The sequence below is a fragment of the Salvia hispanica genome, chromosome 1 (genome assembly GCF_029641045.1).
Source record: "Salvia hispanica isolate PSC_SH4W2 chromosome 1, Shi_PSC_v1, whole genome shotgun sequence".
Classification (NCBI taxonomy): domain Eukaryota; kingdom Viridiplantae; phylum Streptophyta; class Magnoliopsida; order Lamiales; family Lamiaceae; genus Salvia; species Salvia hispanica.
Window position 1 is genome coordinate 10,505,533 of NC_142692.1, and position 141,449 is coordinate 10,646,981.

Sequence of the window (141,449 nt, forward strand, 5' to 3'; positions counted from 1 at the left end):
AAAAGTATAAGGACGTACTAAAACGAAAAATTGTACGAGGACCTGATAAAAATATTGTCATAAGTATAAGGACCTATTAAAACGAAAAAATTGTACAAGGACCTAATAAACATTTTGACTAAAGTATAAGGACCTAAGAATGTATTTTGCCAATATTTATCCCATTAATTACTTTATGTTGTTGATATGATTATTATGGTGAATAATTACGAGCATTATAATAAAATAGATAAGGCCAATCAGAATTAGTGGGTGCACATCGAAATTTTAATTTCTTGGTAATATATACGGAGTGCACTAACTTATATTTATACGGAGGAGTTTATTAATAAATATACTTATGAATACGATATCGTAATTCTACAAATTACAAACTAAGGAATGTTGCATCAAATGTAATAAGTGTAAAACACATTTAGCTAGGTGTGAGAAAAAACATAGAGTACTGCTGTATGTTTTCTTAATATAATCTATTTTATAAAAATATACATATTGTTGATTTTTTATTTAGGGCTATTCTCCAAAATTAGTCTCAGTCTTGGAATATTTTCCCTTTTTAATGAGGTTTCCTTTTTTATTAACAATATTGTATAAATATTTTGATTTTTTGATTTTATTAATATTGTAAGAGTACTAGTGAAAAAGGTATTCTCTTTATTACATATTAATAGAAACGTTCCATTCTCTACATCCATTTTTAAAAAATAATACTAAATAGTTAAAATGAAAAAAAAGTAAAATAACTGAAAGAATAATGTAAAAAGGCTTAAGTATTATTTTTTAAAATGAGTTCTGAAAATAAAACGCTTTGCTTAAGTCGGAATAGAGGGAGTAGTATTAAATTATACTACGGAGTACTTTAACTTTTCATATTTCTATTGATGGCCACATTATACAAAATTAAATACAGTACATGTGAATATAATATAATTAAATTTACGCGAATGTAGTGCTATAAAATTTAAAATACGAAAACTATAGAACGCATAATCTACAAAATGATTGGAAAAGGAATTATGTAACATAAAGTTTGAAAACACAAAAAAAGGTGGTATATAATTTAATTATGGTAAACATGAGATGGTAATCAACCTTTACCACTTTTTTACCTCAGGGGATTTAAAGTCAAAGTAAAATTAATGACAGATGTGATTGTGGTTAGTATTCTATGATGGCAAGCATGTCTTGATATTCTTAAATGTCTTCTTTATTAGGAAGATTATAGACATTTTTGTCTGCATTCAATGGAGATCTCCTTTAATGGGGCCTCAACCTAAAAGTGACAAAGAAAAAATTGATAAACTTAGTAATTAGTGTAGAATTTTTTTACTATGAAATCAACCAACAAACTAGGAATCGAGCTCTGCTTGGGCTGTTAGTGTAAAATTAACATCTGTGATGCTATGCTCCTCTTTCCCTCTCTTTCTATCGCTATAATACACACAAAAACAGTCTTAATTCCAAAAGGGTACTTCTTTTGGTTCTGTGCTATGTCTTTTGCTGCTGATCCCTCTTCACAGAACTGCAAATGGGGGAGGAATCATATTTCGAATTTCTTGTTATTATTTGATACCCCTCTCACTTTCCTTTTCATCTTTTAGATTACTTCTTACACTACAAACTCTTTTGCTATCCTATCCACACCCAAAAAACATACGACTTCCTTTTCTCTTTGCGCAACTTCTTTACCCTTCTCGCTCTAAAGGCGCCACCTTTATGGATTTCTTGCTCAAAATTGGCTTTCTCTTCAGGATAATTCACCTGGCTATTTTCCGTAGAGCCTTTGGAAACATTCTTAATTACTAATTCCAGCCTATTTCTTGATCAATGTACTTTGCCCCCTTGTTCCGTCGTGTTAGTTGCGTTTGTTTTTGTGGTCGTGTAATGCTAGAGTGACTGAAGTGTTTGCCTCAAGAAAAGCAGAAAGTTGGAAACCTTTTTTTTTTTTTTTTTAATCTGGGAATTCATGGAATTTGATCTGAATCATGCAGTGAGTGAGGTGGAGCAGAATGTTGCATGTGTAAATGGAGGAGAATGCGAAGGTGGTAGTGGTGATTACGTGTGTTTGGAAACTTCAATTTCATCACCGAATGGCGCCTCTCACTCATCCTCTTCTCCCCCTTGTTCAGAATCTGCTCCACCATCGATATACGTGGAGCTCTGGCATGCTTGTGCTGGACCTCTCACCAGCTTGCCTAAGAAAGGAAATGTGGTGGTGTATTTCCCTCAAGGCCACATGGAGCAGGCTGCATCTGCCTCACCCTTTCCACCCATGGATATGCCTACTTTTGATCTTCCTCCACAGATCTTTTGCCGAGTTATCGATGTTCGGCTACTTGTGAGTGCTTTGTCGAGCTTTTGGTTTGTGTCCAATGCCTTGTTGGTTTTATTTTGGGGTGTGATTTCAACGTATAGTCTTGTTGTGCTTTGGTTTATTTTCTATCTCTGTGTTTTGGTTAATGTTTTTGTAACAGGCAAACAAGGAGAATGATGAGGTTTACACTCAACTGAATCTGCTTCCTCTTCCAGAGGTACTGTTGGTAATTATAGGTAGATGCATTGGTTTTTAAGATGGATGTGTGATTTTTGAAATTCATAATTAGTGAAAGAATTGGGAAATTCATTGGTGGTGAGTAGATTGCTTCTTGAGTTCTATACTTCTTTAATTCTTGGTTAGTGAAAGACTTGGGTCTTTATGATAGTTAATATTGGTTCTTGTTGTTTACGTTTCATTTTCTGTATAATTAGTGATAGACTGATAGGGAAGAAGGCCTTGGGTTGGTGCTAGAGAACTTGTGTGTTCAATTTTAGTGTTTGTAAAGTTGTTGTGCTGATGCAGATGGGAGGGGTGAAATTGGATGGCAAAGAGAATGAAAATTCAGACGTTGATGAGGACGGGAATGGTGTTATGCCTGCAAAGTCGACTTCCCACATGTTCTGCAAGACCCTGACTGCTTCGGATACCAGTACCCATGGTGGATTTTCCATTCCTCGTAGGGCTGCCGAAGATTGCTTCCCCCCTCTGGTTTGGCCTCTTATGATGAACAACACTTCAATTCTCTATTAACTTCAGTAAAGTTCATCTTGCTGAGGAATTACATTCCGTTATAGGATTATAAAGAGCAAAGGCCCTCCCAGGAACTCATAGCCAAAGACCTGCATGGAGTGGAGTGGAAGTTCAGACACATTTATAGAGGTATAAGGTTCGTGTATCACTCATTCTCTTGTTGGATATTCTGAGTGTTTTAATTATGGCATTGCAGGCCAGCCTAGGCGACATTTGCTCACTACTGGTTGGAGCATATTTGTCAGTCAGAAAAATCTTGTTTCAGGGGATGCTGTTCTCTTTCTGAGGTACATTTCATCGAGTTTTGCATTTGAGCAATAATGTTTCAGACTGATGCTTGGGAACACATTGAATAAAATCTACAAAGACTTTTTTACTGAATATATTAAATTTAATACTCCCCCCGTCTCCAAAGAGTATGAACTTTGGGTTTGGCACGGGTTTTAATGCATTATTGGTAAAGTAATAGAGAGATGGATAGAGAAAGTTTTTTAAGTATTGTTAGTGGAGGATGGGTCTCACCTCATTAGAGAGGAGAGAGTTTCCAAAATTAAAAGTCCATACTCTTTGGGGACGGACGAAAAAGGAAATAGTGCATACTCTTTAGGGACGGAGGGAGTATGATTTGAGGGAAAATAATGGAAATAAGTAAAATGCAGAATAATTATTGTTTGTGAGAAAAAATGGACTGATATTACAACTCAGGTTTGCTCTGCAGCATTCTTGTTGAAAGTGTTACTCGCCTTATAAGGTGTATTACCTGTATACTGCAGAGGAGAAGCTGGGGAACTACGGTTGGGGATTAGACGAGCTGCTCGGCCTAGGAATGGCTTGCCTGATTCGATCATTAAGAATCAGGGTTCTTATCCCAATGTCCTCTCTCCAATTGCCGATGCTATATCAAGCAACACTTCATTTCATGTTTTCTACAGCCCAAGGTACTGTTGTCCCATAAAACCTGTTAACAATTAGCATAACCTTCAGTATCTCTAGTAGAGTACCGTTCTAATCCAAATAAACATTTTATCCTAGCATTCTAGCAACCATACTTTATTGATACAACTGGCCCAAAATATAGTCCCCAAAATAATAGCAGTGACTAGAACTCTAGAATTTTATCATAAAAGAAAGATGATGTGTTCACAAATGTGATTGATTCAAGCATGGCTTTGAGGATTGACTGCCTGAGAGTTCATTCGAGGAGCTATTAGCTGTTTCTCAAATTTCTGAATCTCGCCATTGCCTTGCCCCCAATAATTGGAGCAACAAAAAATAATATGATTTAGCCATTTAGGCGATGAAGTATGTATGTGGCTAGAATTTGATGGGGAATATACACATGCAGGAAAATAATATGAACTCTTACTAAATGAGAAAGAAATCTCGTGACATGTTAGATTAAGTGTTGTACAATTAGCCTCTCTGATTATGTGGCATGTCTGCTTAGAACTATTTTTTTGCAGGGCAAGTTGCCATGCTGATTTTATTGTCCCCGTTGAAAAATATGTTATGTGTACCACCAGTAAGTTACCTGTTGGGACAAGATTCAGAATGAAATTTCACTTTGATGATTCTCCTGAAAGAAGGTCCCACATGAAATCTCATAATCTTAATGATGTTTTAGCGTCTGCGATGCATGCTGATTGTATTTTGCAGGTTCAGTGGGGTGGTGACTGGAGTCGGTGATATGGATTCCTATAGATGGCAGAACTCAAAATGGAGATGCCTGATGGTAGAGTACAACTTTATAACCAGGCAACACTTCTGTGATTTTGCATTTTTGCTGCTATTCTAGGGCCTCTATTTAATCAGTGTCATTACTCATTCGTTGTGTACCATCATAAATACCGAAACGGCTCATCTTCCCAACTTATAGCTCATATGGGATTAGATGTTAAGAATCTTTTTTAGTTATAACTTATCTTACTTATCTGTTCGATAATATGGAACTTTTTTGCTAGATTTAGGCCAACAGGTGGAATTGAGATTGGCATCTACTCATTTTTATGCCTTAAGTTTATTTAATAAAACCGCTACTACGTAAGTAGGTTTTACCCCCGGGATTGAAGCATAAATGCATCAGTTGTTAGTACTTAGTAGCAAAGATTAAGTGGTTTAATTTTTTCTGTTGTTGTTGTGATTGGATTTATCCAATCGTTTCTTGCAACTTCACTACATCCTTGTTACCGGAAAATGCTATAGGTTCGTTGGGATGAAGACATCATGAGTAACCACCAAGAACGAGTTTCTCCATGGGACATAGATTTCTCAGGTAACTATGCACCCCTGAGTATCCAGCCCTCACCTAGGACGAAGAAACTGAGGTCAAATCTGCATGTTACTCCGCATGGCAGCTCTATTGCTGGTGCATTTCTTTCCATTTGACTTAATTGTTCTACTATGCATTCTTACTCTGGGCTGACCTTGAAATCTCATTTTTTATGCAGGTGGGGGCTCTGTTTTGGACTTTGAGGAGTCAGTAAGATCCTCCAAGGTCTTGCAAGGTCAAGAAAATATAGGTCTTGTATCACCTTTCTATAGAGGTGATCGAGTGAACTGCCAGCTCGATTTTGGTATGCAACCTTCCACACCTAATCCTGTGGCGAACAGGATGGATATGATTAACTATGGCGAGTTTGTGAGAAATCACGCTCCCGCCAACTTCACAGGTTTTCTGGAATCCAATTGGTTTCCTAAGGTCTTGCAAGGTCAAGAAATTTGCTCATTCAAATCTCTCGCGGCAAGAAGTAGTTCGGATATAGGTGTTTGGTCAAAACCTCAACACGGTTACAACAGTCACAATCAGAGGCCGAGGCCGAGCTTCTATCCTCTGGCTTCAGAAGGTTCTAGAAGCATTCCGATTCATCACAAGAACATCCATACAGGAGGGCTCATACTATCCAACTTCTCTAATTTTCAGACAGAAAATCATGTTTTGAGCCCTACTTCGATTTTGAGTGGGACTAAAGCTGATGTAGGTCGGATGCCACATCTGACCAACGAACCAAGGACGCTGGAGAGAACGTCTGTCCTTAAACATATGAAGAATGAAAGCAACTTGAAAGAAGAAGTTCGTAGCTGCAAGATATTCGGTTTCTCTTTGACAGAAGATCCTGCTGCCATCAATCTACAGGGTCCTAACAAGAGGAGCTGTACGAAGGTACGTTCCAAGCAAGTTGAGCAGCGATGGCTAATTAATACTCTTTTTTCATGCGATGAGACTCGAAAGGGTGATCAGCATTCCTGCTCATAGGTTCACAAACAAGGTAGCTTGGTTGGGAGAGACATTGAGCTTTCAAGATTGAATAGCTATGAAGATTTGCTGACTGAACTTGAGAGGCTTTTCAACATAGAAGGCCTCTTGTGCAATCCTAACTACGGATGGCGCATACTGTACACTGATAGCGAGAATGACATGATGGTAATTGGCGACGACCCTTGGCAGTAAGTCCAGTGCGTGGGTTTTTTTGGGATATTAGCATGTAAAAATCGTCCAACTTTGGCCAAATTTTTGTTCTGATGTGTGATGAATGCAGCGAGTTTGTTGAGGTGGTAACGAAGATCCACATATACACACAAGAGGAAGTGGAGAAGCTGACCATTGGAATGAACAGCGACGACACCAAGAGTTGCCTCGAAGAAGCGCCACCAGCGCCTGATGTGTCCAAGTCGTCTTCAGTAGGCAGCCCGATTCTTCCCCTACTGTGATAAGTATGTGAGTTGGAGGTTCGTGCACATTACTAAACAAAGTGTTGTGTTTGTGTTTGTGTTCTTACTTAAGAAAACGATGTAGTTGAAATAGATGGATTTGGTTATTATGATGTTTGAATGCTGTTTGTTTCTCTCTTGTCACACTGTCTCCATGGATAGAGACATATAAGTTTGTTTGTGTTGGTTATCTGTCTCTATGCTTGATAAAACTCTACAAAATCACAAAGATCGACAAATGACCTACAATGACAACAAATAAATACTCACTATGTTCTATTAAATGTGAGGTGTTTTGTTTTTTGGGTGATCTCACTTAAAATGACATATATATTTTTTAAACTGAAACATTATCTCTATCTATTTTCTTCTACTTTATTCACTCTCCAGTTAACTTACAAAACAACACTATATAAAATTATACGATGAAAAACAAATACTTCACTTAGCAAACATAAGTTTGCAAAGGAAAGTTATGTAATAAAATATCCATGAAAGAAATCGTGGTGGTGTTCATTCCTTTGTAGCAAGGAATTTCACCGAATCTAGTATTTGATTTGTTGGTTAAATTTTCTGCATGGTCCGTTGAATTAAGGCTGAAAATAATTGTTTTATTATCATGTAAAAATCAGTGATAATAATATGTGCGATACTATTTCAATATTAAATTATTTAAAATTTACTAATATATCCCTTAACCTTGGAAATATAGAAAAAGTCAAAGGATAGTTTTGAAATTTCCTACTATAGTATGACTTTAAATAACAAACCAAACATGTGATATCTAGGACTATAGATAATGGATCAATTTAAACACCACGAATAGAAATGAAAGATAAACTTCAATTTAAACACACCCTAGATCATGTATTTTTAGATTTATTAGGTAATGAAATTCCAATTGAGTCGGTAATGAAATCATGTAATTTTAGATTTATCAGGCATATTCCATTGGTTACCATATATACTCGATACCTACATTTTAAAAATTCTCAATATCAGACCATGACATGACCCTGACAATTTATTGGCCATCCATTACCTGACAGGTATCATGTTGGGTCAGGTCAAATAATATCTAACACCCGCTATTTATTTCGACACCCTAAGTTTAAGGTTTAGGACTTTCTATACTATGCTAATCACTATAAGTCTATTGTTATTTGATATTTGACTGAATGAAGTTTGAAAGTTTGAGTTAAACGTTAAAAAGACGAAGATTAAGACTCTTTATCCCAAGTTTCACAAGAAATTTGTTTTCCAATAGAAAAACTTTATACACTCTCCACTTAACCTTTAAGAGTTGTTGAACCCTTCTTAAACACCGAACTAGAGACTAAATTTGGGCCATCCATTTTCTTAATATTATGGTTAGGATTAATTTAATATTTTATTCAATAAATACTTTTATTTAATTTTTATTTTTTTTAATTTTTTTTAATTTTTTTTTTTAAAATTTTATTTATTTTATTTATTTTTTTATTTTTTATTTTATTTTATTTTCAATAAAAACTTGTTGGAGTAAATAATGAACTATATTCACTAAATAATGAACTAAATGAACGTATGTTATGAAGTAATTTTTCGCATTCACATCACTACGTACCGAATTTACTTCAACTGAAAGATAATTACGTCATAACACATTATGAAGTAATAAACAAATGGAATGAAGTAATAAACTAATAAACTAATGAGATGATGACGATGTTCAAAGCCTACTTGGCAGTCTCCGAAGATCTGGACGTCGGCACGAACCAAACCGGGGATACGTATTGGTGGCGCATCACTCGCCTCTACAATGAAACCCGGCCGGCGGGAACCATCTATCACAATGATAGTATGGTTCGCAATTGCAACAGATGCAACGAGGCAATTGGGAAGTTCCAGGGGATTTACCTCCAGGAAGAGCGGTCGGCGGGGAGCGGCACGAACGAGCTCGACATCGTCACTGCCGCCTTGGTGGCATACCAACGGGAGGAGTTCAAACCGTTCAAGTACCCCGATTGTTGGCAGGAGGGGCGCCAACATCCGAAGTATAGGGGCGGCATAGCAGCATCCTCCTCCAGCTCCTCCAGCAAACGGTCCAAGTCGGTTGCCCTATCCGACGGCGTCTCCAATGATATGGCTACCTAGCTTGCCGGAGCTAACTTGGGTAGCCCCGACGCTGGCCCGAGCAGTTCCCGCCCGCAAGATGGAAGAAGGCGGCGGCCAACCGCCTCCGCCGTCGCGTCTCGACTCCATCCGTCCCCACCCCGGCCCCCGCCCCCGCCGCCCCCGCTCCCTTTGTGCCTCCTCCACCCCCGAACAACACGTTGTGGGCCATCTTGAGTCAACTCTATATAAACGATACATCTCGAATGACTCCGGATCAACTTGCAACACATGAGCAAATGATCCGGGGTCTCAAGAGGCAATTGGGGATAGAGGACTAGTCTTCCACGTGTGTAATTTTTAATTTGTAGGATTTTAATTATGTATTTTTTATTTTCTAGGATTTTAATTATGTATTTTTATTTTTTAGTATTTTAATTATGTAATTTTTATTTTTAAGGATTTTAATTATGTAATTTTTATTTTTAATGTATTTTTATAATGTAGAAATGTTTTTAATAATTGGAGTATTTAAATTGAATAATAGAATGGTGGGACCCTTGAGCTTGTCCTTAGCTAAGAGCACGGATGTGGGTGTTGTGCTCTTAGCTAAGGACAAGTAGTAAAAGTGGGTTCGAGCCCACTTCCGTGCTCTTAGCTAAGAGCACATGCTCTAGACATCAATTCTTTAAAAGTAACTTAGTGAGTGTAGATATGTGTTAAGTTGATAGATCAACTTATTCTAAGTAAACAATTTCTCCAACGAAGTGTTCAGTTGCAAGGGAGCTTAAAACTAAAAATAAGTCTTATTTACCCTGAATATCTTAGAATGAATCTGGTGACACAAATGAAAGCAATTAAAAATCAAGTAATGAATGACTCTTGCCGCTGATGTGATATGTGGTCTTGCACTTCTTGCTTTTAATTTTTTTTCTGAAGACACTAAGAAAGGATAAGCAAGAACCATTCGTCCAGCTTCCTATTACTGCGAAATTAGTAATGGACTTGATTGCAAATTTGCAATCAAATACTTTTATACATTAAATAAAAGAAACACTGGATTTGTATCATGCTGTCTAATTTACAGGGTTTTTTTTTCCTAACTAGATCGAGCAAAATTAGGTGAAACCCTAACTTTACCATCTTACTGGAACTACAAAATAAGCAATTTAGCAGCAATATACCTGCAAACAACCAAGCTAGAAAGTGAAAGGGGGATTAATCATTAAATAAAAGGTAAATATTTGGGGGATCAGAAAGCAGAACACAACAGGAATTAAGGAGCTTCATAATCAATGGCTCACCAAATTCTGTGGGGGCAGCATAAGAGGTACTAATAAGTTGTCCGTGAATCATTTTTCAGTGCAGCAGGTAATGTGGTCAGCTTCTTCTATCAACTACATGCATAGATGGTCAACTTGGTAGCAAGAATGAGACTGCCTCTCCACAAAAAAAAAAAACAAGGCATCTCTGACAGCAGTCCTATCAACTTCTAATAGAATATAAATAAGGCATTCCCTCCAGATTGCCTCTTCTATGTCTCTAGTCGGAGTCTGACATGTATAATCTTGGTCTTACAGAACGCCGCTGGCGAGGAAATGAAAACGGATTATCAGATCTTTTCTTACTCGTCTTACCGGTCCTGTTGCCTTTCATACCAAGAGAAAAAGTTGCTGCCAACCAAGAAATGGAAACAAGTCAAATTTCAGAAGAATTATAACAATAACAGAACTCATTAAAGTTTACACTAAACTGAGATGCAATGTTAGTAGGAGCAATCTGGGGAGGTGGTTCTGCAATCATTCTGCTTTTTTTATCCCATAGAAAAGTCACACATGGTTAAAACAACTCTTATCTCTTAAATGAATATACAATTGGCTGGTACTTAAATAATAGATCAAACCTAAAACTACTTATCTTTTGATCCATTTTGGGGGTAGGGGATTCAGAAATAACATAGCAGTAGTGTTACCATGATCTGCTAACATGTCCAAGTTACTATCTTTCGGATGTACTTGATTGGCTAGACCTAAGCCATTTGCAGCTGTGCGTTCACCCCAACCTCCTCTGCCACCACCACCAAGCCTGATAAATCTCCAGTCCTCAGTATGAATACCATTTGATACATCAGGATTGTCTCTCAAACCAGTCTGCGCAGCTGAAGAATCAGAAGGCCTTGTAGGTATTTGGAGTGAGGGGCTATTGCCACTACACGCCAAATGTTTATCTACTAAACCACCATTCATATCAGTATGTTGAGCATTAGAATCAGGGATCAGTGCAGCAGATCCCGTAGAAGTCTCCATAGCCAATTTATGGCCATTCGTAGATGGCTGGCAATTAAGAGTGATGTCCTCCATGTCAACTAAAGGGCCAGAAAGGTCAGCATCAGACCCAGATAATTGAAAATCCTGATCATCAGGTGGCAATGACCAATTATCACTCCCAAACTCATCATCATTTGTATTGTAAGGATTAAAGCATGAATTTGCACCATCGCTAACAGCAGGATTTTCATAATTAGAATCAGGAATCCCATGCTGTGGAGCTGGAAACTGAATGCTACTAGCATCTGCTCCACTATAAACAGCCTTCGACGTCATCAGTGGTTCAGATTCTTCATCAGAATCACTAAGGACAATCACTTCTGCATCCACACCTGGAGTAGCAGTAATTGGATCATTGAATCCATGTGGCGGTTCAACACTCAGGGGCATGGACTCATATTCACTGCCATCTTCACCATCTCTGCCGCTACTAGTGGCACTACTGCTCATAGGAGTTATAATTTCACCATTTTTCTTGAAGTTTCCATTAAGTCTATTTGCAGGTGAGGCACCTCGTGAATTATTAGCTTTATTAACTTCCCAGCAACCATTCTGGTTCCTTCTAATCCCTATTTTTAGAGCACCATGACTATCAGAATCATTGTCATGTTTAGCCAGTTTAAGTTCTACTTTTGGCTTTGATTCTGCTTCAGTTGATGAACAGATGGAACCATCATACAAATGCCACAGCCCAAGCTCCCCAAGACCTCTACGATCTCCATCTGCCTTAGCACGCCAACAGCCGTCAGGCTTTACCTCAATCTCTGTCACATCTTCTCCAGCATCCCGCATCTGTAATACATAATGAAGGGAGCATGATATTAACCAAGAATGGCAGAAGATATAATACCACAAGAAACAAGTACCTTGTGTGATATCCGATTGAAATAAGGATCTATGATAATATTCTCCCAAGAATAGTTCTTCAGACAAATGGGACATTGCCACTGCATTCTCAAACAGCATTCAAGAACATAAAAAACAATGCTGAGGAAGGTCTTTAGTTAACAAATAATATACAACATGTTCACAGCAAGAGCATGTGATTAAGGAATATATAAATCAATGTACCTTCCTGGAGCGTTGGTTCATCTCCACAAATACTTCCAAATCAAAACAGCCCATATGAGCACAAGGCTTAAACCTTCCAGCAATCTTCATTCTCATACCACTCATCTGAAGAATTCAATCATAAGAGTACAGGCTATTCAGTTTCATCATAATTGCACCAAAATAGCAACCTTAAACAAAGAAACAAGGTTGCATCAAGCAGAAATGCTGATTCAGATGGCAAATTCATAACATTGACTATGCTACAATCTCACTCATACAAATACAAAACACAGCATATGATGAACTTCAATAATAAAAGTAAATATTTAGGAAACTATACACAGATGCTTTAAAAATAGATAGAGGAGTTTGCAACTACAGTTGTAGATGTTAAGTAAACCAAAGATTTTCATAAAATTACAGAAATATACTACGCTCACGGCTCACAAAGTGAATCAATAGGAGACTCCTTAGATCTGCTCATGAGAAGTAGACAACAGAGACATCTTATTCTCTTTCAAATTATGCCCAACTTTGCAAGTAATTTATGATAACACTACTCACAGGACAGCGGAGATTGACAGGAACAAAATCAGCAACAACTTCAATATCACTGTCACTATCAGCATTTTCTGTGGCAGGTCCACCGCCAACACATTTACGAACACGAACTAGTGCATCCTCAAAACGCTCACCTTCATCCTCTTTTGGTATCAAATTGAGAATCTAAAATAAGATGGCAGAATTTCACTGTCAATTAAGTTAAGTCCACTCCAGGTTAATAAAAACTGAAACAAATGTACACTGCCAATAGGTTTCACAAACTTCTGTTTTACGGTACACGAGAAACCAAGACCAGTCCATCATTTGTTTAAATGGCAAACTCAAGGAGAGAACCTAATCATCAAACTGAAAATGAACATTTTGGCGAGCAAAGAAACTTGACAATATAAATTAAACATCAATAATGAGTTTGGTACCCGCAAACATAGAAAAATTACGCCAAACCCCAAACACAAAATAATGATATTTAATGGCATCAACACAATTACAATGGCGCCATGCTATAAACTTCAACTTACAGATGCACGGCCACAAAAGGGCCATGAACGCACTAGAAAGTCTTGTCCTATGAAACCGGGAGGGGTCATGTGCATACAGCATGGTTCAGAACATATTAATATATTTTCAGTGCATTATTTCATTTTTGAGCAAACTAAGATACCCAAGTTTACCAAACCACATGAATACACCCAGAGAAACATTTCAAATTATATGCCAAAATAAACATCATAGGAGGACCATTCAACCTGATGCAAAGTCCTTCGCTTTACAATTCTAACTCCCATACAGAAAATGCGAGCATCAGTTCCTGTTAAGGAAATCTTATTAATTCCGTCGCTGGTGTAGGTTGTAATCTGACAAAACAACAAGATATGCATACACTAAGGTATATGTAAAAAACAACATAGAATATCTAGTCAAACATGATTGAACGAGAGTGACATATTTGAGTTAATGATTTCCCCCACAAACCCCCTGCTTCCACTCAATTAAGAAAGGCCCAACAAGGGAAAACCTAAAAGGGGAAGAGAGGGGACATCTACAGAGGATAAAAGATTTGGTGTATGTTAATTGCCCATTTTGCATATGTCAAGGATGCTTCCAAGTTCCAATACAGGATTATTGTATACATTCACCATTAGAAAAAATAATTATTTATATCATCTGGTTTTAAAATCCTTGACAGAGCAAACTGGAAAAACAAGGTGGACGTAGTTGATCCATACCAAGCATTAGAATATGTGACCATATAAATTAGGCTGCAAAAATATTCATTTCCTACTTTGTCTGGGAACTACCACCAAAAAGTCATCACTGCATGCAAACTAGTGGATGTTGCCACATAAAGAGGTACATACTAAAATGTATAAGAGGGACTGCAGCAAACAAGACATGCTTCCCCATAAAAGAAACGTCACTCCTTATCTTTGTCTGGTTTTCTAATTTGATACATAGAAAAAATGCCAATTTAAAGAGAGAACTCACAATAGGTCCGTCGTCTCGACCATTTGCTCCGAGAAGTTGAGAACCGGGTCTATTTATTGCCCGTACTGGTACACCTATAAGGTTAGTTAATAAGATAAAAGTGTTCTACATGTGAGCAAGGGAAGCACTCTGTCCTCTATCGTTCACATCAAAGAGAACAAAAGAGAAAATGGAATGCGTACACAAAAATCAAAATGTATGCTACCAACCCTCCTCCCAAAGGAGGTTATAGTATTATACTATGCACATGGATGAGCAGGCAAGTCCTGATTTGGAAATGTACTAAAATCACAATAACAAATTAGAAGATGAGCATCTTTCTATATTAGCTGCAACTAAAGAACAATTAGAAACAATTTTGGTGAAGGTTGGAGAAGAAGTGAGCTTCTACATCTAATAGACTCACGAAATTAAGCAATCTAAGTGGATATCATACCATTTACTTGCAGATCTGCATATTGCGGCCACTGCATTCTATATGTGACCTTATCATTGAGTAACATACACCATGCCTGGGTGGAAATTATCATAATCCTGTAGATTAGTACATTCTGATAGAGCAAGACAGATGATCTTTCCAATAACATCAAATGATCACCAACCTGAACATCATGTTCTTGTTTCAACAACAAGTCCTTATCTGCCCTTGTTAGTTTAAACGTTTTCTCAATGCTCAGAGAAGGATTAGAGCTGCAAACCACAAATGTGCAGATATGCAGCCACTAATTAAAACAACTCAATGGAACATATATAAACAAGAAAACATCAGAATCAACAAACTGGAAGTAAGCATGATAAGAATATGAATGATAAGCTTCTTGGAAGATAACATAAACTTCCAGCATTTATAGTCCAATCACACTACCGAAAATATGGATTCATCAAAAGTGTGTAACAGTGCGTGAGGAAAAGTTCAGCCAGACTACAGCACAACACAAGGCAACAATTTTAACCAGAACTAAATGTACTTTATGCAATACAAGACTTGGACCAGCCATTGCATAGTGCATTGCATTTATATCACACATGCATCAGAAAAAAACAAAGAGCTGAGACATTGAAAAGCTAGAACGAAGTATATAGCTGCCCATCTGGCATACTAGATTGAGAGACTAGATACAGAGCACTCAAATCAAAAATATGCTCAGGTTCAGGAAGTAGAGGGTAACATATTACTCAGGTTCAGAATGTTAACAAAAAGAAGGAAAATTCATTGACATACCCATCTGCAGAAACACTTGTGATATTCAATTTCATAGGATAGAGGGGATTTGCAATTGACACCAAGAAACTGCATATTTCAACACAATGGTGAGTATAAGGCATCACTCTTCTGGATTCATTCCAAGTACAAAAGAAACCAATCATATCATGTAGTATCAAGTTTAAATGCAGTATAGCTGTATAGGGCACAAATCTTGGTTAAGCTGTTTATAATTGAATGACCAGCTGTACATAGAACCCTCAATATTGTTAAGTTTAGCATATCTCATAATAAAAAAACAAGTTTCAACATTGGGCAAGCTCTTAATTATGCAATCAGATATGAGAGATCTCCATGATCTAAAAGGCAAGTTAAATAATTAGCATATACTTTTAGCTGATTGAAAATACATTGACATGACCCTAGAAAATTCTCAGAATAGGAGAAAATTTGGAAACTTATGCTTAATTACAGGCTATAAGACAAGCAGCTGCTTGTTACACCGTTAATATGCGATGCACAAAAATAAATTCCATGCAAGAACAAACATACAACCAAACTATCTTAAGAATTCTACAAGTATCTGTCTTTTTTAAAATTTTATGTTTAGTTCATTAAATGGTTTTCAAAAGAGTGACCATGGAGACAATTTCAACCTCAGATTGTGACAAGCAACTACATAACTATTTACGAATTACTGCAGTCAATATAAAGAACAAACAGAGGCAGATCATGAAGGAAGTACATAAAGGCCTAGTTATAGAAATGGCACAATCTTCATCGACTGCTCAAACAAAATAAATGTATAAAGTAAAAAATAGGTTATCAAATATTAAGGTCATCACTCGTCAGATGATGAATATAATGCCATTGAGAAACAAGCTCAGATAATAGCAATCAACTCATAACATGTAAGGAAGACTCAGTAAAGGTAACAAGAAGCTGGTCCCATGATATATGAGGAAAGACAAGGTGGCATATTTTTACTCACGGGTCTGCTCGACTCAGCCTACATAATTCACAGTAAAAGGTCTTTGGTGGACTAAGTAGAACACCATCCATTGGTTTCTCGGGAATCACCACACATGATATATGTTGCCACACACTACACCTTGGATCCTCACACTGCACAATTATGTACATATATATTATTTAGAATGGTCACAGATACATCCAGAAACTCATATCAGATGACAGGAAAACATAATAAAGCAGTCAAAGGTGCAAAGGCATATTGGAACCTTGGTGCAAGGCACAGGCACCTGACAAACACAATGAACAAAACACTAATATTAAATGAAAAAAATTAACAAATTATGTTGTGGGCTACTAAAAACTTATGCAATGCTGTAACTAGTAACACTTCAAAGGAATCATGATAGAGGAACCTGTAGAGACTATTATTTCTTATTAATATCCTAAATATACTATATCTAGGTTCCTGAGCTTAATTCTAAAAAATAGTACCCAGAAAATGACGTTCGCACCTTTTTGGTACCCAATGTGCAAATAATCACATTTAGGGTCCAAAAAGATGGATAATCACATTTTAGGTGCAATTTATACCATTTTGCCCTTCAGGCCATTAAAAGCATACCAGTCTTTTACCTAGTCGGTTAAAACACCTAATTTGTAATTTTTCCCTGTTTACGTACTTAAAATGTGATTCTTCCTACTTCATGTACCAAAAAGGTGCAAATCTCATTTTCCATTAACCAACTTTGTAGTTTAAATAATACTAGTTTTTACAATAATTTAATCATTTGTATTTATTAGAACTATTAAAACATGGATTATTAAAAAAAGTTTGTGAATAAAATATTGGCGCAATAATATTTTAAGATTGATAGACATATATGCCCTACTAATATTATAATGTTGCCTGTTATTTTATTATGAGAATTTTTTCGTCGAACTTTAAAAGGTATATTAGTCAATTATGAATGTGTAAAGCAATGACATTTTCTTATGCACGCTGATTTGATTTCGTCAAACCAACAAAAGTTATTTATTACTACGTATTTGGTATATCTCAGGTATAACGTTCGATTTAATTATTTCGTAAAACTAATTGTGAAATTAATTGGTTTTGATTTTGTTTACGCATGTTTTGAATGTGGAAATTGGTCAATGCATTTAAAATAAACAAAAAAAAAAGTGGGTTATATAATTGTTTAAGTAAAATCTAAATTTGTTAGTAGTTACTTAGTAAGTATAAGTGGGTTATACCAATTTAAGTAGAATCATAAATTAGATTTCTTAACTGACAATGTAAAAGTCTAATATGTCCTTAATGGTCTCAGGGGCAAAGTCTCGGGGAAAAATGGCTCGTAAAATGTGATTATCCGTCGTTTTGGACCCTAAATGTGATTATTTGGACATCGGGTACCAAAAAGGTGCAAACCCCATTTTCTAGGTACCATTTTTGTGGTTAATAACATGGCAAACTGAATCAACAATTAAATTTTTAAATATTTCCTTGAAACAGAGTATATTTGAAGATGAACATAGTATAAAGAGGTTGTGAACAACAAATAAATCAACATGAACAGAGTATAAGGAGGTTATGAACATCAACTGCAGATACCTTAATCATTGAATCAGTAGGCAATGAGCTTCCACAGAGACAGCGTGTCTCCATATGATCTTTAAGTTTTACCTTCGCGCCATCTGAAAGGCCTTGTGATTTTGATGCCAAGTCAGGTGCCCCAGAGATTTGCATTTTTCTGAATATAGAAAGAGAATAATCAGCATAAAATCAAGTCCAACTTATGAGTGCTCCTCCCTACATTCCAGGACATCGTCCATCTCAAAGTTGTAGTTTTTACCTCATGTCGTCACTTTACATTTTTTTAACCGACCACCTCAACTTTTTCTGTTGTCCTTAAATGTTTTTATTTATGGGAAAAAGTAATATAGCTCTGAAATCTAAATGGAACTTATATTTGAACAAGTGAATGAAGAAAAATGAAATTATAGTCTGCTCCTTGATGATGTATACAGACAATAGAAGAAAATTGAGCAAAGTAGACAAGAAAAGCAATCTATATCAAATCTGCAATAGTCCATGAATGAATTTTTTTCCTTAAAAAACGACCTATATGTGTCATCAACGAGCTTTGCCACTTCATCCTTTCCAATAGCATTCATCTTGGCCCATGCTGATGAAACTGTTGCAAATAAATAATACTCCATCGCATCAATGCTCAATAGTCGTCAGATATTATATCAGAAAAAAAAAGAGAGTTCCGAGTCGTAGTATTTCTCATGTATCTTCATAAGTATTAAGGGACATGCTATTGCATATATATCTGTAGTTGACTATTTATTTAATCCCATGATCTACCTAGCAATAAAGATTTGAACATTATTTCAAATCAATTTAGACGAGCACAACAACTTTCTCAGGAGCTTTTGCCATCTTCTACATCATCTTGTCTTCTCACAAGGATCTAATATTGGGGGTATAAAATCATTGAACATATATAAATGTAACAGTACTTAGATGCATTACTTTCATTGGTCCAATGCAAATTGAGTTTGCTTAAAAATTATGCGATCTGACAGGAAGTGATATAACATATAGATAGTTATCCTCAATTCAATAGATTTGTTATTTGAAAGTAACAGAGAGATCACATAGCCAACTACCTCGATCATCAGAGAGAAGTGTCAGTATTCGGTCAACAAGGTCCTGTGACAATTGAATACCACCAAACATTTAGAAAGTAATACAAAGTACTCATTGACGATATAGTAGAAACTAGAAAGTAAATACATAGTACTCAATTACTCATTATCCAAACAACATGTGAGACAACAAGCCTCTGAGTAATTGGAAACTACAACATGCAGTACAGTAGCACCGATATACAAGTAGGTTTCCATCTGTTGAACAGCATAGATATTTTAGAGTCTTAAGTTCAACTTCCAAATAGGTGCTCTCCAGTGTGCAAGATACACAGAAGAAAGAAGGGACTAAGAGTCTATGACAGAGTGGGAGTTTCCTTATTGTAGAAATGGCATGAATTAGCTACATATCAAGCATCTGACCTGTTTCTTTCCCTGCTTAGAAAGTCCAAGTTGTGTAAGGACATCCTTAAGCTCCTTAACCCGAAAATATGCTAATTTGTCCTGTGAAAAACAATACAGAGATTTTACTCTAGATAATAAACATACTAGCTGAGAAACATAAAGCTATCATTTTCTAAAGTCTACTTTATAACAAGACCAACACAAGCAAACAAAAGAAGATTACAGAGAAACATGAGAATCCCCTCTATATAAACATTTCAATTCAAAGTCTATATCAACAGGCGCAGACCCTTATGATGCATATGAATTCTTCCCAGCAACTGTAGTATGATACATTGCAAATCTACAACCTAATATATTTGTGGGTTATATCATCATATGATGAGTTATTAAGCACACACCAATTTTACAACAACTTTATACATATCAATCTCTATCACAGCTGTCTTTCGTCAACTAAATAATTTATTTATATGAATCAAAATTTATTCAATGAATATACCCCTATACAATCTAACCAAACACTTATGCATTGATCTTTTAATTTAAGTCCAAGCTTCTGGGTAAAATTCATCATGTCTTTCAATCTTCTTGTCAGAGCAAATTGGTTCTTAAAACAGACTAACATTCTCTCCTCGTTACTCAATACCAAATAGACTGAACATATAAATCCTAGTGTAAGCCTCTAACCAAATGGTATAGTTTAATTTAACAATGACTTGCATGGCATCTTCAGAGTAATGGTATCAAAACTGAAACAACAATTCTAAAGGCAAAGAAACTAGTACTGATCAGACTAAGATTACCTTGCAGCTAGCCACCACTTCCATCCTCTTCTCTCCCAAAATCAATATAGCTGCCACTCACGTGCGCCTTTTCAATTAGCCATCGGAATCCAATTCATTAAAATACAAAAAAAGGCAGGTCCAAATCAGCACACAGTAGTACATTTAGAAAAGACAAAAACTTACAAAAAGGTGATGATTTCGAAAATAGAAAAACGCTGCAAATCCAACAGCGTAATTAGGGGTTGCGGCTGGTACTAGCGGCGGATCGTCGTCTCTCCCGAATCTCTCGCCAGAATCCACACACTAAATTCTGTATATATATATTTAAGGGTTGCCCCAAAAGAATGCAGCTGGTAAGAACAGAACCTACCAAAATTCTGTATTAAATAAATTAATACTATATATTTATGCATTAAATAGGCACACTAATATTTAATCAACTGCTAACAGGTTTAATTCTTTTTCCCTTTTCTTCATATTTTCAACGTCTCTTTTTTTTTTTTATAATAATTTTCCCTTTTCTACCTATTTTTCAACGTCTCTATCCCCTTGCCAAGAATTTATTTTCCTCTTTCATTAATGGTGGATATCTTTCTCTTGTTCGGCGGAGATCAGATCTCATCTCCCTGTGCGTCGTTCTTCTCTACTTTAGATGTAGACATGACATCGCATAGTGATGCACAAGAAATGCATGAATTCATGTCTTTCATCAATGGAGTCAATCAGAATTACCATGAATCAATTTGGAACTATGACAGATAGTACTTTTAGTTACTCCCTCCGTCCCCTTTCCACAAGAAATTATGCAATTTTATTTTGTGTGGGAAGTGGAGAGGATCTCTTAATCCATTCCTACACCTCATATTCCACTTACTAATTCTCACTCACATTTTATTATAAAACTAATATATAAAAGTATGATATATGCTCCACTAATTTTTTCAATCCACTTTCTATTACTCCCTCCGTTCCATTGAAGATGACCCACTTTCTTTTTTGGTTTGCCTCAATCAAGATGACTCATTACTTAAAATGGAAATCCCTTTATCTCTACTTTATTCTCTCTTTCTTACTTTACTCTCTCCAATTAACACACAAAATAAGATTGCATAAAATCTCGTGTCGCCCAAGGAAGGGGTCATCCTCTTTGGAACGGAGGGAGTACATTTCTTAAAATTCGTGTCAGATGAAGTGGTGACAAATTATAAAGAACGGAGGAGTATCAACAAAATATAATTATTACTCCTTCCGTTTTTTAAAAATAGCAACTACTTCCATTTTGGGTCGTTTCTTAAAAATAAAAACTTTAGAATCTTTCTATTTTAGGATATGGACCTAACAATCCACTAACTCTATTTTTTCTACTTTTTCTCTTCCTCTCTCTTACTCCACTCATTTTTCTTTTCCTCTCTTTTACTTTACCAATTTTTCTCACTTAATTTACCAATTGTGCATTAAAACCCATGTCGTTTCAAATATTTCTATTTTTTGAATACGGAGATGGAGTATAAAAAAATGACATAACATGTGTATAATAATACGGGGATGTATTAGGATGACACATCTTCTTAAAGTGACAACGCATCATCAACCTCGTACTATCATATGACACATTATCTTGCAATATTCATTAGCATGCGTTTTACAGATCGCATGATAGTAATAGGTAGATTGCAGTGTAGATTGTTGAGTATTAATGTTTAATTTGCATTATATACAAACTGATTGCTTTTGTATAAAGTTATTTTGTATTATAAATAATAATTCAATACTCAATAATGTACACTGTAATCCACATATTACGTAGTCTGTAAATCTATTTAAAATACCTACTAATAAATATTATAGAATACACTCCTAATATTATAGGATGACGTGTCACGTGGCAGCACGGAGTTAGTACTTAATAGTACGTTGTCACTCGAAAATCGGTATCACCATAACGCACTCCTATTCACTCCTATTCACTCCTATTCATACATGTACAACAATATCAACGAAATTATAACAAAATAATGGCACGTACATGTATACAAGTATATCAACACAATAATTGTTCTAATGTGTTGATATTTGATAACCTGACAAGAAAACATTAATTTTATTCCATTACACGTTCTAAACAATAATGATTTAATCTTTTGATGTTACTATCATATCTCAATCTTTTCATATTATCCTGTTAAATTTCATAGATCTTTCAATCTCTCTCTCTCTCTCTCTAAATTTGACCCGATTATCAAATATATAAATTAAACTTTGTTAAGTAGATTCTCGAAATTCGTAGCACCATATCTATGTTTTATTAGTCGTTGGTTGATCATATGATACTATGAGTATAAAAACACCAAGCAATTACAAAAGCAAATAAGTTCAACACAGAGAGAAAAAAGAAATGGCATATAGTACATAATACAACATGGACAAAATTTAAACAACGAAAGATTTATTAAATATTAGATAAATGTTATGAAAAGTGTATAGAAACTAACTCCATTGAATATAAAAATCAAAATCTAATAGTACTACTTGTTAATTGCTTAAATTAAAAGTATAGAAAACATCAGAGCGTGGCATCTTTCTCCCGCCATACTTGTGAGCCATCTGATCCATCTTTGCAGAATTTCTCATCCATATGTACGCATGATTTGTATTCTCCTCATTGGCACTGCGACATATCTCGATTCCTAAAATCTGAAAATTTAATCACAAATGAATGATTATGCAATTATTCACAGATCACATAAAAAATCTATTTATAACATTTAGCCACCAAAAAAGGAACAATATTTACCTGATGTGCACCTTTGAAACACTTGTAGTACAAATAATTTTCATCCATCCAAGGCACCAAGTTATTAATCACAAGGCAGCAATTTTTGTGTGCTAGCTTCTCTACAATACCAAATCCATCAAATTATAAACTAATTCAGCATAATAATTAATCGACAAAAGTATTTAATTTAATGATAATTAAAGGAGTACCTGATGACTTGAGGCAGTATGGTGCAGGGCGGAATATCTGGACTTGGTATCCTGTGTTGAGTTTCTCCCAAATCTGCATCTGATAGAGACAAATCTCACCAGCAGAGTCCTCCGTCGCGGCGGTGATGTAGTAGAGCGCTCCGGCAGTGGGCTCCACGTTGAGATTTACTATTGTGATGAACTTGAGAAAACCTTGTTCACCGCCAGCCTTGTTGTTGTACTCCTCCACCGCAAACTTGGCGGCGATTTCTGCCTTTTGGTAGCGGTCGCCGCCTTCGACGCGCCTGATGCCTCCCAGAATCACAGACCCATCTTTAGCCGGCGTTACATAGAATCCCTGAAATTATTTATAAAATACTAATATTCAAATTAATTAAAGCCAATTTATATACTCCGTGTAGTAGTATGAGAGATCAATGAGAACCTGGCTGTAGTTAATGTCATCCATGTATTCAGAGTAGGCTTCTCGATCGAAAGTAAGGTGTTCCATTGCTGAAGAAACTGATAAAAGAGCGAATTTGGAAAGATGAAAAAAGACGGGGGAATTTCTCTTGCAACTATTGGAGTTATCAAAGTTATGTATGTATGCGTTTATATAGGGAGAGGTATGTGTGTTGTTGTTGACATTGACAAGGAAAATAGTTTTTGTTATGGAAGGTGTTAACAATTGTTATGCATTACATAAATACACGCGATTCGTTTCGTACTAAGAAACCTAATTGCGGTAGGACGTCAATGATTCCGATTTGGGAATTTACTTGAATGACCTAAAATAAAATTTGTGTTAATTGTGTCTCAAGAAAGTGTATATTTACATTAAACGGTTTTTTCTATGTATAGATAAGTTAATTTAACAACTTATAGAGCACTAAATTATGGTATTGTTATTGTATAGTAGTATTAAATTTTAATTTATCATAAAATAATTATATACTTCCTCCGTCTCTTAAATTTTGTCAAACTTTGACCAGGCACGAATTTTAAGAATTGTAATGGAAAGTGAGTTGAAAAAGTTAGTGGATTGTGAGTCCTACTTTTATATAGAAATTGAAATGAGTTAGTGGAATATAGAGTCCACTACCAAAAAATGGTAAAAAATGAAATGTGATAAATTTTGTGAGACAAACGAAAATAAAAAAATGTGACAAAAGTTATAGGACAGAGGAAGAGAGAGTACTAATTGAAACTGATTAAAATATTCTCCATAATTCAAGTACATAGAACTAACCAAGTTGATAGATGTTAGCAACAAAAAAAAACATATAGAAAACATTCGTGTCAGAAATATTGAACAAAATTGCATGATTCCCAAAATCATAATTTAAATTTTCAATAATTATGACTAATGCAAAGAATGAATGAAATGTAATGATACAGTTCCAGCAATAGTTGTCAGTGACACAAAAAACATATCAAAACGTTCTGCGTTAGAATGCTTGAAATTCACACGGTCAAACAAATCTTGAACAAAATTGCATGTTTCCCAAAAGCATAATTGAGATTTTCAATAATTATGACTAACGCAAAAATAAATGAAATGTATAGACGCAGTTCCAGCAATAGATGTCAGCGATACCAAAAACATATAAAAAAGTTCTTTGTCAGAATGACAAGACATTTTGAAACATAACAATTTCAGCCCGTTTTCGACATTGATGGCGTTCACTGCTGGAACTGCATCACACGTAGAAATTATTCTCAATTTCAACAACAAGCTACCTTGAAACTAATATTATTTCGAATGTTGTAAGTTGGAAAGACAATAAAGATAATTTAGATGAATAAAAAAGAGTGGGGAAGAACAAATAGGATAATATAAAGTATACATTTTATAGAAAAATGGCAAAGATAGCATGGAACAAATTACGTGGATTTCAAGTTCAACCTTAAGATTTACAAGAAGATTTTCATGTAATTATGAAAAAAACAGTTATAAAATTTTAGACATCTCCAAAGAAAGAAGAAGATGAAATAGGAACTAAAATATGTCCTTGAAAAGAAACTATGCAATTAATTGTTTGCAAAGAAAAAATATACGAAATATAAAGAGTTGACACCTGAAATCTCAAGGCGACGACCACGCTAGCGGCGAGCTCCCGGAGGCGGTATCCTGTGGCTGACCCACGTTGGGGCATGGGGGTCCCATGGAACCCCCATTTTTTTATATTAGTATATATATATTATTCATGCAATATTTAACTTGTAGTTCTGTAGCACAGTTGATCCGCTAGTTACACTATTAACTCGCACAAGTCTCAGGTTCGATCTCGAATTTTGTCGATTTTGTTGTGTTTTTTGGATTTTCTCATAGCTAGACTATTCTCCTAACTAGACAGCCAAATTGGTTATTTTTTCTCATTGTAGTATATTTTCTCGTACCTATATTAATTTATTTGTCCAGTAATTGATCCAATTGTCCGATTCGTATAGATAAATTATTACCTAGTAATTAATTCTTTTTTATTTTTTCACACTAGTAATTTTATGTAATCTCAATTTATTTTCTTATCTGTGTAAATATTATTATTAATTGTAAGATCTTAAAGTAGTAATCTTTATAATTTAAGAATAAAAATAATTCTTTCATCCCATAAATATGCAGGTATAGTACTATATCATATTCCCTTCGTCCCACAATATATGACATACTTGGGGATTATTGACATATGATTTTAGGTAATGTTGTTTTGTGTGTTAGGTAGAGAGAGAAAATAATATATTTATATTAATGTGAGAGGGAACTTTTTTCAAAAAAGGAAAAGTGACATCTTTTGTGGGACAAACTAAAAAGAAAGTGTGACATCTATTATGGAACAAAGGGAGTATAATATTAGTAAGTTTAATTTTAAAGTTTATACTTTTTATTTAAAAAAATCTATATTCTTCAACTATTTCAAGGTTGACACTGTAATCGTATATACTTTAATTTATATTATTCATTTTAAAATTATTTATCTTTCAGCTTTCACGACTGTGTTTGACGTCATTGATACTAAAAATATGCAAAAATTATTAACATTAGTTTGGACCCCCAGTATTAATTTTGTGTCCGCTACTGGCGTTATCACAACGGTAGAGTTGGGGCCGTCGCACTGGGCCACCCCTAATCTTTTTGGGCCTACTTTTAAGTCTAAAGGGCCACCATTATTATTCTTTTCATTTGATAATGGATTAATCAAATTTAAGTAATATTTTTATGCAGATTCGCATTGTATGGACTTAGCTCCGGCATCGAAACACGATTTATCCAAAATGGCTAATCAAGCAACGAAAAAGGGGGCTTCAAACTATTGAAGGATGGCTAGCAACGTATTACAAAGGAGGGGGTTCTCTTTACGCGCCACACCCTGGTGGACTCATAATTACCATTATAGTAACCTTGGTATTTAGTATTCAATTGAATTCATCAATATCATTAGTAGTTTACTATATTTACCATTAGTGATATAGAAGTTGCAATTTTACTCCTACGAAAATGGTGCTCTACAAATATATTGACCGAAATCAACATATAAAGTAGTATTTTGGAGCAACATATATTTATAAAATAAAAAAGGATGCCTACAAAATTTGATCTTCAATTCAAATTCACTAATCCATTGTAGTGCTACTAATTAAGTTTTATAGTGGGCGTATACCTTTTGTGGGCTTCACTTTTAGGATCATTTCATTAAAATTTGAAATCTTAAAGGTATAATTTTAGGCTATCGAGAGAAATTTGAGCGGTTGTATAAAAGTCTTTTAGCTTATAGTCAGTCAAGAAAAAGGTATGGGATAGAAGAAGAGAGAGTACTAACTGAAATTGACTAATATTCTCAATAATTCAAGTACATAGAAATAACCAAGCTGATAGATGTTAGCAACACAAAAAAACATATATTAAACATTCTGTGTCAAAATTCTTGAAATTCGCACGGTTCCCAACAAATCTTGAACAAAATTGCCTGATTCACGAAAGCATAATTGAAATTTTCGATAATTATGACTAATGCAAAGAATGAATGAAATGTACTGATACAGTTCCAGCAATAGTTGTCAGCGACACAAAAAACATATAAAAAACGTTCTGCGTTAGAATGCTTGAAATTCGCACGGTCAAACAAATCTTGAACAAAATTGCATGATCCCAAAAGCATAATTGGAATTTTCAATAATTATGACTAATGCAAAAATAAATGAAACGTACCGACACAGTTCCAGCAATAAATGTCAGCGACACCAAAAACATATCAAAAATGTTTTGTGTCAGAATGACATGAAATTCGCACGGTCAAACAAATCTTGAACAAAATTGCATGATTCCCAAAAATATAATTGAAATTTTCAATAATTATAACTAATGCAAAAATAAATGAAATGTACAAACATAGTTCCAGGTTAGCGACACCAAAAACATATAAAAAACGTTCTCTGTCAGAATGACTTGAAATTCGCACGTGCGAATTTCAAGACATTTTGACACGGACAATTTCAGCATGTTTTCGGCGACGTGCGAATTTCAAGACATCTTGACACATAACAATTTCAGCCCGTTTTCGACATTGATGGCGTTCACTGCTGGAACTGCATCATACATAGAAATTATTCTCAAGTTCAACAACAAGCGGCCTTGAAACTAATATTATTTCGAATGTTTGTAAGATGGAAAGACATTAAAGACCGCTTGAAACTAGTATTATTTCGAATGTTTGTAAGGTGGAAAGACATTAAAGATATTTTAGATGTATAAAAGAGAGTGGGGAAGAACAAATAGGATAATATAAAGTATACATTTTACAGAAAAATGGCAAAGATAGCATGGAACAAATTAGGTGGATTTCAAGTTCAACTTTAAGATTTACAACAAGATTTTCATGTAATTATGAAAAAAACAGTTAAATAAATTTTAGACTTCTCCAAAGAAAGAAGGAAATTACATTAAAATTTTGAAAAAACCTAGATTTAGAAGGAGAAAATTGTAACTAAATAAGAAATTTAATTAGAAAAGCTAATCTGTGAGAAGGTGGGGTTCATGGTTCAATTTATAATAATTTTACCCACCCTTAGTTATGAATTAAAATTAGTCACGTTACGTTAACATTTTACAAATTCTCATAGTTAAATCACTTAATAAAAGTTTTTCGTGGAGTGACAAAAAGAAGTCGAAATTATTCACAAACTTCGGAAGAGTGAAAGATTACCAACATCAACAAATTTATCCAAACAAAATACACACGAAACCAAAACAACTAAAAACATTAGTAATTCACATTCCACCACAAACCAACACAAAACTCCATTCACCACTCACTCCAGAACTTCCTCACTGCCTCTCTCACCCCTCCCGGAGCTCCCTCATCCGGCGGAGCCACCGTGGCCGTAGGCAGGATGGTAGACTCCCGTTGAGCATCAATGATGTAATCAAAGCTCTTCTCACTCATCCCAAAGGCAGCCGCAAACTCGGGCCCTCTCATCGCGTGGAGCAACGAGTTTGCTCCCACCAAGAACTGAGGCCAGTTGTTGCGGGCCGAGGTGGTGAACCCAAAGAACTCAAACGGCCCGGTTCGTGACGCGATCTGGCAGAAGGGGAAGAAGCGAGGTATCCAAAACACATCTCCTTCGTTCACTTTAGCATTCATAGCCAAGCTCCCATTTGGATACACGATTTGTATCGTCCCACTTCCTTTCAACACAACCCCATACTCTGTCGCCATCGGATTGATATGAGGCGCCATCATCGATCCCTGCATTCACATTACATACATAAGTCTTGTCTCAGTGAAAAAGACAATCAAAAGGAAGCTTAATTACCGCAGTGAGGTTGACAAGATAGACTCCAATGTTGTTGTAGCGGAGGGGCGGATAGTTCTTCTCGTCGAGGGCAACGCTCCACCCGTAGTCGTTCTTGAAATCGGGCTTTCTGTCGTAGAGGTTGTACGCGTCCGGGCCTTTACCGGTTCTGGAACCACCCTTCCTATCATCCTTCTTCTTGTTACTCCAGTCCATGAAAGACACCATCATCTTCCTAAAAGACCATGTCGATTGTTGCTCATCTCCTCCGATTTGCCTCATCTCAGCCATCCTCGGGGCATGAGTTGTGTTCGATAAGTAGATGATCGGACCTTCGCGTTGGCTCATCAGCATATCTTCCAGTTCTTCCTGTGTCACCTGAGGAAAGAAAAGAAAAACAAACATCCTTACTCAAACCATTCCATAGCTAGAAAGGAGCATGTACATTGAGAATGTACTTACATTGAATGCCGTCGACAACGTTAAATGATCGAATCCAGAGAGCACCGACTTAGGATTCTTTCCACCAGCAACGTAGAAGGACTGGCAAAAAGCAGAGTGTTTAGGAGAAAAATTCAAATGAAATTACTAGCTAGGGAGGGTTTGGTTTGTAATTTGTAATTTGTAATTTGTAAATTGTAAGTGTACTTGAAATTTATAGGGTGTGAGGCTGTCGGATGTATCAATGCTGCAGACAATATGAAGCCTCTGGCCTTCCTCTGCATTGATCAAATAAAAGGCCGATCCCGCCGCAATTCGGTATATATCCCCGACCTTCAATCTCCTCTCCACCAGTTCATCTTTGTATATATTCCCCACTCTTGCTTCCCCTGCAATCAAGAATACATCATAGCATTACCTAGCTATCTATCTCTAGTGCAATTCGTGACTAATAGATGATACCTCTGCGAACGAAGAGGATGAGTGAGGAATCGAGATACTGAGGAATGAACAAGCTCTTAGGTTCCATGGTGATGAAGCCAATATGCATAGGGCTTTTGCCGGAGCCCCTGACGAGCTTCATGCTCCCAGCCTCCGTCTTGACCACCGGCTTCGAATGGTGAAGCAAGAACCAGTCGTCCCCCTCGCGCCATCCCGTGCCGCCCTCGTCGCCGCCACGAGCTTCTTCGTGGCCTCGTCGCTCCCTCTCTGACCACCGCTCTTCTTCGCGGCCTCTTTCCCTTTCCGACCACCGCTCGTCGTCCTTGCGGGCAGAGACGGCCACCGCAAGCGCCGCCAGCAAGGCCAAAACGGCCAACAAACGTGTCGTCTTATCCATGAACTAAATAGTAGTACAAGTAGTAAGTATCTCCGTGGATATGTTGAAATGGTGAATGCAAGAAATGGTGTATATGTAGAGAGAGAAAGGGTACAGGTGTTTGTCATGCATCGATGGTTAGCCTTGCTGGCCGTCTCTGCTTAAGACACAAATGAGTTCATGGATTCCTTCCCATCTCATCCAATATCTCTAGTATATTTTCAATTGTTTTCTTTTTCTTTTTTATTTTACATTCAACACAATCGTCACATGTTTTTTTATGGGACGCTTGAAATTTACTAGCTATTCTTTGTCATTTTTCTAAAATGATACGAGTATATGGTGATGATCTAACAAAAAGGGGGAAAAGGTTTCGGTCTCTTTGAAACTCGAATCAACCTTTTTGAACCACGCCACCACGGTTTCTTTTAATAAAAAAATATTGAATAATGTCACAACCAATCGATCTACTTTAATACTCTTTCCGTCTTAAAAGATAATTTTATATATGGATAATATGACTTTTAATAAATAAATTCTAATGAAATACAAGAGAATATAAAAAAATAGGTAAAACAAGAGTGATATAAAGAAAATATATATAAATATAAGAGAATATATAAAGTAGATAAAGTTATTGAGAAACTTTTCACTTTTAGAAATAAGACTATTTTTTATTAATTTTTTAAAATGACAATATGAAATTATTTTTTGTGGACAATGGAGTATAAAACATATGAAGTATTTAATTTTGATAATTAATTTAATTTAAGATAACTAAATTGATCATTATCATTATAATTTTTGTTAAATTAATTTTTTACATTATAATTTTATTTTATTTTTATATTTTTGCAGCATATTTATTCAACTTAACAAAAATAAATTCAATTAATTATAAATAAACTGCAATATATAATTAAGTATGAATGTAAAAATAATTCAAGGAACATTAACTTTGTAAAAACTGAAAAACGTCGACAGCAGGATTCGAACCTGCGCAGGCAAAGCCCAACAGATTTCGAGTCTGTCTCCTTAACCACTCGGACATATCGACGAGTTGTAAGCTCCTCCGACATAATTGTATATAACTTCTCCTTTTTATGTCCCTATTTTCTTTTTAGCTAATTATGAGTTGTGTTGAGTGTTCAATTAAGTGAGTAGTAATGAAAAATTTGTAATCACTTAAAACAAGTTTATGATTACGGATGTACATAAACATCCGTTAATATTTCTGTAAGACAAAAATTACTTTCATAACAAACACGAGTCTCTCATGTGTTAGAAAAAAAGCAATGCTGATTCCAACAAGTGGTATATTCACAAATTACAATCCTAAGCCAAAATGGTTCCGAAAAATACTTGACAAGTAGTCCAAAAGGAGAACTCTTTACGATTACAAAATCTAATCTAATATCCATCTGAATCTGAATCTGAATCTAAGTATGCATCCTCGTCTTCTTCATCCGAGTCGAAGTCATCTTCCAGAATGTTCTCCTCATCCCAAAGTGGACAAGAGCAGGTCGCCTTCTTCTTTTTCCACTCAGCACCACATGTGTAACAAAATTCATTTCCACATCTGCAGGGAAATGTGAGAACCATAATACCTTAATATTAAAAATCTCTAAAAGCCCTCTCAAAAAGTCTCTAAAAGCATTAGTATCTATAATATGATCAGTGATTCTTATGTTTTATTCTATGGAAGATTATGGAGTGGCAATCATGCCTGCTCTATAGGCACACAGCATGTTTAGTTCCAATACAGCCCGGTTGAAAATAAAATTTCTGTTTTTCTTCTTGATAACTTTTTCTAGTGAAAAATTAATAGTAGGAGACTTCAAATAAGAAAAACAAAAAGTTTTAAGCATATTCAAAGTAAGAATGTCAATATCCTAGCTATAAGGAATTTCATATGATATGGTATAGAAACATAATGTAAACATTTCAGACTGGACAGACTACAAGTATGATATCAACTTAATGAAGTTATATGGGTTCAACCATACCTGCAAGTCATATGGTAACATCCAGTAGCGAGTTCAATCATATAGTTGCATTTTACACACTGACGCCACAAATTTGTTGCTGCTAAGTTCTTCAGTTTTGCTTCTTCTTGAGGGGGATGAGGGTTGCACAATTTGTACTGAGTACAAGTTGAGTTATTGTGCCAGGGAACTTTACAATTTATACAAAAGTGGTTATTGCATTTTAAGCACTTTCTGGCTCCTGATCTTTCCGCTCCTACTATGGCAGGCTTTGAATGTTCAAGAGCCTCTGACTTGGACATTAGAGCTGAACATTTAGGGTAAGGACAGTAAACTTTCTCTGTCACTGGAATCGAGGCCTCCTTCATACGCTGACTCATAATGTCTATCAACCTAGGTGTCAAGAATGTTCTGCAACTATCAATTTTCAATTCAGATTTGCATCCTTCGTGTGGACAAGTAGGCAGCAGGCCATGGAGTAGCTTCATTTCCACGTGTTGTTTCATGCAAGAAAAGCAATAGCGGTGCAGACAATCATCGATAGAGAAGATCTGGTTTATATTTGAATCCTCCAAACAGATAACACACGCCTCCTTTGGATTATTAGAGCTACTTGCCTCTGCAGCCCTGTTTACCTGAGCATCTATCGCTTCTCTAGCTAGTTTAAACGCAAACTTTATGTCTTTTCGAGCAACACGAGCTGGCTGGCAGTACGTAAACTTTTTTGAAAGATCGGTTACTCTATCTACCAGTGCAGCAACTTTTTTCTGTTTGCTCGACCACTGTCTAGTAACCTGCGGTTGAAAAAGAGTTGCAGCAATTTAGCTATTCGCAAATGCAGAAACCCTGATACTTAATCCAAGCCAACACTTGCAATTGTTAAGAATGATGGGAATTTACTAAACAGTGCTCATAATACTTTTGTCAAACTGAAGTGAAATTAAGCTAAGTGACAATAACCATGTTCCATATTAACAATGCAACATGAACCCAAGCCACCCAGGTCATAACTCTCCCACTTTTGCATAAGTGCCTAACTGTTAACCTTGATACGAATACTATCCTATGAGGGAGGGATAAAGGGTGGGGGGGTTAGAATAGTCAGTGTATGCACTAATATTAAGCAAGATCCTAGTAGAACACAAAAGAGACTGCATTTACGACATTAGAAGGAAAACAAAGGACAAGCACACGACTTCAAAAAAAATGACAAGCACAGTTTGTTGATCATACAGCGCTCGTATATCAACCTGACTTGTTCATAGCTCTTTCTCTATTCAAGACACAACATCACAATGTCTCAGCATGTGGGATTACAAAAAGAAATTAGATTTTTTCAGCATTAAAAATATCATAAAAATGAGAACAGAACAGAAGAAGAAGCCCTTAGAGCAATCATTTCCTCCTAACATCAAGGTTCAAGCAGTAAGGGACATGCAGCTCTATTAGAAGATAAAGTAGAGTAGAGAGCAGCTAATATTTTGCTGAGAAAAGTAAATGTCCACAAAACGGTTGAGTCAAAACCAATAAATATTGGGAAATCCAACTCAAACAATAAAATCTATAGTTTAACAACTGAAACACAATCATACAACGATCATAGCACCGATTGCAGTGTAGATAAGCACGCACATAGCATAGCTGCATCTATTTAACAAAAAAGTATTTTCGACAAATTAAGAAGAACAAACCAAAACTCACATAATTGAAAATCGGATTATAATCGCAGTAGAAAACAAGCCTTTGCAGTTGGAGTTCCAGTGCAGCATTGAGCCCTTCGATAAGAGCCGTGATATCTGCGGTCCGGCGGTTCGCCCCGTGGGCCACGAAAGGCTTCCGCAACTCAAACAACAAATCATCCCTCGAATCGCATATCGCGACGCCAATTCCTCCGAGAGGAGATTCGTCAGTCAAACGATTCTCCATCAAACCCTTGAAATAAACCCTAAATATCTCATTACTCCCCCCTTTCGAACTGCCTTCCCCAAACGGTCGCTCAAAATCATCCCCCCAATCATCCCACTCATCATCCGACATTCTCGAGATCTCAAGCGCCAACTGATGATCGTGGAGCCGCCTGTCGAGATCATTCTTCAAATTCTGGAATTCTCTCTCGGAAATAGCTTGGTCTCTGAGTTCCTGCTCGAGTTTGAGGAGCTCGTCGGAGAGGAGGTCGGTGAATTTCAATTCCTCCTCGTTTCGTTGGGGTTGATCGACAGCGGCGGCAGTGGAGGAGGTGGAAGGTTGGGGATTAAGGGATAGAGAAGCGGTTATGGCTTCCTGGAGTTGGAGATCGAAGGCGAAATCGAGGTCGGCGTCGACGGTTTTGGCGGTCATTAGTTCGAAGCGTTGCTCGGCGGCGATGGCCTGGAGTTCGTCGGCGTCGGAGTCTAATCCGTAGTCAAACGACGCCGTCGGAAGGGACATCGGAGTGAGCGAGTACTATTTGTTTTGTAGTATTGAAAATCAGTACTGTATTATGCTCTGCTATCTGCATTGAGATATAATCAGATTTGTGAGATTTGTATCAAAACCCTTGAAAATTAAAATTAAAATGGTGTATTATTCTAAAATTACGAATTGTGATATCTATTGTAAAATTTAAATAAATAAAAGAATTAATAAATCTTGATATTTTAGTCAATTTACTCCCAAAGTCGGGTGTTCACCGAATCAAATCTTACATAACATCGATGTATATTGACCCAAAATAACATTGTTTTGGTCTAAGGTGTCTCGTAGGAAAATTTACATGTATTAAAAATCTAAAACATTGTGTTCTGATCGTGATACGCATGAAAAAGTAGAAATATTTTTTTTGTTTTTTTACCTAATCAACTTTTATTTTTCTTTCGTCTGTCATCACACTCAGTCTAATGCAAATCTAAAATTGAAAAATAAGGAACAAGATAAAACTAGAACAAAAACGAAATAATTCAACTTAATAGTAAATGAGTACAATGACGAGAGAGGTTCAGTCCTCCTTTGTTAATAAGTCTTCATGGTCTTCTCGTTCAGCTATACCTCAACATTTAGCTATCTTATCAATTGAGTACTACCAATTTGTTAGTGCATTGCTCATATGCCCAATACTTGGGCCTCTTACCTTTCTATCACCTAAATATAGAGTTTGCTAACAATTTTATAAATCGAGGACACTTCCTAATATCTGAACTGATAATTTTGCCCTTAAACCTATTCAAGCATAAAAGTACAACTTTTATTAAATATCATCTGTTCAAGAAAGATGACCTTTCTTGGGCGGCATGAGAATTTATACAGTTTTATTTTATGTGTCAGATAAAAAGAATAAAGTATAGATAAAAAAAATTTTATTTTTAGTAATGAACCATCTTCAGTGGAACAAAGGGAACAGAGGAAGTCTACTTTTTTTTATCTCCGGCGTCACATTAGTCTCTCTTCTAATTGCATTTATAATTTTTAGTTGTTTTCTTTTCAACTGTTCACTCTGGCCGTTTTATACTTTCCTTTCATATTTTTTAAAATGTGGATAAAATTGGAGATTGATTGAATGTTGATATCATTACTTCATAATCAATTCTGACGCTTTTTTCCCATTATCTAAATAAGAAGCTTGACTATATTGCATAGAAAATGCAATGAAGATCGTACTTAAATAAACTCAAAAATTTTATATACGAATAATTATTTTCATAACATGAAGCATATGATACTAATTTCTAAGCCATGTTTTTAAAGGCCTAGTAAGCCCAAAAGTTAATTTTTGTATTTTTTTTATATTTTTTTTTTGTATTTTAGGCGACTTAGATTTTAGTTTTCGCCAGAGGCCCATTTGCATTGAAAAAGTGGTTTTGAGTTGTATCTTAATTAGAAAGCAATTTTTATGCACTTTCAACAAATTATCCACATAATATAATGATAGAATTTGAAAACCTGCACTTGTAAACATTAACACCGTAAGTTACTCCTCAAAAATAAATTCTCAATATCTAAACAAAAAATTAATAATGCCAAAAGGTCATATTATGCAACCAAAGAATAGTAATGCCAAAAGGTCATACTAATATACTATCCATTGACTCTAAACCCCTAGATGATGATGGAAAAATGAGACAGGATGAGGCTGCTCAAGACATGTATGATTAACATAGTGGACTACCAGTTGGGAGTCGAACTATTAGCCAAAAAATTAGAGGATTCAAAAGCTCACTCTTTTTGTCGTGTGAAACAAATGAAATTAATAAGCATAGTTTGATGTATTCATTTAGTGAAGGCCTTAGAGCATCTCCAATAGCAGCTAGCCCACCGGCTAGCCGATTCGCGTCGCTAGCCGGTCGGCTAGCTGAACTATTAGAATCGGCCAGCCGCGAATCGGCGAAAAAATCGGCGTGGGCTAGCCGATTTGAGGGCGCTGGCCGCCATTGTGGCGTGCCGATCGGCCAACCCCCAATTTTTGTTTTTTTTTTTAAATTTTTTTTGAAAACCTATATATACGCGATTTTAGTTTCATTTTCATTTGCACCACTTGTTTTAACGAGTTTTCTCTCTCACTAAATTTCTGTACAAGAGCAACATTGAGCGATGAGTAACGCGGGTGGTAGCAGTGGTGGTAGTGGTGGTAGTGGTGGGGATACTAAGGAGTACGAACGGCTAGGGGTGGGTCGATACGATATATCGTAACGAAAACGTTGTATCGTGTATCGTATCGAAAATATCGATATGAAAGAATTTCATATCGTTATCGTATCGAAAGTTTCGATATATCGAACTTTCGATATAAAAAAATTTCATATCGTTTTCGTATCGATATTTCGATATATCGTACCGAAATTCGATATATCGTTAAATATCAATATATATCGAAAATAAAATATCGATATATATCGTATTTTCGATATAAAACGATATATCGCGATATAAGGAAATTCATATCGTTATCGTATCGAAAACTTCCGATACGATATCGTATCGTATCGAAAAATACGATATATCGAAAAATCGATAATTTTTCGATATTTTTCAATACGATACGAGCGATATATCATTTTTTCGGTATTTTTCCCCAGCCCTACGAACGGCAGATGAACGAGGCTATGGAGGCCTATATGAACCGAGAGCTAGAGCGGTACATGCGAATGGTCGAACAGCAGGCGGTATCTCGCCCTCCTCCCATTGTCCACCGCCGAGCAGTGATTGATCGGGATCACGTAGCTGCACATCAGCGGCTATTTGACGACTACTTCTCAGAGAACCCACGGTTTCCCGCCAACATGTTCAGGCGGCGTTTTAGAATGCGGAGGGAGTTGTTTATGCGTGTCGTTGACGCTTTGGAGCATCGATATCTTTATTTCTGCTTCAGGCACGATGCGTCTGGCAGACCCGGCCACACCCCTATTCAAAATGCACGGCGGCAATCAGGCAGTTGGCCAACGGAGGCACGGCAGACATGTGGGATGAGTACCTCCACATCGGTGAGTCGACAGTCCTGGAATGTCTTAAGTATTTCTGTCAGGGCGTGATTGCTATTTTCCGTAATCAGTACCTTCGAAGCCCTACCCCCCAAGATTGTCATGATCTGATGCAGATGCACGGGGAGCAGCATGGATTCCCCGGGATGTTAGACAGCATAGATTGTATGCATTGGTAGTGGAAGAACTGTCCGACTGCCTGGAAGGGGGCCTACACGACCAGCTACAAGGGAAAGAATCCCACGATGATCCTCGAGGCCGTAGCTAATAACGGCTGTGAATCTGGCATGCGTATTTTGGGGTAGCCGGGTCGAACAACGACCTCAACGTCCTCAACTCATCGCCCCTCTTCAACGAGCAGTGTCAGGGCATCGGTCCGGCCGTCTCATTTGTGGCCAACGGCAACCGGCATGATATGGGCTACTACATGGCAGATAGGATATACCCTAGGTGGCCCGTCTTTGTGAAGACGATCAGGCACGCAAGTGATGACAAGAAGGCCTACTTTGCGGAACGGCAGGAGTCGGAGCGCAAGGACGTGGAGCGCGCATTTGGTGTGCTCCAGTCTCGATGGGCAGCAATCAAGGGTCCAACGCGTTTGTGGGATGTCAAATGCATTGGTGATATAATGTACGCCTGCATTATCTTGCACAACATGACCGTCGAAGACGAAAGCATACAACTGACTAGTTGGGCCAATGATGATGAAGCCGGTCCAAGCCACGGAACGGCCACCCCTAGCGTACGACGTGGGGTACCTCACGATGAAGTCGGCCGCCTCCAGGCACATGCCGGCATGCGCTAAGTGGATGCTCATATTCAACTCCAAAAGGATATAATTGAAGAGTTGCGGGCACGGAAGACTGCACGATAGTTTTTTTTTCTTTATTATGTAATTTATTTTTTTTAATTGAATGTACTTTTTTCAAAATGCAATTAATGAATTTTCCCGTATATGTCTCGTAAATTTAATTCCGTAATTTAATCGTAAATTTAATTCCGTAAATGTAGTTGTTTTTGAATTATTTTTATTGCGGCTGGCCTATGGCTGGCCTAAGGCTAGCCTATTTGAGTAAAATGCTGATGTAGCAGGTGGATTTTTAGAGCATCCGCAATGGTTAATAGGCCAGCCATAGGCCAGCCATTCTCTCCTCTGCCACGTCAGCAACACTAAAAAAACCACCTGCCACGTCAGATTTAGGCCAGCCATAGGCCAGCCGCAATAAAAACAATTCAAAATATACTACATTTACGGAATTAAAATTGCGATATACGGAATTAAATTTACGACACATATACGGGAAAAATAATCCATTCCATTAAAAAAAAAGTACAAAGATTTAAAAAAAAAGTACATGATTTTTTTTTAAAAAAAAAGGGCTTCAACACCCGAGCCCCGCCACTCTCTACTCCTCATCGCCGTCGCCGTCGCCCTCCTCGTGGCCGTCGCCGCCGCCGCTGCCGCTGCCGCCACCCGTGGTATCTGAGCCCACGTCGGAACCCCCCAGCCTCCTCGTCGCGATCTCTAAATCAGCACGCATGCTCTCGAGCATCTCGAAAAGAATCCTCTTCTCCGTGGGGTCAGTGGCGTTCTTCCACTCTCGGAAGACCTGTAACATCTGAGCCCCCCGCGTTTGGTTACGCGAATGGAGAGTGTACTCGAGTGGGGCGGCTGGGAGGGCGGAGGACTGGACCTCGCGGGGCGATAGGGGGGATCCGCCCCTCGCAGCCCGCTGCGCCCGCTTCTGTCCAACCGGGCGGGGGCGACCAGTAAATGAAGGAGGGGATGGAAACTCCTCAGCATCCGGGGGGAGGTCGTGGGATCCGCCGCTGCTGCCGCTGTAGTCGCCGCTATAGTTAAGTTGCTGCTTCTTCGGCCACCCAGCGTCGCACCCCGCCCGGAACTTCTCCGAGTCCTTCAGCAACAAGAAGCACTCCCAGAAGGTGAACTCCTTATACTTCCCCTCCAAGGGGAACTGACTCGCGGCTATCCTTCGGGCGTCGTCCTCAGTCTGCCCACTTTTGAGCTGACGGAGGGCGTTGGCGTACAAATTCGCAAAACGGCCCACTGCGGCCCTGGTGCGTTCCCACCCCTTCCGGACCTCCTCGTTGCTGAAGTCCTTCCCGTGCGGGCAGTGCCTCTTATAGGCAGCACTGATCTTCGCCCACATGTTGACGACCCGCTGGTTGTTCGCAACCAGTGGATCGCACACCTCCAACCACCCCTTGGCCACCGCGGCGTACTCATCCTCCGTCCACTTCCTCCGGCCGGTGGCAGTGGGCTGCGATGACTCGCCGACCGCCTTGCCCTTCCCCTTCCCCCTCGTCTTCTTCCTCGGCGCGGCCGGCGTCGCTCGAACGGGAGTATCATCGTCCCCGAGATCGATCCCCATATCATGCAATAACAGAAGGTCATCGCCAGAGAACTGCGTCTCCACCGGGGTCGACGTGTGAGACGAAGCCGTCAAAAAATCAAGCGAGGGCCGATATACCGCGTCCCCTCCCGGTGACCCCTGCACCCCCTCCCCGGCATCCCGGGATACATGCCGTGCAGCATCCCCCCCGGCATCCCCCCTGCCACATCATCCCCATCATCTGCTGCAACATCATCTGCTGCTGCATCTGGGGCATACCCCCCCACCCGGGCGCTGACTGCCCGCCGCTCCCCTGCCCGCCGCCCGGCATCCCCCACGGCATACCCCCCGGCATACCCCCCTGGTTCCCCCCCATCGCCCCCCCCGGCGCACCAGCCATCATCCCCATCATCTGATTCCAAGGGATGTTAAATCCCGGGCCCATCTGCCCCCATCCAGATCCCACGGGTACTGTGGGAGTCTGAGAGCCGCTCGTCGCCGGACTGGACTCGTTGTTGTGATCCATCACTCGATGATGCTCTTGAACAGAAAGTTAGAGAGAGAGAAAACTCGTTAAAACAAGTGGTGCAAATGAAAATGAAACGAAAATCGCGTTTATATATGATTTTAAAAAAAAAAAAAAACGAAAATCGGCGCTGGCCGATCGGGCCTCTGCAATGGCGGCTAGCCGATCGGCCAGCGGATCGGCTAGCGACGAGCGATCGGCCAGCCCACGCCGATGCGCTCGCCGATTTCGCGCTGGCCGATTGCAATGGTTCGGCTAGCCGATCGGCTAGCGCGACGAATCGGCTAGCCGGTCGCTAGCCGACCATTGCGGATGCTCTTAGTGCTGATGACGTGGCAGAGAGAGAGTGGCTGGCCTATTCTTATTGTAGATGCTCTTAGAGTATCCGCAATGGTGCTTAGGCCAGCAATAGGCCAGCCATTCTCTCCCCTGCCACGTCAGCAGCACTAAAAAATCCACCTGCCACATCAGATTTAGGCGAGCCATAGGCCAGCCGCAATAAAAGTAATTCAAAATATACTATATTTACGGAATTAAAATTACGATTAAAATAAGGAATTAAATTTACGACACATATATGGAAAAATTAATCCATTCCATTAAAAAAAAGTACAAAGATTTAAAAAAAAAGTACATGATTTTTTTTTTAAAAAAAAGGGCTTCAACACACGAGCCCCGCCACTCTCTACTCCTCATCGCCGTCGCCGTCGCCGCCGCCGCCCGTGGTATCTGAGCCCACGTCGGAACCCGCTAGTCGTGCCCTCGTGATTTCCAAATCAACCCGCATGCTCTCGAGCATCTCGTGAAGAAACATCTTCTCCGTGGGGTCAGTGGCGGTCTTCCACTCTTGGAAAACCTTGTACATCTGATCCCGCGTATGGTTACGCGAATGGAGAGTGTACTCGAGTGGGGCGGTTGGAGGGCGGAGGACTAGACCTCGCGGGGCGATAGGGGGGATCCGCCCCTCGCAGCCCGCTGCGCCCGCTTCTGTCCAACCGGGCGGGGGCGACCAGTAAATGAAGGAGGGGATGGAAACTCCTTAGCATCCGGGGGGAGGTCATGGGATCCGCCGCTGCTGCCGCTGTAGTCGCCGCTATAGTTCAGTCGCTGCTTCTTCGGCCACCCAGCGTCGCACCCCGCCCGGAACTTCTCGGAGTCCTTCAGCAACAAGAAGCTCTCCCAGAAGGTGAACTCCTTATACGTCCCCTGCAAGGGGAACTGACTCGCGGCGATCCTCCGGGCGTCGTCCTCATTCTGCCCACTACTGAGCTGACGGAGGGCGTTGGCGCACAAATTCGAAAAACGGCCCACCGCGGCCCCTGGTGCGCTCCCACCCCTTCCGGACCTCCTCCGGGCTGAAGTCCTTCCCATGCGGGCAACGATGCATAACTAGATCCAACATATATTGCATTATTCATCAAACATATAATCTAGTATATATTACTTAGAATATATAGATCTAATGTTGTTCATCATAGATCTAGAATATTTTTGCGAAAAACTTGAATAAAATTCAAGATTCATAATATTCTTTCATCGATCTAGAACATCATATCATAGATCCAAAAATAAATCAAGAAAAACATAGATCCAACACATATTGCATTATTTTCGAAAATCTCAAGTTTCCACACTATAATTTTCGAAAAATTCAATTATTCAAATACATAATCAGAGCCTAAAAAATGGCTCTGATACCAGTTGTTGGGACTACCGCAGCGGAAGACACGGAAACCAAACAGGTCCTAGACGGATCTATTTAGGTGATTATGCATTCGACTCCAATTTCATGCAATAAACATAGATCTATAGATATAACATCAAATAAACACATAATCATGCATATTCGATGTAGATTCGATTGTTACCTCATAATCCATCATTGGATTGACGTTGCTAGCTGCACCACCCGGAGATCCTTGGTTTATCGACCACGAATCTTCCGCACTATTCCCTTGTCCTTGATTCTCCATCCGTGTGGGCGGATCTTAGATTATCAATTAAATAACTTTGAACGGATCTAGGGAAACCCAATACAAATACCAAATTGTCTAGATCTAATCCTATGAATTAGGATAAATCAAGAACAATAATCAAAACCCTAATTCTCTCACGTGCTAGGCACGAAAATCGAGACCAAGTGAGAGAGAAGAGGAGGCGCCGATTTCTAGGCTAGGGTTAGGGTTTTTGTGTTGTCTTGGATTGTATGCTAGGGTTTCCCTTTCATTCATTATTTATAGTGGACCTTATTGGGCTAGTAAGGGGATCCATGGAATGACTTAAGTGTTGGGCTCACCCATTAGATAAATTACTAATTAAATCAAATGACCCATGATTTAATATATTATCAGTGGAATATTATTTTATTCCACTAAAGAATAATATTGCACTCCCACTTAAATCACCAAATTACAAATAACTTGGGTCCATTTTATTTTATAATATTTCCCGCGTTTAAGATTATCTTGATCCATCAATTTAATTCTTTTGTCTGCTATGTGACTAGAATTAAATTAATTCTCCAAAGAGTTTTTCTAGTTTGAAACTTTATTTATTATTCGTGGAATAAATTCCAACTGCGCAGATTTCTGAATAATAAATTCTTCTTTCAAACACCTCATTGGGGATCACCCTTTTAGGGATTTAATCATACCACACTGGGCACGCGAATTCTATGAAATAATATTCCAATACCTTCATGTTATTCAATTACTACCACCCAAGATATCATGAACTTGAGTTACGTACAAACTCTCACATATTAATAAGTCAAAATGGCGTTTGATTGAATAAACAATATTGATATTAATATCATAGACTAGAAAATACTAAACTTTCTGAAATATATTCTTTCAGTAGATAGCAATAAAGAATACATTTCGGATTAGATCCTTTCAGTGCTTTCCCACACCGGTGTTACTAATCTCTTCTTAGGTAAGAGAGAATTATCACAAACACCGCAACCGTACCAATAGGTAGCCAAAGCCTATCTAGGTTGTGAATACGTTTTTCTTCTTACTAGATCTGGCCAAGTCCCCTACTGGAAAACTCATGAGGAGATTCATCGAATTTTCCTACTTGACCTTCTTAGTAAAAAGCCTTAGACTGTTTATTATATTTCAATAATAAACCATTATATTATATTATTTGTTCTCATAAATAGGTAAACAAGTGGATGTGGCGTTTCTCGTATACATGCACAAGCTGACTGTACAAAGGCATGTACGCTCGAAGCATCTTTTAGTATACAAACCCCAACATGGCACTCATCAGGGGTTGGCTTTCGTAGGAACTCTGGACCAAAGACTTCCCGCATGCCCTTACAAAACTGCCGGAGCACCTCTAGACTAGTCGTCTCACCCATCTGTAGGTATTCGTCGAACATATCAGCCGGTACGGCATAGGCAAGCTGCCTTGTTGCAGAGGTGCATTTCTGAAAAGTAGACAGTCCGATCCGGCCAGTGCAATCACTCCGGAGGTTGAAGCAACCGTACCGGTCCGCCAATGTCGTCGCTATATGGGTGAAGAGTGGTCGCGACATTCTGAAACGCCGACGGAAAATCTCAGCTGGGTAATGGGGGTTAGCGCTAAAGTCGTCTGCCATAAGCCGTTCAGCCGCTCCGACATGGTCTCGTGGGATTGTCCGACGATGACGAATCTCACGAGGGATCGCCGCCGCCGCCGCCTCATCCTCCTCGTCGGCTTCCCTCTGCACCTCTTGAATAAGAATCTCATGCTTCATTCCACAAATCATCCATAAATAGCAATGGAAATCCACAAATTTTTAGAGATAGAAAAATTGGATAGAAAGTGAAATGGGTGTAAAGATGTGTGTGAAGAGAATATGAAAATGGGAGGAATATTTATAATAAAAATAATTAAAAATTCGAAATTAAAAAAAAAAGAAAAAGGAAATCGGCGACCGCCGCGGTGGTTTCGCCGTGCAATAGATAGCTGCGGCGGCCGCCGCGTTTCTCTCTCCTCCGGCTCGTCCTCGGCGCATTCGGGGCGAAAGCCCTTCCGCCCACAAAAGTCGTCCACCTCCGGGGCGGCCTCTTCCGCCACAGTAGACAGGCGCGACTTAACCGCAATCGGGGTGTTCGGCACGGCGCCCCTACTGTGGATGCTCTTAGTGTCTATCCTGATACTATTGCGTGTTTAGCTTACATATTTGTTTTTTATGGGCCCTAGCCCCTAGGTAAAAGTGGTGACCCGTGTAACATGACCAACAACATGGTACAAGCTCTGTTACTATATGCAAACATTAATTTTAACTACAATTTTCTATTTCTTTTTGTTATTTTACAAATTTCATATTAAAATGTGTTTGAATTTTAAAGTGTTTATTTTTAGGGAGATAGCTAGTGTATATTGCAACATACATATGCACGTGAAATTGTTTGACGGCGAATAGACAATCTATAGATTGACTAAATGTTCTATTAACCAAATTTCAAATTTTTAAGAGGAACAAAAAATTGTAATTCATGGTATTGGACTAATGGACTCCACAAAACTGTACTATTGATAGGGTCCGCGATTCAGCAAATCTCGCTGAAGATCATCTCTAATATATCTTTCTTAATGGTCTAACATATCTTTTATTTTAATTAGTTATCTTTATTTATTTGCAACTAGCTATAAGCCAGGTCCCAAATTTTGAGAGGGCTGTTAGACCGAATTCATATACTATGATTCTAAGAAAAACAATAGTACTATTAATGTATATGAACTACTACAACATTCGCGAAGTAAAATTTCCATTTTGTTAAGTTTATAGTAATTGTTAATTTTATTGCACACAAGACCCATGATGTAATTACTAAAGTTGGAAGTTGTTTCATACTTTGTTAAACCAAAGTGTAGAAAAAAGTGAAAAATAAGAGCAAGGTTGGGCCATAATTGAAAAGTATGTCCCATTTAATTTGTACATAATCAAACATAATCCGGTCTTGCATATTATTATTCCGTAACTAACTAAATTCCTCCCCCCAAAAGAAATCTGAATTGATGTCCACATTATATATTGTGAAGTTATGAAGTATGGAAAATCTGCCGACAGGTTTGGAAGCACCCTATTCTTACTTTAGGAAATTTATAACTTATGTTTTCCGGGTAACTATATTTCTCAAATCAAAATTGCATCTTGCGATGTTAAGTGATATTTGCGAAGAATAAAATGTTGGATCTAAGTCTGATCAATCTAGTTTGATGGGGTCGTAAGAGTGACGAAATATTTCATTTTAAGAAATTAAATATAATTGATATACGTTCTGAATAGATGATCATGATATATATATTTTTTTTAAACTGATTCTCGATAAGAGAAAAATAATGGATTAAAGACTACATTATATATGTTCTTGTTAATCAATTCTAATAAACCCAACTCTTTGTACAGAGTTCAATTTTATAGTAATAAGGAAAATAAATAATCTATTTTTATTCAATTATCTTTAATTAATCTAAATTGATTTTTTCGTTTCTTAAATCAACTCTAATTACAGCATTGATTATTTTCTTCAGTTTTACATATTCTCCTCCTTCCAACAAGATTTATATGTTTCGATTTTGATTTTTAATTTACAGTTATACAAAGTTTCATGCATTGAGTCATGCATGTCAGTACAATATTTGCGAGCACAAACCATATAAAGTAATACTCCTACTAGATTTTATTTTTCGTGAATCAGAACTACTAAGAGGTCATATGTAACTCAATGAATAAAACTTATAGTGAGAAGATAAATTAATCGATCGTAATACTCCCTTCGTTTCAAGTAAGATGACCCCTTTCTTAGGCGACACGAGATTTTATGCAATTATATTTTGTGTGTGAAGTGGAGAGAGTAAAAATAAGAGAGAGAATAAAATAGAGAGAAATGTATTTCTATTATTAGAAATGAGTAATTTTGGATGAGACAAACTAAAAAGGAAATTGAATTATCTTCGATGACACAGACGTAGAAGTCACTGGTAACATAGAGTTGTCAATTTAATAGAGAAAAGAACAATTTAAACGTCAAAAACCAAGTGCGACTTTGATTAAAGATCTTAGAAAACATTCCATGTTAAATGACATTTTGTTTTTTCTCGTAAATCCATGCATATCCCATCAGAATCTTTGATTCGGCGGAGAGTAACGTCAATTAATATCCACACATTAATTAATTTTCATACCATAGATAAATAGGACTAATAATATGATCCAGAATTTGAGCTCATTTTTCAAGCAACAAATAAAAATAACGATGATTATGTTGAAATAGCGTAAATCATGGAAGTATAAAGGACGTGGTCTTCTGAGATACTTACACATTGCGTCGGCAACATTTAAAGGTTTTATATTGGTTCAATTACCCTCATGACTTATGTTCAGTAAGTCTTTATTATATTTGGAGTATTTGCAGAGATAAAACCAGAGTAATAATTAAGTTTCAATGATTTATAAAGTCAATAGAAAGGAAAAAAATGACTAATAAAATCAAATTCGCTAACCAAATCAAATTGCTTTGGATGTAAAGTTGCGTGTGTAAACATAAAGAAATAGGAGTAATAGGCAATAATTGTACCTAAGTCAATTCCATTGAGCAAGTTGTATTTCAGGTCTGATCCACTTAGATTGGGGCTAATTTGATTATAATTTTATTAGATTAAAAATTATTAATTATGATGCTTTAAATTTAGCAGACTATTTGGGGCAGTCTTTCGATTAAAGGTTGCTTTCCTAAGAGTAAGTGTTTAGCATCTCTGATCTCAAGTTAGCAATCAAGTGGAAACTAAGTAATTCAATTTTATTTTATTAATAATTACTGAAAAACCAATTAAGATTATAGATTGATGTATACAGTTGGCTGAATTGGACCACCAATGTCTAGGAGAGATAATATTTCGGGGTTTTTAAAATTGATTTAACAGTCGATTTATGCACGAAGTCCACTTATTTCACGTATCTGTTTATACTTGTAATAACATTGAGTTATTTGTTAACCAAATAACTCCAAATTCTATGTGATATGCTCATTGAAATTACCAAATTGGTATTCAAATAGTATAATCACAAAAAAGGGGTGGAACACATTAATTTATTTTGAGGGGCGAAACACATTACTTTATTTCGGTGAGGGCTATATATAAAAAATTTAGAGTTCATAATTTTGACACAAAATTAACCTATTTCGTGATAAGGGCTTGTTCATAACAATTTGCACATAATATAAAAAAATTTGACAGTAATATCACAATGGTTTGCAAAAATTTTATAGTAATATGTGAATTGAAAAAAAAAAAAAAAGGTTGACAAGTGTTGGTTGCAAAATGCAAACACAATCTTAGTATTTCTATTCATATTTTTCTCAATATCTGAATTCAACTATTGCAAAAGGAGAATTTAACAATTACAGAACGGGCACAAGAAACATCAATGGAAGGACCTCTCGACGTAAAACATCAGTGGATTGTTTTGGCCATAATATGTATAAACACATACTACATCGGATAGAACAGTTGGTTAGTATTATTTTAGTTATTTGGGCTAATGTACAATTTATTTCCCGCTACAACTACCAAACTAAAAATTGGTATAATAAAAAAATATATACACATAATAAACCGCACTAACATGTGTGTGTGAAATGTTTGAATTGATGAGAGTAAAAACATTAGGTAAACCGGAAAGTTTGGGATGTGGAAAAAGACACTAGGCCTTTCAAAATTTATGATAGATAGAAATATTACATGAAAAAAGGGGAAATTTCCTCTACCCCAAACATAATCATTAGTAATTAATCACCCTAATTATTAGTACTATGCTCCAACTACTAACTCAATTCATATAGTACAATCAATCACCTTTATTTAACGACCGATCAATACTTCCCCTAATTATAGCCCATAGCTTAAAAACATGATTACAATCCTCATTTTTCCACCAACGGCCCCGATCAGTTCCAAAGAGGCTGCTCGGATGAAAACCCGAGGTCATCGTCGTCTGAAAACGACGTCGTGGTGGAACCGATGATGTAGGTAGCCAAATTATGTTGGTGATAATTTTGCGAAGACATGTCCATGCAAATAATGGCCATGAGATTAGCATTTTGGGATTGCATGTTTAGTAGCTGAGCCTGGGCTTTAGCTAGTTGCTGGTGGAGGTCGTTCACTTGTTTCTGAAGCTGCCAAATAGCGCCGGCGCACCCATACACCGGCTCTCTTAGCCTTGCATTCGCCTCGTACACCATGCTGCTCACCGCGTCCTCCCTTTGACCCTCCGGAACCTCCTGCTTTTCACATAGGGACAAGTCTTAATTTTGTTACTTCAATTATACTCTCATTGACAAAAGTCAAAACAGACGCAATATTATTGTACTACTACTAAAAAGGGGTTGTTAGGTTTGCAAATATAGTATATCTTGAGATTAAATATTTCATGAGATTGATTCTCACATCTCAATCTTTGATGCTTAATTATGTGATAATTAGTCATAATCACCTCCCTCGAACTAAAATAATCTCACAACTCAATCCTAGTATACATCTCAGAATTATTTTGTCTAACAAACCGAGCGGCCATTAATAGTAGAATATTCTTACCTGCAAGAACTTGATGATATTGCTGGCACCAAAGACACGGTGAGCAGTGCTGAACTTGAGAGGGTCATGAGGTGGGAAATAAGGAGCAAGGACGCATTTTTCAACGCATCGACGGCGCAGAATCTTGCAGGCGGCGCAGGGGCTGAGCACCACCGCTGATTGAGGAGATGAGGAGGAGGAAGGTGAACTTGCACTTATGTCGTCACTGCCCTCCATTTTTTCAAGGATTTGTTTTTTGTAGATTTTCAGTGTGGAAGAAAAAATTAAGGTTGGAAATTTATAGAAGCAGAGGGGCGAGTCGTTTTCTTTGAACAGAAAAGCTATACATTTTGACATGGTTGTTAGTTACTCTGTTCAGTTAGAGTTAGTATAATTTTTCTCTTTCTTATTTTTTTTAAAAGCTGTGTGAAATTATAGATTACAGTTTTTGGACTTTTGGGAGGCAAGACGATTCAATGCTCATATACATAGCTTTTTAAGTATAACTTAACTTTCTGTTTTCTTTATAAAAATTGTAAAATGACGGGACATGCGTTTTTAGACAAAACCACATGTTATATTGAAAACAATAAATTTCTACCCTTCCAAAATTGTCGGGAAATCAATTCCTCATCTGTTAATAGGTTAAACAAAAAGAAAAAGCAAATAAGAAAAAAGAGGAAGAAATAAGCATCAGTCACAATATAAGAATTTAAAGTGGAAATTTCCGAATAAATTATTTTATTATATGTGAAATCAGTTATAGAAAAGTTATATTGTTGCCATATAACACTAGAGAAATTGGGATATGGTTGTACTTGTAGGCTTGTACTGTTCATGAATTTATAGAAGAAAAAAAGGAATAGAGGTCCACACGGCATTCAGTGGCAACTGCAAATTGTAACCATTTAAAATTTTCAAGAAAAATTTTAAACTGTCGACGATCTCTTGAACACAACCACTGCATTATTGTGTAGGGAATAATAGATATGTATATTATACTGGAGAGTTGCATCAACTTTTGGTTTTCAATATCATATTTCATGTGATATTGAATATATGTGACCTGCACTAATAAAATAATAGTAATATGATAGAATCGGCTATGAACAACGAATCATAGGATCGGTTTTGTTATGATTTGTGAGCATAAAGATAATTATATTAAAATAATGGAATTTATATTAAATCATGAATTTATAATTTTTCTCAATTATTTTATCATTTTTTAAATAATGTCTTCTACTGATTTTTGTAAATGGATGAGACAATGAAAAAAATTAAAATATTATAATTTATTTATCCAATTTTATAAAACTGATTATAATCATATTAAATTTCATAGTTCAGATAACTAGTATTCTTTAAAAAAAATTGATATGATATCACCTTTTTAAAACTAATATATACATATTTAGCCATATAGATAGGTCAGTTAGTTTGAAATGTTTATCTTTTGAATTTCTTTTAGTTTGAACTTTAGTCATTAAATATTAATGTACTACTAGTAAACTGATCACTTTCCTTAGTCTTCCTAAAGTCTGGTGGCTAGTTGAGTTAGGTTTATCTTGACCATTGTGTAACTATATATCCATTTTCCACAAATTTAGCCATTCACTCATTCTCATTCGTTTACTGAAAGGGTCTATTTAATTAATCCTTCTTTAAAATGAATATATTTTCGAAACTACCAAACTAATTATCTCATTCCACTTGCGCAATTTAATGTAGCTAATCGTTAAATATTTATTTTATTTTAATTATAATACCAAACACTTGCAAATAAGTCATATAGGAGTATCTATATTTAGGTGTTACCTTATCAAATAGGAGTAGATGCTTAGACTCTGACTTAAACTATCGAGTCCGTAGTATAAATAAACTATCGAGTCTGATATACTCCCTCCGTTCCACTTTAGCAGTCCCATTAACTTTTCTGCACTCGTTTTGTAAAAATGATAATAAATAGTTAAAGTAGAGAAATAATAAAGTAAAAAAGAGAATAATGTAGATAAGACTCTTCTCTATATTATTCTCTTTTTTACTTTATTATTTCTCCACTTTAACTATTTATTATCATTTTTACAAAATGAGTGCAGAAAAGTCAATGGGACTGCTAAAGTGAGACGAAGAGAGTAATAAAAGCTTTAAAAGTATACACACAAAAAAAAGTCAATTTTGAGTACGTTTACAAAATTGCCCTATTTTTGGTAGAAATGCCATAAGGCCCATAACAAAGTCTTATACAGTTCCTTTATAATTTTTCATCATTTTAAGCTCAGGTTGGATTTTCTGGGTGCATAATGATGGGCCGTTGGTATATAATGCATTAATGTGCAGCTTAGTTTTCTCCAGGCCCATTTGAGTCCAAGTATAATTATCATACCACCATTTTTACTCCTCCCACCATTAGAGCATTACTAAGGACACACATAAACGAGAGCGTAAAGTATAATAACTATCAAATTTACCTCTTTTTTTTATGATAAATCATTCTACGAGAAGAAAGATAAATGAGAATGTGTTATACATTTTTTCATTTTGAGAAAGAACTTCATCTCTCCATCAATGGAGAGGTAAAATCTTATAATTACCATATTTATCTTTTCTTTTCATAAAAAGGCATTCTCCAATGGAGAAGATATCTGAGAAGATAGTAATATATATTATGTTTCAATGCATCTTGTACTATTTTTTGTTTAGAAAATAATTTATCTTTCTATATATTTTTTTCTTTTTAAATTTGTTGTTTTTGGAAAGATATATATATATATTTTATTTTTCTATATACTTTTTTTTTTAAAATTTATTGTTTTTGGAAAGATATATATTTTTTATTTTTTTAAAAGATAAATAGATGATATAGCTTATCATTGGAGATGTTTTTGAAAAAACACTTTTGAGCAAAAGATTTGTCGTTTTCTGGGTATATTAAGTCTAGTAAAATATTGTTAGAGTTTTGCAGTGAAAGATTGCAAATTAACTAAATTCCCAAAACTGAATCTATTTAGTAATTGTAAGATTAAACTAATTCATGCATAATGCAAGTTGTTTGCTGGAAATGCTTTTAAATTACAAAATGAATAAATGCTAAAATGTGAATTCTACGAATTAGAGTCATCTTGATTGATTTTCTAAAGAATCGTCAGTTGCTTCCTAGTATCCAACATGAATCGTTATATTCTATAAAAAAAAATCGATCTGTTTTCCGAACTCCTTATTCAATATTTTTGTGGGCAAAACTTATCGAAATATTCACTGGCAAGAATAAAAGAGAGACATTACTTTAAGCCACATGGAGAAGGAGATGAATAATTTTATTTTATGAAATTAACTTGAAAATTTTGAATCTCTCTTGTAGGAATTTCCAAATTTTCAAGTAGTGAATTAGGGTTTCTTTCTTATGTAGTCCCATTTCTATAAAGTTATGTTGTTTTATTTAGAGTCGTAAATGATTGAAGATTTTAGTTTATTTTGATGAGATAATGAATTAATAATTTGTACAAATATTCATGCGAAATTCTATTTATATATTTTTTTATGGTGGTACTGTTGTTTAACTATGAAACTATATATGTTTTTAATAACAGTAACGACATAATTTTTGTATTAGATATTTAAAATATTTTGATTTATACATTAATAAATATTTCGATTCAATCGATCAATATTTAATTAATCAAATTTCATACAAATATGATTCGCACTTCATTAAATAAATAAGCGTTTATTGTTTTTTATTGTATACTCCAATGTAGTGCATGGAAAATTTCACTAATTTCATATTTGATACGACTAATTTAATCTAAAATTTATGTTTTCGACCCGACTAATTTAATTAAACCTTTTATTTTGATTTGAGCCCCCCAAGTTATTTATCAAAAAATGATTAGCAGCCATGTGTATGATTTATGAACTATAGGGGCTGCACACATTTCTTGAATGATAATTGAAACCTCTCATTTTGACTTTCCCAAGAAAATTAAGAATATGGATATTGACACGCTTCACCGTCTTAACTCTTAACCCATCACATCGATTCTATTCCATTACACATACAAAATTTTCTCATTTTCCTTTCCCTACATTTTCTGACCATATCAAACAAAATCCTCGCCGCTTCCGTTCTTTAATCCTTCTCCCACCAAATTCTAATCTTTTTCGTTTCCGCTTTAACAAATTTTCAAGGAACGGAGGGGCTGCTTATAATTCATAATGGTTCAGATTAAAGAGTTGTATCCTTTCTTTCCCTGTGTTTGTTTCCTATCTCTGCCTATGATCATCGCGTTTTTTGTGCATTTTGTAATGAATCCTGATGCAATTGCTTGAATTCCATGCTGTTTTTTCCAGGAAATTTCCGAAAGTTTTTATTTTTATTCGAATTTTGCAATGCATACTCTGTTTTTTCCTTGACCAACCCGCTTTTTCCTTACTGGGGTTGTGTTGCAGTCGGATTGTTATGCCGTTATCATTGGAAGAGGTAATTGCTACAAATATTTCAAGGAATTACAGCATTGGTATATATTTCTCATGTAATGCTCATTTGATTATTTTGGTTTTTGGCAGTTTCAAGTAGCTCAGATGTACATGGTTATGAAAATGCAGCAACAGAACACCAATTCGACGGAAGGGGTGGAGGTGCTGGAGAACAAGCCTTTCGAAGACGACGAAATTGGAAAAGGCCAATACACTTTGAAAATTTATAGGCTGCAAAGGTAGTTTTTGTTGCTTTCTTAGGATTGTGTTTCTATCTAAATGCTGTTTATCATCTTCCTCTGTATTTAATGTTATTGTTATGGTGTCAATCTTTGGTATTGGATTATGGGTTTATTTACTTTAATCTGTTATTTTCAGCAAAGCTCCTACTTGGCTATCTAAATTTGCCCCGGCCGATGCTCTTGTGATGCAAGAGGAAGCTTGGAATGCATATCCAAGGTGTAAATCAGGTTTGTTCCCTGTATCTATTCATGTTATCATCTGAATATTTGTTTAAGTTGTCTTTTGTCTTAAAATATTTTCATCGTTGTTCATTTCATGGGGCGAATCTCAATCCAACTCGAGCAGTAATCAAGGTAAATGAATGATGTATGTTGTTTGATTTTCTATCTACAGGCGATCTTCCTGGATTGTGATGATAGTTTTTTGGGTTTTTGATGTATTTCAGTGCTTGTATTTCACAAGGTTTATTCTTACTATAGAAACCATTCACGCAGCTGACTGCGGTCTATCTGAAAATGTAAGTTATATGCCAGCTCATGATATTTTGGAAACAAGTTTGTGATGTAGGTGTTTCCATGAGCAAGGTTGTAATTCATTTTCCTTTTGGTTTTCTCGTCGGACATGTAGATGCATGGCCTCACTAAAGAGCAATTGGCAGCTAGGCAGGTGGAGACTCTTGACATAGCTTCAGATTCCAGAGATTATTGGAGCTATATAATTGGGGCTAGCAATTTCGATTTTTCTCAGTTTCAATCAGCTCGAACTGGCCGTGGTCCATTATTAGATCGATGGCAGGTTGGTGTCTCCTCTTCATTTACCTGGAACAAACCAAAGTTGTGGGTGTCTTTTTTTTCTATCTTCATTTACCTGGAATGAACCAAATATTGCCCATTCTTCTGAAAAATGTCTATGAGTTCCTTTGGTTATCTATGACGCTGAAACTAGTTAGATGCTTTCGAACAAATAATATTATGTTACTTGTAATTGTCATACAATCCAGAAAATTCAGATTATATTTAACAGGTTTCTCGATGCCTAATTGTGAGTGTCAGCATTAGGGCATTAAATGTTAGAGGTTTCTCGATGCCTAGTTCAGATTCAATATAACAGGTTTCATCGACTATTTCTGCAAATGATGTCTGGAAAAAAATCTGTAATAAATTGAAATTGATCATCAACTTTATTGGCTCAAGCATGATAGAGAGTATTTGAAAATCAGTTAGGAATCATTATCAAACTTTAGCGACTAAAGAATGAAGTATATGTCCATGATATTCCACCCAGAGGAAATATATCGTATTGAAACAAATCATAGATATGGTAGTAACACATATTGGGCCAGATTTATTTCCTTTCAGACTCTATATTTAACAAGAACTGCATGGAGAAGATGCATTGAAATGTATGCTTTTGCTCTCCCATTAGCAATGTGCCCTAAATAAGGTTTTTCTTCAGCTTCATTACTTCATTACTTGATGTTTACAGGAGCAATGTGATCCAGTTATGACAGCTTACAAGTTGGTTACGATAGATGTCCCGTACTGGGGCTTCGGCAGTAAACTTGAACAAGCTTTGCTTGCGGTATGATTTTTAGTAGGATAATATGTCAATGTTCTAGAGTAGGACAATTTTCACAAATCCTATGTTTCGTCTCACATTTATTTCATGCACAATACCGAAACGAGTATACTGTAAAAGTAAATAGTCACTGAAGTATGTATCATTTTTCCTCAAGCACATTTTGATGGCATATACCTCGTAGCCTCGTAGGATACCCATCCCTTGATACCACCTAGTTTAACTGAATGTTACACCTATAACATCCATGTAGTTTGAATGAAACTTTATCCATCATATTTGCATTTGATCTTGTTTTTCACATTATGTACTTACGGCCTTTGTCTTCGTAATATTTCAGGGGGAAAAGGCACTCTTTCTTGAAAGTCATAGAAATTGCTTCGGTTGGATCGATGAGTGGTTTGGGATGAATGTGGATATGATGCGTGAGCTCGAGAAACAAAGTGATTCTTCATTGAACGAGGTAAAATATGATTCAAAAACCAAAGCATCAATTCTGACTTGAGGAAATGTTGCTGCTATGTACTCGTACATCTCTTCCCTTAGGAATTTTATAGTATATCCGTAGCTCTTCGTGTTGTCCTGAGTTGCTGCACACGCATATTCTTCCTTTCTATCAAAGTAAAAAAAAAAGATGAGCAACGAAATTTGTTATTATATCCTCTTTTATTCCGATCCCTGTGCCAATAATTGATATGCCATGTCACCAAACGTTTGAGGTCCCTTATACCACTTCAAATGACATGATTGTTTTTATTTGAATAAGAACTTTGTGTAACAACTAATGCCAGATATTTTAAATTCTCGTGCTGATGCAGAAATTAGGTAGGCCTGGTCTAGTTGAAAACGGGATGGAATCAGATGGTAGACTAGAAGGTGCTGGTGCTAAGGATCTCGTAAGAGTTCCTGAATCCTAGATATCATGCTTCTGATCTTGCTCAGTTACGTTAGTTCTCGTCTCGTGAAGACATCGGGGCGTGTTCGACTGTAGAAGACTCTAGGCATAGATCAACACGTGTGAAAAGGTCAAATTCCTTCTACCTCTTATTTTTGGTTAGAAGCTGGAACACAAATTTAGACATCTGATAACAAAAGCTGCTGCTGCTTTGATGCATTTAGATTATTTGAATCGTATCCTAGTTGTAATTTATTCTTTTGTTCACATTGTTAATAAGTATAGTAATGTTATCTCGTGTAAATAATTGATTTAGACTATCATCTACTGGTCAATCGTTCGATGCTTAGGGGCTGTCTAATAGAGATAGTTAACAATTTTAGTAAAAAGATAAGTTTAAACAAGAGTTACATATATTATTCCAATGATCAAATGGTTACTTCAAATCATGATCTCTAAAATGATGCAATCTTCTATTCCACGCAAATTCCCTAATAAGTATCCACAAGTTTATGAAATTGCTTTCTTTCTTCGTTCGGGTCAGAAAAGCCGGCTAGGGCGAGCTTTCTGCATACGGGTCTCACCATGGGGATCATCGAGCTGTTTGTTGTGTCTGACAGCGGCTAAGGCAACGACATACACTAAAACTAAGACGATGAGGATGATAACGTTGATGACTGAGACTCTTCTCCAGCTCTTCTTGAGGCTGGCTAATACGCCGGCCTTGCATGAGCCGCAGCTGTAGCATAGCTGATGCTGCTCGTTGCTCCACTGTGCACAGTCAGGGTCCGTTCCAGTCAGCCCTCCGCCCGAGATCCAGAATGTCTCATTCATGTATGTGTACCCACACGACGTTGGTGGCTTGCAGCATCCCGACTACGTACAATTTTCAAATTTCATGTTAATATTAATCATAAAGAAATAAATTATGGATTTTATTCTTACAGAAGCCACCAAACGTCCGTATCTGATCAAACATTTATCAGCACGTCGAAATAACCAATCATACGGAGATTATTTTTAAATTGTTTTAGTTCATACGAATATAAATGTTATTTTAAGATCATTTTACTTTACACGATCTTATGCCTTTCATATGAAATAAAACAATCTAAAAATGACTTCTGGCTTAGCAAGAAATGATCTCTGTATGTAGGATTTAATTATGCATATATCATCATATTAACTCTTGTGTTTTTACGCTAAAAAGAAAGAAAACACCTGCATATTGCAACATAAATAAATCAGAGAGATAGTTAAACTTACCAACTTTTCCGAAGCAAATGAATAAAGATTTTTATAGTGGACTGGGAATAAAGCATGAGAAATAAAAAAGTAAATGAAGACAAAATGTAAAAAGGTTATTTCACTATGTTGTTTGTCCCTTTTGCCTCATTTAGAAGAACAAGCAATAAAAAAGAGTAAAAGAAACACTACTTTTTTATATTCTGCAGCCAAAGAGGTTTAAAGCAAAAGGGTCCATCACTATTCAAGAGAGAGATTTATGCAGAACCCAATAGCTCCTATACGTTTGTGCAACTTGTACTGATGAACTAAGAAATGGTAGTATATACATACTCCATTATTTTCACAAAATTTAGATTACTTTTTGATAATCAAGAATCTGATAATACTACGAGTAATATTTATGGCCCCAATTTGGTCAAGCATTAATAGATGTAGGCAAATTCAAGTCGTTCATTTTAAAAAAATAAACTTTAATCAACTAGATCTAGGATGTGTGTTATATTTAATTAGATTCTCAATTCACATAAAGCATGATTTGCAATTCGTTCGAATCTGTGCTTGGCTCAAATGAACTGACCAATTGGAAAAGGCACTTTAATTGTTTAGATTCTTAAAAAAATAAAGCATTTCTACTTTCATTGAATCAAATAAAAAAATTAAGTGACACAAAAGTGCCACCACCACAATGACACTCTAAATTTTACAATAATAATGGAATCATCAGATAGCTCACCATTTTTCTTATGTAAGTACTCCTCATTTGGTTATGAATTTGATTGTAGGTTATATCCATATTCCCAATTAGGGGTCATTTCTTAATTGGTAAGCTTTCGCATGTTAGACCAACCAAAAATGAAATGAACCTAGGATAATTTAATTTATCAAATAAAAATATCGAAGGGTCACTTAATCAACACGCAAATGCGTATAGCATATTTTTACTTCAGCTTCTCAATTATAGATTTTGTAGTAACATACATAAAAAATATTTCCTCTAAAATTTCTCTAGATCATATATCATTTCACGTATCATATAATATAAATAAAATATTTAAATATGAATTAATTACCTCAATGGGGGTGAGTTTCCTGAGGTAGAAGAGCTCGGGCGACTCAGGAAAACCTCCGACGTATCTATGCAGGTTGCGGCACACGTGCGAGGCCCGAATGCAGTCGCTGATCTTGGCCCAGTAAACGGGAGAGGAAACCCGGTCAGCGAGCCAACCGGAGTAGTCCTGGAGGGAGTAGTCGAGGTACACCCGGTTCATCACGGGGCGCCCGGAGCCCCTCTCCGTGGAGGAGTAGGCGAAGATGACGAAGAAGACGAGGGCCGCGATGACGAAAAACATGGCCCACAGGTAGACGTACATGAGGAAGGTGTTGCGGTAGCAGGCGCCCGCGATGCCCGCCAGCGACACCACCATGACGGCGATGCCGATTAGGATCAGCGGCCACTGGAGGAACTTCATGCAGTCGGTGCTGCTTGCGCGGCTGCTCAGCCATATGCCGCCGCCTATGATTGGAAGGGAAAGGAGGAAGCTTAGGAAGTTGAGGAATCCGATTAGGTTGTTGCTCTTTGCCATGTATCTTCTTTTTTTCTTTTTTTTTTCCTTTGCAAGCTTAGTTTATGAAAGGAAGGGCAATAATGCGAAGTATAGATATATAGGAATGTGGAAAGACCACTTTTTATGGTTTTCACTTTATGATTTTATTTTTTTTCATTATGTTAAATTCTACAAATAAAAATATACCACATAAATATATTTCAATATTGTAAAAGAACACTGTTCTATGTTCTATCTTGATAGTCCACTCATGTGTGGAGGTTTGCACCGACCGGCTCCTTTTTTATTTTTGAAATAATCTCATGTACTCCCTCCGTCCCCATTAGAAGTAGCACTTTGACCGGGCACGAATTTTAAAAAATGTAAAGAAAAGTTGGGTTGAAAAAGTTAGTGGAATGTGAGACCTACTTACCATTTATGGTAAAAATGAAGTGCTACTCTTAATTGAGGACGGACCAAAATGGAAATTAGTAACTCATATTCGGGGATGGAGGGAGTATTATTTTTAATTAAATTTAGTGAAATTTTGTATTGAATTAGTACTATTAATGTCTAATCATAAATTATTAAATACTAGTACTAATTAAATTGATTGTAAACTCTAATATGATTACTAATAAATAAACAAAAATTCAAGGTAACAACCAAATTTATGTCCTATCTTGATAGATAAACAAAGACGTTGGCTAGTCTTTGCCTGATGACAATAGTAAATTACTAATGATAACGCATAATCGTCAAAGTGTTCTATGGAATATTGCATAGCTCTTGTGTTAGAAGATATTGCACAAAATCAGGAATTGATATGGGAGAATATTTCACATTTATTAGTGTAATCTAGGTTTACCATGTATAGAAAATCCTAGGCTATATAATCATGTAAACTCTACATTGTTGATATATTGAATAGAATTAAACCCTTCTACCGATTTCTACATGGCCTCAGAGCAGCAACGATCCAGGCTCAGAAAATTCTCATCACAGCCCTGAAATACCTTTCCCGACCTTTTTTTTCCGACCAGAAATCGAACCCTACAAACCAGCAACATTGCCAGATTCAGATGATACAAAACCAGAACAGCCAGAACAGATAACCAGTTTGAGAAATAGCAAAAGTGTCACCATCGCATTCAAATTAAATGGGAAGAACTACCCCCTATGTTCAAGATTGATCAAGGTGAAAATCAGAGGCCGAGGAGCTATTCGTACATCCGGAACGAACCCCCAGAACCCGGGAGTAAGGGGTTCGACGAGTGGGAGGAGAACGACTTGGTGTTGTTCTCGTGGATCGTCGACAACATCGAGAATGATATCGTCGCCGATTTCGCCCACCACCAAACAACCAAAGCGTTATGGGATAACCTCGCTGTGACGTTCGAGAACAGAGCCGACAAATACAATACCTACGACCTAGAAGAAAAGGCGATAAACATCAGACAAGGAAGTCCCGATCTAGAGACGTATTATCGGAGGATCCACGGGCTGTGGATCAGCATTGACAGAAGCCAGAAACAACCGATTAGCTGTTGCGACAAGGGGATTGATCAGTTCCGAACGCACTCAAACGAGAAGCGTTTAATCAAGTTTCAGACTGGGCTAAATCAGGAGTATGGTTCGATTTGGAGAGACTTCCTGAAGGAGGAGCCGACCCCATCAGTAGAGGGTGCGTATGGATGGGTGAAGACGGAGGCGGCTGACTCAACTTTATTTTACCCAAATAATACACGCAAATGTACGGGGTTATCGTAGCAAACAACAAGTAAGAGTATATCGTATCCCACAGAGACAATTTAGTGTAAACCTAAGTACCACGAACAAATTTCAACTACTATCCAGACGATCGAGAATTTTGGTTTTAAACTAACACTACTAAAAGCATATAAAATCAGAGATTAAAATAAGCACTTAAACAAGAAAACAATTAAGCAAGTTGTAGAAAATGATAGAAAAATATGCAGAATTCAAGGATCCGATGCGCAACTCATAGCCTAACCCAATTGAAACCGATTTACCATTTAAAGTCTCCAGAATTGTTGAATCAATCACAAATATAGATTAAACCCCCTCCCGAGGTGAGAAATCCGTAGATTAGGTGTAATAATTGAAGTCCCCTTCTAATTCTTAGACCTAACTCCTAATAGTTCAATTAGATTAAAGATCCCACTCAAAACCTCAACTCTCCCGAGTTTTATTGAATTAAGGTGTGAATTATTCTTCTTTCAAGGTTAAATATTTTATCTCCTAATTATTCTAAGAAACCCTACACTCCCAATTGGTGATCAAGCAATTGTTAGGAAAAAGCACAAGAATAATTCAAACAATTACAAGAGCAAGATAAAAACGAAGTCAATTGGATTAAAACTGTGAATCAATGCATCTTCACCAAGAATTCTACATGAAAAGTTTAGTTACTCATGTTCATAGTAGAAAACAAAAAGAAACTAAGCAAAACAGTGGAAATCATGATGCGAATCGCAATTGGCGGAAGAATTGAAGCTTGAATCTTCAATCTTCTTCCAAGAGTTCTTCACAAAGAGAGAGCGTGTGTTTTGTCGCTTGTAGAGAATGCCTAGAATTGACCTAATTCTTCCTTCTTATTTTCTCTTCAAAAAATTGCGTTTCAGCTCTAAAAATCGCCAAAATGACGAACCCGGCCGGGTGGAATTAATCCACTGGAAATTCACCCGGTCGGGTGGGAATTCTTCGGTACTCTCTGGAGTCTCGCAGGCTTAATTACGCCACCCGGCCGGGTGGAATTATAGGGTAATAATTCACTCGGCTGGGTGAGATTTTCTGGACAGCGCAGTGTTCGTATAACGGCCATAACTTCTTCTACCGAACTCCGATTGAGGCGTGCGAGATACACACGCGAATATCTTTTGAAGACGAAGAGATTGATATGCATTAGGGGCTTATTGGACTTCAAATATCTAGTAAATATTGTCTCAAACCAAGGCTGCTGCACATCCACATATTTTGTACCTTTTTCTACACATTCTTAACAAAATGGTCAACATACCAACATAATAGAGAAGTAGATATAAACACGCCTAATAATGACGAAATATGCTCAAATTCATACAAAACCGCCCTCTAAAACCATGTAAAATCCAAGTATGTCAACTCCCCCAAACTTACATAATTGCTAGTCCTCGAGCAATGAAGAAAAAAGAACTAAAAGAAGACTTGGATTTAAAGGGATTTTAGACATCATCATCATCTCAAAGAATACGGAATAAAGGAGCATATCACATACAAATTCCATCAAATTAAGATGTTGAATGCACTTTTACTACTAACTCGTATATCACCTTGGATTCATGCTTCACTCGGATGTATATATGTGTGTTTATTCACCTCACTCAAAAGTGTATAAGATATCAAGTAGTCGCTCAAATCAAGCAAAAATGCATGGTTTACCATAAGCTTGCTCAATGTCTAACCTCTCCTCTACCTCGTGTGACAATAAATCAAGAGTCCGAAAGGTCTTTTATTTAGGTTATAACGTCGGCTCTTTGGTAAGGTGAGGAAATATTTGGCTAAAGTGACTGAAATTCCCAAAACGTAAAATCCCAAGAAATCACAACAATCAACTTTTAACTTCAACCATTCTCAAAACACTTCTCGATAATAACTAGACTTTGTCTAATTTCTTCTCAACTTCCAAAGACCTCAAATTATTCTCTATATACAATTTTTTTTCTCTTTTCTCTTTTTTTTTTCTTTTTCTTCTTTTTTTCTTCGTTCACGTTTTTTTTAAGTACAAACTCAACCAACCTTTTTCAATCATACTCTCCCAACTCTTCTTTTCATATCTCAACGAATTTAGAGTCTAAGATTCTCAACCCACTTGATTAGCTTGACAAAAGAAAAGACTTAAGGCTCAAACTTGGCTATCAAGGGTGTTATACATGAAGGTTAGTGTTTAGGTAAAATTGAGGCTAACAACGATGGCCTAACATCTTCCCCTATCTTTAAGGTCGCTATGTAGACTCAAGAAGACCAGGAGCAAGTTCTAGAAACACATGCACAATTGATGATAAAACACACATGAAAGAATTGAAGGCTCAAAAATCTCACTTGGCTAAATAGCATGAATCAAGGCAAACAAGCATTTCCTTACTTATGCACCCTATTACTCAAACTCTCAAGTCAATGGTCAAGTGATAGCTCAAGATGGATGGTTCTTTTATCATAGACGACTAGTCTTCACCCCAATTACTACCAATTTTTTTTTTCATTTCAAGCCTCAAAATTTCCAATCAATCACAACCAAACAAAACAATTCTATCCTAAAACAAAATAAAAAGCAACAAAAGACAATTAATCAATCTAAAGCACTAAGATAAGTACCTCGTTAGTGTCTCTATCCACCATATCATCCCCCCCAAACTTATTCAAAGCTATGCAAAGAATAAGTTTGAAAAGTTGGTGGAGAAAAGAGACTTACATGGTATGCAAGCAACACAAAACACACTAAAAACAAACTGAAACGATAAAATTAAAAGTAACCTACTGGGGGTTCCCTCCCCTACAGTGCCTTTGGTTATCGTCGTTGGCTCGACGTCCTCCATGAGCTGCATCATGTCACGCCATAATTGGTGGTGTTGGCTTTTATGTCAATCTTGGAAGCATAGAGAATCTCGCCAATCTCTTCTTCCACCAAGTATTTTTCAGAGCTCCATCAGAAAGTTTGGTCTCCGCTTTGGATGAATTTTCACCTTTTGTTTTCTTCTCCTTAATTTTAGGATTTGATGCAATCTTTTCTTTAGAAATTGATCCACCACATGAACCAAACATCCACTGCGGCAAAGATAATTCCCCAATTGTGGACTCAATTTCTTGTGCCTTTTGGACTTCTACAACATGCACAGCTTTGCACTCCTTCTTCGTAACCAGTTCCTCTTCCTCACTACTCTTCATAGCATTGTAGATAGATAAGATGTGGCGTTTGTTGCCCATATGAAGAGTGGGCTCTCCCCTCGCTATATCTATCAATGCTTTTCCCGTTGCAAGGAATGGACGCCCCAGGATAAGCGGTACATTCACGTCTTCTTCCATATCCAACACTACAAAATCGACGGGAAATATGAAGTCGTGTACCTTCACAAGAACGTCCTCAACAATTCCTTTGGGATATGTGATGGTTCTATCTGCCATCTGCAGTGTGATTGTAGTCGGCTTGAGAGTGTCGATCTTCATCTTTTTGAAAAATGATAATGGCATCAAATTTATGCTCGCCCCCAGATCACAAAGTGCATTTGTCTGTCTGTCATTTCCAATGACGCATGAGATGTTGAAACTCTCAGGATCTTTAAGCTTGGCCGGCAGCTTTTTCTGAATTATGGCACTACAGTTTTCAGATATGTTCACCGTCTCATAGTCAGTCCACTTCTTCTTCTTGGAGAGCACATCTTTTAGGAACTTTGCATATGTAGGCATTTCTTAAAGTGCCTCCACCAATGGGATATTCAAGTTCACCTTCGTGAAGATGTCTAAGAACCTCGAGAACTGATTATCTGTCTTCTTCTTCTGAACACGTTGAGGATAAGGGATCCTCACTTCAGCTGGAGTATGAGCTGTAGGTGGTGTGGGTGAAGGTATAGTCGTGTTCTCCTTAGGTGGAGTAGAAATTTGCACTGTCTCATCTTCTTTGACCAATTCCTCCTCTTCAGCTCTCTTTTCTGCTACTCTACCCTCATTCTCGGATGGCATTGAAGGTCCCTCGTAGTTTGTTCCACTCCTCAGATATATAGCTTTGCAGTCCTTGGGATTGATGATAGTGGTAGAAGGGAATTTTCCTGGTTGCGTAAGAGTGCTCACAGTCTGGGAAATCTGGCTGATTTGAATATCAATGTTCTTCAAATGCGTGGCCATTCCCTGTACATCCGCCTCGACCTTCTCCATCCTTTGATTGTTCTGCTCCATGACCTTATTAGATTGTAGCATGAATGACTTGAGTATGTCCTCCGTGGTCATCTTCTTGGGGTCGTTCATCATCCCATCAGAAACTGTGAGTCCCGGAGGAGGCTGCAGGGCATTATTGGGGTTCCCATAAGAGAGATTGGGATGCCCCTTGTTCCCATACTGGTTGTGTCCTCCACTATAAAAGTTCGGGTGTGAGTTGTTGTAATACCTGTTGACTCCTTGCTGCACATAATTCGCATCCTCCATATTTCCTTGGGGCTCTTGAGACGGTTGCCCCATCGCCATGCAGTCGAACTTCATAGTTAATGCATCCAGCTTGTCAGATAAGGTGCTCATTGTATCATGATCCGTGGTATAAGCCACCCTATGCACCTTACTCCTTTCGTTGCTCCATCCTTCATCACTGGATGCAAGCTCTTCAATCACCTCTATCGCCTCCTCCTCTCCTTTCTTGAGAAGATTACCTCCCGCACTTAAATTTAACTCCCGTTGCGCTTCAGGTAAACATCCCTTAAAGAATGTAATAACTTGCACTGTTGGGGACAGACCATGATTGAGACACCTCTTCAGCAAGGCTTTGAATCTCCCCAATGCATCTCTGATAGTCTCCGCAGGAATCATCTGAAAGGCAATGATCTCGTGTTGCCTCTTAATAGCCTCACTAGGGGGATAGAACTTCTCCAGGAATTTATGGACCATCTGGTCCCATGTTCTAATGGACCTCGTTGCCAAACTCTCTAGCCAATCTTTCGCTGAATCCTCTAAGGAAAAAGGAAACAGTCTCAGTCGGATCCGATCATCTGTCACGCCATTCATCTTCGTTGTGTTGCAAATCTGAATGAACTTGGTAATGTGCTTGTTAGGGTCATCTGAGGATTTGCTCCTAAAAGCAATGTTTTCCGACATTTGGATCAGTCCTCTTTTCATCTCAAAGGTGTTGGCGTCGATATTATTGTGGACTGGTGGGTTTGCTACTCCCTGGTAAACATATTGATTTTGCACTGGTACAGCTGGTGCACGATTGACCTGTCGGCGCAATTCCTCCAGCTGTCGTAAAAGCTCGGCATTAGTGGGAGGAGGGGGTAGTGGGCCATTATTGTTGTTCCCTTCTTCGTTCTCCATCAGAATAGGAAAATCAGGATCAAGTTGAATATGATCCTAAACTAGTGATCGAATAGGTGAGAGGTCCCTCCGATCAGAAGATGCTCCTACGCGGTTAGGCGAAGAAGCTTGAATCTTCTTTGTGAGTCTCCTATATGCATTCCTCCTCCAGTTTGATGCTTCGATTTCTGGATCGAAAGGTTCTAGAGGCAAGCCTTTAGAACGTGTGCGCATACACCTGAACAAGAAACACAATTGTGAGAGCTCGAAAAATTAAAAGAAAAAAAATAAAGCAGTAATGTCTGAAGTAGTAATCTTGATTATTATCACGCTATCAAGCTATATAACACAAAAAATTGTCCCCGGCAACGGCGCCAAAAACTTGACTCAACTTTATTTTACCCAAATAATACCCACAAGTGTACGGGGTTATCGTAGCAAACAGCAAGCAAGAGTATATCGTATCCCACAGAGACAATTTAGTGTAAACCTAAGTACCACGAACAAATTTCAACTACTATCCAGACGATCGAGAATTTTGGTTTTAAACTAACACTACTAAAAGCATATAAAATCAGAGATTAAAATAAGCACTTAAACAAGAAAACAATTAAGCAAGTTGTAGAAAATGATAAAAAAAATATGCAGAATTCAAGGATCCGATGCGCAACTCATAGCCTAACCCAATTGAAACCGATTTACCATTTAAAGTCTCCAGAATTGTTGAATCAATCACAAATATAGATTAAACCCCCTCCCGAGGTGAGAAATCCGTAGATTAGGTGTAATAATTGAAGTCCCCTTCTAATTCTTAGACCTAACTCCTAATAGTTTAATTAGATTAAAGATCCCACTCAAAACCTCAACTCTCCCGAGTTTTGTTGAATTAAGGTGTGAATTATTCTTCTTTCAAGGTTAAATATTTCATCTCCTAATTATTCTAAGAAACCCTATACTCCATATTGGTGATCAAGCAATTGTTAGGAAAAAGCACAAGAATAATTCAAACAATTACAAGAGTAAGATAAAAACGAAGTCAATTGGATTAAAACTATGAATCAATGCATCTTCACCAAGAATTCTACATGAAAAGTTTAGTTACTCATGTTCATGGTAGAAAACAAAAAGAAACTAAGCAAAACAGTGGAAATCATGATGCGAATCGCAATTGGCGGAGGAATTGAAGCTTGAATCTTCAATCTTCCTCCAAGAGTTCTTCAAGCTTGTAGAGAATGCCTAGAATTGACCTAATTCTTCCTTCTTATTTCCTCTTCAAAAAATTGCGTTTCAGCTCTAAAAAACGCCAAAATGACGGACCCGGCCGGGTGGAATTAATCCACTGGAAATTCACCCAGCCGGGTGGGAATTCTTCGGTACTCTCTGGAGTCTCGCAGGCTTAATTACACCACCCGGCCGGGTGTAATTATAGGGTAATAATTCACCCGGCTGGGTGAGATTTTCTGGACAGCGCAGTGTTCGTATAACGGCCATAACTTCTTCTACCGAACTCCGATTGAGGCGTGCGAGATACCCACGCGAAGATCCTTCGAAGACGAAGAGATTGAGATGAATTAGGGGATGATTAGACTTCAAAATATCTAGTAAATATTGTCTCAAACCAAGGCTGCTGCACATCCACATATTTTATACCTTTCTCTACACATTCTTAACAAAATGGTCAACATACCAACATAATAGAGAAGTAGATATAAACACGCCTAATAATGACGAAATATGCTCAAATTCATACAAAACCACCCTCTAAAACCATGTAAAATCTAAGTATGTCAGCGGCTCGACGTCGAATCATGCCACCGGCGTCACCACCACCCACCGGAGAAGCCTACGGTGGAAACACCGATTCATCACTTGGGGAAATAGGCCAGGGCTTCGCCGCACAGACCCAGCGACCTCCACACCATAACGGACCACCACCGCTACGCTCCGCCACCAACAACCGACCGAGAAACAGGCCCGATACGTCAAAATTGTGGTGTTCCCATTGTGGAAAACAGAAACACACTTGGGAGACCTGCTTCAAATGGCTTGGATACCCAGAATGGTGGGAAGAACGACAAAAGGCCAGGGCATCACAGGCTCAAGCAAAAATCGCGATCGGGGTGAACGAAGATGGAGGGCCACGGCGGATTGAAGCCGGGAACCATGGGGAACCGGCCGGAACTGGAGCAGGGACGCATCAGGAAGCTTCACCGGTCGGTGGAGGAGTGAGGGGCGCCGGGAATTATGCAGAGAACGTCGGCGGCGCATCCAGAGGAGGTAAAGGGTTTGGATTTTATCCAAACCCTAATTTAAAGTTTTGGAATTATGATTTCTTACCCCAGAAGTTTATGAGTTATCGAAAAAGACCCCACCTCATTAAATTTGACCCCCCAGATTTACCGAATATTAAAAATGCACCCCTATCTTCCTTGAAATTAAATGATTACCCTAGCTCTGAGTCAAAAAATTAGTTTGCACCCCTACGAGATTTTTCTGCTGCATTTCATGTGTCTTATATTACTGATAAAAATTCGAAGGGCTGGATATTTGAATGTAGGGCTACCGATACCATGACTCCAGATTGAGATGATTTTCTTGACTTTAGTGAGGTTCCGAGATCATATATTAGAACTGCGGGCGGGGATTTGATTAATGTTGTAGAATCTGGCACGATTGAAATTTCACCTACCTTCCGTCTTGCAAATTGCCTATACGTCCCTACTTTATCTCAGGGGCTGATGTTTATTAGTCATGTGACTAAGAAATTAAATTGTACACTCCTGATGCATCCCGACTTTTGTATCTTGCAGGATATTCAGATGAGGAGGATTCTTGGGCGTGGCACTGAGAAGCAGGGACTCTACTACGTGGACGAGATTGCTCAACATGGTAGTGCGATGCTGGCTCACAGGTCCACGAAGCAGGAAACTTGGCTATGACACCGAAGACTAGGGCACCCCTCCCCTGGTTATTTTAAATGACTCTATCCGAATATTTCTATTCCTTCCGACTTTTCTTGTGAAATTTATGTTTTGGCTAAGAGCCACAGACAGTCATTTAAACCTACAAATACTCGTATGAAATCCATATTTTCTTTAGTGCATTCTGATGTTTGGGGCCCTGCACCAGTTGTTGTGGGGAATGGCTTTCGATATTTTATGATTTTTGTTGATGATTGCACTAGAATGACTTGGATTTATTTTTTGAAACATAAATCTGAAATTTTTGATAAATTTGCCACCTTCTTTAAACTGATACAAACACAATTTTATACCACTATCCAAACCCTTAGGTCCGATAACGGGAGGGAATTTTTGAACAGCCACATGACCCAATTTTGTAAGGAAAACGGAGTGATCCATCAAACTTCTTGTGCCTATACACCCGAACAAAATGGGGTAGCTGAACGAAAAAATAGGACTGTTTTAGAAATGACCCGAGCTCTTATGATTGAATCCAAAGTCCCCAAGTTTTTCTACCCAGAAGCCATTGCCACATCAGTTTACCTCCTCAACCGTCTACCGACCAAAATCCTCCACATGAAAACCCGCCTCGATACACTATCCAAATAAACCAAAATTCCAAAACATATGAACCTCTCACCCAAGGTATTCGGTTGTACTGTATATATTCATATCCCAAAACACAAGAGAAATAAACTGTCGCCCTGTGCAACCAAATGTGTGTTTGTAGGGTATGGGGTGAACCAGAAGGGATACAGATGATTTGACCCTCTGACTCAACTTATTTTAACACAAGTGATGCCCGCAGGTGTACGGGGATAGTGTAGCAATTAGCAAGCAAGAGTATCGTATCCCACAAAGACAAATTCGTATCAACTTAACTACCACGAACAAACATTGACTACTATCTAGAGAATCGGGAAAGGTTTGATTTTTTTTCTAACACTAATAAAAGCATATAATAAGCAAATAAACAAGTAAAAGCAAATAAACATGGAGTGAAAAGATAATATGGAGAAAATTGTAGAACTCAAGGATCTGATGCATAATTCCAAACTCTTATCCAATCAAATTGTCTTACCTTTTGGTGTCTCTAGAGTTACTAAGTCGACCAAAATTATAGATTAAACCCCCTCCCGAGGTGAGAAACCTGTAGATTAGGTGCTAGGATTGAAGTCCCCTTCTAATCCTAAAACCCCTAACTCCCAAAAGCTCGATTAGGTCAAAGACCTCACTCAAAACCTCAACTCTCCCGAGTTTTATTGCATTAAGGTGTGAATTATTCTTATTTCCAAATTAATTATTTCATCTCCCGATTAATCTAATTAATCCTACACAATCAAGTGGTGATCAAGCAATTGAAATGAATAAACCCAAGAATAATCAAATAACTACAAGAGCAAGGTAAGAGAAAAATTAATTGGATAAAAACTATGAAATTAGTGCATCATCACCAAGAATTCTACAAAAAAGGATTTAGCTACTCATGTTCTTCATAAAAACCATGTTCAAAACAAAAGATTCTATGAAATACATGGAGAAAAGATTTAGATACTCCTGTGAGAATGAATCTATGGAATTACAACTTCAATCTTCCGATTGGAAGTCTTCAATCTTCAATTCCCTCTCTCGAAAGTGTTCTTGGGGGGGGGGGGGTGTGAGTGTTGGAGGCGGTAAGTGTAGAATCTCTTGAACCCTAGGCGTTTTTCCATTTAATCCCCCATCAAAAATCGCGTTTTTGGCAAGAAAATACGCCAAAATAACATACCCGGCCAGGTAGAATTATAAAGAGTAAAATTCACCCGGCCGGGTGATGATTTTCGACCATTTTCTGACCTTTTCAGCGCATAAACATAGTACCCGGTGGAGTGGTTAATTCACCCGGCCTCATGTAATTTTATGGACAACGCAGTGTTCGTAAAACGGTCATAACTTCTTCTACGGGACTCCGATTGAAGCGTGTAAGTGATGCACTTTTTATTTGCACTATAAATACCTGCAAGTATACAGAGTAGGTATAGTATAGCAAAAGGTTAGTACCGGGTATCGAACACGGGGAAGATGTACACAAAGTGTCTATCTTCTACTAGAACTCAATTACTATCTGGAGAAACAAGAATTTTTTGTAACTTTTTGAAAACAGTAAATATTAAAAACAGTAAACAACTAAATGCAAGCAAATCACGGAGAGAAAAGTATAGTGATAAGGGGAATTCCAGGGATGTGCTTTCACTTTTATGGTTATACAAATTCCAAACTACAATACCCTAGCACAGTTAATACTTTGAAAGGACGAGTCACCTAGCTTATGCTCATGCGATACAAACGTTGATTACTAACATTAGGGTTGTCAATCCTAACACGTAACTCCAAAAAGCTCCTAAGACCCTTGAAAAGTCCTCACTCTCAATTAACAGTGTCGTTTTAAAGGAAGCTAACTGTAGTGTCTACTAAGTGGATCTAACTCGCTAGAACTCTGTCACAGTTATGAAGCAAGTTGTATTGAATCATACATAATTGTGTCACTCAATTATGAAGCATCATGATTAACTTAGGGAAGAAACAAAGTAAAAACAAAATGGATATTAAATAGAAAACGGAATTGTATAACCAAAGTTGCTACTAACACATCCCTAGAATCCTATGAGTTTAGTTACACATGACTGAATAAACTAAAAACATAGATTGAAGGGAAAGCAATTTGAACATAAAACTAAAGCAAATAAAACCCGTAGGTTGAATCCTTGTCGTTCTTGATGTTCTTGAAATTCTTCTTCAACTCCTTGCACAATTGAAGTACTCTAGCTTTTGATCTCTATGAATGTGTTCTTGTTGTGTGTCCAAAAAAAAAACTCTTTTTGATGAAGCTTGAGGTCCTATTTATAGGGGAAGATTATTCCTCATCATAGAAGGAAAAGATCTTCAAAGTTTGGTAAATCTTGGAGCAAATCTAGGGCTGGTCGGATTCGCCGCCTTTCTCCGGCGGGCCGCCGCACCTTGGCCGGCGGTCGCCGCGTTGGAGTCCAGAGATTCTGACCCTTCGGTGGCGGACCGCCACATGTCCTCCGGCGGTCGCCGGGCGAGACTCTTCTCCTAGCGTAAATTTCCGAGGCGGGCCGCCACATAGCTCTGCCCGCCGGGCGCCGGCGGTCGCCGTACAATTTCGCGGCGGTCGCTGGTCGCCGTCTGACTCCAGATTTCCAGACTATGCGTTTTTACTCCCCTTTTCGGCTCAAATATGCACATTTCTCACAAAACACGTCAAAATACCAAAATGTATAGAATATGCAAATAATGGACATGTAGAGTGATTTTGATAACAAAAACGGACCAAATAATGGCCTTAAAACAGTGCAAAATCCGGGCGTATCAACTCCCCCAAACTTACATTTTTGTTTGTCCTCGAACAAAACACTAAAGACACAAGAATAGACGCACGGAATGCACAAGGACTAGACGTCATAATTGCCTCAAAAGATGAAAGAATAGATTAAGCATGGATTAACACAATCAAATCAAGCAAGGCTTAATAGTGCTCTTTCATTACAAACTCGTGGAACACCTTGAATTCAAGCACTCACATGTGGCAAACTTCCAAAGATGGGAAGTGTTCTTTCTCTCACTCTCAAAGTGTATAAAGGTAAAGTGTAAATCACTCAAATCATGCATCATGCAAAGTTTACCATAGGCTTGCTCAAAGTCTAATCCCTCCTCTACTCAATGTGATTAAGCATCAAAAGTCCGAAAGGTCTTTCTTTTCGGTTGTAACGTAGGCTCTTTGGTAGGTGAGGAATATTTGGCTAAAAAGTGACTCAAATATAAAAATATCCCAAGTAGAGTTAAGATGACTCCACTTTTCTAAAACTTAAGGCACTTCTAACACTTTATTTTTCTCCTTCAATTTACTTTCAATCCTTTGATTTTATTTTCTTTTCACAACCTTTCACACATTTTTTTCTTTTTTTTTTTTTTCCTTTTTTTTTTTTTACACATCCTTTCTTTTTTTTTCTAAGATCAAGCACATATTTGGAATTTTTCTCAATTTCACAACTTGTACTTTCTTAATATTAAGCACACTACTTTTTATACTTTCCTCCTTATCTCTCCAATTCCTTTACAAAAGAAGATAACAAAAACTATACTAACCCAAGGAATTGTCCCCCCATTTATTTTGGCTTCCAAAGAAAAGGCTTAAAGGCTCAAAATTGGCTCCAAAGGAAAAATTTGAGAGGGTCGAAAATTTTGGATATAAAAGTAGCTAAGAAAAGACGGCCTAACATCCTCCTAAATCAACTTAAACACTATGTAAACTTAGGTAGACTAGGAGCAAGTTCTAGAAACATATACATGCATACAGATAAATCACACAAGAAAGAATTTAAGGCTCAAATCTCACAAGGTAGAAGCACGATTCAAGGCGAACAAGCAATTCACTAATTATGCACCTTTTCACCCAACCATCATATCAAAACGTTAAGCCACACTTAAACATGGATGGAATATAATATCATTGGCAACTCGGTCTAATGTGTCCCTAAGCATGCGTGTTTCTAAGTTCTTCATGTTATGTTCATGACATGGATTCAAGAAAACATTTTTAGAACACAAAAAATCTCCTACGGGATTTTGGAAAATTAAAGCAAAAACAAACAAAAAGAAAACCCTAAACTCACGGTCCACCACTTCATCCCCCAAACTTATTTACAACAAAGTGTAAAATAAGTTTGTAGAGTCGGTAGGGACGTGAGTATACTACTGAAAAAAAACGTACCCTGAAAAATTTCGCGTAGAGGTTGAGCGGGGCGAAAATTCGAAGAATTTCGAAAAATCGCGCTGGAAAATTTTGCCCAGGTGGCGGTCCGCCGCAGCTGTTCGGCGTTCGCCGCACGTCAAAGATGGTTTCCAGCGTTCAGGTGGCGGACCGCCGCAGAGCTTGCGGCGGTCGCCACGGAGAGGTCAGAACCTGCGAAAATTTTTGCAAAGCACAAAATTAAACCAAAACCAAAAATACTTAAAATTAAAGCAAAAATTGTTGGGTTGCCTCCCAACAAGCGCTTATTTTTCGTCTTTAGCTTGACGTTCTTTGAAGCTCATGAGTTATCCCCCATCGTGAGGATTCCTTTGGGATGTCTTTGTACCAACAATCTTAGTCTCTGCCACCGCGAATGGAACCAACTTGTTGAGAACTTTCTTCCACCATTTGAATTTTCCATTTGAGGTTTTGATCACGTAGATTTCAGGGTCATCTTGAGGTGGAGTCTTCTTCCTCTTCTTTCTCTTGGGCTTTTCCTGCAAGATAGGCTTAGTAGGATTAGGCTCGCCCTTTTTAGGAGCTTGAGGTAAAGTGTTAACAATGAAAATAGTAGGGTTAGAAGGATCTTCCCCTCCAAATGGATCATAAGGCTTAGACAAATCGGTCACCATGACCTCCCTGCAATCATGCTCCATCTTAGCTTGTTTCGCCTCTTCATACTTAAGCATCGCGCTTTCGATGTTGTAGGTCGACTTTCCTCCATGGTCACTTATTGTGATTTCTCCTCTACCTACATCAATAAGAGCTTTGCATGTGGCTAGAAAATCTCTGCCTAAGATTAGAGGTACATTCTTGTCTACTCTCATATCAAGAATAATGAAGTCGGCAGGAAAGATGAAATCGTCTACCTTCACCAAGACATCCTCAATCATACCCACCGTTTTGATGGCCGTGTTATCGGCCAACCTTATGGTTACATCCGAGGTCTTGAGTGGCCCGATGTTGAGCTTTTCATAGTACTTCAGCGGCATGATGTTGATGCTTGCTCCCAAATCACAGAGGGCCTTATCAACTTTTCCTTCTCCAATTCGGCACCTAATGATGAACTGGCCCGGATCTCTTTGCTTCACTGCCCTTTCCTCTTGGATGATCTCGCGGCAATGATGCGGTAGCTTAAGGTCGGCTTTAGTCGGCTTTTTCTTCCTCATTACCGCCTCCCTTAGTAGCTTTGCATACTTTGGTATCTCCTGCAATGATTCAACAAGTGGAATGTTAGTATGGACCTTGCAAAACATGTTAAGGAATTGCTTGAACTGCTCTTCAAGCTTGAACTTCCTCTTTGGCTGAAAAGGGAGTACAATCCCGTTGTGCCGCACGAGCTCCTGCTTAGTGGACGATTCTGCCTTCTCAGTGGCGGCCCGCCGCGGGGTGTGCGGCGGTCCGCCGGCGACTGGGCAGTCCTGCGTGGTTGACAAGGTTGACTCTGCCGTCTCAGTGGCGGGCCGCTGCGGGGTCTGCGGCGGTCCGCCGGCGACTGGGCAGTCCCCAGATTTCTGCTTTGCCACCCACTTCTTGTTAATATCATCCACTCTTGCTGCTGCCTTTGCTCTATCCTCATCTAACTTCTTCTGAATTTGCTCCATTTGAGTGGTAATATTGGTTACAGCTGTCGAGATTGTGTTCATTCCTTGCTCGAGGTTGTTTATCCTTGCTTCGACCACTCCGATCTTGGTGTCATTAATCTTCCTATCTTGCGTAATTACCTCCAAAATCTTCGTGATTCCTTGTTCATACTTGTCTTCCTTCTTCATCGGCTCAACCACTCCTCCTTTGCTAACATTAAATCCTGCAGGGGGTTGCAAGTAATTATTGTTAGAATAAGAAAGATTTGGGTGCAGACGGTTCCCATTATAATTATTGAAATTGCCGCCCCCCTGATTAGGGCGATAATTGTTATTGTAGTTTCTGGGACCGCCTCCTTGCACGTAGTTGATTTCTTCCACAGTTGATATGGCAGTTTCGGGTGCATTGACCGCCACTATGGAAGTTGCCGGAATTGGATCTTCCTTCCTCGAGATGTCCATTTGATCAATCCTGACTCTAAGTTCTGCTAACTCCTTAGCAAAAGAACTTTCTTCGGCCTCTTCTATGGCTGCTACTCTTCTCGTGGCATGCCTTTCCTTGGACCACCCCCGACTGTGGGTGGCGAACTCCTCGATCACCGCCATGGCATCCTCTCCTGTCTTTCTTAGAAATCCTCCATTTGCCCCTGAATCAAGCATAGCACATATTTTCTCGTTAAATCCATTATAGAGGATTCCTACCTGATGGTCTATGGAAAAACCATGGTTTGGGCATTTTCGAAGAAGAGCTTTGAAACGAGCAAATGCCTCATAGAGGGGCTCGTCATGGCCTTGTGTGAACTGAAAGATCTCACTTTTGAGCTACAAAATAGTGCCTGGCGGGTAGTATTTGTCGAGGAAGGTAGCTACGATGTCCTTCCATGTGGAGACCTTTTCTGGTGGCATACACTCAAACCACTCCTTAGCAGAATCAATCAATGAGAATGGAAAAAGTCTTACCCGTATGGCATCGTCGTCGACACCATTTAATTTCAGAGTGTTTGCGATTTCCACGAATTTGGAGAGATGGCGGTTAGCATCTTCAGTCGCCCTACCTGCAAAAGGAGTTTGCTCGACCCTTTGGATAAGGGGCATGCGTAACTCAAAATTGTTAGCATCAATACGAGGGCCGTTAGGAAAAGTAATCATATTCCCATGATTGAACATGTTCATCACAGGTAATGTTTCTCTGTTCTTCTTTTCCATGGCTTCTCGGGCTGCTCTCTCCGCATCTCTCTCATCCATCAGCAACTTCACCATCTCCTGCAGCTTCTCAATATCTGTTCGGTCACCCATTGTTCCTGATCCTTTTTCACTTCTTATTATTCTACGAGTTCTTTCAAGTTCTAAATCAGGCGGCTCTAAGATGTACTTCCCAGAACGCGTTCGCATACAAAACCTGCAAGACTCGAAAACAAAAACAAATTAAACTAAAAAAAAAAAAAAAAAATTAAAACAGAAAGCAATAAAAATCCAAAGTTGTAAAATTATCCGTTTGAAGATATCACTCCAAAGTGAATTGTCTTCCCCGGCAACGGCGCCAAAAACTTGATGCACTTTTTATTTGCACTATAAATACCTGCAAGTATACAGAGTAGGTATAGTATAGCAAAAGGTTAGTACCGGGTATCGAACACGGGGAAGATGTACACAAAGTGTCTATCTTCTACTAGAACTCAATTACTATCTGGAGAAACAAGAATTTTTTGTAACTTTTTGAAAACAGTAAATATTAAAAACAGTAAACAACTAAATGCAAGCAAATCACGGAGAGAAAAGTATAGAGATAAGGGGAATTCCAGGGATGTGCTTTCACTTTTATGGTTATACAAATTCCAAACTACAATACCCTAGCACAGTTAATACTTTGAAAGGACGAGTCACCTAGCTTATGCTCATGCGATACAAACGTTGATTACTAACATTAGGGTTGTCAATCCTAACACGTAACTCCAAAAAGCTACTAAGACCCTTGAAAAGTCCTCACTCTCAATTAACAGTGTCGTTTTAAAGGAAGCTAACTGTAGTGTCTACTAAGTGGATCTAACTCGCTAGAACTCTGTCACAGTTATGAAGCAAGTTGTATTGAATCATACATAATTGTGTCACTCAATTATGAAGCATCATGATTAACTTAGGGAAGAAACAAAGTAAAAACAAAATGGATATTAAATAGAAAACGGAATTGTATAACTAAAGTTGCTACTAACACATCCCTAGAATCCTATGAGTTTAGTTACACATGACTGAATAAACTAAAAACATAGATTGAAGGGAAAGCAATTTGAACATAAAACTAAAGCAAATAAAACCCGTAGGTTGAATCCTTGTCGTTCTTGATGTTCTTGAAATTCTTCTTCAACTCCTTGCACAATTGAAGTACTCTAGCTTTTGATCTCTATGAATGTGTTCTTGTTGTGTGTCCAAAAAAAAAACTCTTTTTGATGAAGCTTGAGGTCCTATTTATAGGGGAAGATTATTCCTCATCATAGAAGGAAAAGATCTTCAAAGTTTGGTAAATCTTGGAGCAAATCTAGGGCTGGTCGGATTCGCCGCCTTTCTCCGGCGGGCCGCCGCACCTTGGCCGGCGGTCGCCGCGTTGGAGTCCAGAGATTCTGACCCTTCGGTGGCGGACCGCCACATGTCCTCCGGCGGTCGCCGGGCGAGACTCTTCTCCTAGCGTAAATTTCCGAGGCGGGCCGCCACATAGCTCTGCCCGCCGGGCGCCGGCGGTCGCCGTACAATTTCGCGGCGGTCGCTGGTCGCCGTCTGACTCCAGATTTCCAGACTATGCGTTTTTACTCCCCTTTTCGGCTCAAATATGCACATTTCTCACAAAACACGTCAAAATACCAAAATGTATAGAATATGCAAATAATGGACATGTAGAGTGATTTTGATAACAAAAACGGACCAAATAATGGCCTTAAAACAGTGCAAAATCCGGGTGTATCAGTAAGATACCTACGCGAAGCTCTTTCAAAGACGAAGAGATTGATATACATATGGGGCCGATTGAACATCAAAATCTCCAGTAAAAATTGTCTTAAACCAAGGCTGTTGCACATCCACATAGTTTTTACCTTTTTTCTACACATTCTTAACAAAATGGTCAACATACCAACATAATAGAGAAGTATATATAAACACGTCCAATAATAGACAAATATGATCAAATTCATACAAAACCACCCTCTAAAACCATGTAAAATCCAAGTATGTCACCCTCAAACCAGAAAAATCACCACGACCATGAACTGCAATTTCTTGGAGACTGAATTCTTTTACCATACCCACCTTAATAGTCAGGGGGAGAGTGTTCTAGATAGTTCTATGGACTATCTAAGTTGGGTGTGCCATTTCCAACTTCTCAAATTGAGGATCCACCCGAGTCAGTTGTCACTGCCGCCGAGCAGGTCTCTCTACAAGGGCCATCTCATCCTCCCCCATGTGATTCTCCTCCGACGATATCCGAGGTAATCCCTGAACCGACACTTGAAAGTCCAGTTATTTCTGACACTGTTATACAGAACCCCGAGAAGAAGATAACACTATTGATGGAGATACCGAGAGGTATATACTTCCTTATCGAAGTACGAGAGGAATTCCACCCAAAAGATATTCCCCCGAGAGGATTGGGAAGAAAAGTCGGTATGCAGTAGCAAATTTCGTGCAAGGAAATCTCACCAAGATGGCACGAGCCTTTGTGGCTGCACTATATGAAGAAGAAGAAATCTCACAGTCAGCCGAAGAAGCTATGAAACATAAGAAATGGAGGGAAGCCATGCTGACTGAGATGAAGGCGCTTATGAAGAACAATACATGGGTGAAAGGGAAATTGCCTGATGGAGTAAAGACAATTGGGTGTAGATGGGTGTTCATGATAAAGAGAAGGCCAGACGGTACAATTGAGAGGTATAAAGCACGACTTGTGGCAAAGGGGTACACTCAGACTTATGGGGTAGATTATGACGAGACATTCTCCCCAGTAGCCAAGATCAACACTGTGAGAGTGTTGTTTTCAATCGCAGCAAACAAAGATTGGCCACTTCATCAGTTTGATGTGACTAACGCGTTCCTACACGGGAAATTACCAAAACATGTGTTTATGGAACCACCACCTGGGTTCACCGAGGAGTTTCAGGTAGGAGAAGTCTGTCAACTCAAGAAGACATTATATGGGTTAAAGCAATCTCCAAGGGCATGGTTTGGGAGGTTCACAGAGGTTATGAAGAAGTATGCGTATGAACAGAGTAATTCAGATCACACTCTATTCCTCAAGAAGAAGGGGGGGTAAGATTATGTGTCTGATTATTTATGTAGACGACATGATCATTACCGGAGATAATGTGGAAGAAATAGCAGAGCTCAGAAAGAATTTATTCCAGGAATTTGAGATGAAGGATTTAGGTCTCCTCAAGTATTTCTTAGGTATTGAAGTACTAAGATCAAAGAAGGGGATCTTTATAAATCAGAGGAAGTACATACTCGATCTATTGGCAGAAATTGGGATGTTAGATTGCAAGCCCGCAGATACCCCTATGGTGCAAAATCACGGACTACAGATTAAGGAAGATGGAGAACCGAGCGACAGGGGGAGATACCAGAGACTTGTTGGGAAGCTGATCTACCTCTCTTATACAAGACCAGATATTGCATATGCAGTAGGAGTGATGAGTCAGTTCATGCATGCACCACAAGGAGAGCACTGAGAGGCAGTGCTAAGAATCGTACGATACTTGAAGGGAACAGCCGAGCATGGGCTCATGTTTGAGAAACACGGACACATGGAGATACATGGTTTCACTGATGCTGACTGGGCAGGAAATCCGAATGACAGGAAATCAACTACAGGATACTTTGCCTTTGTTGGAGGAAATCTTGTAACGTGGAGGAGCAAGAAGCATAAAGTAGTAGCACTCTCGAGTGCAGAGGCAGAGTTCAGAGGAATTAAGAGCGGATTGACAGAGATATTATGGCTATGAAAGTTGATGACGGAGTTGAACCTCCACTCTACTCTACCTTGTAGATTATTTTGTGACAACAAGGCAACCATTAGTATTTCTGAAAACCCGGTGCAACATGACAGAACCAAACATGTGGAAGTAGACCGACACTTCATAAAAGAGAATTTGGAGGCTAAGGTGGTGGAGATGCCCTATGTCAAGTCCGAAGATCAACTGGCAGACATCTTGACAAATGCAGTGAACTCAAAGTCGTTTCGGGAAGTACTTGGCAAGCTAAGTATCGGCAGCCCCGTTACATAGCTTGAGGGGAGTGTTAGAAGATATTGCACAAAATCAGGAATTGATATGGGAGAATATTTCGCATTTAATTAGTGTAATCTAGGTTTACCATGTATAGAAAATCCTAGGCTATATAATCATGTAAAATCTACATTGTTGATACATCGAATAGAATGAAGATATTCATACTTTGATAGTAAGTTGTAACCGATAGAATGAAGATATTCATACTTTGATAGTACTAAAATAGGTTAGTATAGTATTTTGATGTAAAATTGAAATTTTATCTCTCCCAATTTCATCAATATTTCAATTTAATTATCAAAATAAATATTTTTTTCTTTGCTTTTTCCACTTCTTTCTCAAGTCTATTAAACTCGACAAAGTTACACGATTAAGCGCATGCCATTGTACCGAGATAATGATTTAAGTTTATCAAATGATAATGCTACTGTATTAGTAGTATAGTCGTATTAAGTTTATCAAATGATAATGATTCAAGTTTATCAGAGGTACACGAGATAATGCTACTGTATTAGTAGTGTAGTCGTATTAAATGATGCTTCAAATATTAGGAAAATAAAATCCAAGTTTATCAACTTTGGACCACATGAGCTAGAGCCCAGTTCACCAATAATGGGCTTTTGATTTAGGCAGATCACAACGTTATTTTGAAACCTTGGAAAAACGGAACGATCTATATATATTTAAATAGGGATATGATCAAATGAAAACTCTAAATATTGTACTAATTCAAAATTATGATCTGGATCATTGAAAAATATTAACAGATCACAAAAAAGCATCAACAGGAAAATGTTAACAGAATTTCAACGGTAGTCAATGATTGATGTTGTGTTGATATTGTGTTGATACTGTGTTGACATTAAAATCTTGAAATTTTATACTGTATTGATATTGTATTGAAACTGTGTTAAAGTTGTGTTGAATAATTTTGAGTTTGTACAATATATAAGTTTGCATTTTATCACTACCCTGATTAAATATTTTTAGTACATCTAAATTTTTAGTGTGAGTTGACTTGACATGTTATATAAATGTTATACTTACACATTATATGTTTCTTAGTCGTGGTTCCATTTTTATTCACCTAGGAGAGCATCTCCAAGGAAAATGGTAAATGAAGAAGTAAAAAGAAATAACTATCATATTTACTTATTCTTCATAAAATTTCATGCTCTAGTGAAAAGAATATTTAAGGAGATTATTACCTTCTTTTATTTTGAGAATATATATTTACCTTCTTCTTAGTAGAAAAGGTAAAAATTTAATTATTTTTGTTAAAAAAACCATCTTTCTTTTCCAATATTTTAAAGAAAGTATAGTGACCTTTTTGAAAAAAAAGTATAATTTCTCAATTTGGAGATGCCATGTTCAACAAATGTACTATACTGTTTTTTTCTTGAGGACATGTTATGTTTTTTATAAATAGTAATAATGTTGAAATTGGAGATCTTAAACTAATCATACGCTAATAAAAATTTCCGTAATAACTTTAGAACTGATTTCATCACGAGTTATTGAAAATAGATACCGAAAATGAAAAAAATATTAATATTATTATTATTGTTATTATTATTATTATTATTATTATTATTATTATTATTATTATTATTATTATTGAACAAATAAAAGAATAGTTATATGGAGAGGGAGTATAAATGTGAAGTGAGTGGAAAACAAAAACTGAAATTGACGGAAATGGCCGTCACAAATCACACCCATGTGCTGAAGTTCAACTATTACAATCAAGTCCCACTTTCCAGTCATAATCTTCCAAACATATTTCCTAAATTACAGATGACGTACAATAAATTGGTTCAGTTTTGCCTGGGTGAATCGCATTCATTAATGCAAATATGAAAATCAAAGATCAGAAAAGTTTTTGTTATGGGGAAACAACTACAAGCGAATCATGGAAATATTTCACTCACCATTTCTTCATTTAACAATTCTCGTGTCCCACATTTTTGTATCCTTTTTCTAATTATTTTATTTTGTAGGAGTAATATATTTATCCTAAATTAATTAAAATATTTTGTTAAAAGCCAAAATTAAAATCTTCAATTTAACTCAAAGATAATACGGAGTAGTAGAATTTTAATATTAAAATTTTAAATTAATAAAATTTAAAATTTAACAATAAATTAAGTAAAAAAGAAAAAGGTGCTAGAAACAAGAATAAGAAAAAAATTAATGAGTAAAAAATAAAATTTTAATAAAAGATAAAGAAAAAATAATACTCTGCATTTCATGGACATTGCACTGATATCATCTGCAGTCCATATTCTTTTAAAATATCACCAATTTCCTTAAATGTTGATTATAGTATAACATTGAGGGAAAGAATTTTGCAATTTTTAAGACTGTTTAGGATCAAAATATCTTCAGGCTATTCTTTATGGGATAGAGGACCGTCATTTTGATGCACTTAGTTCATCCATTTTTGTTGTATTCCATAAGAGAAGTCGTTATATTTTGTTGCAAATAATTGTTCGTGACAACATATACTTGAAAGGTAATGATGAATCAAAATAAAAGTATTTTTATCCTGAAAAAAATCATATTTTCCTGACAATAGTATACTAATGTCCAAATACATTTAATAATATTTTTAAATGCTACGGATCGCGAATGATATATGTATCTATCAAAAAACACATAAATATATACTTCATCTTTCCCACAAAAATATACTCTCTTAGTTGGACACGAGTTTTAATGTTACAATTTAATAAAATAAGAGCATCCGCAATGGTGCTTAGGCCAGCCATAGGCCAGCCATTCTCTCCCCTGCCACGTCAGCAACACTAAAAAAACCACCTGCCACGTCAGATTTAGGCCAGCCATAGGCCAGCCGCAATAAAAATAATTCAAAATATACTACATTTACGGAATTAAAATTACGATTAAAATACAGAATTAAATTTACGACACATATACGGGAAAATTCATTAATTGCATTTAAAAAAGTTACATAGATAAAAAAAATTACATGCATAATAAAGAAAAAAAACTATCGCCGTGCAATCCTCCGTACCCACAACTCTTCAATTATATCCTTTTGGAGTTGAATATGAGCATCCACTTGGCGCATGTTGGCAAATTCCTTGAGGCGGCCGGCATCATTGAGAGGTACCCCCTGTCGTACACTAGGGGTGGCCGTTCCGTGGCTTGGACCGGCTTCATCGTCACTGACCCAACTAGTCAGTTGTACGCCTTCGTCTTCGACGATCATGTTGTGCAGGATAATGCAAGCGTACATTATCTCGGAAACGCATCCGACATCCCACAAACGCGTTGGACCCTTAATTGCCGCCCATCGAGACTGGAGCACGCCAAATGCGCGCTCCACGTCCTTGCGCGCCGACTCCTGTCGTTGCGCAAAGTAGGCCTTCTTTTCATCACTTGTTTGTCGGATCGTCTTCACAAAGACCGGCCACCGAGGGTATATCCCATCCGCCAAGTAGTAGCCCATATCATGCCGGTTGCCGTTGGCCACAAAAGAGACGGCTGGACCGACGCCCTGGCACTTCTCGTTAAAGAGGGGAGACGAGTTCAGGACGTTGAGGTCGTTGTTCGACCCGGCTACCCCAAAATACGCATGCCAGATCCACAGCCGGTAATCAGCTACGGCCTCGAGGATTATCGTGGGGTTCTTTGACTTGTAGCCGGTCGTATAGGCCCCCTTCCAGGCAGTCGGACAGTTCTTCCACTCCCAATGCATACAGTCTATGCTGCCTAACATCCCGGGGAACCCATGCTTCTCCCCGTGCATCTGCATCAAATTCTGACAATCTTCGGGAGTAGGGCTTCGAAGGTACTGCTCACCGTAAATGCTGATCACGCCCCCACAGAACTCCTTCAGACATTTCAGGGCTGACGACTCACCGATGTGGAGGTACTCATCCCACATGTCTGCCGCGCCTCCGTAGGCCAACTGCCTGATTGCCGCCGTGCACTTTTAAATAGGGGTGTGGCCGGGTCTGCCAGCCGCGTCGTGCCTGAAGCGGAAACACATATATCGACGCTCTAATGCGCCAACGATGCGCATAAACAACTCCCTGCGCATTCTAAAACGTCGTTGGAACATGTTGGCGGGAAACCGCGGGTTCTCTGCAAAGTAGTCGTCGTACAGCCGCTGATGTGTAGCTACGTGATCTCGATCAATCACTGCTCGGTGGTGGACAACTCGTGGAGGGCGAGGTATCGCCTGCTGTTCCACCATACGCATGTACCGCTCCATCCCGTGGTTCATGTAGGCCTCCATAGCCTCGTTCATCCTCCGTTCGTACTCCTCAGGATCCCCACCACTACCACTACCGCTACCACCCGCGTTACTCATCGCTCGATGATGCTCTTGTACAGAAAGTTAGAGAGAGAGAAAACTCGTTAAAACAAGTGGTGCAAATGAAAATGAAACGAAAATCGTTTTATATATGATTTTAAAAAAAAATTCAAAAATCGGCGCTGGCCGATCGGGCCGCCACAATGGCGGCTAGCCGATCGGCCAGCGCTTCGGCCAGCGACGAGCGATCGGCCAGCCCACGCCGATCCGCTCGCCGATTTCGTGTTTGCCGATTTCAATGGTTCGGCTAGCCGATCGGCTAGCGCGACGAATCGGCTAGCCGGTCGCTAGCCGACCATTGCGGATGCTCTAAGAATGGAGAATTGGTCTTACTTCATTACAGAAAAAGACTTTTCAAAATTAAAAGGACGGACTAAAAAAATGAAAAGAGTACATACTTTTGTTGGGAACGAACTAGAATTATGGAAAAAGCCTACCGAAGGAGTAAAACAAAGGAGGTGGTATTCAAACCCCACCCAAACATGAATATATACTGTCGTAAAAAAAAAGAGGAGTAATGGTATTCAAAGTTCAAACCACACCCAAGAGTCCAAGACCTTTCATTAGCCACATGGCCAAATTTAATTTTAGCAATACTTGAGCACAAAATATACTCCCTCCGTCCCATTGAAGATGACGCACTTTCCTTTTTGGTTTGTCCCATCAAGATGACTCATTACTTAAAATAAAAACACTTTTATTTATACTTTATTTCCTCTCTCTTACTTTACTCTCTTCTCCTACCACACAAAATATAACTGCATAAAATCTCATGCCGCCCAAGAAATGAGTCATCTTCCTTGGGACGGAGGGAGTAGTATATACTCCTTAGGTTTAACGAGATAATGTATAATAACAATTTAAAGAAATGTTCATTCAAAACCATGCAATTCAAAATTATATCCCTATGTCATAGAATGTGTATTCTTATAATTTATAATGATCATATAAATCCTAATTGTATTCTTAAAGAAATGTTCATTCAAAACCATTATTCTCTTTCTCATCATTCATAAAAATTTTTAAATAACTCTAATTCCTCTACTTCATAACATAAGAAAAACCTTCCACAAAATAATTTAATAACTTTAATAATGCTTTCTATAAAACCGTTAGCTGGTTAATCGGTAGGGATCACCCAAAATATTTACTAATCCAATAACTATTTTTTTCTACTCCACTTTCTTTTCACTTGAGCAAAACTTCATTTTCTTAAATTTTGTATAAAAAGAAATACCTTATTTAGCAATGGACGGAGGAAGTTTAATAAAAGAAAAAACAAAATCACGAGAAGGCAAAAGGAACAAATGCAAATTACGTAATAGTTGCAGGGAAAAAAGAAATGGCCAAATATGATCAAATTTGATAAGCTAAACGACAACTATTGATGTCGTCGTATATCCTTAAAATTTTGTCTTAAACTTTATCACCCTTAAACTCATGCGCCCACTACTTGCTCACATCAAATTACCCTCATTATTCGCCTAGATAACCGAGCTCCTTCCCCCACTAACAATGCCTTCTTTTTTCTTCCAAAAATGTCTCTAAATTCTTTTGCTGCAGCACAACATTATTCCACATTTTCTTGGTAAGGAGTAGTTATTTAAACTAGCAGATTATTTAAAACTGAACGTCCTATCGTCATACTCTTTGGTTTTTAGAAATTGGGTTCGGAGAAGAAAATGGTTTCTCCTCCAACTTGAAAACGTCGAACATGGAAAATGGCGTTGCACTCCTAAATTTGTGTTCGTGTGTTTGCACTTTTGAAGAAAAATAAAGGTCTGGTAAAAAAATTGAATCTTTTCTCAAACTTATTTGGTTTCTGCTCTGCTTCCAGTTTTGCCTTTTCGTCCATCTCTCTATAAAAAAAGGAAATGAATAAAGTAAAGAATCCCTCAGCTTGCATAATTATGAGCAGAAATAACCATTAATTTAATTTCGAAATGTAAATACGGCATCTTTGCATTTGACTTAGATAGAGCCGCTTTTTGACTTGGTTCATCATCTGGATTATTATAATGGTTTTTGGTAACGTTTTTCACCACCAATCTCGGCTGCAATGGAGGATATCTTGTAGTCTGTCGAAAATGCCCCTGATGGAAGTGATATTTCCCCGTCGTGTCCCCACTCCAACTTGGCCGTCCCTTTTATAGGTGTGATTGCCTCGTGACTGCATTTATGCTGCACGCCTACTATTCTTGATCATTGAGTTCTTGCACCTTACCATTTATTACACTCCCTTTTCATCACAACACCCTTCTTCTGTCTGTATTTTGCGTGAAGACTAGGTAGATGCATTTGATGCCTCCCATCACTGCATTTATTTTCATTGGATTCTCATGTTTTTTACTCTCTAAGAAACTTCACTGTCCTAAAACTTATTTAGCTTGTGAAATTGCTGGCAGTGTTGCAGGCTGTAGTAGGAAGCATTTAAGGACCTGAATCCTTTTTTTCATTTACTACATTCAATTTACTCTGTCACCACTGGTTAAGAATATGCAGACCCCTAAACCAAGGTATGCTTCTTCCAAGATTTTATTTAGTTTTAAAAATTTCATTTCAAATTGGTGGAGATGGTTCTTATTATACTAGGAGTACTAAACTAAGACTAGTTTCACCTTGTGAGCTCTTGTTTTAGAATTTAGATGGTTCATTAGTTGCGCATTCTTGTTTGGACTTGTCATTTACACCACCGTTGTAGAGACTTTTGATTTTGTATTTTAAGCCATTCTTGAGAAGATTACAATTTGGTGTGAATATGCAGAAGCAGTCACTCGGGCGGACCACAGAAGAGTTCTCCTCGACCTATATCCTCTGAGGCTTCTCCCAAAAGCTCCTCTCCTCAAACTGCATCATCAGAAGCTCCACAAAAGGTTTCTCCGAGGGTAGTGCGTCAGCTCAACACAGGGCCGCGTTTCTTAGACCCTACCGCATCTTCATCAAACCAAGCAAACCGAGCACCAAAAGAGAGAAGTCCTAAAGTAGTCGATCGCAAATCCCCTAGAAGCCCGCTCTCTGAGGTACAGAAAGCTCATTCTTCTCTATTTCTGCAGCAAGAATCATTGGCTGTATGCTAAAAAATAGTTCTAACTTTTTATTGATGGTTGCTTGCATTAAGAATTTGTACTAGATTCTGTATTATGCTAAAGAACATTATCTGTTCGACTTCCAGAAGAAGCGGCCTAGCAAAATACCTGAGCTCGAGAGTCAGATTTCTCAGCTTGAACATGATCTGGAAGTTGTCAAGGATCAATTAATCTCTACGGAAGCACAGAAGAAGCAAGCCCAGAAAGATGCCGAGGAGTCAAACCACCAGCTCTTGGCCTTAACTTTGAAGCTTGAGGAGTTGCAGAAACACCTCCTGGAGCAGCCATCTTCGGAGGAACAAAAGTTGGGCTCACAATCTGAACTTGAGGCTATCAAGAAGCAGAGCTCTCATGATTCGGCTGCACTAGCGTCTGCGTTGGATGAAATCACGCAGCTTAAGATTCAGCTTGAAACGGTAGCTGAGTCCGAGGCCCCTCAAGCTAAGCACTCGGAATCTGAGCAAAACGACCTCCTTAAATTGAAAGAGAAGTTATCTGATACACTCTTGATCGTGGAAGAAATGAAACAGCAGGTAATGTATAGCAAAGAATCTGAAGCTCAGGCTCAGGCACTCGTTGGAGAGACTCTGGTGCAACTGGAAACGGCCAAGAAGATGGTGGAGACGCTGAGGTTGGATGGACTAAAGGCCACTGAAGCTTATAAAGCCATTGCTTCTGAACTGGAGCAGTCGAGAGCTCGTGTTAATTTCTTGGAAGATCTCGTGAGCAAACTCCAGGCTGACATCAGTAGTGGTGGCAACAAAGACTCTCAAGGCAAAGGCGAAGGTGAAATGGAGGTTGGTTCTTTGAAACTCGAAGTTGAGCAATTGAGATCGGCTTTAGAAGCCCACGAGATAAGATACAATGAAGAACGAAGCCGTAGTGTGGAGAAGATACAGGATGCTATGGAAATGGTGGAGAAGTTCAAATCTGCTTCGAGTCAGAGAGAGTCCGAGCTGGAAAAGGAGGTACGGAGATCCAAATATGAGATCGAGGAGCTGAAGGCGAACCTGATGGACAAGGAGACGGAACTGCAAGGTATATGTGAGGAGAATGAGGGCCTCACCATGAAGCTCGAGAGCTCTGTGTCGGGGCAGAGGGAGATTGAGCTGGAGAAGAAGTTCCATGAGTCAAAGAGCGAGTTAGAAACTCTGAAGGCTAGTTTGGCACAGAAGGAGGTAGAGTGGCAATGCACAATAAAGGAAAACGAAAAACTGAAGCAAATGATGAATGGTAGAACGAGTGAGGAAGTTGGTGACTTGGAGTCGGATAGGGCTGCAGAGAGTGAGGCGGCCATGAAGGTGAGCTACATGGTGGAGGAAATCGAGAAGAGTAACAAGAAAGCGGCGAGGGTGGGGGAGCAGCTGGAGGTGGCACAAGCAGCGAATGCAGAGATGGAAGCTGAGCTGAGGAGGGTGAAAGTGCAATCGGATCAATGGAGGAAGGCTGCGGAGGCTGCTGCTGCAATGCTGTCAGCAGGGAACAACGGGCAGATAATGGAGAGAACGGGGTCCATGGACAGTCATTACAGCCCACAGACTGGGAAGATAAGCTCGCCTTATGCGGACGATCTTGATGAGGAGTTGAAGAAGAAAAATGCCAACATGCTGAGGAGGTTTGGGGTGTTGTGGAAGAAGCCACAGAAATAGGAGGGAGCAATTGGTTAATCTTTACGGAGGTTTTCTTTAGGCCTCTACATCTTTTGGTAAATTGGTTTTGAACAATATTATTCTGTGTAAGCATATGACAACCATTTCTGTTATATATCTTCAGTCAAAAGGAGCTGTAAAATCAATCTGTGTGTGTGTGTTTCTGATAGAGTTTCTCATGAAGATACATGTATCTTTTGCTGGCTCTCTCTCTCCCTAGACAAAATCAATGTCTGAAGAGAAAAACACCTACTACGTCTATGTTACAGCATTTTATGGTACATTGAATTGGATATGGGTCGGTTTGGTCAAAATCAGAAAATAATTTAGAGAAATTAACATCCAATACTTGATCCATCTAAATTTGAAGTCAACTACTGAGTTTTACTGAAAACTGTTGCAAATTGAGTATTGCTCCCTGCTCCCTCCATATTTAGTGTGTGGAATGTTTGAATGGCTGAGGTTATGTGCTGTTTTATAGTAACGAGAATCTTATGGTATGAGTTTAATGCTTGGAAATATATTTTTAGACAAAATATATTAGTAGTATGAGAGTTTTCTTAGGGAAATAGTAGGAGTACTTTATAACAATAGAACGAATATTAAAATATCATAAAAGCAGGCGAATAAAGAATATTTCAAAAGTCACCAATTGTTTATTATAGGCCCAGTAATACCAAAGCCCAACTCAGCCCAGAAAACTTCTATAAGATACACAGCATTTCTAGGGTTTAGCCATCAATCCTCAGTACTATCTGAATAAGCGGGTGCCGCAATGGCATAACTATCAATCTAACAATCTAGCTTCGACAGCTCTTTTTCTTAATTTTTTCTTCTTCAACGAAAGATTTTCTTGTTTGTCTTTTACTTTTCTTAGTTGTTTTTACAGTAGTGTTTTGATGAATTTATTTTATGAGTTTGCAGTCCATTCTTGGCAAGGCTAAGAGCTCTTTGAGCTATGAGCAGCTTTGAATGCTAATGGACTTAAATCAAATGTCGCTCTAAACTGTTCTCGGCTGCTTTATTCATGGAGTTGCAGATCAGTAGAGTTGAAACATTTTTATAATTTTTTTCCAAACGTCACTATTTGTTCATTTTAAATTTTCTTATTGTAAATCATTTCATTGTTATATTGTTCAGTTTATACAATTAATAACTCTGGAGTAGTGTGTTCAAGAAGAGCTCTTGTTTGTTGTTTTAACCCTGAATGTGATTTTAATATTCTATTCATATTAGATTTCTGATTTTTCATTATTGATAGTCTGTACTTCCATTAGCATATGGATCTCTTGTGAGATCCACAGTAGGAGGCTATGCCCAAAGGTAAAAACACTCTTCCACCAACTACAAAAATTTGTCCATACATAAATTAATTAGAAATTAAATTAAAACCAAATAATAGTTGAATTATAGACGTGGGGAAATTATACTAGTTTAAAAACATTTCTAAAAATAAAATTTTATCAAACACAAAAAAAACACTGCAACCTCTTACTCGGTGTGTACATCGGAAAACACCGCTTCTTCTCCATCGCCGCTGTTGCTCTCTGCTGCCTCCCTCGACAATCCCAGATGCTGCCTGAGCCTAAGACCCAAGGGTTACGGTTCAGGTGGTTAATGGCGAAACTATATCCGGTGGTTAAGGTTCTGAATCGGAACTGCTGTGAGATTTAAAAAGAATCGTAACTGTTAGTTTTGGAACCGTGGTTCAATCAGGTTCCAAATTTCTGAAATTGAAACCGTGCTGGAACTGTGAAAAATCGTGAAATTGAGCTGGAATTGCCAAAAACCGTCGGAAACAGGCAGTTTGAAATTGTGAGAACCATAAAAAATTGTCGGAATATCGATGGTTCCGAACCTGAACCGTAACCGCGTAACACCCTTGTGGTTTGGTTCCGGTTCAATAATTTCCAAAATTGGAACCGGTGGTTCCGAACTGTAACCGCTGATTCCGTAACCGTGAGCATCTCTGAGCCTCTGCATGAGTTCCTAGTACACCTCCCTAGTGTCCGGGTTTGTCGCGGTTTCGTAGCGGATGGCGTTTTCCTGGAGTTGCTTTATCATCTGGACCTCCAAGTTCTATTTCAACACCGAGACCGGTGTAGACAACATCGTGCGCGAGCCGGACGCGGCTGAAGAAATGCAGGAGGCGGATCTAGTGTCACGGATACTGGACTGTTGGCCCTGGGGACGTGGGCGCCGAGAGAAAGTGGCGGAGGGCTCCTCTGAAACATTGTCGTTGAGGTTGATAGAACGTGAGCCACTGCTGTTGTAGTTCCCGGCTATGCTAAGTCTTTTCCGCTTCGGCCCAAGATCACGCTCTTGCTCGTAGATGACCCTGAATTTCGGGGAGTCCTAAAGAACCTCAAATTCATCATAGTAGTTGAACTTTGGGGTTCCCAACATCGTAATCTTTATTGACAGTGCCTTTACGTCATCTTCGTCGCAGCCGCTCTCAGCTGTGCGCAGGTTGTTCTCGTATATGCCCGCGAACCCTTAGAAGGCTTTCGCAATTCTCTCCCACTTTTTGCGGATCTGATCCGGTTTACACGGAGGGGCGTGCCTTGGCTTTAAGCCGTTGTATGTTGCTAGGACGCTGCGCCAGAAGACTTGTTCTGTCTGATCCGTACCCAGACGACCCCCCACTACCACCAGCATCGCTGCCACCCTCATCATCTTCATTGCCGCCGTCCCCACCGCCGATTCCCACCGCCGGTCGCATGGGAATCGGCACCTCCACGCATCCCTGTACTGGGACGGATGACGGGGTCTCTGTTGGGCCCGAACTCATACCCATTAGCTAACATAGAATTGTTTTCTAACTATCGACTTCAAGTTACTAGAGTGAATCACTCGACATTCTAAGTTTCCTTTCAAACAACATGTTGGAATCTTATGCCCGGTCAAAAGATTTTGACCAATAATAATTTGAATGAGACATTTAATTTTGTGAAATTAAATGATATAGCGTCGATCTACGTTCGGAGTAGATGACCGTGGTATATTCATTTTCCCAAATCCAATTCCTGGTGAGTGAGAAATAATGGATTAAAGTTGTGCAAAATTGCAAACTAATTAAGTGAGCTAAGAGAGAAGCCATGTGATTAATTAAGAAAGTTAATTATCTCACATTGAAATTAACAAACTTATTAAACAAATATTTAATAAGAAGGATTATTACATGTAATAATTCTAGTGGACTAAGATGGGCTGTAGAGTCCAAGCGGGCACATGCGCGCGCCGCCGCGAGCCCGAGCCCGTGCCCGTGTCCTTAGACTTGAACTTGGTCTTTGGACTGTTCTTTGGGCCTGGTCGTGGGGCTCGGTGCCCATGCATTCTACACACATTCACAAAGCATTTCTTGCATCATAAGCTCCCTCCCTCTCTGCATTGTCTTTCTGTCGAAGCTCTGCCCTCGACTCGACTAACAATTTGTTCACGGTTTTCTGTTTCATTTTCAGTTGTAATTTCGTTTCAGTTTTGCCATTCTGTATTCCTTCTTTTGAGTTGTATTACACCCGATTATCTCTTGTAATCCAGAAAACCAATACAACAAAGAAAGTACGTTAACATGTAAGGGTTTGTTAGACGTCATATGAATGTAATCACAAACAGTTTCTAAGACCCTTAAAATACCTTCATTAGTAGGTTTACCTTTTTGAGGATATTTTACTACAATGTTTCCAATCGATTCCATCACACATCATTAAATCATACTCTCTTTACATTATTTTTCTATTATTTACTAATTTTTCACTTTAACTATTTATTTATCGTTATCTCAAAACACATGCAAAAAAAGAAGTATCTCACTTACCGTGAGACGGAAGGAGTACATTGGTTGTCAAGCAAATAGATGCATTATCCCACAAAATTGAATAAAGTAAGCAAAGTCTTATGTATAATATGAAGAGTTATTCCAAATCCATAGAATAATTATATACCATTCGTCCTAAAGAAAGAGGTCATTTGGGGATGATACGAGTTTAATCCTTAATTAGTAAAACAAGAGAGATGAAAAAAAATTATTGAAATAGCGTAGTGGATGATGGACCCATAAATAAAAGTAAATGAGAAAAAGTTCTCATAAATGAATGCAAACTATTTCTATGGGATGAATGGAAAAGGAAATTGAACCTATTTTTATGGAACGGATGAATTATACATGCCCATAGACAGTAACAAAATCAACAATTAAATCATAGAACGCGATAAACAACTAGATAAAACTTGAGGTTGGAATTAGTGTTCTTTTGCTTCAATCACAAGACTCCCAACTTTAAGATGGAACATGTAAAATATGAAAGCATGAGAGTGAATTGATTAATGAAAGTTGAACTCTTTAAAGAATGTATGTTGAGGAGTATTTATGGAGATGGAGGTTCATTTTATAATTTGGTAACAATTGAAGCTCAAAAAAGGTTAGAAATGACTCGAATAAGAGCATCCGCAATGGGGCGGACGATGGGTAACCCATCGTCCGCGGATGATGTGCGGAGGATACCCATCGTCCGTCGCATCATCCGTCACTGTGGACGAGGCGGACGATGGGTCACGGACGATGCGACGCGGTTTAGTTTTTTTTTTTTAATTTTATTAAAATTTCAAAACCTATATATATCAAATTCACTTCATTTTTCACACTTCATTTTTCTCACTTCACTCTCTCATCAAATTCACTACATTTTCAAGCAAGATGGATTCCGGAGATTATCCGAATAGTCCGATGTTCGGTGGTGCACGATGGCCGGGTACAGAACCCGACGAATACCGGCCATTCGACACCAACGCCGAGTACGATCCCAACTTTTTCACCGACTCATATGGGCTGTCCGATATGGAGCCGTCTCCACACCGCCCCTCCGCTGCCGCCGCACCCCGCGGCCGAGCTGCCGCTTCTGGGTCCGCCACCAAGAAGAAGCGGACAAAGGTACGAGCCCAGAAGTTGCCTAAACGGAGGTGTGTGAAGAGTTCGCCCCGGGCAGGACGAACTACTCCGACCCCGAATCCATCGTCTTGACGAGATGTTGGATTGATGTTTCGGAGGATCCGGTGTACGCCAACAACCAGAGGGTGACTGCGTATTGGGAGCGCATCGCCGAGAAATACAACGCGGCCAAGCCGGCGAACGCGTACAAGCGCCACAGGGAGCAGCTCCGCAAGCACTGGGATCAAATAAAGAAGCAGGTAAATTTGTTCGCGTCGGAGTACGAAAAGTGCGAGAGGGAGCAGGCCAGTGGCGAGAGTCTCGCGGATGTGCGGGACAAAGCGATGCAGTCGTACATTTCATTGTACGGCGATTTCAAGCACTAACAGTCCTGGGCGCTCTTGAGGGACAAGCAAAAGTTCGTTGGTGGTGTGATTCCCCAATCGACGGCGGCGAGGAGGAGGGCGTCGAAGCGCACCTTCAATGATTATACAAGTAGCGATAGCGGCGCGTCTCCGATGGACCTCAACAGTCCGGTGTTCGAGGATGAGAGTTCCGGCACACCGATGTCCTCCCGGCATCTCCCTGGCGTCAAGGCTGCCAAGGGCAAGGGCAAGGCCACATCCTCCTCCGTCGCGCCGCCTGAGCAAGCCCCGTCGCCGGCCCCGGGTTCGACGCCGTCCGCGACTTCGACCGCGGCCCATGCATACGCGGATTTGGCGACCTCCTCCGACTACCGGACGTTGTTGGACGCGCACACCACCCTCATGCAGGCGACCAACCCGGCTCAAATCGAGGGCATCCAGCGGATGATCGATGGCCTCAACCGCAAGTTGGGACTTCTCTAGATTAGCCTCCTTTTTTTGTATTTAGTGCTTTTTTTTATTTCTTATTTTGTAACTTTTTTTTTAATTAAGTAAAATTAGAATTTCCCTTTAATTGTGTTGTTTTTATTTGTTTATTATTTTTATTTACATTTGCAAACATAATAAAAATATAAATACAAAATAGTGAAATGCTTAGGGCGTCGCTTAGGGCGAGCTATAGTCCGCCCCACTGCAAGTGGAGTAGGAAGAGGATAAAATGCTGACGTGGCGGTGCATAGGGCGTCGCTTAGGGCGTCCCATTGTGGATGCCCTAAGGGTTCAATAAGATTGCCGCATGTTCCTAAAAATGATTTATACACAAAAAGAATAGTATTTCATAACTAAATTTCTACCTTTTAGTTAAAAAAAAAATTCTCCATTTGTTCGTGAAAAAATACCTCAGTGTGCCATTTCACTACATCCGCGACCTAAATCCCATTCTATTTTTATTTTGGATAAGTGAACCACATATTCTACTATAAAATCAATAACCTCTCCGTCCTTTAAAATAACACTTTTTTATTTTTATTCGTCACTTAAATATGCACTTTCGATTTTAGGAAACTTTTAAATGAAATAAATACTACTAATAATGTGTACTTCGCAATTCACTAATATTATTTCAACATTTTTTTCTTTATTTCTCTATTATTTAATCAATTATACATTAAAACTCATACACTTTCAAAAGTTATTTTTAAAGGATCGTTGTACTAGTATATGTAAAAGTGAAACTAATATTACATTAATTTGTTTTTATTTTTCTTTATATAATCAAATAATCTTTAAAACTCATGCAATTATATAATTTTCAAATTAAATAAACTGAAAAATTATCTTGCTATCTGGACCAGAGCTCGTAACACATACGGCTCCCTGCGGCAGGGTCTCACACCCCTTCCTAGGCGGGGTCTCCCACCCTCCTGCGTTACCAAACCCGAATCCCTTCACGCCATCCTCCTATCCGCACCCCTATTTTTTAGCGCTACCGATGATATACATATAATTATACTGCTCCCTCCGTTCCACATTTCTTTGGAAAAGAGTTGGGAGTGAACAGTATTGCAATCTTCAAATTTAGTCATGCTGCAACCCAAGTCACCCCGTACCACGCCCCCACCATAAAAACGGAAAACGACACCAAAATTTCTTTCATGGCAGTTACATCCTCCTCCACCACCACTGCCATCAAATTAACTGGCAACCTATACATACACATATACGTATAACTCAAATCTCCCGCCCTTCCAACTCAACGCACTCACACGCAACCGAACATCTATCGCTGTTACGTTAATTTGATCGAATTCAGATCTGAACGAGGCGTCAGAGCGACCAATTGTGATCCGAACAGTATCGACTAAAGAGGCGCCTGGAGGTGGTCGGAGAATGGAGTACATCGACAGATTGCCGAGTATGGATCTGATGCGCTCCGAGAAAATGATGTTGGCTCAGCTTATTATACCCGTCGAATCGGCTCACCGCGCCGTCTCCTATCTCGGCCAACTAGGTCTCCTCCAATTCCGCGATGTGAGCTCAGATCCTTTTGTTTCACTATTTGCCTCTCTTATTTACTGTTTACACTGGTAATTAGTTGCTTAGCGGCTACTTGTTGGCGAATTTTAGTTTTTGAGATCCGCTGTTTTATGTAGATGGAGTGAGGGATGATCTAGTGTTGCCACTAATGTGTGGCTTGTTAGGATTGGTTTCTTCTCTATAAGTTTCGTTTCTAACAATTTGCTTTGTATCAAATATCTGCATCAGCGATTCAGGTGGTATGCTTATCAAGGTAGTTGCCTGGGAACGGCTGATCACATTGAAAGGTTTAAACGATAAATAATTAATTGGTAATGTGATCTAGAGATGCACAATTTAGATATTCACTGTAAATTCCATTTACCTTGTTTCTGTTTGTTTTGTTGTTTAACATTGTCTTGGCAATATAAAATCTTGACATAGCTGAACTGCTTAGGGTGTTTTACTAGGACCTGGTTTGATGGAAACATTGTTATGCTCAGGATACTGTAAAAGTCACTACTCATGGGCTGCTCTATTCTTGCGGAAGTTAATAGGCATTTGATTTTTCAAAGGGCATAGATATTGGTATTCTTAAATCTTAATTTAAAAACGATATCGTGGGATGTAACTAGGCTACATTTTAAAATTCTGCCAGCTTACTCGATTGAAGCCCTTGTTTATGTCCATCTGTTTATTTTGTGTTGTAGTTGTTATAGTAAATCCACTAACCTGTATCATTTTAATTTGCAGTTAAATGATGATAAAAGCCCTTTCCAGAGAACATTTGTTAATCAGGTAACATTCATGAATTTCTATTGGACTGATTCATTGCTTTAAGATATCTATGTTGCTCATTCTCTTTCAACTTACATTTTGGATATAAGATTAACGAAGTAATATCCCTATGAATAAAATGTTGAATTGCCAATCAGTTGGTAGAGAAACAAATATACCACTAAAATTTGTTCCCTGAAACATGTTAGAATTTGTTGCTTGAGGGTTTTGGAGACCGCTTTCGGTTTGGTTTACTGTAATCGTTAATGCATCATCCTTAATTGCACCACACATGCCATAATCGGTTGCTTGCAAAAGTTGTTGCACATTTTCATGGCTAGAATGGTTTTGCCTTTTGGTGTTGGGGTTAGAGGTGGTTGAGTCCCATTAGGTATTTGTACGTTCATAAGCCCCATCTTTTGGAGAATAGGTGTGCCAATGTATGATACTTCCGATGAGCAATCAATGATGTAGTCATCAAGAAAGTTTTTGCTGTGATTTTCACGATATCCTGGCTATTATACTCTAAGTAGGTGTTTATTGTGAATGATAGTCATAGAATAGATTGATAAAACATAGGATTGAGTATGGATGAGATGGTCAAACAAGTGCAAAATTAATCAACCCATCAAACTAAATGGTGGATTAGCATGGAGTATTTTTATCAATCCATCTTTTCACTCAAAGTATACACCCCCTAAGATTACGGAATATGATTATTATTCATGTGATACGACACCAGCTTTAATTATTCACTTTAGCCACAATATATTTTTGGACTGTTACTAAATTCAGATGGCCTTCATCAAAACAAAGGTTAATAGGTATATCCCATCACACTCATCTTCAGGCCAAGGATTGTTCTTGTCTTAGTGGCACATTCTAGATCCCTTAGTCATTACTTATTATTTAAAATATGAAGGAAAGATTGATGACAAACTTAGGGAGGCCCTTCTAGTCCTCTCTGAAATATTTTGTTGAATTTAATTAGAAAAGACCTGAGGTGATCACTGACCATTTTCATTATCTGAGTTGCTTTTCTATCATTTACAATCTGGTTTCTGGGAAGTCATTTTCTGTTACTGTTACCACCCCACGTTTCTTGTTGAAATTTCATTTTTGAAAATTGGCAATAGGTTAAAAGATGTGCTGAGATGTCCAGAAAATTACGTTTTTTCAAAGATCAGATACATAAAGCTGGTCTAATGCTATCTCCTCATCCAGCTCCAGAAACCGATATTGAATTAGAAGAATTGGAGGTCTGTTTCTTTCTTTTCATCTCCATGCATCTATTTACTATCATTAACTATTGGTTACCTTCTTTGACTGCTGTGTTTTTTTCTTGTGCTCATTACTTCCAACTATTTTTGAACTCTGACTTTAGGCTGGACTTGCTGAGCATGAGCACGAGTTAATTGAAATGAATCATAACAGTGAGAAGCTGCAGAAAACTTACAATGAGTTGCTTGAGTTCAAGATGGTCCTACAGAAGGTATATTGGCAAACAGTTGATGCGTTCCTGTTCCTTTTCTTTTCGTAAAAGAAAGAGCTAAGTTAAAAACTTGATTGTAATAATTTACATGGATAGGGTCTACTGAGTTGTTTCAAAAGTTGTTCAGGAATTTTAGACCAACCTAATAATCTCAACTGTTTGGGAGATCCTATGAGGTTCATCACTACCTTTTCTTTCTCAATGCCGAGAAAGATGAGCAATAGACAGAAGACAAGAGGATGATCAGTTTACGCTTGGAATAAGAAAACTGCTTCTTCTCCTTTTTATTCACTGATGAACTGAAAATTGCTCCCTCTTTAACATTGCTAGGAGAAGATAACACCCACTCACAACTCACAAGGAAAGCACACAAAGAGAACAGCTAAAACAAAATGGTTCACATGTGACATGTAGATAAGCTAATTGAGGAAAATGGTTTACCAGATCGTTCCTCTTGCTTTTAGAACCACCTAATGTAACTAGATTATCTTATTGAACCCACCCAATCCTCTTTTTCTGGGGAGTTTAGAACTTTTCATGGTTTCACAATCTTTTAACAGAACTACTTAAGCTAGTATGTTGGAGAAAAGAGGGCAAGGAGGCAGACGGGGAATAGTAAGAACAGAAAGTATAATTGATGTATATAAAAAAGAAATAAATGATAATCCTCTTTCAAGGCCACTCCTCTAACGAGACACTACGGTAAATTTCCATCCTTGTACTAAACTCAAGACTTAACAATCCTCTCAAACCTAAAGGACAACATTAATAAGATAAGCTAAAGAGACTCCATGATCTTTTCAATCAAATCTCCATAAAGACTCCATGATCCAGGTTGTTACTCTCAATAATCAACAACCCTCCGACTCACCATCACACGATGCGTATCATAATCTTTTTCTCACCCCTCATCTTTAAATCTGCTGCTTTTTAAGTTTTATCATTACATGTAAGCATTTAAAGGGTGATTCCAGGCTGGTGACTTCCTTATGCCTGATGGGAATCATTCTACAGCACAAGATACAGAGTTAGATGAGAATGTCCATATAAACAGTGATTATGCCGATTCAGCATCACTGTTGGAACAGGTAATCTTGTAAAATGATAAGTTGCTGCTTAACTATATTTATGATTAGCCAACTGCTGTGGTGTTGTATTCATGTAGGTTTTCTAATTGCAGGAGATGCAACCTGGAATGTCAGATCAGTTTGGTGTGAAGTTTGTAAGTGGCGTCATTTGTAAATCTAAAGCATTGAGATTTGAGAGGATGTTGTTTCGTACAACAAGGGGAAATATGCTTTTCAATCAGGCACCAGCTGATGATCCAATTGTCGATCCTGCATCAAATGAAATGGTCACTGTTCTTCTCTTCCCCCTAATAATGCCTACCTTTCTCTAATTTGAATACTGAATTCAATTATTAAACAAATCAGAATAAGCTGAAATGCCACTCCAGAAATTTAAAATGTACTACCAGTCTACCATCTATTTATCATGACTAAGCACACACATTCTAAACTAGTTGATTCTATTTATTTCAAAATTACTTCATCACTTCCTTATTGTCAGGATATTGTGATACTTGGGAATTGGTATCACCTTTGTTGCTGAGGGTCACTACATGTTTTTAGTACTGATGTTTACCTCTGCATCTGCAGGTTGAGAACACAGTTTTTATGGTATTCTTCTCAGGCGATCAAGCAAGGAAAAAAATCCATAAAATATGTGAAGCATTTGGAGCAAACTGCTATCCAGTTCCTGAAGACTCGATCAAGCGGAGGCAAATCACTAGAGATGTATGCTGCCAATTAGATTTCTTTTGTTGTTGCGTTTTGGAACTACAGGAGACGTGTTTGAATGCCAGCGTAGTCTGTTTTCACAAGCTAAATGGGTTTTTTTGTTTGCTTTTGATGTAATGCAGCAATTGATGCATTGCATTATTTTGTAGTTGAAAATTGGGGAAGAATTTGGACAGATTTATCCTTGTAGTTAATGTATTGAAGATGGCTAATGATCTATTGACGTCACTTTGTTAAATCATAGCCGAGAAGCTGTGCATACTGATGTCACTTTCTAAAGTGGCTTCTACAACTCATGTGCTGATTTATTCATAGTATTAGAGAAGAAGTAGATACATTCTTATTTTTTTAAAATTTTAGGTTTTGTCGCGCTTGTCTGAGTTGGAAACAACCTTAGATGCTGGCCTCCGACATCGTGATGCAGCTCTCTCTTCTATCAGCTTTCAGCTTACAAAGTGGATGAACATGGTCAGATTTCTTTGTTTGATTATTTCTTTTGAAACTCATTTGACTCAACAGTATTTTCCTGGCTTACTTTTTATAGGTAAGAAGGGAAAAGGCTATTTATGATGCACTGAATATGCTGAACTTTGACGTCACAAAGAAGTGCCTGGTTGGTGAGGGTTGGTGTCCAATATTTGCAAAAACTATGGTACTACAAATTTGAGATAAACCTAGAGCAAGTAATTATTTTATAAAATAAGTGAAGGGGATATATTCCATCATATTGCAGATTCAAGATGCTCTGCAACGCGCAACTTTTGATAGTAATTCACAAGTGGGTATAATATTTCATGTGATGGACTCAAATGAATCACCTCCAACATTCTTCAGGACAAACCATTTTACAAATGCATATCAGGAAATTGTCGATGCATATGGGTAAGTCATGTATAATCATAGTTCTCCACTTCTCAGGTTGTAAAAATTTTCTCCGGCATCTTTGTACTCTATTTTCTACGTTGTCATTAATTTTATTATATGTGTTTGTTTAAGATTTGGGTAAATCGGACTTCAGAATTGGGATAAGTAGTTATGTGTGAATTAATTTTCTGGTTAACGTTAGCTTTGGAGTATACAATTTGGAGAGAGAAGTTTGACTATGGATATCAAATCATTTTGATGAAGTTGCTGGAGAATTTCATAATCGAATAAATCTAATATTTTCCCTCCATCATTTGAAACATTGCTCATTTCTTTTCTGCACAGATTTTAATAAATGTTAGGTAACTGTGTAGATGGGTGGAACAAGGAGCCCTAATTTGTTGTAGGGGTATTGGTTTTAATTGTAAATATTAGGAAGTGCGTGGGCTATGCTTGGTATTTATGTAAATGAGTTGATAAAGTGAGGAGAAAATATAAAGGGTAGTGGTGGGATAAATATCAAAATTGAAATGGAAAATGTTTTTGGGGACAGACTAAAATTACAAAATGGGCAATGTTTTTAGTGACTTATTTGATTTCAAAAACTGACTAACTAGTTGACCACATTAGACAAAATGTCAGTACTTGTTTCTCCACTTCCTCACTGAACCTGTGAGGGAATGTTACAGGTTCTGTTTAGCAGAAAATAACTTATAGTCGAGGGTTTTCCAGATATAAATGTTTGAATGTTGACTGTTTTTTTCCTTAATATTTGCTTTTGCATTTAGGTAGGATACTTCCATTTGTTTTAGTAATTTTTTGAAAATTTTGCTGTATGTGTAATGATATTTAACTCTATATAGGTCTTAACTGCTAAAAATGGCACTGATTAAAGTATTATACATTGCAGAGTTGCAAAATATCAAGAGGCAAATCCTGCTGTTTATACCGTCATTACATTTCCATTTCTTTTTGCCGTGATGTTTGGGGATTGGGGTCATGGTATATGCTTACTGCTGGGAGCTTTAGTCCTTATAGCACGCGAGAAAAGATTAGGTTCACAGGTATGTTATGACATTCTATTCTCTTTTTAAAGGATGCATTTTCTGTTTAAACACATGTATACATTCTTTTTACAGATCAGAACTCCATCAGTTTCTCTGGTGTAATTGTACCTTTTTCCGGAATGTCTAGACTGTTGATAAAATTTTAAAAATAAATTATTTCTCTCCATTGAACCTGAAGTATAGATAAGGTGGGCATATATTATCACACAAACTTTTCTTGTTGGTTCTTGTCCTTAATCAAGTCACACATTTTACTATTTTCTCTTACAACATACATAGGGTGCAAGTACTAAGTACTGATCTTGAAATTAATAGAAGGTTCCTTTGTTGGCCTTAATTAAACGTATTGTTTCCTTGTTGTAGGGAACTTTTTAGTAGATTTCAATGTCTGTAAGTAGTTTGAATTCGAAGTAGATTGTGTAGAAATGCCTGCAACTGTGTTGGGATATCTAAGGAAGATAGATTTCCAATGTTTTCCTGAAATATAAACTCAATATAAGCTCCCTTTGACATCTGTGATCATATAAGATATGGCTCTTCCCTTTAAGCTAAAAACAATAAAAATTGAAATTATCTTGATTCAGAGATGAGTTTAAACTGGTATATGGTGGAAAATAATAAAATTCTTCAGCCATTCCTCTGGGAGACAGAAACTGATGCAATATCTATTAAGTGAAGTGTCAAAAGATATGTGATGAGTCTACAAAATTTCTTGGTCTAATACACTATGATGTGTTTAACTCAAAGGAAAGTTGTAGATGAAACCTGGAAATCTCTTCATTCATTCACCAAGTCATGGAGAAAACTAAATAGATGTAACAGATCACCCTAGGTACACACTTGCTAGCTGTTTTAACCTGAATTTGGTGAATGTCAATTAGCCATTTGATGCTTATGGTGAGGGTCGAATATGCAAAATGCTAAAGAAGGCAAGGTCCTTGCAAAGAATAGAAAATAAGTAAAGAAATAAAGAAGACTGTCCCACAACAAGTTTTAGTTATTTATGATGTTCAAATAGTTATCTTCAGCTATTTTTCTTCTATTCATTGTCAACACGTGGCTCTTTTTCTTCTGCTTTGCTTCGTCCTAATAGTTTGTTTCCACCAGAAACTTGGCAGCTTTATGGAAATGCTATTTGGCGGTCGATATGTCCTCCTGCTGATGTCATCGTTTTCAATATATTGTGGCGTTATATACAATGAATTCTTTTCAGTTCCTTTTCACATATTTGGTAGTTCCGCCTATAAATGCAGAGATGCTACATGCAGGTAAGAAACAGCAGTTTTATTTCTCTGAGAATAGATTGAGATTGATATATAGGATGCTGTATAGTTACTACACTTCCATGGTTTTAGATCCGAAGGCTATAAGTGCTATGTGGTTATGTTATGCAGCCGACTTTGATAAAAAAAATCAGGCCCATTAAGACAGACTGGCTTCATATTTATTTTCATGGAGTCTAAGCATGTCAATTCCAGGAAACTGGCTTCTGAAGTTTTGTGAAATTTAGCTTATACACAAGTCAATACTAGCATTTTACTTTTGTGATATTATTTATTTTGAATTACAGTAATGATCCTTGTACATCTAGGTCTCATATTTATTTTCATGGTGTCTAAGCAAGCATTTACTACCCAAATTAGAAAATGAAGTTTGCTAATCTCAGGAAACTGGCTTCTGAAGTTTTGTATTCTAGATCCCATCAGACTATGTTAAATTTCCATAGCTCTCTGATATTTCCTTGCATTCCTTTGAGATCTATGCCATTTACTTTGACCATCATTGATAATTATTTATTTCTGATAAGTCATTTTGGAATTTGTATTGTAATCTCATTCTCTTGCTCCTTGTTATGCCTTATCAGCGAAGCACGTACAATCGGTTTAATCAAAGTTGGAGATACATATCCATTTGGTGTGGACCCAAGTTGGCGTGGAAGTCGTTCTGAGCTGCCTTTCTTAAACTCTCTCAAGATGAAAATGTCTATTTTGTTTGGTGTGTCACAGATGAATTTAGGGATTATAATAAGTTACTTCAATGCACGCTTCTTCAACAACTCAATTGATATTAAGTAGGATCTCTCTCTCTCTCTATATATATATATATCCATCAATTTGTCTGTCTATTTAGATATCCCTGCCCTACATGTTGTGAATCAGTGAATGACCTACTGGATTATAGATGTTATGTTCTGCTTTGGTATCAGGTATCAATTTGTGCCCCAGATGATCTTCCTTAACAGCCTTTTTGGATATCTTTCTCTTCTCATTATTATCAAATGGTGCACCGGTTCTCAAGCAGATTTGTATCATGTGATGATCTATATGTTCTTGAGCCCTTTTGAAGATTTGGGGGAAAATAAGCTGTTCTGGGGTCAGGGCGTACTTCAGGCATGAATAATATTGAATCTTCCTTTGATTTTGCTACGTATGCAAATACAATAAAACAAGTTTAACTAATGCAGATTACCGATAAAATTTAACAGGTCATATTGTTGCTCGTAGCTGTTATTGCTGTTCCGTGGATGCTATTTCCAAAACCCTTTATTTTAAAGAGACTTCATACTGAGGTATCCCCTCCACTCATTGTTTGTGCTATTTCCCTTCAAATTGCAGTCATCCTGGTAATGTTTGGAAATTCTTTCCTTTGAAATCTGCATTTTTCTGCTTGTAGTTCCTCTTCATAATTTATTCTTTTCTATCTTCCCCTTACACCCCTCCCCCCCTCCCACCCCCCAATAAAAAAGGAAGGAGACAGAGAGACTGTTGGAAAACATGGGTGCTATAAATGGTCTACTTTAACTTCAAACTATTAATTGGGAGTTCTTAGTTAAACTTGTTTCCTCAAAATGGTTTACAGCTGAAGAAAACTGAGTAGTGTAGCTATATACAGTTGCTTAAATTCCATGAAATACGGTGAATTAATAGGGCTGTTTAGGAACTCTTATATAAATTTGGATGAGACAGTGATATGGAACATCTGTTGACCTTTTTTCTCCATGAAATATGAGATTGCACAATGCTTCATGTTACGTTGTAACATGAAGCAGTAACTTGATATGTAGTATACTAAATCATAGCGCTGAACTTCCTTTGAACGTCTGAACTTAATCTCAGTCAATACTGGACCATGTAGGCTTAGACTGCCTTACATTGAACCAGGCCTAGGGTAGTTCCTGAACATCTTGGAACCTTTGATGTTTGACTAACCTTTTCATTTTCTTATGCTTATTAAGAGATTCCAAGGCCGGGCATACGGAATTCTTGGGACCTCTGACATGTATAGTGACGAGGAGCCAGATTCTGCTAGGCATCCTCATGGTGAAGAGGAGTTCAATTTTAGTGAGGTCTTTGTGCATCAAATGATACATTCGATTGAGTTTGTCCTGGGTGCAGTTTCTAATACTGCATCATATCTTCGGCTGTGGGCACTGAGGTAGACTGGTTTTAACATGCTGTTGTGCTTATTATTCCTCAATGGCTTTGTTCCATATTGTAACTGTAATCCTTGTTTTGTTACAGTTTGGCCCACTCAGAATTATCAACTGTTTTCTATGAGAAGGTTCTCCTGCTGGCCTGGGGGTAAGTTTCTGCTTAGCGTATAAAAGTGAACACGTTGCATAACTCTTTGATATATAGATGTATTTTAAATTTATCTCAAACTCCCATGCATTAATGCCAGTTTCACTTTCCTCAAATTTATGTCGTGTAATCTCATGGTTTTCAATCATGAGATGATAGTTGAAAAGAATTCTTTGGCAATCTTGTATGTTAGGAATGTAAAGTTTCAAGTAATGTGAACAAGATGAATCTTTGAAACTTTCATTTGATAATGGAGATACAACTTTCGGACCAGATTAGTCCAAGATTAACTTGCTAACATAACATACTTTGCTTCATCTCGAATATTTAGCTTCTAATTTCTGAACTCTACTGACACCAATGCAAATGATGCAGGTACAACAATTTCATGATACGTCTAGTGGGGCTGGCAGTTTTTGCTTTCGCAACAGCATTCATATTACTTATGATGGAAACTCTGAGCGCGTTCCTCCACGCCTTGCGTCTACATTGGGTGGAATTTCAAAATAAGTTTTACAGTGGGGATGGATATAAGTTCAAGCCATTCTCATTTGCCTCACTAACCGATGAAGATGACTAGTTCTTTTTCTCCCAATTAATTTTTGAGGCAGCAGGAAGAAGAAATTTTGCAGTCGCAACGGGTGATGATGATATTAGTATGGCACTTGAAGAGTCGTCCACTTGTTTCTTTAACATGATACTAGTTCATATTAGAGTTCTTATTGTAAGAGCCTTGATTCGAAAATTCTTTAGATGCTAAGCCTCTCAGGGGATTAAGGGATTGAGGAGTTGTAAAGATGGATCTTCTATACGTAGATTCTCAGCCTTTTTTTTTGTCTTAGCGACACCCACATTTGTACAACTCTTTTTATATATTCGTTCCTTGTTAATAGAGGTATTTCTTTTCGGCACGGAGTTTGAGAATAGTGTTTTAAATGGATGGTGAAAAAGGGAAGAGAGAATAAAGTAACAGAGAATGGAGGAAAATGTAGAATTACTTTTTGCCAAAAATAGAAAAAAAAACAGAGGGAGTATTACTCAAATGCTTGTAGGCTATATAACCACGCCATTTTATTTTGTTTTTATTCCTTTTGCTCTTATTAAAGTAATTTATTTCTGGTCTTTGACATCTTCAAAGTGTTTTTTGTCTGCTGTTTCTTGTTGGTTCTATTTAGAGTTCACGAGAAGGAATACTGGAATACTTTACTTTTGAGAATTCTCTTGTAATAGAAGAGAGTCAAGGTTATGGGCGACGAGTATCAGTTTGAATGTTAACGTTCCAGGCTACTTTCAAATAATACGCTTCATATTATCTAAAACATTATAATCTCTTTTCTCTCCACCTAAACATACCCCAAAAATGTTTTATGGATCAACATATATGATGGATTTTTGTACACCTTATGGCTTTAATCAGCAACTTCCTTAAAAAACGAAATTTCACTTAAAATTAGTGAAATGCAATAGAAGCAACATGATATGGTAAATACTAACTAATGTACAATAGATATTTGTGTGCTAAAATATCAAGTGTTCAAATTCCAAAAACACGCATTTTATATACTCCCCCGTCAACTATCTAATGTCTCATTTTTTTTTTATCCGTCCGCCAATAAATATTTTATTTCATTTTTTCTATATTTAGTAAATAAATCCTACATTCTACTAACTTATTCACTCATATTTTTATTATAAAATCAATATATAAAAATAGCCACTAACTTTTTTTACTTGCTTACTTTATAAAGTCAACCAATTTTTTAAAGCTAGTGTTGGTATGAGATACTCCTTCCGTTACATTTTGTCATTTCGATTCATCTCATGATAACAGACACATTTTACTTTTATCGTATTTCACTAATTTTTTTAACACTCTATTTTTAAAATTTCTTAAAACACGTGCACACAATAAATGTGATTCTTATTATAGCACGGAAGGCTCAGTATTTAATTAATGGACTTGGGAGTAGATAGTTGAAGGGGATGAAAATGACATGAAATCTTAAAAAAACCTTAATGCCACAAAACCCTTGGGATCAATGATGAATCCTCTCATTTCCTGAAACCTCCATAGAAATCCCTCATTATCCTCTCTGTCTAAATTCTCCACGGCGTGTTTGCATTTACTATGCGTATGCTGGCATACGCTTCCGTACATGTTTCGAACACCACGCCTTTCATCATTCACAATCACTTAAATGATCCTATTCTCTTCACTTTTTACTTTGTTGTCAGTGTGAATTTTCCATTATAAATTTGATAGGAACTGGTTGTTTGATCTATCCTTTTAACCCTCTGGAAGCTGAAATTGAGTTGATGGAGAGACTCTACAGGAATTCCGATAATTGGTTGGACGAACTTCACAAGCGAGAGACGGCTTTATTCCCGCACAGGATTTGCTCTCGCCGCCTTTCGGCTTCGCAGGTTTGCCCTCGCTCGATTATATCTAAATGTGCGCATAGATCAGTTCTGTAATCTGTGTGTACGTACGTGTGTGTTGATGAGTAAAATTGATGGTTGATTGAAAAGTAATATTGAGATGAATGAATTATACTACTTTTTAGTCTTCTAGTGCTTGATCATGTTGTGATGTGTTGATGAGACTGATCTAGAGAATTTGTTTGAATGCTTTTGGTTTTGGATTTGAAGAAGGAAGATTTTGTTGTATGACTGTGTCGATGGTAGTAGGTTTTGGTATTCTGAGCTTGATTTGTAGTAACTCTTATCGGTATGGAAGTTCCTTGCCAACTTCTGCAACTCAGAAGCTGCACATTTGTGCTGTAAAGTAAGTTGTTCTCTTCAATTATTGAAAGCTAAGTGAGCTACACCAGGACGGCCTTAGTATTCGCCATAGGATTGTTATATCCTACTTTAGTCCCATATAACTGAAGTATGAATTTAGTTTGAGTTTATGGCCTATTGGGCACCCTTTACGTACAAGCTAGGTTTCGGGATGAGTTCTGCCCAATGGCGGTAGCAAACAATCTTGCATTTAATTTTGTCGATGTTTGGTGGTATGGGTCGTGCTAATCTTCTCTGCATCGTTCCAAATTTATCTGATGTCCCTGAAGGGAGATGCTATTGGTTTTGTCTTCAGATGATGACCATATATGCTCAGACAAATTATCTCACCAAAATAATAAGCTTTGTTCCAGACCTCAGTTATTGTGGTGTGGAAACAGTTAAGCTACAAGAAATTAAATTTAATCAGATTATGGATCTCCAATTTTCTCATGAGGCCAATGTCATTTTCCTTTTTTTTCCAAAGGCTACCATCATAGGCTAACTATCAAAGAAAGAGCAATCTCTAAAACAGTTCTTCAGCAATGTATGTTCTATATGTGGCATCTTTATTTGCAAATATATTTGCTCAAAGCCTTTCTGGTTCTTGCGCATTTCCATTCTAATATTGTGGTATTTATAATTTATTGCACAATTTTTGTTGTTGTTGATATTTAATGGTATGACATAAAAGCATATTCTATCAATTTGGGCTCCGTAGTTGAATTTTTCATTTCAATCGTCATCATTAATTAATGCAACATCGGAAGCTACTGTCTGATCTGTGCTGTCATTCGCAACTTGTTTGGCATAGCCAACTGTTAGCTATGTTTACAGTTGCTACGATTTTTTTATGCAAGAATTTACGTTGTAAATAATTCATACTACCTCCGTCCCTTAAAAATAGAAACTATTTCCATTTGGGGCCGTCCCTTAAACATAGAAACTTTTGAACCTTTCTATTTTAGGATGTGGACCCAACATCGACTAACACTACTTCCTCTACCTTTTCTCTTCTTCTCTCTTATTTTCCCATTTATCAATTCTTCTCTCTTATTTTACCAATTGTGCATTAAAACTTGTGCCATTTCAAAAGTTTCTATTTTTTTATGACGGAGATAGTAACAAGGAATGATGATTTGATTTGAATTTGGGCATGAATTTTCATTGAACTCTTACAGTGTAAGCCACCTATTTGAGGTGAAGGGATAACGAATCTGTAGTCTTTGTTGAGTTTTTGGATAAGACCATTGTTTATAGAAATGCAGAATATGGTAGAGACTAGAGAGAAATGTTATGCAGCAGAGATAGGGGAAGTAGAAAAGAAATAGAAGAGAGAAACTGAGGATGTTGCTGCTAATAGGAAAATAGGCAAGAGAAGCTCCCAACTCGAATTAGGAGTTAGGGCTTTATTAAATGGATCTTTATGACTTATTATTGCCTTCCATCTACTAGATAATAGTAATATATTTTGTTTTGGTGTACTGGTTGGATAATGGTTCAATGTATCCAACCAGGTGTAACCACTAAAGGTACATTTTTCCAGTCTGGTTTTGAAAACTCTGTTATTTAGATTGAACCATGTCAGAATCTTCTTTATTACTTGATGCAGGCTCTGGTTCAGCGTCTTGGTTTGTATGGGAAACTGAATGGCCATCAGGGATGTGTGAATGCAATTTCGTTCAACTCTACCGGTGAGCTGCTTGCATCAGGTTCTGATGACCGGCAAATTATGCTCTGGGACTGGGCAGCACAGAAACTTAAATTGTCATATCAATCCGGCCACACGGACAATGTTTTTCAGGCAAAGTTTATGCCGTTTACTGATGATAGCAAAATAATATCATCCTCTGCTGATTGCCAGGTAATTTTACTGAGTGCGTTTTAATATCTTACCACTTTTAATATGGTCTACGAGCAATCCTTCAGAATTGGTACTAAGATTAGAGTATCAACAGCGATAAACTCACAAATGCAATAAGACTAGTGACATTAGAAATTTAGAAATATATTTGTTGAGCAAATTGTGTCCATTATAAACAGGTCTTCATCGAGTAATAAGATACCAATGTCTCTTACGAACGTAATTTCCTGTTGCAGGTCAGGCTTAGCCTGAGACAGGAAAATGGCTCAGTAGAAACTAAGAGATTGTCTAAGCACCAAGGACGTGTTCACAGCTTGGCTATTGAGCCAGGCAGTCCATACATATTTTATAGCTGTGGGGAGGATGGTTTTATCCAACACGTAAGCTTTCTAAGTGCTGATATCCACAGAGAATTTCTAGTAAATCCTTCATTATGCCAAACTCGTTATTTTTTTTGCAGTATGATCTACGAAGTCACTCTGCTACCAAGCTTTTCTATTGCTCTTCATTCGCAGAAAACAGCCGGTCTTCAAGTGTTGGGCTGAATGCCATGGTTATTGACCCAAGAAATCCTAACTATTTTTGTGTAGGAGGTGGTGATGTTTACGCACGTTTGTATGACATCAGAAAATACCAAGCCAGTGCATCAACTAAAGAAGGAAACCCTGCCAACTATTTCTGCCCTCGTCACCTTATTGGGAAAGACGATGTTCGCATTACAGCATTAGCTTACTCCAACACCAGCGAACTGCTCGTCTCATATAATGATGAGCTCATATATCTGTTTCAAAGGAACATGGGTTTGGGTCCGAAATTCGTACCTCCGACGTCAGAAGACTCACCTAGCTCCCCAGAAGCACAGGTTTATTCGGGGCACAGGAACTTCCGAACAGTCAAGGGAGTCAACTTCTTTGGTCCAAATGATGAATACATCATAAGTGGGTCTGATTGCGGCCATATATTTATTTGGAAGAAGAAGAGCTGTGAAGTAGTTCGTATGATGGTTGGCGACAGGCACGTTGTGAACCAGCTGGAATCCCATCCACTGATCCCAATTCTTGCTACCTGTGGTATAGAGAAGAATGTAAAGCTTTGGTCCCCCTCTTCAGATGATATCACCCCTCTGCCTAACAATGTTAAAGAGGTATTACATTTCTCGATTTCTATACTCGAATTTCAGTTTCTCGACTATGAACATCTCTTCCATCTTCGAGCTGCAGATAATGGAAGGTAACAGGCAAGGCCGGGAGGACCATTCCAGGGTGTCCTTCAGCCCTGATGTCATCATGCATGTTCTGCGACTCCACCGGAGGCAAGCACATGTGTATGTCGAGAGAAGATTCCATAGAGAAGATTCGGGAAGCGATGGGAATGATGATGATGATGACCGGGAGGGCTACCTCTTAGGATTCTCAGACGGTGATCCTGCAGAAGATGGTGAGAACGCCAGAGAATGTAACATTAGCTAGACTTTCCGGCTGCACTCATCATGTTGAAATATTCCCTTGTTATGTTACAATATAGTAATGCGTGGGTTTTGAATAATTTGAATAGTGGAATATTATACTACTATATATAAATGCCTATCAAAGTTATTTACGTATTTTGTGGCAATGACTAGGTTTCAAATCGGAACTACGGACCCACTAACTTTAGAGTATCCACATAGCGGTATGTTGCCTCCCCCATGATGTAACGACGAAGGGACCGTGTTGGAGTAGGGAGGTTTGGTGTGATGGAATGCCGTCGGCTGTCACGCCACAATTGCATGACACACACGTGGAGGTCTCGGCCAATCGCGTGGCGAGTGCAACGCCATTGGCCAAGCATATCATGGTGTAACCGATTTATAAAAAAGAAAGCATTTTATTTATTCATTGAAGTATTATATTATTCACTTTTTATTGTTTTTAAATAGTAAAATTCAATTTTTTTTATCAGTTAACCGTTATCCCTGTTCAGTATATTATATATACTTGACCTCTTTTCAAGACACATTTTTGTTCAAAATCTTTAAATTTCCTCGATTTTTCCCAAGTTCACAATTCTTTTCGATTTCTTCTCGATTTTTTTTTACTACATTCTCACAATATTCTCAATATCTTTTACTTTTCCCCCAAAAATTCTAGTACTGCTAATGTCAATTAATAATTCGAATACTATCTTAGAGGAAATGACCATCATCGATTTAAACAATTCCTTATTCACGGGGTTCACTTTCACGGCTTCAACACATCGGCCCATCAAGTATTGATGTGACTTCTTAACTTGCTCGGGGTGGTAGTGAAGAAAGAATATTTTCTCCACTTGGGACGTATATTCCAAGTAGGTGTTAGGATAAACTTTCCGAGGAATTCGGGCAATGTGTGCGTGATATTCCTCGTCATATTATCATAACTCAGCTCATACTTTTCTCCTTCGCGCCTCTTCCGATCATATCCTTCATAACTCCCATAGCCCTCGTAGCCATGGTGGCGTCGGTAATTATCTACCCAACTCCGATCATCTTTATCATCACCTCCACTATGTTTCTCTCCTCCCCCATAGCTTCCTACAACTCTATCCCTTGGTCTTCTACTGTTAGTGGGAGGTGTGACGGCTCGGTTTAGTTACCCATTATACATGAACTTCAACTTAAGGTAAAAAGTCCAAGTGGAGGCTCAATGAAGAAAATCACTGGATGCGTTTCTTGGATTTGCTAAGGCACTTGAGCAGCAATGCAAGTAGTTGGCAGCGAGTAGAGCAAGACTGCGCCACCCAGTCCACATCTCAACCAAAGGCGCCATTCCAAGCACTACCGGCTCCACTGCCAAAGAAGGACACTTTGCCTAGTGGTCCAAAGGTACGATGATTTAAGTATCAAGGCTATGACCACTATGTGAAGAAGTGCCCTAACCAAAGGGTGATGGTGAACGGCAAGGATGGGGAAATAAATAGTGAGGCAGAAAAGGAATGGGGTCAATGTGAAGAACATTGTTTTGTTTCATTCAGTTTAATAATTCAATAATTTGTAAGAATGAAATACATGTACTGTTGGGTCGTGACTGAATTAATCAAGGCCCATCCTTGAGGGCCCAAGTTAGAGGCCCAAGATCAGCAAATCAAGTTTGCAGCTCACATGTTCTCTGTTCAGCTCAAGGAGAAGCTGAAATTGAGGGAAGTTATAACAGCCCCGATTCTTCTGTGTATCTGGCGTATATACGTGTAGAAGAGGAAGAGAAGTGTACACACATAGAGAGAGACACACATTGTTCATTCCAAGAGAGCTATTCTGTAATTCAATCGAGCGAGGTAGTCTTTGATTCGAAGTAGATTAGCGAGAGAGTTTGAGGTGTGTGTTGTATTTTGTTCTTGGTTGCATTGTGAATAAAATCATACCATTCTCCGTCCGTGGACGTAGGTTCCTCAGAACTGAACCACGTAAATTGTGTGTCGTTGTCTCTTTATCAATTTTTATTTGAGTTCTTCAAATTGGGCCTCTAACTTGGGCCCTCAAGGATGGGCCTTGATTAATTCAGCCACGACCCAACAAATCTCCACCTTGGCTGCATTGATCAACATCCCATCTCCATCTCCACAACTCTTCTTACCGAGCAATCAACCTCACCAATCCCAGGCAATGCTCGAACCTGGAACTTGGTAAAACCTTTGTAAGCATGTCAGCTGCATTCTCTGAAGTGTGAACCTTCTCCACCTTAACTCTTCCATTACCAATCTCATCCCTTACAAAATGCAGTTTGACGTCGATATGCTTACTTCTTTCTTGAAACACCTGGTGCTTAGCCAAACTGATAGCACTATTGCTATCACAAAAGATAGTCACTGTACTCTGATCCAATCCGAAGTCTTTCAGGATGCCTTTTAGCCATATTCCTTCCTTGACAGCTTCAGCCAACGCTATGTACTCGGCCTCCGTGGTAGAAAGAGCAACCACCGATTGCAAGTTGGATTTCCAACTCACCGTTGTCCCATATAACTTGAAGATATATGCTGACTGAGACTTCCGAGTATCCAAATTTGCAGCGTAGTCCAAATCACTGTAACCAACAAGAACATATTCTTCTTCAACTTCATGATTTGCAAGTAACAGACCATAGCTTTGTGTCTTCACCAAATACCTCAATATCCATTTTAATGTCTGCCAATGCTCTTCTCCATGATCAAGCATATATCTGCTGGTTAGGCTAATCGCATAAGCCAAATCCGGTCTCGTGCATACCATAGTGTACATGACACTGTCAATAATGCTAGCATATGGAATCTTTGATACCTACATCCTTTCCTGATCATTCTTCGGATGCCTCATTTTCTTGCTGAACAGACTCCTCTGGCTCAACACTTTCATCAATGTCTGAAGCTGATCCTCCTGGATTCATACTTATATTTTCTGATCTCTCACCTTCTGGGGATTAGAATTAGCAGCTTGTAAGTAAGGCATTTCGGACTCTACAAAAACAACATCCCTGCTGATCATAATTTTTTGTTTCCCAGCCTCAGTGCACCATAGTCTATAACCTTTTACTCCGGTTTGATATCCCAAAAAAATGCACTTCAAGGCCCTTGCATCCAGCTTCCCTTGCCTAGCATGCACATATGCTCTACAGCCAAATACTTTCAAATTTGAGTAGTTTCCAGGACTTCCTTACCATCTGTTATCTGGAGTGTCAAACTGAATCACTGAAGAAGGACATTTATTGATCAGTTTGGCAGCTGTGGAAACTGCCTCCGCCCAGAATTTCTTAGGGGTTCCAGAAGTAATCATCATGCATCTAACCCTCTCTAGGAGAGTCATGTTCATCCTTTCAGCCGTTCCATTTTGTTGAGGGTTAGCAGGAGCAATCCTATGCCTTCTTATTCCCTTAGCCCGACAGAAATCCTCAAACTCCTTTGATAAAAACTCCAAACTGTTATCAGTGCGCAAACATTTGAGACCATGTCCCTTTTCAACTTCAACGGCCTTACACCATCCTTTGAATTTCTGAAAGGCTTCAGATTTCTCCTTCAAGATGAACACCCAAACTTTTCTGCTATAGTCATCTATGATGCTCAGAAAATACCTCCCACCACCTATGGAAGAAGGTTGTGCAGGCCCCCATAAGTCACTATGACAATAATCAAGAGCCTTTGTAGAAATATGCTTTCCTGTATTGAAGGGAAGCTTCTTGCCTTTTCCTAGCAAGCATGGTTCGCAAGTTTTCAAAAAATCAGTGCCATTACCACGAATGATCTGTTTTCTTACCAGCTCCTTCATTCCTTTTTCACCCACATGCCCCAACCTCTTATGCCATATACTCAAATCACCAAATTCAGTGACATGTATATTACCAATAATAGTCTTAGCCTTGAGATAATATAAGTTGTTTATTCTGATAGCAGTCATGATGACATTTTTACCATCTAACACTTTCATCTCCCCTTGCGAGGACAGAAAAGAATATCCCTTATTCTCTAGCATTCCCAAAGAGACTAAATTTCTTTTTATGGTGGGGATATATCTTACTCCAATGAGTAATTTTACTGATTCATCATGCATTTTAAGACGTATATCACCAACGCCTTTAATAGAACATACCTGCTCGTTGCCAAGAACAACTGATCCACTCGCCTCTGCAAGATTTTCAAACCAAGTCCTGTGAGAGCATATATGGAGAGAGCATCCTGAATCCATGATCCACGAGTCTTCAATTCCCTTCTCCGTGACATTCAAAATTTGTGCAGGCTCTAATTCCTCAGCGCAGTCAGCAGTATTGTTTCCACCTTCCTCCGCTTGCTTTCTCTTCCAAGCGTAGCAATTCTTCTTAAGATGTCCGGGTTTTTTACACCAGTGACAACTCCTTGTTTCCTTCTCTTTGTCACTTGGTTTCTGCACTTGGAAGTGAGGCTTTCCAACTACATCTTTCCCCTTATACTGCTTCTTGTTCTTGAACTTCTTGACTGTTAATGCCTCTGCCGAAACCTCACGAGCAACACCCGAGATCTTGTCAAGTTCCTTTGTTTTCAAAGCGCACTGAACTTCCTCTAGTGTGATGCCCTTTTCCCTCCCATACAACATAGCATCCTTGAAATGTTCATAGGACCTCAGGAGGGCATTAAGAAGTAGGATAGCCTTATCTTCGTCATCTAACTTTACCTCCACGTTCTCCAAGTCATCAATAGCTTTGTTAAAATCATCGAGCTGTTCCTCAACGGGTTTCCCTTCTTGAAACTTATATGAATAGAGCTTCTGTTTGATGTACAACCGATTGGCCAATGACTTGGTCATGTAGAGATTTTCCAGCTTCTTCCATACTATTCTTCATTCGACACCTCCCGCAAAACTTTATCGCTAAGGCATAAGACAATTGCACTGTGAGCCTTCTCAAACAACTCAGTTTTCTTGAGCAAAACCTTCTCGAACGTCTTTTCATCGATCGCCGGCTTCTCTGATTTTATAGCCTCGACCAATCCCTGTTACACAAGCAAGGCCTTCATCTTGATTCGCCAAAGGCCAAAATCGTTCCGGCCGGTGAATTTCTCAGCTTCTACTCTTGGCATCGCCATCTCCGCTTCCCACAGACGGCGCCAATTTGAAGAACTCAAATAAAAATTGATAAAGAGACAACGACGCACAATTTACGTGGTTCGGTTCTGAGGAACCTACGTCCACGGACAGATAATGGTATGATTTTATTCACAATGCAACCAAGAACAAAATACAACACACACCTCAAACTCTCTTGCTAATCTACTTCGAATCAAAGACAACCTCGCTCGATTGAATTACAGAATAGCTCTCCTGGAATGAACAATGTGTGTCTCTCTCTATGTGTGTACACTTCTCTTCCTCTTCTACACGTATATACGCCAGATACACAGAAGAATCGGGGCTATTATAACTTCTCCCAATTTCAGCTTCTGCTTGAGCTTAACAGAGAACGTGTGAGCTGCAAACTTGATTTGCTGATCTTAGGCCTCTAACTTGGGCAGGTTGGGCCTTGATTAATTCAGCCACGACCCAACATGTACATCTCGCGGACAATTTTGTCATTTTGAGTGTGTTATCAAATATGCAATCTTAGAGGAGTATATTTTGTAGTATCAAACAACTTTCTTAAATTTTACTATATAGAGTGAACTACAAAAATAGTCCCTGGACTATACGTTTATCTCGCTAGTGAACCCTGGACTTTAAAAATATCCCCAGACAACCCTGGACTAAGCGTTTATCTCGAAAATGGTCATTTTTCACTGTTTTGAGACGAAAATACCCTTTTGGGAGGTTTTGAGGGATTTGGGCAATTTAGTCTTTTTACATTTTAAATCTGATATTATTTCAGTGATGTACTAAATCTGATATTATTTCAAAATTATCATTCTTCTTCTCTTTTTCCGTCCTTCACTTTGTTTATTTATTTCAATATTAGATTTAATTTTATAAAATTAAATTTTAAATTTTGATTTTTAAATATCAATAAATTTTTTTAATTATTAAAATTACTATTAAATAACAAATTAATAGTTTTAATTAATATTTGATAGTGTCTAATATTTAATCAATAAGGTATGACGACGCCTTAGTTTTAATCAATATTTAATAGTTTTAATCATAAATAGATCATATAACACGATTTATTCCGAAATAAATATGCATATAATGTATAGGAGAATTTGACTAAAAATATTATGAAATTGACTAAAAGTTTGATACTACTAAAAATTTGATATAGGAGATTTTTTTGTTGAAATTTTCTAGTTAATTTTGATTGTTTTCAAATTATAAACGAAAATTATATTAGTCTTACATTAGATGCATATTTATTTCGGAATAAATCGTGCTATATGATCTATTTATGATTAAAACTAAGGTGTCATCGTACCTTATTGATTAAATATTAGACACTATCAAATATTGATTAAAACTATTAATATGTTATTTAATACTCGTAATTTTAATAATTAAAAATTTATTGATATTTAAAAATTAAAATTTAAAATTTAATTTTATAAAATTAAATCTAATATTTAAATAAAGAAACAAAGTGAAGAATGGTAAAAAGGAAGAAGAATGATAATTTTGAAATAATATCAAATTTAGTACATCAGTGAAATAATATCAGATTTAAAATGTAAAAAGACCAAATTGCTCAAATCCCCCAAAACCCCCAAAAGGGTATTTTCGACACGAAACAGTGAAAAAAGACCATTTTCGAGATAAACACTTAGTCCATCGTTGTCTGAAGATATTTTTAAAGTCCAGGGTTCATTGGCGAGATAAACGCATAATCCAGAAACTATTTTTGTAGTTCACTCTTCTATATACGTGTATCCCAACTCAAAGCTCACGTTTCATACTTTCATGTGCATATCTCCGTATATCCTACATTTTCTATCAAACATAGTACTAATATTTTATATTGTGTGATATACAAACGACTAAAGTGAATGAACTCGACACGAATCAAACCAAATAAAAATGGCATCTTGAACGATCGACACATGATATATTCTAAATGAGGGAGGTGACCATATTTCATTTATCGATAGAAACAAATACAATGACAAAACCCAATACATCCACTGAAACAAGCACAAAACAGATTCAACATGTTTTTCTCAGAATTAGAACATAAATCCGAGCAAAATAGGTCATCACTCCCTCAATTGCAACACCTTCCAGCTTAGGCATCAGCAAATCTGCACCAATCAATAGAAATGTAAATTTCCTTATTCAAAAATTAAATTCCAGTGTCAGTTACAGATCCAAACCAAGGAAAAAGGTCTCACCCCAACTCAGAGAGCTTCATGTGAGCCGCAGCGTAATCCGCAAAGAACGCATCCTCATCCTATCACCAAAATAACGAAATTACAGTCACAAAGCTAATGTATGAATGCGGGAAAGTAAAGATTGGAATTCTACAAACCGCAGCATATTTCTCAACAAATGGGCGGAAGCAAGGGTCAGTCAGAAGAGTCTTGTCTGTTGGCAACTGCAGAAGACCCTCTTTCTCTCCACTCAGAAGCTCCCTATTACCAACCAAAAGATATGCAACAAATTAGCAACATATATGGTACCATAAACTAGACCATATTCAAGAGTGGTGCTTCCTTACGTGAAGTAAGAGTTGTCAAAGATGAGGGGGTTTGAAGTCCATGGTCCCTCAAATCCAGATCGCTCCTTGTGGCATCTTCCCTGAGAATCAAATAGTAAATAATCAAATACCATTCCTCATCTCGTGTTGGGGGAAGCAAAACAAGAATGCAGCAAACACAAACCAGAGTGTGGCCGCCAGAGAGTGCAACAATATCCTGATCGGTCAGACCCATTTGCTTGGTAAAGACATCCCTCAGGTGGTCAGATCCTGAAACAAAGGGTACGATAAGTTTCACAAGAACTAACATCTCTTAACACTGACAAAATTCCAGTTACAATATGCTCAGCTTACCCTTGGTAGCATCGGGCAAGCGGCCTTCAACAGGTGGTTCAGCCTTATCCTGAGATTTAAACAACTACTAAACTTAAAAATACATTAAAAAAAGTGCACAGTTAAACTTGAGTATATGCAATTTAAGAATTAAAGAAAGTGTTTCCATAACAATTTATGTGTATCCAAAATTTTAATGTAAGTCAATAATTCCTTCTAAGGAGTTGCGCACTGTACATCAAAATGCAACCACTGGTATAAAACAGTGCAAATAAATGCATGAAATGTCTAGCCAGTGAGAGAGATTTCACTAACCGGCCTTCCTGGGTGGAATGGAACATCAGGTCCTCCAGTAACTTCAACAGCCACAACCCCAGCCAACTGGTGCAATAAAAGATAATTAGCTTATTCTAAAGATGTAAGCCAAGTGTACTGAAACTTATAAATAATTAAGAAAAAGATACCTGGTAGAAGTCCGCAAAAGAGAGAGTTGGGAACTGCTTCCTGATGGGCTCCAAGAGCCTCAAAGCAATATCAAGACCACTGTTGGCAGCATGTGCAAGCTCAGCCTCGAATCGCATGGTTCCAAAAGGACCTCCACTTTTTGAGCACTGGTCAAATGTACCAGCAGAGTGCCATCTAAAACATACAACAAGAAGTTTATGACCATCACAAAAACTCATTAAAATTAGATAACAAGAGAAATGGATGTGCAAAACCATTATATGGACACTGGACATGATGCAAATCATTAATAAACTAGATGTGAACATCACAAACTATCATCCCCACCCAACAACACATGACACAAACACTCCATTGTCACAAAGAAAGACTCAGAAACACGACATTACCATATTGGCATATTCGCATTACAGATACTCGACATTTGTTATCCTTTATTATTTGATTAATATACTATATATCCATAGTTACCAGAATAATAATAAAATACTATAACCATAGTAAACTAGTGGTAAGTAATGTATACTAACAACTACATGATATTTTCATTTGGAGATGATAAACAATTGAAAGGGCAGTGTTTAACAAAACTTGTTGAGGGAAGTATTATAATTAAACTAATTCGTTAAATAATTACTAATCGTTAAAACTAAAATTTGCGAAACTTGTGGATAGTAGGAAATATCTAAGGGGGTTGATTCATCAGTCACTTCAGGAAATCTATTACTCCTATTAAAGGAGGTATGTAAACTAGAACCTGAATTATAATTCTCCACAGATCTATTCACTAAACGTAAATACTATCAGCGAGCGCGGCAGGGGAAGGATTTACATCCTAATGTAGACCTAATCAGTACAAAATCGATATAAATCGTAATCCGAACTTACCAACGAAAATAATGTTTGAATCAAAATGGCAGCAATAAACAAAAAATATATGAAGCGAAAGGAAGTAAAAGTTACGCTAGACGGAGCATGATAGGAGCGCAGTTCTTCTCAGCGATGAGACCCCTAAGCTTTCTCTTGCATTTGTCCACAGCCTTCAAGTACTCCTCGCTCACAACTGGGTAGTTCTTCACCATTTTCACGGATTCTGCAAATGAGAATCATCTCACATGAGCACACGCAAAACAAACACATAATAATGATCGCTTCCAAATTTGAAGACGCGGATGAATCGAGCAATCCAAATGACAATAACATTTGGTGAATCAACAGTCAACGTCGTCAAAAGAGGAAAAATGAGATCTCGATCGGCAATCTCGGTACCTGAATGAACGGGGGAAGTAAAATGTATAAACCCTAAGGATGGAGAGAGCGTGGACAACACAAGCACTGAGCTGAGGATTGCGAGTGCGGGAGTGAATATATATAAGATACAAAGGAGGAGAGAAGTTTGTAGAAGACGTATTGCGGGGTGAGCGCAAGGCTTGAGTTGTGCTTGAAATGGACGGCATCGATCGGTCAAAAATCAAAATACACGGGTTGATGGAAGGTTGGAAAATTAGGAGTAATGTAATTAAGGCTGGAAGGCCGGAAGACGACTTTTTGGAGTTCAAATTCGCCTAAGGTCAATCACATTATCAATTAAATTACTTTTATTGCACATTTAATTAGTAGTATCAACTTTGAATGTAATTGCAAATTCAATCCAAGTATGATTTGCTATGCAGTTATACCCAAAATTAATCCAATATAACACAATCATACGTTAATATAGAAATTGTATAAATCTATTACTATGATTTTTAAGTTGAATGGTTTGAATTTCGATTTTTAGGTGTTATTGTTATATCTACGAATTTAAGCTCAAGTCAATATAGTTAATTGTTTATTACCAGTTAATTGAAACTGAGTCTAATTCCAATTTTAATATGATACTACAATATCTGGGACTACGGGTGTGAACGCAATAAGATTCCGTAAGATACTATTGCAATGGGACCGCAGCCCGGCTCGTGCCGCATTAATGTCAATTATAGTTATTAAACTACGTGGGGGAATTATGGATTTAATAATTGACTATTTTAATTCACACGTACAGCTACAAATCTCGATAAAGTTAATTAGTCCAAATTATAAATAAAATCATACCCACCGTCCCACCCTATATTAGCAGTAGTATGTTAATTCTGACTAACACTTGAATTTGTAAATATTTGGACCCGATTACCAATTTTTATTTCTCTATGCCAAAGAGTAACAGATAACGAATCCATTTTTACTTTATTTTGAATCAATTCGGAGTACTGAAAAAAACATCATATGGACTAAATTAATTAAGAAGGTACTATAAATTTGAAGGCATTGTGACAACAAATATCTATGTATAGGAGTAGTTGTCCTGCATCCTATAAAATTAAGTCAGCTAGTTCTCTTATATAATAAAGGGCAATAATAATCATAGAAGTATATCCAGTTGTTTGGCTGTCATTTTTAAATATTTTTGGTGACACATATTACATATCTTGTTTGTTGAATTTTGTTGATGGAAGGGGCATGCATTTCGTGGCTCTAACGTAAGCACTAAAAAAGAGAACAATTACGTGTTTATTGTTAAAAGGAAAAATAATTTTAATTTAAATTATAATATTAGTGTAATGCCCAACGCAAGAGTAGGGAGTGATGCAGGTGCAGAGGTATGGACAAGGAGCGGCTCCTATACATCTGAAGCGGAGGGGGACATGAATGAATCGAAACACACCCGAATGAGGGGGATTCCGAGGATATGCAGACTGCATATCCGAGAAGAGTTTAAAAGATTTGATAGGTGTTACTCATACCAATAGATGCATCTTCTTTCCTGGTATCCATCTTATAAGAACTCAGAAGTTAAGCGTGCTTGGACTGGAATAATTCTAAGATAGGTGACCCCTTGGAAAGCTGCTCCTTGAGAGCGTGTGAGTGAGGACGAAGCATGCTGAAAAGACTTGTGTTAGTCTGTGGGGACAGCCGTCAGTCTAAAAGCCAGATCGTTACAATTAGATTGATTTATGATGCATTTTATAAAATTTAAAATTAGTGAATTAAACTTTTATATTTATGATTATTATGTTCAGTTTTTTTTCATAATAATATGTTGTTACACTTCTATGTACAAGTTTAGTTTTTTTATTTTTTTTTAATTAATACTTCTTGTTGAAGTTTAGTTTTTTGTTTCATGAATAATTTGTTATCGACAAAAGTATTTAATTGAATTCTTGGTTTTTCTTGTAACGAAACTAGTACTCCACTACATACTGTATTTGTAATTGTTGAACAAATATTTTTGTAAAAGTCATTTGAGTTCGACATGAATTTTTAAGAAATACTCCATGAAGAAAAGTGATTTTTAAAAAATAGTGAAATGCGAGACTCATTTTAAAATATTAATTTTATAATAAAATATTAATTAAACGAGTAAGTGAAATATGAGGTTACTTATCATTTATTGTAAAAGTAAACTAAAACTCTCAATAGTGGATAGACTAAATTAGTAAATTGGGACTCTAATGACTATCGAGGAGAGTATTTTTATTTGAATTAATGTTAATCCATTAATAGACTGTATAAAAAATAAATTATACAGATATTTAATTTCATCAAATTCTTATGGTTGGCTAAGAACTGTACAACTGTTTGGCTTGTTGGATTGATTGGAATGGTCCAATTTAAGGGCCTATTTGATAGAGTAGTGATAAATTAACAAAATGTATATATACAAAATTGACAATTAAGGTATTTTACATTTTAAAATGTAATGTATTACATACCTACCCTTTTATTGATTATTTAGGAATGATTAAGTTTCTTATAATCAATATTTATGTATTTAAGGAATGATTAGTAATTGATTATCTATACTAACCATTAGATAATTTTTTCTCATTAACAAAAATGAGGATATTTCTTCCCCATTTTATAAAAATTTAAACTCTCCCCTACAAATTAGCTAGATTCATATGGTTCATGATTTCATAATTTTCGGATGAATATTTTGATTAGGAATAAATTAAAATAAATTTAATTTAAAATTTACAATACTTTTAGCAAGATATTTATTGATTCACTTCAAATTTGCAAAAATACTGCTACAATAAAAGGATTCCAAGTTGACTTACATTCTACAATGGAGAATTTTATTTAATATTCAAACAATAATATAAAAGTTTATATTCTCTCCGTCCCCAATGAGTATGAACTTTAAGTTCGCCACGAGTTTTAATGCATTATTGGTTAAGTAAAAGAGAGATAGATAGAGAGTTTTTTCTAAGCATTATTAGTGGAGAATGAGTCTCACCTCATTAGAGAGAAGAGAATTTCCAAAATTGGAATATTTATACTCTTTGGGGACGGATAAAAAAGGAAATATTGTTTGAGTTTGCTTTAGAACTGATAAATACCAATTTTTAATTCACTCATCTAATAGTCATTAATACCAAATTATTTTATTATAAAATAATCTTAAAATTTAAAATTATAAAAGCGACTATATGTATAAATATTCTTAATATTATCCTCGAACGAAAAAATGATTATCATTAACATCTAATTGTGTAGTTATTAAATAATCTTTAAAATTCTAAGTTTATAAAAACAAATGCATGTATATTAGTATATATACTTCATTTCTTAGTATTATCATCCAACGAAATAATCATAGTCATACTCATCCAATTATTTATAGTTTTTAAAATTTAAGTTATAAAACAATTGCATCTATATATACTTAATTTCTTAGTGTTATTATCCAACAAAATAATCATAATCATTCACTTGAAATTATTTTATTATAATATTATCTATAAAAGTTTTGAGTTATAAACAACTACATGTATATATACTTTATTTCTTAGTGTTGTCATCCAACAAAATGATCATAGTCATTCTTATTCAATTATTTTATTTAAATTATTTAAAATTCTAAGTTATAAAACGACTACATGTATATATATTTAGTGTTATCATCCAACGAAATAATTATAGTCATCAAATAATTACTTTAATATTATGTAAAATTCTAAATTATGAAAAAGTATATATTTAATTTCTTAGTGTTATCATTCAACATAATAATCATAGTCATTTACATCTAATTATTTTATTAATAAAAAATCATTAAAAATATAAGTTATAAAAACGACATTAATTTCTTATTGTTATCATCCAACGAAATAATATTAGTCATTCACATCTAATTATTTTTTGTTAAATAATTCTTAAACCTTAAAGTTATAAAAATGATTACATGTATATATACTAGTGTTATCATCTAACGAAATAATATTAGTCATTCGCTTCCTAGAATAGTGCTTATTAAATAATCAATTAAATTTTAAATTATAAAAACAACTACGTGTATGTATATTCAATTTGTTAGTGTCATTGTCCAAGGAAATAATCTGTACACATACTTTACTTATAAGTGTTATCATCCAACGAAATATTAACATTCATTCTCATCCAATTATTTTATTTTAAAAATGAAATATTTTTTTTGAATTGTCCCACAAAAATGACATATTTGCTAAAATAGAAATAACATCATCTCTATTTTTTTTTCTTTTACGTTTTTCTCTTTTTATTTACTCACAAAATAATAATAGTACTATCACATAAAATCATGTGAGGGAAAAAAATATTTTATATTTAATTAAACAAAAAAATAATTATCATTCATATTTAATTATTTTATTATTAACTTATCACAAAAATTTTAAGCTATATAAACAACTTGATGTATATACTATTTTCTAATATGATCATTCACTAAAATAATACTCCACTAATTATACATTATCTTTTTTTTAGTCTTTACTATTCTATTCGTATATAATTAATTGTACTGTATTGGAACTTGGTTCTTTTAAACTTTTGGTTTTTTTCCCCTTGAATTTCTACTATATAATATTAATTTTTAAAATTATAAAGTAACTTTTTTTTTGTTTTCATCACTTTACTGTTAATACACAAAAAATAAGTATAAAAATTTTAAGATATTTAATCTTATAATTTTGAATTTAACGGTAGATTAGTACTAAATATTAGTAGTAGTATATTTATTTGTTTAAAACATACGTATAAGCAACAATCTTGGCCAGATAAATTTTAATTATCTTAATTTATGAAATTTCTATAAATATTGTATTGATCTTCCACATATTCATAATTTTCCATATATATATAAAAGGGTAAATTAGTAAGAAAATAATAAAACCGGTTTAAATAAAAATCGGTTTAAAATATAAGTGCATTTTGTATATACAATGTTTGTTAATAAATCATTACCCTATTTGCTAAGATGGTAATACAAAGAAGATAATTATATATAGACATTTTTAGTTGTTTTATATCATATTTAACATTAATTCAAAGACCAATATAAGAAAAGGGCCCTACTCAATCTTGCCATAATTAAAACTTTAACCATGTTTGTCAGGTTAAGCCACTATTATTTAATACAACAAATTTAGATAATTCTTTTTATCAAACAATTACGAAAAAAAATCTTATCTCTACATATCTTGACATGAAGCCTGTGTTTCTTATCTTATTTACATATCTTCTCATATCACACTTTTCTTATCAAACAGGTCCTAAGTGTTTAAAGTGTGAATTCTCGTTTACTCCCTTTGTTTCCAAAAAATAGACTAGTTTTATCATTTTTAGCCATTTCCTCAAATTAGACAAAGTCAAAATGTGAAAAGTTTTTAACAAATAATAATCATACATAGTCGTATCATTTACAACGTGGACCCTAAAATCCACTAACACAATTACTTTTTTCCCTTCTCTCTTACTTTTTCTCATCACTCTCTTACTTTACATTGCACATTAAAATTTATATCATTTATAAGTTTATTAATTTTTTGGGGACGAAGGGAGTATAAATTAAAAGAGATTGAACTTTAATAGGTGTGTGGGTCTTCATAATCTCCCTCTTCCCGTAGAAATATGATACTGGGATGACATGAGTTTTAATGTGTAATTATTGGTAAAATAAGAGAAACGAAGAATAAGTGGTTGAAATAATATACTACATAGTGAGGTTCGTAAATGATAAAGTAAAAAAAAGTTTTCACAAATGGATATGAACTATTTATATGGGACAAACGAAAAGAAAATCTAGCCTATTTCTATGGGATTGAGTGAGTATATTAAAAGGGATGAATATCAAAACTGGTCTCGGGAAAATAAGATTAACACATTTCTAGTCTCTAAAATAGGAACAATCAAGTTTTAATGACATGAACATGAAAAAAATCACGTTTGAACTTTGAAGTATCTTAACTGTTTTGCTCTCAAAACCATGAAAGAGCATAAAAGTTATGAATACGTCATTAATAGTTGACATCGTGTTGACATTTTTTGTTGCTATTATTTTTTTATCTATTAATATTTTCTAACGATCCAAATCATAGTTTAGAGTTTGTACAATATTTAGAGTTTGCATTTAATTCCATTCCTTTGAAGAATGCTGCAAATAATCCCTAAATTATCAAACATGAACAAATCTAGCAAACATGATCTATTTATAAACAATATACACCGTTTATTTTATTTTTATTTTTTTATTTTATAAATACATTTTCTCTATTTTCATATAATACCATTAAAAATTATATGCATCTTAAAAAATGAAATAAATTAAAAATTGAAAAATACGATAGGAACTTCGTGTTATACTATACGTATAATATTCAAAATAGATTTAAAGATTGATGAACTTTTTGGACGTTACTATATTTTTTCGTTCTTTCAAATTTCTTTTGTATTCTTTGACATTTTTACACAAAACACATCTTTTTTTATCATCATAATATCATTCTATAAAAGCTACGCATCATGCATCTTGATTGAAATATTAAGTAAATCATGTTACAAAAAAATAATCATCAATAATGTGGTTAGTGCCTGATTAACCACCCATTAGAAAACGTGTAACTATTAATACTACTACTCCACTACAAATTGTAGGTTATGCATGTATGATTAAAAGCGTTGGGCTTGATATACAATTAGTCAATTGGATCCGAACTCGCAAGGCCCACCACCACCCAAAGCCCACTCCTCCACTTTTTTCTCACTCTATTTTCTCTCTGAATTCCAACTCTTTCGATTCTCTTTTTGTCTCAGCATCCATCTCTCTCTATATTGGTGATCAATTGGTGACCTTAAATTGCCCCTGATCCAATCATCACCTGTAAGGCATCCCTGTACCCAATCTCGTTATCTTCTTAGATCCTTGATTTTAGTTTTAGTGGAAATAAGGAAATGCGAAATTTTGATTATTTAAAAAGAACAATTTTATGTTGATTCATTGGTTTGCTTGAGTTCAGTTGCTGGTGTTTAGTTTTTTTGTATTGGTATTTTATCTGGACCACGTATTGTCTGGGACATAATTCCGTTCGCTATTGTCTACTTCATTTCGCTTTGATCATAATTGTTGTGAATTGTGATGGTCAGTTTAATTCTCCAAGAATTTATTACTCCCGTCCCCCATTAAAAGTCACACTTTTCCATTTCGGTCCGTCCCCAATTAAGAGTCACACTTCATTTATATAATAAATAGTAGTAGGTTCCACATTCCACTAACTCATTTCACTCACATTTTATTATAAAACTAGTATAAAAGAGTGGTCCCACATTCCACCAACTTTTTCAACCAACTTTTCTTTACATTTCTTAAAATCCGTGACCGATCAAACTGTGACTGCTAATGGGGGACGGAGGGAGTATTAGTTGGCACAAGATTTTGGTCCAGAAAGCTATGTTTTTCGTGGATGAATTTGTTTAGGGGTTTATTTTCTTTTTTCATACTTGGTGAATTTTGGTTTACAATAGTTTTCATATTGGCTATGTTGATCTGTTCGGTTTCCTTAATCTAGGCGACGTTTTTGTCATTTTGATAATATATTTCCTTCTGCTGAATTTTAAATTATTTGTTAAGGCCAACATGAGTGACGAAGGAGAGAAAACTTGCCCGCTCTGTGCCGAGGAGATGGATTTAACTGATCAGCAGTTGAAGCCGTGCAAGTGTGGCTATGAGGTAGTGCAGTCTATTTTTCATCTCATTCTGTATAGTGCAGCTGTCCTTTAATTTTCTCAAAAGGGTATACTACTTATTAACTGTTTATATAATATGATAAATGATTGTTATGCTAAATTAGCCATCATTGTTTTCTTAATTCTAACTTGCATCTTTGTTTTATATTTTAGCGTAGCTAAGGGACCTGTGATTGTTAGAATCCTCTTGCATCATTAGAGAGAGATAAGGACGCCCTTTGTTCTTTGTGCTAAATAAGCCTATCCACTAGCAAATGAAGTTGTATGTTTTATATTGCCTGGATATTCATTGTTCAACAAATAATGCTCACTACCACGACCTGCGGATCAATTTTTAGTTTTTAGCCATCTATACTGTAATAGCACCGGATTCTTTCAGTCATCTTTATTCTATCCAAGCCTTTGTCTTAGTGGTTTCCTTTTTATATTGAAATATTCTACTTGAATGAGATGTGGTTTTTTTTTTCACTTTTATTTCCAGATTTGTGTTTGGTGCTGGCATCACATAATGGATATGGCTGAGAAAGATGAGACAGAAGGGCGCTGTCCAGCATGTCGAACTCCTTACAACAAGGAAAAGATTGTTGGAACAACTGCAAGTTGTGAAAGGTGATTGACAACCAATGTTGTGTTGACCATTTGATGATACTCAATGTGTATTTACAAGTTTACTGACCCGATCCATTCTATGTTTGGAATAGGCTGGTTTCAGAGATGAATGGGGAGAAAAAACCCAAGTCATCCAAGGGGAAGAACCAATCATCTGAAGGAAGGAAGCAGCTTGCTAACATGCGAGTCATCCAGAGAAATCTAGTTTATGTTGTGGGTTTGCCAATGAATTTGGCAGATGAGGATGTGGGTGCCCTTCCTGCCCTTATTCTTTTGTCTATTCGATGCACACCTGTTACTTCTCTAATAACATGATTTCTCTGTTGCAGCTTCTTCAGTGCAGAGAGTATTTTGGTCAGTATGGAAAGGCATTGAAGGTGTCTATCTCCCGGACAGCTACGGGTGCTATACAACAATTTGCAAATAGTACATGCAGCGTGTGAGTTCAAAGTCACTTTAGTTGTTAGTTATTTGTTATAATTGTTTCTCATCTTTCTGTGTTTTGTTTACCCATTTTGATTTTCATTATGATTTTTTTTTTGCCTAGATATATTACGTATTCAAAGGAGGAGGAAGCTGTTCGTTGTATCCAATCAGTACATGGATTTGTCTTGGATGGTAAACCTTTGAGGTAATTGTCATCATTCATTTGTTTAACTTAATATCTCTTGTTATATCTGATGGTCTTTAAAAAATTGTCATAGGGCATGCTTCGGGACAACTAAGTACTGTCATGCATGGCTGAGAAATGTGGTATGCCTATTATAGATTTGTCAAAAATCAAAATCAAAATCAAACAATGGGAAATATCATGATATAGTTATATGATTACTGAACATTACATGCTCAGAAGATGCATGCACAGTGGTCTATGTGTAGTGGTTCTTGATATTGAATTTCTACTGTGTTCCAGCCATGTAGCAATCCTGATTGTGTATATTTGCATGAGATTGGTTCCCAAGAGGACAGTTTTACAAAGGATGAAATAGTATCTGCACACACAAGGTATTTCTTCTATGTCTGATTGCTAGCAGTTATATATTTTCTTCTCTGTCAATTTTATTTCCTTATCATGAACATTTTGTTATATATTCCTCTATTTCCTTCAATTGATGATACTTCATATCTCAGCATGCTGCTTCTGATTCTGTTAGCATGAGTTTATTTTGGGTTTCATCTATTAGAGTGATGTCTCTGTTAGATGGTTCGTCAGGCACTGTGTAATTCTTACTTCGTACTGTCCAACCTATTGTGTATGTACTAGCCTATCAGGTTCATAGAGAGCCCCCATCTTTGGTTTTGCCACTGCAAAGCTGGATCCAACTCCTATGTCATGTCCCTTCCCACAATTTTTTCATTATGGAACAGCAAACTTAATTTTCCTCTATATGAGCTAGCAGTTGAAGTGTTGGCATTTTAATTGATAAATACCTGTGATCCTCTTAGAATTTCCCGAGAATACTGCCTTTGTTTTTTTATACTCCTTTAGTCTGGAAATGCTTTTTAGTTCTCACAATTTTTTCTCAAGCATCTCATCCGTTTAACGTTTGTTGAAAATGAGTAGGGTTCAACACATAACCGGATCCACAAATAGTACACAGCGGCGTTCAGGATATGTGTTACCTCCACCTGCAGATGAGTACTATAATAGCACTTCTGCTTCTTTAGCGAAACCTATAAATAAAACTTCCGTTAATACTAATGTAAGATTTCCTTATTTTGTATCATTGCCACCATATACCTTGTATGTATCCTGTACTATTTTTTTTCCTGCAGGCTGATGTAATTCAAATTTTTGTGCCTTTTATTCATGTTATATTTCTCATCAGAATGCTTATGATCCATGGAGTATGCATGAGTTAGTTCAGCATAGATTGATCACTGCCGTACATGGTTTTGGTTGTTGATAATCCACTGTCATTTTGTTTATTGTTTTTTTTTTTCAATTACGACTTGGAAATGATTGCTACTACGATAACCAAATCTACATTCCCTTACTATTACAGTATATGATTTCTTTACTCTGTTCATCAGAATACTCAAACTGGTGCTAGAATTTCTCCTCCAAATAGCAGCTCTGGAAGATCTGTCTCTCTTACTGCTGGATCCTCGTGGTACTTCCTACTGACTTAGTCCTAATTTTATGCTTCTTGTTTTTAAAACCTTTTAATTTCCATGACCAGGGGCACTCGTGTTGCCAATAATATCCCTTTACATACCACTACACAATGTTCCAAAGGGGCATTAAAAAAACAGGATTTGAGTGATGGACCTGTGGCTTGTTCTACTACAGCTGTGAGCCAAAGTCAGCCGTCTTCATTGCAGAGTGATATTGTGAACATTTTGATTACTGATAAAGATAGAGGAGTTTCTCAAGGTAAAAGTGAAATAGAAGCTTTAGGACCAGTGGTCAAAGAATCAAATACGGATGGGAAACCTACTTCTTCTCAGAGTCCCAATACATATGTTCACCCAGCTACACCGCCTGTAAATAAACAGCCCCATGGCCCATGTACTGCCAAGCTGCTAGCTAAAAGTACTAATGATGTTAATTCTTCCTTGGTCTGTGTTGGACTTGCTTCAAGCAGAGACTCTACTGGTACCACCAATGGGAAAATCGAGAAAATACAACCGTCTCATTTTATTCCTAATCATATCCAAGAAAACCTGATTTTGGATGGGGATGCTCAGCTTGTTAGAGGAGCGGTGACTTCTCAGCCACCTGAAACAATTGCACATACGAGCGAGGAGGTGGATTCCACAGAAGTCCAATCTGATTTTAGATTAGAAACGGCAAGTATAGTAACCAAAAATGATTTGTCTGATATTGAAGATGATATTTTGTCTTTTGAAAATCGTAGGCTCAAGGATCCTGAGGTTGCTTCTAACAGAAGCAACTTTTCTCATGCCTCTCATCTTTCAAGTCATTCTCATGTTAATTGTAACCTACATAGTAAAGGTGATGCTTCAACCTGTAGGCAGGCTATAGGTAAAGTTTGCAACTATCCCATTGGACATTCTGAGACTATTTTCAAGACTCCTGAGGTTGAGGTTAATAATGCTGAGCATTCTAATTTGTTTCCTTCTAAGGAAAAAAGATCGCTGCTAGGGTTATATGATGGTGAACTATGCTTAGATTCTTTTGATATGGGGGAGAGCAGCATAATATCTAATATTTTATCTATGGATTTTGATCCATGGAATGAGTCTCTGATTTCACCTCAGAACCTTGCTAAGTTGTTGGGTGAAAATGATAAACAAGGCTCTTTTGGATTTCCAGGTTCACGGAAAAATAACACTAGCACTCAATCAAGGTTTTCATTTGCAAGGGAGGAGCCTAGGAGCCATGCCTCTGGTTCTGGACAATCTGTTGATTACTTCACTCGAAATTCTAACCAGCTCTCCTTTGGCCATGAATTCTCCAACAGCGATAGCTTCCAGCTTGAGAAGTTAGATAGTCTCAATGACTTCCCTGCTTTTAATGGACTAGAGTCCGAGCTTTTTGCTGACAATCATTCACATACGTCTTCTAACAGAAACTCTGGTAAGTTTGATCTTGTCCATTTTTCGAGTAAATTTATACAGTTATCTTATGTGATACTTTGGGCTTTGTGTAATCTTGTCTTGAATTGTGCCAATGATACGTGATCAGAGCCATACAACATAATAGATCTATTAAATCCTTGTCTTTAGATGATACTAAATGGCTGCACTTGATTTTATGTATCATGAGGATTTAGAATTCGAGGTTTTCCTAGACCAGTATGCAAAAGAGCTTTGTTGTTCTCATTGTGATGAGTGATGACTGGAAATTTCCCACTAATGATGTCAGCCACCCAGTCCCATTTCAAACCCCATATTACCACATCTCACTTTTCAGTTGCCGCATAAGCATTTCACTCAAACCCCAAATCATACCACACCCTACCACAAAACCTCCAACCCATACTCCAAATCACACCAAAACCTTTTTTTATTTATCTTTTTTAATTACTCTCTAATTCCATGTTTTATTTTAATTTTTGTTATTTGTAAAAATGAATTTGAACTCCTAAAATTACATTAATTAAATGCCGAAAATAACATAATTTGAACTCCTAAAATTACATTATTAAAGATAAAATAAACTTCAATGAAGATGACATACGATTGTTTGGTGTTGTATTCGTTGATGAAAAAATTGATTAAAAAAATATATAAACTCAATTATTAAGTAAAAAAATAAATAAAAATGAACTAAGGTGCGGTTCCGTTCCCCGCAATGCAGCCGCTGCCGTGGATGGACCACATCTTGCACCCTGTCTCTGACCTCTACTGCAGTCCCGCACTGCACCCCGCCTTCCTATCCGTGCCCAACAACATTTCGAGACCTTACCACACCGCGAATTTCACGGTCTGGTCCCATTTTGGTATGGGTTACCATTTCCCTTAGGTTACAGCTCGTACCCCCACCTTTTTGTGTGTCTGGTTGTGTCATGCAATCAGGGAGTGCTTTGGGTATTTCCTTGCTGTAGCTTTTAAAAGTCATTTAGGTTCAAAGGATAGATTGATTTCTAGTATAACTGGTTCAGAGGTTATGGGTGTCAATTTGCGGATCCGTAGAAGTTGTTTCAACACTAAAGTGCCGAAAAATTAAACAAAATGATTGGGTCTCCAAAATCAAGCATTTTGCTTATATTTGTTCTGCTTGTTAAAATGTTACTTCGACTTGGTGAGGCAGGCTTGTTACTACCTAATTAGGCGGACTTTTGTTGTGGCTGATTTTTGCTCCTCACTAGTTTTATGATTTGCCAGTGTTAGTCCTGACATTATTGGTTTCCCTTTAAATTCAGAACTTGTTATAAAAAGAAATTAAAACACCAGTTTCAACTTGTCTATCAACGCATTCCTCTGTTTTTTATATAGTACTCGTGTTGGTTTGTTACCCTCATTTTCTTTGCCATTGAACAGTTTCGAGACCTCAGGTATTAGCACCACCAATGTTTTCAGTACCTAGTAGGACACCGCCTCCAGGCTTTACTTCTCAAGATAGAATCGATCAAATTTTTGATGGCTCTGGTTAGTTTCATGGGTTGTCTTGCCAGTCAAATTTTAAGGTTTTTGCTATATATATTGGGACTCTTCATCTTCATAATCTAACCTAGTTTTGTTTTTTTTTCTCAGGAAATCATTTAGATGATTCTTCCTCTTTGTTAAGACATAGTTATCAGACGCCTCCACTTAGTAATACCATTAGTAATGGAGATATTGAATTTATAGATCCTGCGATACTGGCAGTTGGCAAAGGTCTACTTCCAGGGAGAATTAATAACTCAGGCTCGGATGATGTAAGGGCACGTTATTCTTCTCAGTTGAGTACATATGAAGATGCAAAATTCCAATCTATTTTTCAAAGATCACTTCCTTCACACCAGAACCAAAAATTTACCATCATGGGTGACACTTTATCTCCTCTTGGTGATGCTTATTCTATTTCCTCTAGGGTTATGGAGCAAACACTAGCCAATAATATGTCTACGTTATCCCAGTTTAGTTTCCCTCAGTCAAGGAATGGTTTAATATCTAATGGCCAATGGGCTGGAAACAATTTGGGCATGGCGGAACTTCTTAGGAATGAGAGGTGGGGATATAATAAATTTTATGGTAGTTATGAAGATTCTAAGATTCGGATGCCGAGTTCGGGTAGTCTATACAACGGAACTTACGGGTATTGATATTTGGGCATGGTTGGTGTTGTCAAGAATCATGAGATAGGAATAGTAATATTTCATGCCACTTTGACAAACCTGCCTAAATTGATTGAACCAATTGGCAGTCAAAATACCGAATAACTTTGTAGTATTCACTTTAGAGAGTGGGCCAAGATTTGGAAATATTACCAAGTAAGCCAATGGGAGTGAGTTGTGCTTAGTCCGTCAGAGCTACTTTCTGTTTGGTAAAAGGATCAGCCATTCATAAACGTCGATCTGGAAACTAACAGGTAAAATTTCTGCCTCAATTTGTCAAATTCTGTTATTCATTATTAAAGAATCGAACATGAGATCATTTGATGTCTTACATGGTATTCATGATGCGATGGACGATATAAACTACTCCCTCCGTCCCACAAAGATTGTCTCACTTTGACTGAGCACGAGTTTTAAGAAATGTAATGAAAAGTGAGTTGAAAAAGTTAGTGGAATATGGGTCCTACTTTTATATATTAGTTTTATATTAAAATGTGAGTAGGAATGGGTTAGTGGAATATTCCACTACCAAAAATGGTAAAAAGTGAAATAGGACAAAATTTGTGGGACGGATGGAAATGAAAAAATGTGACAATCATTGTGGGACGGAGGGAGTACTACATGTTCCTTGCACTTCCTATAAATGTGAAATATGTCAATGGCACGGTATATTGTTGAAGAACAGTTTGTTCCGTATCACGCTTGCTTGGTTGTTTTTAGTGAATATATTTTGATCTTGTAAACTCTGCAGCTGAAAGGGGCCTGAGCATAAGGCTTGGGGGCTTTTGATGGCTACACGATGAATTGTAGGTTTGTGAATGTCTCTCCGCTGCTGATCTGATCGGTGAGAATTGGATGAATGATATCAGATACGCGATGCCTTACTACTCTCATCTGTTCCTGTTGATAATTGAATAGGCAGAAGGAAGTTAGATTTCAGTAATTGCTTCGAACGTTCATTCTTTGCAGAAACAAGAGTATTAAAAGTTACAAATACATCTTCAAAATTTTGGTTGTGTAAACTCTTATTATTCGTTTTGTGAAACAAATATGTGAGGGCTTGAAAACAGTCAAATATATTTAATATTGTTTTTCAATACTCCTATTAGACAAGTGATTTTTCTCAAAATCTTTTCATAATTTCCCTACATATAATAGAGTCAACTTTTTCAAGGATTGAATGAGCCATATTCAAGCTTTTGTATTTTGTTGAATACAGAACAAATTTTTTAATATATGTTGTTGATGTGTAGATGCATTCTTACAATCTAATACTACTACTACCCATCAACAAACCAATTCTCTCTAGAAAAGAATAAAAGCAAGACAATTCCCCACACTAATGGCGTGGAGACAAGGATCTGATCTGAGAGATGTCGGTGGGATTGGACGAGAAGCAGAGACTGAGGGACGAAGCAGAATTGGAGACGACAGGTGATGAGAATCCTGATGATGCTGCTGCAGTAATTGGTGTTGCACGAACCTGATCATGCATTTGCCACGCCCACCTCACTTCCTCTGAGATCGAACCCAACCCGGTGTGTTCCTGGCTGGCCCTTTCCTGCCAAAAAAAGAATAAGGACGAGTGAAACAGAGATGTAACATGGCTGAGTTTTCCAGATGGAGCTGCAAAACAAACAGAATGTTGAATGCGTTACCTTTAACATATTTGCATTTTGAATATGGAACTGAAACCCCCCCAAATTTCCAATCTCTTTGGAAGAAGGCGTCGAAATCCCCAACTTCAAATCAAGACTGTTATCATATGAGCTCGACTCGACAGCTTCCTTGTCGTAAGCCCTAATTTGCAAAAAAAAGAAGAGACAGAGTTGGATGTCGACAGGTTAATTTGATATATCAAACGAACAGCTCGAGAAATGCAGTGAATTGCAATCAAAACACAATCCCCAAACCACTTTCTTAGGCCAATTTCCACATTTTAGGAGATGATGAAAGAAGAAATGGCATACTTGTTGGCGGCCATCCGGGCGGATAGTCCTCTGTACTTGGAGTATCCGGTGGTGTGTCGACGAAGTGTGTGGACAAACTCCTCCTTGGACATGTTCTTCATCTGCATCATATCAGAATATTACAGGAATTATATATACTACTTAATAATCTGAATTCCCTGACCTGTTTGATATCTTGGTCATACTCAGTGAGGGTGAAGTTGATGTCGGCTTCAACGCCACGGAACTTAATTGCAGCTCTATCATAAGCTCTGATCACATTAAAAACTCCATCAAACCAAAGACCCAATAAATAGCAGGAGTAATCCATTTGTCTATACCTTGCTGCGGAAAGAGCAGTGTCAAATCCACCTAATTAAACACAAACACATGAGTGATGAGCATCACCGCCAACCCAAATCTAAAACATATAAAGCTAGTATATACTATATAGAAGTGCATATATTGCATACCCAAATAAACTTGTTTCCCAGAATCCCTGCATCAAAAAAATAGATGAAATAAGTTAAAAGTGAATAATGAAAAAAGAAGGTGAGTAGCGAGTAGTACCAAATATGTGACTCCCATCGGCCGGTTCTTCTGTAAAAGGTAACCCCTCTGTATTGGGAGCTTCGGGACCTGGGCCCCCTACGCCCCTTCCGAGGTGGTGCGTGGACACTCGCCGGGAACAGCTCCCTCGTCACCACCCCACCATCACCATCGCTACATGCACACGCCTCTTCGTTGCTCAGATTCAGATCAAACATCACGCCCTATACTCTCTGTCTTCAAGTTGAATCTTTGTTGAACCTTTTCTCTCTCTAGAAATGAGAAATGGAGGAGCAATGAGCATTAGGCTAAAGAGAGGAGAAGAGAAGATGGATGATAACAAGTGGAAGTTCCATAATCCATACTACTGTACTTGATTTTATCAACAGATCAATAATTTAACAACCAAGATTCAAGAATATAGTAGGAGTAGGATTCAAGGCTATATATACATACATATTATACACATTTTATATACTATTATGTTTATGTACTACAGTAGCATATTGTTTATTTTTTTATTACGGATGTTGAATTTAGTTCATATCTTTTGGCCTACTTCAACTCTCACTGTGCTTGATTTTTTATTTATTTATAACATTTTTTCAAGGGGCGGCAAGTCTACATTTAGCTTATTACTAGGACTACTTACTTATACGTTATAAGAATGTATTTTTACATTATTCTTTGATTCCTTTCAAATCCAAACTTGTAATTAGTGCATGGAGTCACAACTCACGACTCAAGCTTTAATTAATTATTAAAATTTGATTAAGGTTAGTAAATTTGAATTATAAACTTTTATAGAGTTAAATGCAAATTCACAAATTACTGAATAAGCGTGTTTCAAAATATGTGCAAAAATGTGTACGTTGAAAAAGAGCCAACTTCAAATTGAGTCCATAGAAAATTGAGGTTTGCATCTATTTAAGTAAAAAATTATCATAACAAGTCTCTAGAAAATGAAAATATCACCACAATTATTATTTTTTTTCTATTTTTCTCGAGAATCCAAAAGAATTTGTTTTGTAGTAACACAATTATTCTCACTATGTGTTGGGTGGACTCAGGTTTGTTGTCCACAAATTTGTGGGTTTAAAAACTAACTTTGAATTCGGTATCCAAATAGTCTTCTACATTCCCGTTCATACCCCTTGGATTGCACATGAAAAACAGAAATGTACGAGTTGTGATTTCACACAGAAATTAAAGGAAATGATGATGTAGGATTGTGATTTGTCCTAAGTCACACGACTCACACCACCCATGTCCATATTGCTCACCAAGGGTAAAAGTTTAAAACAATATGGAAAACAATCTAAGGATCTTATACCCGACTGCAAAATGAAAGTCAGGGATGATGTTAACCATGCATATCCCTCCCACTAATCAAATCCATCTATAAAACAAGCTCTAATAATAACGTTTTATTCTTTACTTATTTAGGTTCAGGATTATAGATGAAAGGGGGCAAAATTATATGTGAGGAAATTTTGAACATTTGAGAAGGGGCAGATACAAGGAAATTCAGATATTTTTACAAATTTGGACAATAAATTAGTGCATGCAAACATATTTGGCATTTGCCCCACCTTCTTATAAGGTGGCTCCGCCCTTGTAAATTAGGTTGAATATTGTAATAAAATTTGGTTTTCAATTATATAGAAATAAACTTTATTTATTCTATAATGAATTATTTTATATGTATTGAAATTATTTAAGTATTTATATCACTTAAAATTTGAATGATATTCTTTCAAATTAATTCGATCATTATTTATTTGGGAGCTATTTTTTGAAAGGAAATTAATATAATCTGGGTTATATTTCAATTGATTTTAAATTTATATATTTATACAAAAACAAAATCAAGCAATCTTCAATGAATTTGTTATATAAGTAAAAATAGAAATTTTAGTTATATTATAGTCAGATGTGAAATATATACATTTATTTATAAATTTATTAGAGTAATATTATGATTAAGTTTCCATTTGACGTATCATTAATTCATTATGATAATTGATACACATCTCACTCTATATTATACGTATAGGGTAATCTATAATGGTTATACAGTAAAGTAAAGTATAAAAACAAAAATGTGGGAACAATATCGTCTGTGGAGCCCAAGACATCTTAGAATTGGGAAAGTTAGATGAGACGTCATTTTCCAAACAAAAATCCACGTTTAATTTTTTATCCAAAGAAAGTGCATTTTTAAGGATAG

At 37.3% G+C, this 141,449-nt stretch overlaps 13 protein-coding genes, 2 non-coding genes and 2 pseudogenes across 31 annotated transcripts; 7 read left to right on the forward strand and 10 right to left on the reverse strand.

Moving 5' to 3' along the window:
* The first annotated feature begins 1,334 nt into the window (after positions 1-1,334).
* Positions 1,335-6,907, forward strand: LOC125224020 (auxin response factor 4-like; annotated as a pseudogene). The gene is made up of 13 exons (XR_016134504.1): positions 1,335-2,042; positions 2,130-2,338; positions 2,475-2,531; positions 2,840-3,025; positions 3,112-3,196; positions 3,264-3,354; positions 3,841-4,005; positions 4,531-4,653; positions 4,724-4,799; positions 5,270-5,432; positions 5,515-6,227; positions 6,321-6,511; positions 6,604-6,907. The product of XR_016134504.1 is annotated as an auxin response factor 4-like (transcript).
* Positions 6,908-9,862: 2,955 nt separating this feature from the next.
* Positions 9,863-20,844, reverse strand: LOC125218752 (E3 SUMO-protein ligase SIZ1-like). Of its 4 annotated transcripts, none has more exons than XR_016134663.1 (18): positions 20,509-20,844; positions 20,344-20,393; positions 19,556-19,636; positions 19,154-19,196; positions 18,600-18,672; positions 18,090-18,228; positions 16,494-16,627; positions 15,521-15,589; positions 14,901-14,988; positions 14,735-14,810; positions 14,299-14,372; positions 13,560-13,667; positions 12,814-12,975; positions 12,268-12,372; positions 12,063-12,143; positions 10,842-11,988; positions 10,174-10,542; positions 9,863-10,053 (listed from the first exon to the last, which is right to left on the reverse strand). XR_016134663.1 is itself a non-coding variant. In XM_089063139.1 (17 exons), the coding sequence occupies exons 2-17, from the start codon at positions 20,365-20,367 to the stop codon at positions 10,412-10,414; spliced, it is 2,535 nt and encodes an 844-aa protein (XP_088919265.1). In that variant the 5' UTR covers positions 20,368-20,410; positions 20,509-20,844; the 3' UTR covers positions 9,863-10,411. The 4 variants fall into 4 exon arrangements, 1 of the variants encoding a protein (XP_088919265.1); XR_007176016.2 differs by having other exon boundaries at positions 20,344-20,410; XR_016134662.1 differs by having other exon boundaries at positions 9,863-10,068; positions 20,344-20,410.
* A 1,868-nt stretch (positions 20,845-22,712) lies between these two features.
* Positions 22,713-23,853, reverse strand: LOC125218204 (uncharacterized). The gene is made up of 4 exons (XM_048119829.1): positions 23,735-23,853; positions 23,311-23,647; positions 23,120-23,220; positions 22,713-23,019 (listed from the first exon to the last, which is right to left on the reverse strand). The coding sequence occupies exons 1-4, from the start codon at positions 23,798-23,800 to the stop codon at positions 22,858-22,860; spliced, it is 666 nt and encodes a 221-aa protein (XP_047975786.1). The 5' UTR covers positions 23,801-23,853; the 3' UTR covers positions 22,713-22,857.
* A 4,585-nt stretch (positions 23,854-28,438) lies between these two features.
* On the reverse strand, positions 28,439-30,416 carry LOC125224333 (RmlC-like cupins superfamily protein). The gene is made up of 5 exons (XM_048127716.2): positions 29,983-30,416; positions 29,728-29,909; positions 29,542-29,622; positions 29,101-29,457; positions 28,439-29,033 (listed from the first exon to the last, which is right to left on the reverse strand). Exons 1-5 carry the CDS (start codon positions 30,356-30,358, stop codon positions 28,590-28,592), a joined length of 1,440 nt encoding a protein of 479 aa, XP_047983673.1. The 5' UTR covers positions 30,359-30,416; the 3' UTR covers positions 28,439-28,589.
* Positions 30,417-31,312: 896 nt separating this feature from the next.
* Positions 31,313-31,394, reverse strand: TRNAS-CGA (transfer RNA serine (anticodon CGA)). The gene has a single exon. It is a non-coding gene; the product is annotated as a tRNA-Ser (tRNA).
* Positions 31,395-31,616: 222 nt separating this feature from the next.
* Positions 31,617-34,842, reverse strand: LOC125223983 (E3 ubiquitin-protein ligase RSL1-like). Its single transcript, XM_048127308.2, has 3 exons — positions 34,024-34,842; positions 32,344-33,116; positions 31,617-31,916 (listed from the first exon to the last, which is right to left on the reverse strand). Exons 1-3 carry the CDS (start codon positions 34,747-34,749, stop codon positions 31,748-31,750), a joined length of 1,668 nt encoding a protein of 555 aa, XP_047983265.1. The 5' UTR covers positions 34,750-34,842; the 3' UTR covers positions 31,617-31,747.
* Positions 34,843-48,337: 13,495 nt separating this feature from the next.
* On the reverse strand, positions 48,338-49,498 carry LOC125222339 (LOB domain-containing protein 1-like). 2 transcript variants are annotated; one of them, XM_048124868.2, is made up of 2 exons: positions 49,242-49,498; positions 48,338-48,931 (listed from the first exon to the last, which is right to left on the reverse strand). In XM_048124868.2, the coding sequence occupies exons 1-2, from the start codon at positions 49,455-49,457 to the stop codon at positions 48,596-48,598; spliced, it is 552 nt and encodes a 183-aa protein (XP_047980825.1). In that variant the 5' UTR covers positions 49,458-49,498; the 3' UTR covers positions 48,338-48,595. The 2 variants fall into 2 exon arrangements, with proteins under 2 accessions (XP_047980825.1, XP_047980826.1); XM_048124869.2 differs by having other exon boundaries at positions 48,338-48,928; positions 49,242-49,497.
* A 3,773-nt stretch (positions 49,499-53,271) lies between these two features.
* LOC125222337 (uncharacterized) lies at positions 53,272-56,727 on the forward strand. Its single transcript, XM_048124865.2, has 10 exons — positions 53,272-53,455; positions 53,670-53,700; positions 53,787-53,935; positions 54,075-54,166; positions 54,285-54,292; positions 54,385-54,456; positions 54,567-54,734; positions 55,425-55,520; positions 55,858-55,980; positions 56,336-56,727. The coding sequence occupies exons 1-10, from the start codon at positions 53,436-53,438 to the stop codon at positions 56,432-56,434; spliced, it is 858 nt and encodes a 285-aa protein (XP_047980822.1). The 5' UTR covers positions 53,272-53,435; the 3' UTR covers positions 56,435-56,727.
* Positions 56,728-56,773: 46 nt separating this feature from the next.
* LOC125222338 (tetraspanin-3-like) lies at positions 56,774-59,297 on the reverse strand. Its single transcript, XM_048124867.2, has 2 exons — positions 58,731-59,297; positions 56,774-57,288 (listed from the first exon to the last, which is right to left on the reverse strand). Exons 1-2 carry the CDS (start codon positions 59,241-59,243, stop codon positions 56,953-56,955), a joined length of 849 nt encoding a protein of 282 aa, XP_047980824.1. The 5' UTR covers positions 59,244-59,297; the 3' UTR covers positions 56,774-56,952.
* A 4,542-nt stretch (positions 59,298-63,839) lies between these two features.
* Positions 63,840-66,275, reverse strand: LOC125221292 (uncharacterized; annotated as a pseudogene).
* Positions 66,276-76,310: 10,035 nt separating this feature from the next.
* On the forward strand, positions 76,311-76,416 carry LOC148933227 (small nucleolar RNA R71). The gene has a single exon (XR_016134816.1). It is a non-coding gene; the product is annotated as a small nucleolar RNA R71 (small nucleolar RNA).
* Positions 76,417-86,655: 10,239 nt separating this feature from the next.
* On the forward strand, positions 86,656-90,145 carry LOC125185258 (interactor of constitutive active ROPs 3-like). 7 transcript variants are annotated; one of them, XM_089063117.1, is made up of 5 exons: positions 86,666-86,795; positions 86,869-86,986; positions 87,621-87,723; positions 87,972-88,227; positions 88,380-90,145. In XM_089063117.1, exons 3-5 carry the CDS (start codon positions 87,704-87,706, stop codon positions 89,940-89,942), a joined length of 1,839 nt encoding a protein of 612 aa, XP_088919243.1. In that variant the 5' UTR covers positions 86,666-86,795; positions 86,869-86,986; positions 87,621-87,703; the 3' UTR covers positions 89,943-90,145. The 7 variants fall into 7 exon arrangements, with proteins under 7 accessions (XP_047937718.1, XP_088919243.1, XP_047937721.1 ...); XM_048081764.2 differs by lacking the exon at positions 86,869-86,986 and adding an exon at positions 87,285-87,360 and having other exon boundaries at positions 86,695-86,795; positions 87,613-87,723; XM_048081761.2 differs by lacking the exon at positions 86,869-86,986 and having other exon boundaries at positions 86,656-86,795; positions 87,613-87,723.
* A 6,545-nt stretch (positions 90,146-96,690) lies between these two features.
* On the forward strand, positions 96,691-107,741 carry LOC125223031 (V-type proton ATPase subunit a1-like). 4 transcript variants are annotated; one of them, XM_048125980.1, is made up of 19 exons: positions 97,124-97,265; positions 97,500-97,524; positions 98,004-98,048; positions 99,164-99,286; positions 99,412-99,519; positions 100,494-100,607; positions 100,700-100,873; positions 101,178-101,315; positions 101,679-101,786; positions 101,863-101,970; positions 102,052-102,200; positions 103,093-103,246; positions 104,357-104,517; positions 105,114-105,320; positions 105,456-105,639; positions 105,735-105,818; positions 106,485-106,684; positions 106,771-106,830; positions 107,206-107,741. In XM_048125980.1, the coding sequence occupies exons 2-19, from the start codon at positions 97,513-97,515 to the stop codon at positions 107,408-107,410; spliced, it is 2,334 nt and encodes a 777-aa protein (XP_047981937.1). In that variant the 5' UTR covers positions 97,124-97,265; positions 97,500-97,512; the 3' UTR covers positions 107,411-107,741. The 4 variants fall into 4 exon arrangements, with proteins under 4 accessions (XP_047981936.1, XP_047981937.1, XP_047981939.1 ...); XM_048125979.2 differs by lacking the exon at positions 97,500-97,524 and having other exon boundaries at positions 96,691-97,265; XM_048125982.2 differs by lacking the exon at positions 97,124-97,265 and having other exon boundaries at positions 97,500-97,582.
* A 1,084-nt stretch (positions 107,742-108,825) lies between these two features.
* On the forward strand, positions 108,826-113,074 carry LOC125224095 (Transducin/WD40 repeat-like superfamily protein). The gene is made up of 5 exons (XM_048127442.2): positions 108,826-109,254; positions 111,224-111,475; positions 111,712-111,855; positions 111,936-112,619; positions 112,696-113,074. Exons 1-5 carry the CDS (start codon positions 109,147-109,149, stop codon positions 112,942-112,944), a joined length of 1,437 nt encoding a protein of 478 aa, XP_047983399.1. The 5' UTR covers positions 108,826-109,146; the 3' UTR covers positions 112,945-113,074.
* Positions 113,075-119,956: 6,882 nt separating this feature from the next.
* On the reverse strand, positions 119,957-122,742 carry LOC125223599 (L-ascorbate peroxidase 1, cytosolic-like). The gene is made up of 10 exons (XM_048126809.2): positions 122,611-122,742; positions 122,305-122,434; positions 121,341-121,515; positions 121,192-121,257; positions 120,898-120,946; positions 120,728-120,813; positions 120,565-120,644; positions 120,376-120,478; positions 120,239-120,297; positions 119,957-120,148 (listed from the first exon to the last, which is right to left on the reverse strand). The coding sequence occupies exons 2-10, from the start codon at positions 122,421-122,423 to the stop codon at positions 120,133-120,135; spliced, it is 753 nt and encodes a 250-aa protein (XP_047982766.1). The 5' UTR covers positions 122,424-122,434; positions 122,611-122,742; the 3' UTR covers positions 119,957-120,132.
* Positions 122,743-129,367: 6,625 nt separating this feature from the next.
* LOC125221736 (uncharacterized) lies at positions 129,368-137,818 on the forward strand. 3 transcript variants are annotated; one of them, XM_048123955.2, is made up of 14 exons: positions 129,368-129,523; positions 130,271-130,369; positions 130,868-130,995; positions 131,088-131,241; positions 131,325-131,434; positions 131,543-131,626; positions 131,700-131,748; positions 131,909-132,000; positions 132,560-132,698; positions 133,030-133,109; positions 133,179-134,539; positions 135,946-136,053; positions 136,159-136,975; positions 137,473-137,818. In XM_048123955.2, the coding sequence occupies exons 2-13, from the start codon at positions 130,277-130,279 to the stop codon at positions 136,707-136,709; spliced, it is 2,949 nt and encodes a 982-aa protein (XP_047979912.1). In that variant the 5' UTR covers positions 129,368-129,523; positions 130,271-130,276; the 3' UTR covers positions 136,710-136,975; positions 137,473-137,818. The 3 variants fall into 3 exon arrangements, with proteins under 3 accessions (XP_047979912.1, XP_047979913.1, XP_088918534.1); XM_048123956.2 differs by having other exon boundaries at positions 133,030-133,106; XM_089062408.1 differs by lacking the exon at positions 129,368-129,523 and having other exon boundaries at positions 129,540-130,369.
* A 178-nt stretch (positions 137,819-137,996) lies between these two features.
* Positions 137,997-139,633, reverse strand: LOC125221737 (ethylene-responsive transcription factor RAP2-7-like). The gene is made up of 7 exons (XM_048123958.2): positions 139,241-139,633; positions 139,144-139,169; positions 139,012-139,042; positions 138,855-138,942; positions 138,692-138,792; positions 138,380-138,521; positions 137,997-138,282 (listed from the first exon to the last, which is right to left on the reverse strand). Exons 1-7 carry the CDS (start codon positions 139,435-139,437, stop codon positions 138,061-138,063), a joined length of 807 nt encoding a protein of 268 aa, XP_047979915.1. The 5' UTR covers positions 139,438-139,633; the 3' UTR covers positions 137,997-138,060.
* Positions 139,634-141,449: the final 1,816 nt, after the last annotated feature.

Coding starts and splice junctions, on each gene's coding strand:
- LOC125222339 (XM_048124868.2), bottom strand. CDS start 49,457: ATGGAGGGCAGTGACGACATAAGTGCAAGTTCACCTTCCTCCTCCTCA. Junction 48,932..49,241: donor ATATCATCAAGTTCTTGCAG/GTAAGAATATTC, acceptor CTATGTGAAAAG/CAGGAGGTTCCGGAGGGTCA.
- LOC125185258 (XM_048081761.2), top strand. CDS start 87,704: ATGCAGACCCCTAAACCAAG. Junction 87,724..87,971: donor ATGCAGACCCCTAAACCAAG/GTATGCTTCTTC, acceptor GTGAATATGCAG/AAGCAGTCACTCGGGCGGAC. Junction 88,228..88,379: donor CTAGAAGCCCGCTCTCTGAG/GTACAGAAAGCT, acceptor TTCGACTTCCAG/AAGAAGCGGCCTAGCAAAAT.
- LOC125223599 (XM_048126809.2), bottom strand. CDS start 122,423: ATGGTGAAGAACTACCCAGTTGTGAGCGAGGAGTACTTGAAGGCTGTG. Junction 121,516..122,304: donor CCTATCATGCTCCGTCTAGC/GTAACTTTTACT, acceptor TGTATGTTTTAG/ATGGCACTCTGCTGGTACAT. Junction 121,258..121,340: donor CTTTTGCGGACTTCTACCAG/GTATCTTTTTCT, acceptor TTATTGCACCAG/TTGGCTGGGGTTGTGGCTGT.
- LOC125222337 (XM_048124865.2), top strand. CDS start 53,436: ATGGTTCAGATTAAAGAGTT. Junction 54,735..55,424: donor CATTATTAGATCGATGGCAG/GTTGGTGTCTCC, acceptor TGATGTTTACAG/GAGCAATGTGATCCAGTTAT. Junction 55,981..56,335: donor GTGATTCTTCATTGAACGAG/GTAAAATATGAT, acceptor GTGCTGATGCAG/AAATTAGGTAGGCCTGGTCT.
- LOC125221737 (XM_048123958.2), bottom strand. CDS start 139,437: ATGTTTGATCTGAATCTGAGCAACGAAGAGGCGTGTGCATGTAGCGAT. Junction 139,170..139,240: donor CGATGGGAGTCACATATTTG/GTACTACTCGCT, acceptor TTTTTGATGCAG/GGATTCTGGGAAACAAGTTT. Junction 138,283..138,379: donor AAAATGCAAATATGTTAAAG/GTAACGCATTCA, acceptor TTTTTTTGGCAG/GAAAGGGCCAGCCAGGAACA.
- LOC125223031 (XM_048125979.2), top strand. CDS start 97,125: ATGGAGTACATCGACAGATTGCCGAGTATGGATCTGATGCGCTCCGAG. Junction 99,520..100,493: donor TCAAGATGGTCCTACAGAAG/GTATATTGGCAA, acceptor GGGTGATTCCAG/GCTGGTGACTTCCTTATGCC. Junction 106,831..107,205: donor GTTCTCCTGCTGGCCTGGGG/GTAAGTTTCTGC, acceptor CAAATGATGCAG/GTACAACAATTTCATGATAC.
- LOC125221736 (XM_048123955.2), top strand. CDS start 130,277: ATGAGTGACGAAGGAGAGAAAACTTGCCCGCTCTGTGCCGAGGAGATG. Junction 131,627..131,699: donor TTGGATGGTAAACCTTTGAG/GTAATTGTCATC, acceptor AAATTGTCATAG/GGCATGCTTCGGGACAACTA. Junction 136,054..136,158: donor TCAAATTTTTGATGGCTCTG/GTTAGTTTCATG, acceptor TTTTTTTCTCAG/GAAATCATTTAGATGATTCT.
- LOC125218752 (XM_089063139.1), bottom strand. CDS start 20,367: ATGGAAGTGGTGGCTAGCTGCAAG. Junction 18,229..18,599: donor CTCGTTGATGACACATATAG/GTCGTTTTTTAA, acceptor TTCTATATTCAG/AAAAATGCAAATCTCTGGGG. Junction 11,989..12,062: donor TCAATCGGATATCACACAAG/GTACTTGTTTCT, acceptor TATGTATTACAG/ATGCGGGATGCTGGAGAAGA.
- LOC125218204 (XM_048119829.1), bottom strand. CDS start 23,800: ATGGAACACCTTACTTTCGATCGAGAAGCCTACTCTGAATACATGGAT. Junction 23,648..23,734: donor ATGACATTAACTACAGCCAG/GTTCTCATTGAT, acceptor AAATAATTTCAG/GGATTCTATGTAACGCCGGC. Junction 23,020..23,119: donor GTTTCAAAGGTGCACATCAG/GTAAATATTGTT, acceptor TTAAATTTTCAG/ATTTTAGGAATCGAGATATG.
- LOC125223983 (XM_048127308.2), bottom strand. CDS start 34,749: ATGTCCCTTCCGACGGCGTCGTTTGACTACGGATTAGACTCCGACGCC. Junction 33,117..34,023: donor ATAATCCGATTTTCAATTAT/GTGAGTTTTGGT, acceptor TTTCAACCGCAG/GTTACTAGACAGTGGTCGAG. Junction 31,917..32,343: donor TGTTACCATATGACTTGCAG/GTATGGTTGAAC, acceptor ATTTCCCTGCAG/ATGTGGAAATGAATTTTGTT.
- LOC125224095 (XM_048127442.2), top strand. CDS start 109,147: ATGGAGAGACTCTACAGGAATTCCGATAATTGGTTGGACGAACTTCAC. Junction 111,856..111,935: donor AGGATGGTTTTATCCAACAC/GTAAGCTTTCTA, acceptor TTTTTTTTGCAG/TATGATCTACGAAGTCACTC. Junction 112,620..112,695: donor TGCCTAACAATGTTAAAGAG/GTATTACATTTC, acceptor TTCGAGCTGCAG/ATAATGGAAGGTAACAGGCA.
- LOC125224333 (XM_048127716.2), bottom strand. CDS start 30,358: ATGGATAAGACGACACGTTTGTTGGCCGTTTTGGCCTTGCTGGCGGCG. Junction 29,458..29,541: donor CGTTGTCGACGGCATTCAAT/GTAAGTACATTC, acceptor TTCTTTCCTCAG/GTGACACAGGAAGAACTGGA. Junction 29,034..29,100: donor ATCTTGTCAACCTCACTGCG/GTAATTAAGCTT, acceptor ATGTGAATGCAG/GGATCGATGATGGCGCCTCA.
- LOC125222338 (XM_048124867.2), bottom strand. CDS start 59,243: ATGGCAAAGAGCAACAACCTAATCGGATTCCTCAACTTCCTAAGCTTC. Junction 57,289..58,730: donor GGAAACTCACCCCCATTGAG/GTAATTAATTCA, acceptor AATTGTACGTAG/TCGGGATGCTGCAAGCCACC.